This window comes from Leptidea sinapis, chromosome 31, assembly GCF_905404315.1.
Source record: "Leptidea sinapis chromosome 31, ilLepSina1.1, whole genome shotgun sequence".
Lineage (NCBI taxonomy): Eukaryota > Metazoa > Arthropoda > Insecta > Lepidoptera > Pieridae > Leptidea > Leptidea sinapis.
In genome coordinates this window covers 629946-752756 of record NC_066295.1, presented here as the reverse complement: position 1 = coordinate 752756, position 122811 = coordinate 629946, and the positions used below count along the sequence as shown (strand labels likewise).

The window sequence follows — 122811 nt, the reverse complement described above, 5'->3', positions numbered from 1 at the left end:
GAAGTGTAAGGAATCATTTACCCAGGCGTGCCATTTAAGGTCAGGTCCAATGAAATGAAATTATTTATTTTGCTTTGGAATAGGGTATGTCCGAATCTTAAATATTACAATTACTATCCAGCTTAAATTAAAAAAGCATGCAAAAACTTAATACTTATTTAAATATTCATTAATACTATAAAAATATTTTCATGCAGCCATTTAAAGAGTCTTGGTATAAACATTTTATTTGACAGTATTTTCAAGTCTTCAGGCAATTTGTTAAATAATTATATACATATGCTATGGCTATATTTAAGAAAAATTGTTGTATATTTTGGAATAGGATATGTCCAGATCTTAATAGGATCTTAATAGAATCTTAAATAGAATAAGAAACTGAAATAAATTCTAACCGGTTAACGTTTAAGTACCTACATCGAGAGCTATTAATTCCGTTTTGTTCCAACTTAAACCAAAATATAACGATTTAAGTTATAAACAAAAGATAGTCCGATTAACGGCCTACGACGAATATTTCCAACAACACGAAACAGAGCGTAGAGTCAACATTTTGGTCGGTACCACAGGTCGGTTTGCTTCTGTTGTTTCGACTCTTACGAAATTAACCGGTTAGGGAGTTTTATAAAGCTAATACTTTATAAAACTCCCTAACCGTTTACAAATTACTGAACGAAATAATTGATACTAGCCGATTTTCATCAACTAACACCATTTGACAGCGTGCGACGCAGATCTTTTCAAATTCTCGTGGATCCCACACTCTGTTGTGAAGTTGCACTGAGACGTCGCCGCTTCTATCGAGAACATCTTCGACGAAACTTTTATCCGAGGGTTCCGGTTCCATAGAATTATAAATTAATCATCATCCTCACGACCTCGAAGTTTGTGTTCTACTAATGTTTATATTTAAAGGCCGAGTTTCATAGTTTAACCAGCGGGAAGCTCCTTTGCACAGGATTCCGGCCAGATTATGGATACCACAACGGCGCCTATTTCTGCCGTGAAGCAGTAATATATAAGCATTACTGTGTTTCGGTCTCTTTTTTATGGAATAGGACAAACGAGCGTACGGGTCACCTGGTGTTAAGTGATCACCGCCGCCCACACACTCTTGCAACACCAGAGGAATCACAAGAGCGTATCGTCCCGGAAACACCGCACAAGGAAGCTCATTCCACAGCTTCGTAGTACGAGGAAGAAAGCTCCTTGAAAACCGCACTGTGGAGGACCGCCACACATCCAGATGGTGGGGATGATATCGTAACTTGTGGCGTGTCGTGCGAAGGTGAAAAGGTCTGAAGGGCGCCGTAGCTAGTGAAACTACTGGGCAAATGAGACTCAACATCTTATGTCTGAAGGTGACGAGCGCAGTTGTAGTGAATCCTGATCGGCATTACATTGTAATGGGCAAGGCGTACCAATTAACATCAGCTGAACGTCCGGCTCGTCTCGTTTCGTCTGTGAAAAAAAAACACACACTATCACATTGGTACAAATCAGTCAGGCTGGCTGTTAACATGTGGCAGAAAGTTCCCATCACATCTTGCGACTCCTCGCAGTCATCAAATGTGTTATATGAGTCTAATACCCACATAACTTGATCATTTGTCGCTAAGTGGATACTGAGTCATTTGAAATTGATTACTTTAAAGAAATTCACAGAACTGCTTTTTGCAATTTTTGCTGTAACAAGTTTTGTGTTTGAAGTACAGTATCGATATTAAAAGGCATGAAAGGCATTTATTTTCTCAAAATTGATTCCTTTAGAATTCTTTTTGATGTCATTTCTTATACTACTACCGCTTCGGAAACAAATGGCGGTCTGAGAGAGAAGAAGCGGCGCAATAAACTCTCCCATTATTCTTTTTTTGCGCTCTTTTCAATAAAATTATACAATATTGTACAGTCATTGCTATCGCTATAAAGAAATCATAATCTAGTCCCAGGCTGTCCGATCATTAAGATATTCAGGAGTGGAGTAATAGGATTTACGACAGAGCCATTTTTTATAAAACATTTAAATTTATTTATAGATAATGCCTGAACAGTGGCTGAGAGTTTATTATAGAAGTGTATACATTTACCCTTAAAACTATTATGTATCTTATGAAGCCTACTAGAATTAGTTACAAGCAATCCCTTATTTCTAGTGTTATAATAAAGAAAATCACTATAAAGACCAAAAAGGTGACGATTTTTGTGAACGTATATTAAATTTTCATAAATGTACTGACAATGAACAGTCATAATATTTTTAGAAATGACATCTAAAAGAATTCTAAAGGAATCAATTTTGAGAAAATAAATGCCTTTTATGCCTTTTTACAAAAATCCTTCCGAAATCGGGAAGTGCAATATGTCACTAGATTTTTCATATACACCGTGCTGTTCGGCACACTACGCCCTGACCAAGTTCTGGCCCTTATTTGGTTTAGTAGCTGGTTTATTTTACATGGTCTTATAGCTTGTTTCAATAGCTTTCTTATACATTTACTCAAATCATCATAATTATAAGCAATTCACGTAAAATAATACGTATTGACTGGCCGCTGCTCGCGCGACAAAATCGCGCCGATCTAAGGCATACCGCGTATAGTGCCCTCGCCGCTTTCGGAAGGAGTTTTCTCGAAAATGTTGGATTTTATTTCTTTTATCATAAGCGACTAGTTCTAAAAGCTTTCATTAGACCGCACACACATTACACGACAACAAAACTAGACAACTTGTTATCGTCGATACAAAGATCAACAAAATAAAAGGTACTCTTACTCGTACTATATTTCTTATAGCTTATGCCTTATTTGCGGGTGATTCTTAAATTGTGTCTTAATTGTTCTCCAGCAGTTCTTTCACCACCCGTTTTAAAATTAAATCTGTCACATGACTTCATGGAGGGGCTGGTATTACTGAAATTTAGAGGGTAATATTATTTGGAATTTTATTGTAGAACTGGACACTGAAACTAATGAATTTTGTATTTTACCGAGTCTCATTTTTGGAATAGCGATTTTTCAATTTTTTTTTTATGTTAAGCTTATCTCCGAGTCTATCTGTAATGGCCATAAAAAGTAGATTTCTGTGAATGTTGCCCCTGCTTCGATCAATCCTCGAAGTGATTGGCTCTTCAAGCTGTGAATGCCATAATTATGTTAGCATTCCTGAAATGTAGGAACGATAAATCTATCCTCGAGTTCGTCACCCCCTAGGTTTGTTTGATGCTATGGAATTATGATATGTATGCCTTTTAGGTGTAGAAAAATAAATCTCAAAAATAAGTGAATTTTGATACAATTCGTATGCGAATAGGGTTGCCATTAATTTTAATGTAAATATGATTTATTTGCCAATGAAAAATAATCCTAGTTGATTTAAAATAGTAATAATCTACTCGTCAAAATCTATTATACTCATTTTATAATATTAAATTTACATACCATTTATCTATGCAAATGTCAAACACTCGCTACCCACAGTGCTACTAATCATCAATGCTCTAGAAATGTGATCATTTTTGTTTTTTGTTTTCGAAACAAAAAACAAAAACTGCAACATATCTTAATATATATATAAATTACGTGTCACGTTGTTTGTCCGCGATGGACTCTTGAAGTGACTAACTGAACGGATTTTAATAGGGATTACTTCATGGAGTGCAGTTTAGTCTTGAGAAATAGAATAGTTTTTATTTCGATATGGGACCCATAATTATTTTTATTTTCAATATATGTTTTGTATGGACATATTTTCTTTGAGAGAATTTAGTGACGCACGGTTTGACAGTTCCACTGTGAAACAATTTCATTATAACAACAACGATCATTTTTTACGAAATAATTCTCGATGTTTTGAAATCTTATTGGTAAATTCCTATAAAGCAGTATTTTTTTTATTATATACATAACAGCGTGTGTCGGGTCAGATAGTATACGTTACAATAATGGTCCCAATGGCTGGTTTTAAAAACTACCCTGGTCTTCGGTTGGTCCATTTAGTAACGTCACGATAAATATATTTTTATATATAGCAAAACTTATTTTAGTAAACTAAAAATTAACGTCTAATAAATAACTAAATACTTATAAACTTATATGTTAACTGATTTAATTTAATGTTTTCAGTGTTTCGCTATGTAACAATAGAGTTATAATTTTAAGTTTGTACTTATATTCTCAGTGGTCGTATGTAATTAAATTACTGTTTGTTTGCATCTTATGTCAACTGTCATTTATAAGTTAAGCCAAAGTACTAACTGAAAACTGTGTGAATTAATTTTGTTTAACGTCTAATAACAATTGAGTATTTGTAGGTTTCAGTCCCACTAAGCGATTTGAGAAATAAATGACTCATTGAGATAGTTTTAGGTATATGTTCGAGGCATCCGTGGTGCACTGCTTCATACATGAGCTAAGAAAGGCACATAAAACATTATCAACTTTGTACAGTCCCAGTACTCATCTCTACCATGTATGAATCACCGAATGGGTTCTTATTACCTGGTTTTTCTTTTCGGAGTTTACTCCTTAAGAATCGATTTTCATATAAGGCGCCCGGTTTGAGAAAAATATGGAGAGTAAAACCTACATCAAATAGGATAGTAACGTTTTTGGTGCGCATCATTTCTCGCCCACCTTTCACTTTTCAGCTGTGTGTGTGTGTGTGTGTGTGCTTAGCTTTCGCATGTAGTATAATATACCTATTAGGGTGTGCCAAAATGTAACTTCCTTGATGGACCTTTTAAAATTGGAATTTTGAGTTCCGCTTTTGACAGGAGTTGTGTTTGGGCATTTCCTAACATATTTGGAGCGTTTAAGGATTTATTTTGTTTTTATAGAATTTTTAGGTTCTGCTGTATGTCTGTTTGTAGCCGACTCTATTGGACTTGATTTTGTTTAGTACCTGTTCAAAGACAATCGTTCTTGAGGAATAAACTCCAATCGTGCGTCGGAGGTGACACACAAACTTTTTTTTTTCTCTTTCTCTTTTTCTAATTTCCCTTCCCTTAGTTTTTCCTATTTCATTTCTATTCCTATTTAATTTATTACTATTATACTCTTTATTGTATTTTCATCTTATAATCTACATTTATATATATGACATATTTTTTGGAGGACAATGTTACTCGCGTCCGTAGGAGATACCATCTTCTCCTAGACCTACCCTACACGTGTCCTCCGGGTGGTGCTAAATGAGTAACAATGCCGAGTGTCAGGCGGCAATAAATAACCAGACCGATTTAATAAGTCCTAACAAGACTTATCTGTGTGGGTAGTAAATGACCTGCACCACCCGCTACCTCGTGGTCATGTTTCGCGAAATCGGTAGTCTTGGCTTAATCGCCCGGGCTAAGAGGATGATAACCTCAATAAAAAATCCCCAAATCCTAAGGTGGGACACGTGCCGAGAGGATGCATGACTGATGGGAAGATCAGCCTCAAACGCCATCTTCATTGGACCTGGCTCACTTTGAAGTATTGTGCCTTCACACGGGAATAGGCGTAACCCCGTGTGTGACCTGTTTATCGACCTCACTCGTGGGAACAAAAATGAACAAAGACTCAATTAACACAATTTCAACTACACAAGATAAAACAAAAAATAAGGTAACTCAGCAAATAATTCATCCTGGTATATTTAACAGACCCAGGTCGCACTCCATCTCTGAAATTAACCAAACCAATAATAATGCTAATAAGAAAGCTGGAATAACAGAATTATTGTCACCCCAAAATGACTTAGATGGATCCTGGAATGGCGTCCCTAATAAAAACAAAAAAGGCAACGTGATAGTCCTATCAATGACAGAGCTCTAAAGCAGTCAAAACTGAATAGATACTGGCTTAGCGATTCTGTGCCTACATCTAACTCTTTTTCTGTATTGGAACATGTACAGGATGATCCAAGCCAAACTCCAGAAACCGAACCCAAACCACCACCATTGTTTGTTGATAACGTTGCAAACATACGACCGCTAACTCAATTACTGAATGCAAAAGTAGAAGGACTGTACACATTGAAAGTCTTACAGAACAAAAAAGTAAAAATACAGCCCCAATCAAGCGAAGCATTCAAAATTATAACAAAGGAATTGGACGATAAAAATACAGAGTACTATACTTATAAACCGAAACAAGAACGGAATTTCAAAGTTATACTCAAACATATGCACTCGTCAACAGACACTGAAGACATCAGAGAAGCACTCGCAGCCCTTGATCATACAGTTACTAATATATGGAATATAAAGCAAATGTATACCAAGAAGCCACTAGATATGTTTGTTATCGAACTACAGCCAAAAACGAATAACAAAGATATATATAATATCAAGGGAATCGTTAATTTCCGTGTTAAGTTCGAACCACCAAGGCCAAAACGCAGCTTACCACAGTGCTCCAATTGTCAGGACTATGGCCACACCAAAAAGTACTGTCGTCGTAAGGCAAGATGTATTAAATGTGCTGGTTACCATGCTTCCGTTGAATGCCCGCGGAAAGTAAGATCTGATGATGTAAAATGTGTACTGTGTGAAGGAAACCATCCTGCAAATTATAAGGGCTGTACAGTCTTTAAAGAACTCCAAAGACAGAAATACCCACCACTTCGTAGCACTTAATGATGCACGTAATGACAAAAGTACCAACTTAGTTAATAATTATAGTAAAATTCTGCCAACACAACTGATTGACAAAACCAAAACATATGCTGAAACAGTTAGACATGAACGGGAAAAACCGAAAATGAATCCATTTAAATATAGCCAAAATAGACAGACTTCAGACGAAGAGACAAACGAACCAAAAGATAACTCTATCGACTCCAAACAGATAATGACAATGTTCAAAGAAATGATGCAGCAAATGACAACTATGACAAACCTACTTATGAACATCATGTCCCTACTGCATTCACATTCAGACCATTAAAAATTGCTATGTGGAATGCCAATGGGCTGTCAAATCATACTCTCGAAGTTATAATGTTCTTAAATACCAACAATATAGACATAATGCTAGTATCCGAGACCCATTTTACGAATAAAAGTTTCTTTAAAGTGCCTAGATACAAAATGTACAATACAAACCATCCTGACGGCTCCGCTCATGCAGGCTCAGCCATACTAATTAAAGAAAATATAAAACACTATGTGACAAATTCGTGCTGTAGTAACGAAATTCAAGCTACTAATATTGTAATTGATTCCTCTAGAGGTCCGCTAACAATTTCAGCCCTTTACATGCCCCCTAGGCACAACCTTAAAAATGACAGCTACACTTCGTTCTTTCAAACGCTGGGCAACAAATTCATTGCAGGAGGTGATTATAATGCGAAACATATTGACTGGGGATCACGGGTTATAACTCCCAAGGGACGTGAACTCAGTAAAACAATACACCAGCTCAATCTCCAAGTATCATCTACCGGCGAACCAACGTACTGGCCCAGTCATATCAATAAGAAACCTGATCTGGTTGACTTCTTTGTCACTAAAGGCATTCCGGCTTCATCCTTGTGCTGTACATCCAGCTTAGATTTATCTTCTGATCATACTGCAATCATAGCCGAACTACGCAATAAACCAGTGCTAATAAAGAGACCCTGTAAACTCCACAGTAAAAACACGGATTGGATTAGATTCAGACAACGATTAAACGATACTATGACTTCTCAAATCCCATTAAAATCTGACTGTGACATAACTAATGCTGTAGAGATATTTAATAAGTGTGTCCAATCAGCGGCGTGGGAAGCTACTCCTACAGTTCATAGCGATAATGACTACATACCGACTTATCCTCAAATTGTAGTGGACCTGGTACAAAAAAAGAGACAAGCTAGGAAAACGTATCGAGAATCAAGATCTCCAGAACATAAACGAATATATAACAGACTGGTCAGAAAACTTAAAAATACGCTAAGTAAAGTAAGAAAGAAAATTTTGAAAACTTTTTGCATAACCTTGACGCCACATCTGCAACTGATTATTCACTATGGAAAGTCATGAAAAGTGTTAAAAGACCTATCACTTTCCAATCACCCTTACGTAAGGAAGATGGAAGCTGGGCAAGAACTGATGCAGATAGAGCGAAATTATTCGGTGAACATTTGTCTTGCGTTTTTACTTCTAATCCCGACTTAGGATCAAGTAAAATAGACGAGGTTAGGGAAAGCATGTCCTTGACCCATCAGCTGTCACTTCCGATCAAATGTTTTTCCAAAACTGAAGTATACCATGCCATTCGTAAACTAGACTCAAAAAAGGCACCCGGCTATGATCTCATAACAGCAAAAACATTAAAAGAATTACCTGACATAGGCATTATATTATTGACACAAATATACAATGCTATTTTAAAACGCGCATTCATTCCTGAACAATGGAAAACAGCTGAAATAATCCTTATCCTTAAGCCTGGAAAGGAACCAGATAAAGTTACATCATATCGCCCCATAAGCCTACTGCCAGTAGCTTCTAAACTGCTGGAAACCCTCGTCATGAAAAGACTTCTACCAGAAATCAATAAATCAAATATAATCCCTTCGCACCAATTTGGATTTCGCGAGGCTCATGGAACCGTTAATCAGATTCATCGACAAGTCAATGAGATCAATTCCGCTTTTGAAAAAAGAAAGTACTGCTCGGCAGCCTTCCTCGATATCTCGCAAGCTTTTGACCGAGTTTGGCACCAAGGCCTGCTATTCAAGATATTGAAAATCCTTCCTCCAAACTTCTATCTATTTTTAAAATCTTATCTTACTCGACGTCACTTTTATGTAAAGCTTGGTGAAGAAAAATCTGACTTATATGACATTAAGGAGTCAGGAGGACACAAGGAAGTGTTATGGGTCCAGTCCTATACCTATTATATACTTTTGACCTACCATTAACAAAAAATGTACTTGTGGGCACCTTCGCTGATGATACAGCAGTGTTATCTACCCATGAAGATCCGGAAATTGCATCCAATATGCTACAACGAAGTCTTGATGAGATATCCGTGTGGCTGCGCGACTGGCGCATCAAAGCGAATGAGTCCAAATCTGCTCATATGACCTTCACACTTAGACATGGCTCATGCCCTCCAGTAAAATTGAATAACATTGAAATACCCCAATGCGAGGAAGTGCGATATTTGGGTATACTCATGGACAGAAGACTGACATGGAAAAAACATATTTTCAATAAAAGAAAAGCACTTGGCATACAACTCAGAAAGATGTACTGGCTAATGTCACGGCACTCAAAATTGTCTCTCTGTAATAAATTACTCCTATATAAAAGTATATTAAAGCCTATGTGGTCCTACGGAATTGAGTTGTGGGGAACTGCATCAAATTCAAACCTGGAAATACTCCAACGCTTTCAGTCTAAAATGCTGCGGATCATAACAAATTCACCTTGGTATATCACCAACATCCAACTTCACCGCGACCTGAAAGTACCAATGGTCAAACAGGAGATTCTTAATAAACTCAAGTCTTATGCAAAACGTATTCAAGCCCACCCAAACGCACTCGCCTGCAATTTGATGAGTAAAAGTTGTTTCAACAGACTAAAGAGAAAAGCCCCTCAAGACCTCAATATTGTATAAGATATTGGCATTAAAAAAAAATGGATTGGTCACTGGACTAATACCATTCCAAGACTAATTTGAACTATGTAACCTCTAGCCAAATGCCAAGTGATTAGGCAGATTGCAAGATAGTCAATATTAAAAAAAAAAATATATATGACATATTTATAAAAAAAACAATATTACAAATATAAATATAAAAAATTGAGTCCCGCCGGCGTTGGTTCACGACAATTCCGCCGGTGGTTAGGGCGACAGACTGAGGAACTTCCGCGTACAGCTCCCGAAACAGCTGCTTTCTGTAACTAACCCTTTATCCAGGTATTAAGCGAGAGCCTCTTGAGCTGATGATCGAGGCTCGTTGCTATAAGACCGATAACGGAAACGACTATTGGGACAATTATTGTTGAATCAACATCCCACATGTCAGTAACCTCGTGTGCTAGGTCTAGGTACTTCGACAATTTGTCTATTTCAGCTTTCACAAGGTAAATAAAAAATGATTTTAATTTATTAATTATTATTAAATAATTATTAAAATATTAAAATTATTATTCTTTATTTCAATTATTATTATTATACTCTTTATTATTAATTTATAATAATTATTATAAGTGGTATTAACATAATTAAATAGCAAGCATCTAATCATCTTATCCTCTATGTTCGTTTATAATTCTTAAATATAAGTACAAATATAGGAACACGTAGATGCTTGTAATTATTACTAAAAAATAACCAATTACACAAATAAAATTTGAAAACATAATTTTATGAACGATACGGGACTCGAACCCGCGAGCGCTATTCCAACCGAGCCAACCCTTCCAGTGACGTATCGTTCATAAAATCTTGTATGTCTTGTTCAAGTTGTGGCTTCATCTACACGATCTACTTTACAGTTGATAACCTGCTCAACCCCAATTTTTGCATATTAGGAATTGACTTGAGATGTCGCTCTTGCAAATCTAAAAAATTTGCTATGTTTTTAAAGAATTAGAATTGATTTTAATCCCAGAAGTAAAGGTTATCACTTTAAAAACAGTACACATTGTTTAAATAATCAATTTGAACAAAAGCTACATAGTTTTCAATAAAGAATATTTTTTAACGTTGACAACCCTACGAATCGACCCAATCGCCGTCACACCCTTGTCGCGTGTGACAAATAGTTCCTTTGTGATTGCAGCCTACTATAAATCAACACAACTATCTTTACACCGCTATTTTATGCCGAATTATCATTATAATTCCATACACTAGTTTTGTCCTCCGACTTTTAACATGGGTCAACACTTAACATATGTCTCTGGTCCCATTTTAAGGAGGTGGAGGTCAAACTATACCCTAGTTTTCGTGTCATAATATTCTTCTACAAGGTAAGAGATACGTTTGCGTTTTAGCAAGGTGTACTCCCATTTTTTGAAGGTACCCACGTCGTATCGTCCTAGAAACACCGCGCACGGAAGTTCATTTCATAGAATGTACGTGGAAGAAAGTTTCTTGAAAGCCACTGTGGAGGACTCATGTGGTGAGAGTACGGTGGCAGGAATTAGGTCGAAGAGCTCTTCGAAACACTCCCCGTGATAAATGCGGTAGGAGTCACATTATGAAACGTCTCTACTTAATGCCAGGAGATCGAGCCGTTAACAAGGCGGTGGGCACTCGACAATTCAAGCAGATCCTATAAATGTCTGCAAAATTTATGACTTTTAGACCGAACACAAAGGTGCAGAATTAAATCATTAACACACCTTTTATCTTTCTTAAATTTAAAACCAGTATAAACAAACTCTGAAAGTGCGGTGTAATAACTAAAAATTCAAATGTTATAAAATAACTAGCTGAACCAGCAAACGTTGTATTGTCATAAGTAATTTAATAATTAAATAAAATTCAATAAATACAATTTTGGGGCACATTTGTAGCACATAAAAATTATAAGCCTGATAAGGATCGCTCCATTCCCAATTTGGTATCATTTAGGGAGTTATTTGTGTCGTAAGAAACTTCTCACCACCCTAACGTACCTCGACTTACCTACGGTCCATAATATCATATCTCTAGTTTCTATTTATTATTATTACTTAGATAGCACGGCACATTTTTTCTTTGTTTCAGTATTTATGGCAAGACTAGATATATATTGTTTTACATAGTCCAGTGTTTGTGATCCGGCCGTTATTGGTAGTGATTGTCTATCTGTCATAATTTTTGTTTTATCAAAATTCATTTCCAAACCTACTGTGGCACTTGCTTCATGTAACTGATTCAGCATAGTTTCCAGTTGCTTTGGCTTCTCATTGAAGATCACTATATTTTTTTTTCACACCGTCAAAAAGTAGAGATATTAACGAACAGTACGAACACCAATTCTTTGAGAAAAACTGATATTTTGATAGGTGAATTTTCGATTGAAAATTAGGGTGCTTTTTCGATATTTGAGTCAAAATAAGGTGCAAAAATAAATATTTCAATTCAAATCAATGACAGTGTATTTGGAACATAAAAAGGTATATTTTCACCAAAATCGTAAAAAAAACCTTGAATTCAAAAGGAATGATTCAAGGATCACTTTTAATACTGATTCTAAATAATCTTAAAACTATCAACTCTCGGTTGATTGGTAATTCCTAACCACATGTTCTACATAACTGTGTCAAGGACAATCCTAGAACATGGCCGTCATTGATCAAATCATTTTACTTCTGTTAGAACAATTTCCTTAGTCAATAATAACGTATTAAGGAGAAAATATAAAGATATTAAACTAAGTATAATCTTAGCTTAAGATTAAATTCCACAGAAATAATCCCTTCCGGAGGAAATTAGAACTCCGAAGATAACGAGGAGTGACTATTAGCGAAATCAAAGCCTTAAATACCGATAACGTTTATTTCTCCGACATTTTATAATATTAAAATGTTATATTAAAATTTAGCTTTGATTATTCGTAAAGAAATAAATAAATTTTAGACAGAATAAAATATTTGTAGCGTTGCCTACCTACCTGCCCTAAAAGGTATTTTATAAATTAATAAAACGTCTGATGCATTCATCTAAAAATAATAGGAAAAAATAATGATGATTTGCATAATAAGGCTTTGACGCCGGGCCGAAGGACCAATGAATCTTTGTTAACCCTTCCTTCGGACGGTACCTAATTTTATTTTTCACTAAAGTACAAAATACGTTATCTAGATAGTTAATACTGCATGAATTTATTTACTCTTATAACTATCTTATGATGTAGCACCAGGTGATTACGAAGTACCATTCAGTTTAGAATCTGTCGGGATCTGTTTGAATGAGATCAGGGTATATGAGTTGATAGTTCATTTATTAAATATATGATGACAATAAAGGACAAGACGAGCAGGACGTTCAGCTGATAGTAATTGATACACTCTGCCAATTACATTGCAGTACCGCTCGAGATTCTTGAAAAATCCAAAAACTCTGAGTGGCAATACAATTGCGCTTGTCTCCTTGATACATAAGATGTTAAGTCTCGTTTGCCCAGTAATTTCGCTAGCTACGGCGCCCTTCAGACCGAAATACAATAATGATTACACATTCAAGCTTCACGGCAGAAATAGGTGCCGTTGAAGTACCCATAATTTAGCTGGCATCCTGTGCAAAGGAGCCTCCCCTTCTACAGAACCTGTACCTACATTAATAAATAAACTTAAAGTGACGAATTTCAATATTTTTAAAGTTTGTTTAGCTACAGATTATATTCATTTAGATTAAGTGCCTATTTCTTCTTCACCAACATGTACAGTTCCAAATTTAGTCTGTTATAGAGCTTCAAAATTTAGATGCAAGATTTTGATGCGGTTCATCGTTTATATACGAGAGTGTTTATTCAAAATTACACTTTAGCAGAACTGTATTATTAATGTAAAATTGTAATTAAAAGAGGAATGTATGGCGAAGTGTAATTTGTTTATGAAATGACCGAAAGCGCTGGGATTTTAATATAAATTGAAAGTAAATCCACTGCCAACAGCCACAGAATAACATGAAATTTTATACCCTCAGACTTGTTTCAACGGAAATGAGAGAAAATAATTAATACAAAATTCACATGTAATCTATACGTTGGTAGGTACTATTCTATACCAGTGACTATGTTTATATTGCTACTAATTTTATAAAAGTGAATGTAAGTTTGTTTGTCACGCTTTTACGCCGGAGCTACTGAACCGATTTTTATGAAATTTGGTACAACGATAGACTGGAGCTCGGGGAAAGTACATAGGTTACATTTTATCCCGGAAAATGACCGAAAACTATACCAATAGTAGGTTTTATTTTGCCATAGCAATCTTCCTCAAAACAAGATTCACGTTAGGAAAGGGAGCAAAAACGGGAACCGGACATGGAATAGGACATGACCTTTATTCCTAACTTGCTTATTAAAAGTTGCGGGCATCAGCTATTAGCTAATATATAAAATTCTCATGTCGCGGTGTTTGTAGTTAAACTCCTTCGAAACGGCTTGACCGATTCTCATGAAATTTTGAGTGCATATTGGGTAGGTCTGAGAATCGGACAACATCTATTTTTCATCATGCCATTTATTTTTTTGATATTTTTTTTTAAATTTGTTTGATTATGAGTCAGCATTAAAAAATACATACAACTTCAAATTTTCACCCATCTACGATCAACAGTTACTTTTGTATCGCGATCTTAATATCGGCAATACAACGTAGCTAGTAACTATATATAATATATATTTTGGCCAAAAATATTGTTACAACATAAAAACTTCTTTATTCATCTGTATTCAAATTTGCGACTCATTTTATTATAATTTCCCACCATTACACATTTTTTTTTGATTAACATTGTATTTATAACATGTCATAGGATGGTACACTGATTGCCTTGCACAGCATGGGTACGGCCTTTCCAAAACTTTGATATCAGCCGCATGCTAGTTTATTGTAAAATGTAACAATCATAAGAATTTGAATTTGAATAACTACTAGATACTACTACCGCTTCGGAAACAAATGGCGCTCTGAGAGAGAAGAGGCGGCGCAAGAAACTCTCCCAGTATTATTTTTTGCGCTCTTTTCAATGAAAATATACAATATTGTACAGTCATTTCTATCGCTATAAAATAATCACAATCTAGTCCCAGGCTGTCCGATCATTTAGATATTCAGGAGTGGAGTAGTTGATTAGAGGTTAAAGTATGTAATTTCCATTTTCCAAAAAAAAAGATATACTTACTTACTTTATCCAAATATTAATATTATGGCTTCATCTACAGGATCTACTTTACAGTAATTGATAACCTGCTCAACCCCAATAATTGCATATCAGGAAATTGACTTGAGATGTCACTCTTTAAAATCTAAACAATTTGTTATTTTTAAAGGTGCAACTCTCAGGTTGTGGCTTGAACAAAGAAAACAGAATTTTATAACGAGGCGGTACTCGAACGGTTAGCTCAGTTGGTTAGAGCACCGGCACGGAACGCCGGAGGTCGTGTGTTCGAATCCCACATCGTTCATAAAGTTTTGTTTTTCAAATTTTATTTGTGTATTAATTCTAGAAGAAAGGGTTATCACTTTAAAAACATAACATATTGTTTAATTTGTGTAATTAATCCCATATTAAAAATAACAAATTGTGTATCAGCTAAATCTAGTTAGATAGGAAATATATATAAAGAAACGATCCAGTGCCATAGCTAAGCTATAGCTAGCTATATTACGGTTATGTGTGGTAGATCGGACCGGACACATGTTGAGCAACGAATTCTTTAGCTCAATTGTATGCTATGAGTAAGTAAGTATACTCGTATGTACCACTATCGTTGACAGTATTAACTTAAGTGTTCGTAACTATTTTGCTATCCGTGAGGACCTATAATTGTTTTTTTTTTGTCATTATTAGATTTTATTTAAAACTATTGTACGCTGTTGGTCTTCCTATATGAATTGAATAGAAAAAAACTAAGTCGTGGTTTCTCAGAACCTTCTTAATAATCTGAATTCGGGAATCGAATCTGGGTTCTCTTCAATTACTTATTATCCCATACAGTTACAGTCTCGACGTCCACCACAGCAGAACTACTTATCAAAAAAGATGTAGGCGACATCAGATTGGTTTGTGAGCTCGCTTGATCGATACGTGGCTGTGATTGTCAGTAGCCCTATAGTACGCTCATGACATTTTCGTGGACAAAGTTCCATCAGGCACCAGGGCGTGTGGATATTTATTGTTTATCAGGCTACACCTCCGAAACTCCGGAACGGATCTTACGTAAGATGATTGCCTGTTATATAGATTTTTTTTTAAATTTTGTTAACATAAAATCAGACACAGTTCTCATTTATCTTAAACTAAAGCTATCTCGTTGTTTTCTTAGTGTACATCCCGCTTGGCCTAGATTTAGGGTTAAACGCGTCCTCCATCGATGAACTGGCTCTCATTGAACTCTCGACTGAACGACCGGGGTAGTCAGTAATATGAAATCCTGTTAAAGCCGATCTTAGGAAGCCGCCGTAGTTATTTGTACAATTAATATTTCATACCAATATTCGATTAATATTTGTAGACAGACTTACTACAGAACTTCTGAATTAATATTCATACATCCCAGCGGACACTGCCTCTCTCTCCCCAAGAGAAGGTTGCCTTCATTGAAGGCTTAGAGGGCACTTGCAAAAAGCCAACCTCAGGTGGTATTTAGTTGGTGGCACTTAGGTTTAACGTAAGTCCCACATAACTAAAGCAAACATAGGCTGCGTTGGTATGCATGAGCATTCCCCACCTCCAGTCGTTATCCCGGAGGGTTGACCTTTCCCTTAGTCTGGGCCCAAAAAAAATCTTCACAATTGTGTTAAAATTTTTATTATAACGCCTTACCTACGAACATATTCAAATTAGGTTTAGTTTTATCATTACATCCTGAAGCTAATCGATATTATTATCCGTTTTTATATAATCTAGAAGGCTTTATGCATTATGAACATCATTGCCAACCAGTTTGCTTGCGTGTGCGCAAACAGAACCTCGCATTGGAATTGCGACTGTATAACTATCTCTTTCCGTCTCTTAATTATCTGCGATTCCTTATTACCTACGGATCGTAAACTTGACCTTTGGTTTTATTATGTTATATTTGTGTCGAGATACAACCGCGTTGGACGCGCATCGCGTGTCAAATCGTGAATCAGTTTTTATTTTACTGTAATTGTTATTGCTAAAAGACGTTGATATGGTAAGAAATATGATTATTAAAAGTGTTCTGTGATATAAGTGTTACGTGGAGTTTTTAATAGCACGCCAACTTATTTCTTGTTGACATTTAAGATCAAGAAAAAACCACGAAACAGGATTCAAGAAATTTGTTACATAAGTATTTTTTATGCTCGGAATTTTTAAAAAACGGAAATTCCTTTTATTATTTAAATACATATATTACGTTCTTGGATATTTATATGTACCTTATTGCATTTACTAGATACTTTTCTGTGGTGTACCGCAGAACAGTAAAGAGTTCCTCTTTGTTCTACGATAGCTTGATTTCTGTTTAAATAATAGTTTTAATTAACAAACAATGGAAGTATTATTTATATATAAGTATACGATTATTAGGACTAGCTTGAGGAAAAACCCAGAGTAGGTACTTATTTACATCTTTGCCCAACTGTAACAAGAATACGATTTTATAAAGCACTTTACTATTTATAATTACAACACATTACTACTAACAACAGATACTCCTATCTAATAAAATCATAACAGTAGTTGATCGTATTCCATATAATATACCTAAGATTAGTTACCAAAACACGTGGGGATATGTTTATTGCACAATAAAAAAAATATCATCTAGTTATAATAAATAGCTTTTGTTTAAGAATCAGCTCTTCAATTGAACAAAATCAGGTTTAACATCTCGTATTCTATTTCTAGATGCAACCGATTCTTATGTGTGTGCTATCCCCGTTTATCTGCTGTAGTGTAATAGTGTCAAGTTATGTACCTATATCTTGTGGTAATATCGCACATAGTATAATATATGACTACGTCCACGTTAAACCTGACTGGCTCCTGCCGACACTCGAGGCACGAGATCCACAAATGTGAGGGAAGTTTCTGGAAAATACCTGACTTAAGATAAAACATTAGCAGCAATATTTCCATACAAAAGTTCTCGAATGTTTACGGTTTACCCCTTGGTTCAGATCTTGGTTTGGATCAATATTTTTTCAAAAAAGATCAACATCATTATTATCTGTATCTCTCAGTACTTAAAACGGCCTACTCATATATTATGTCACAAACAGCATAATAAGACTAGTATAAAGATCTTACAAAATAAACCGAAAAAAAGAAAAAACGTCTGATAGAGAATATTTCCTTGCAATTCAGTTTCCAAAAGTTCGTTGCGAATGTTTATCTTTCAGAGGAGGAAATAGTCGAGAGGGAAACCCTCATTTTTTGAGTATTTTAATCAGGATTTTTTTTGTAAGTGGTTTATTAGGTAAACTCGCATTTTCGCATCTATATCACCTCTGAGAACTTTGCACAAAACTGTGAGCTGCTGTCGCTTTCGCCTGTTAGGCGAGTCGTAGCCTAATGTTAAGAAGAAAACTTGTGGGATACATATAAAGGTAGTATCCGTGCATACGTTTGTTAAGATACCTTATAATAGCTGTTTCTAGCTAGCTGCGTACTAAACCACCAAATAAAAGCCGTATGACTGGTTCAGATATTTGACCGCAATCTTCGAAATCTAAAAACAAAATGCCACACATGTTGTATGTGTCAATATCATCCCAGAGAATTACATTTTTGTTCAGAGATGCCATCTCCTAAATATTTCACTAGATATTTTATTATGCCCAAGTAATATTATATTATATACAATTGTAGTTGTAACTGTTATTATATTATTATTTATGTCAATTTTCGTATACTTCATGATTAATATCCTCAGGATATGAGTGTTAGTACTTATGGTAATGTTTGATTAGTATTGAGGTCAATTCCTGTCTATCTTTAGCCTTTCGGGGTCAATATTCCCACGTTCTTATACTTTTCTTGGTTGCCCTTACTTGCGTGTCATAATACGACATTAATAAAGTATTTTTTATTAGCAGTATCTACAGTTCATTCAACTGTTCAGCCTTCAACGTATCGAGGGTTAAAGCTGGTTTATATATTAAATATCTTTACCAACATTATTTATTACTCAAATCAATGTAATTGAGCTATTCTTTCAAAATTAACCAATTTATTTTCAGACTGATAAAAATCCCTTTGAAATATCGTTGACTGGTGATAGGGTCATTATTTTACTAAATGCATTTTTAATTAAACGTAAAAAGCCTACTATAATAATATGCTATTTACTTACCAGTCCGAGGCAACTTTGCACAGGATGCCGGCTAGATTATGGGCACCACAACGGCGCCTATTTCTGCCGTAAAGCAGTAATGTGTAAACATTACTTTGTTTCGATCTGAAGGGCGCCGTAGCTAGTGAAATTACTGGGCGAATGAGACTTAACATCTTATGTCTCAAGGTGACGAGCGCAATTATGGTGCCGCTCAGAATATTTGGGATTTTCTAAGAATCCTGAGCGGCACTACATTATAATGGGTAGGGCGTATCAATTACCATCAGCTGAACGTCCTGCTCGTCTCCTCCCTTATTTTCGAAAAAAAAACCCTCATTGTAAAACCGTTACAAAACAATCAACTACGTTATAAATGGCGCCCTTGCTATCGTATTTTATTCTAAGAATTAAGGCAATTCATAAAAGCAATTAAATAACTCAGAAATTCTCGGAAAAAATACTTAAAGCTTTGATTTTACATCAATTTTGTATACATTCCTACATTATTTATTTTCCTCGTTGTTTTTTTTACAATAAAATATTGTATTTGTATATATATATATTGTATTAATAATTGTTGAATGTAATTACTAATTGTGACAGTAATCACGACTATCATGTTCACGAAGCATCCTTACACAAACAATGAGTTCAAGTTCTAAAGGTTGATGCATCCAATATACGATAATTTATATTTATACTAATATGTATAATCTATACTAATAATATTATAAAGCTGCAGTGTTTGTTTGTTTGAACGCGCCAATCTCTGGTACTACTGGTCCGATTTGAATGATTCTTTCAGTGTTGGGTAGTCCATTTATCGAGGAAGGCTATGTTTTTTTTTTCAAAATTAGGGATCCGTAATAAAATTGCTATTTTGTAACACAAGGTGTAAAATCGAAAACCTATTTTTGCGTGCGCTGCAAAAACTATTGACAATAGAACAAAATGATGTACAGGCTTTAATATAGGCAATATTTTATAACTTATAAAACTATCGCGTGAATTATACTTTATATGGCAAAACAACGTTTGCCGGGTCAGCTAGTATAATATAATTTATATTATTTAAACACGACTCATATATTGGATGCAGCACCTTACAAACTAATTGAAAAGTAAGAAAACTAAGAAAACTAGTTGAGTTTTTTGTATATTCTTCTCACCAGCTCAACTTTTTACGAATATATCTTGAATTTATAAATTTAAAAGAAATATATGTAGTAACAATTCAAAAGCGCTTAGGCTAAGCCTAATTGAATAAAGTTTATTTGACTTCGACTTTGAATAAAAAAAATTACGTAAATCGGATCATAAAACTCAGAGTAATCCATGTACATTCATAAAAAAAATACCGATCGAATTGATAACCTCCTCCTTTTTGAAGTCGGTTAAAACACGGTGTCAAGAGCCTAGAATGTTATTAAGTCTGTGACATTATTAGTCGCTTCTAAATCTTTCCAACAACTAATGAATAAGCTAATAAATAAGTGATACATTATATCTGCAATTCGTTGAATGAAAGCTGACCTATTTAGCGTTAATTAGGCAGAAACCCGCAGATTGCCGGGTAAATCGAATCCCAGCAAATTAATGGACTTGCGAGTGATTCATGTTACACATTTCATTCTGTACGTGGCTTTAATTATAGAACTTTGAAAGACTAAATACATTCGATCCTCGCCCGCCATTTACCTATGTGTTTTCGGCACTGACCTGTATAAATACTACTGGACAGGCTGTTCTATATGTTTGACAGCATTTTTTTGGTCCTATTTGAAGCGCCACTCGCGAGCGTTCAGAGAACTAATTTTGACGTATAATACAAATGGCTGCGAAGGAACGTACAATACTCTGAAGTATTTTTAGCAGTTTGATTTAATTTCGTTCGTTTTCCGTGTTACTTATACTTCAAGAATCAACGTAATAAAGTACACATTTTTTTTGTAAATAATTTCCCACCATCTATCGATGTTTGCTGAGGTTGTCATCACTAGGTTTAGTACCGCAGACTCGCTACATGGCCAACAGCGCCAAAATGGCGAATATCAAACAGGCACAAAAGCACTTTGACAGTCGCCAGTCCAGTGGTATATAGTAGAAGTCAGTGGCTTTAGGTTTTCGAATACTTATGTGTCAGCTTGATGTGTTAACAATCGCTTCCAACGTCATGAACTGCCATATGATATGCCAATTAATAATTACATTTATATAACTACTGTTAATATTTAAAACTCAAGAGAAAACTATTCTGATGATACAAACGTATTCCGTATGGTTATCCTTTGGCACTTGTTCATCCTTCTTAAACTTAAAATAATAATGTTTTTGAGTTTTGATCCATTTAAGCCAAAGGTAACTTTTGGCTTTGATACAGGCCTTTGGGCAGGTCTAGCCATGAAGCTACGGTTGAAAGAACAGTCTAGAACGTTTTCTTCCAGCCAAACCTGGGTTGTTCGTGCCTTGTTACTGGGTGCAGTCCAACTGGAAAGACCAAGGTACATTTTTAAAAAGCGTATCGCTAAGAGGCTTCACAACACGATCTAAGGACAGCTTTTGATACACTTTGGCTGACGTTTTCATTACTTTTACACACAAATGTGGCTCTTTGACTCCACGATAACACACTCCCCACTAAACCATGAGTGACGCAATATGATGAACACGTTGTACTTTTCCGTCCACTTGTGAAGCGTCTCTGGAGCTATGAACGTACTTTGCCATTTTGCTTGTTGCAGTGTTCTTCAATCGTGTTTTTATTTAGTGAATAGAATATTTCTGTACCTTTAACTCGCGTATCGGACAGCAACCATTTTGAGACACTCTGTTTATCTTTAGGAAATGATTCAGGGCATGTCCTGTGTATCCACAATAAGCACCAAGTTCTGTTTGATGATACGTAAGAGTCCTAGCGGTAATTTTCATCTCTCGCGAAATTTTTTTTGTTTCCTCGTAGGATTTCGGCGAATTCTGGCGTGAACAGGATGAACAGGCATTTTAGTTCATGCACATCATACGATTTAATATTAGCCTTGAAAAAATACGAGTAATGGTGTGAAATGGTCGAAGTTTCTTACATAATAAACCCGTTACAAATTTAGCTTGAAAAAAAAATTCGCATTTTTTTATCAATATTTATGATCACAGCGAAGTGTGTTCAAGATTAGCAAGTCGTAGAAATAATTGACGATCACATAATATGGTTCTCTCTAGAAATGCCAATAAAAAAGATCCAGCGAGTATAGCATTTGTATTTATATAATACAATTTACTACATATTGTACATCGAAGCGGAGTTGTCAAAGTTTATGTCGTGCAGTAACGTAGATGACGAGATATGTCAAAATTCAAGGCATTTATAATTTCGACAGCTCCGTCAATATTGTAAAGCCAGATAAAGTCTACAGTATTCTGCAATTACAATAACAATCTAGAAATAATATTAAATGTATCTAGAAATATCGCATCTTGTTTCCCTTCTAAAACTTTCCAACATCTAGTTAATTAATTACCCAATAATTGTCACATTATATTTGCAATTCGTTAAGCGATCAAACGAAAGCTGACCTATTAGCTCTAATTAGATAGAAACCCACAGATTGCCGGGTAAACCGGATCCGACCATTAATGTGGTAGCGAGTGATTCATGTTACACATTTCATTCTGTATCCACGGACGAGTAAAAAAATAAGGACTCCGCGCCGTGATATTAGCAAGTGAAGCACCTTTTTGCTAGTGTGTGTGCGGTTACGGGGTTACTAGTTACACAATTTTTTCTCCCTTAAATTATCATATATATTACAAATACCTTTATAGTAACGTTTTTACACTTTTTCGCAACGCACGACGGCATTTTTAAAATAGTTTATTGCGACGCAAACTGGCGGCTGATTGGCTTGTATTAGTGTGTGCGTGGGGCTATGTATTTACTCGTTTACCGGCTTGTTTTGGTGCTTCATTGTTATGTAAGGTGACACGGAGTCCTTCTTTTTTTACTCGTCCGTGTGTGTATCTAGCTTTTAGTATTCAGTGCCTTTGATGGACAAGAGTTATCCCATCTTAAACTTACTACTTACTGCCGCCGCGATAGCGGTTCTCCTGATGGAATGACGCTGGTAGCTTGGGCACGGGGTAAGGCGGTTGTGTGGGATGCGACTTACGTCGACACTCTGGCTCCCTCTCATGTCCAAGTTACGTCAGTTGGTACTGGGGCTGCTGCTTCGACTGCCGAAGACAGCAAGTGTCGCAAATAAGTTGGTCTCAGTGAGTCATACATCTTGGTGTCTTTTGGTGTCGAGACACTTGGTCCGTGGGGCCCAGAGGCGCGGAGAATATTCAAAATACTATATTCGCGCCTCAATAAGACTACTTGAAACCCAAGCGCTGGCAGCTATTGCGGTCAACGGATCAGCCTAGCTATCCAACGCGGAAATGTTGCCAGTATTATTGGTGCGCTTCCACGTAATGATAGTTTCAATTTTATGTAGTCATTATCATAAAATAAAACATATTCTACTAATTAAAAATATCGGAAAATCACAATAGCGCAAATAAAGTTTGCTAAGCGTACTCTAAGGTTACTTCGATCCCATCGACTTACAATTACACATTTTGTTTCAGATTGGAGTATCATTCTTCATTCTAGTCACAGCACTAGTAGCTTCTACATTAGAAGAAGACCTCCCACTGTCGCCTTGCCCAAATGTATTTCAGTATGAACAAACTGGCTTCGAAGCTGGACAGTGGTATGGTGTTGTCAATCTGTCCACAGATAGCACTCTCCACTCCTTGTGGTTAAATATTGTCTTAGACACTAAGGCAAATATATTAGGAGTAAGTAACTTTTTGATATTTAAAGCGATTTTTTTTTGTCAAGTGATGTATTAATCAGCACCAATTTCCTGTTCACAGAACTGGATCGGAGATGTATCTACTACAGACAATATTGACTTCAAAGTGGAGAACACAAATATGAAGATCCACCCAGGACCGGCCGTGGCCGTTAGGTTTTTCGTGCGCTATGACAAATTGGGCAAAACACCCAAATTGCAAGCGATTCGGCTTAACGGCAGGGAAATTTGTAACGCTAATAATCCCCAACCAGCTGTTGACAGGCCTGATATAGTTGTATCGAGACCCGAGAACTCCAGACCTGTTGATCGACCGGTCACAAGACCCACAGAATCGCGGCAGGACACGATCAGAGTTGATCGACCGAGCGACCGCCCGGTGACAAGGCCCGATAATCGACAGACAGAGTCGAGCAGACCTAGGCAAGAAGATAAAGTTATTACTAAACCCGTGTTTGGAAGGCCGTCTGGAGACGGGCCCGTATACGTACAACCACAGAATCCCTCATTAGATGGTAGCAATGCGAATCCCTACAGCATACTGTGAGTAAAAATAACAATCGACTGGAACAATTGGCTTGTAGATGTCTTAATATGAGTGGTGTTATGTAATCTATCTTTACTTCCTGCATTTGGTATATCATGGCTGGAAGACTGAGGTGCTTTCACTGTTTTGATTTTTCCGTTTTTTGCCATGATGTTAATACCAGATATTAATGTAATACCTTTTTATTCACGCCTTCCACTTTGATACTGGAACCCGATATGAATTAACAGTAAAATAGAAGTACATGCCGTTTTTTTATGTAATAGGAGGACAAAACGAACATACATAGGGATCACTTGATGGTACGTGAAGACCATGGTCCATGATATACTCTCTTGTATCACCAGAATCATAAATTCGTTGTCGACCTTATAAAGCGTCCATTAAACGTACCTACTGTAAAAGTGTGAAATGTACTTAGGAATTAGAAAAGTGACATCACATTGGTACGTGGCGGCGAGGATCGAACCGGGGGCTACGTGGTGAGAGTCAACAGTTCTATCTATTGCGCCATCGATGCTCATAGAATATAGAAGTTAAAATTTATGATATTTTTTATAAGAGGACTTTTTATACCTTTGCACAGGATACGGGCTAGATTATGGGTACCACGGGCGCCGTAGCTAGTGAAATTACTGGGCAAATGAGACTTATCATCTATCTAATGTCTCAAGGTGACGAGCGCAATTGTAGTGCCGCTCAGAATTTTAGGGTTTGGCAAGATCCTGAGCGGCACTGCATTGTAATGGGCAGGGCATATCAATTACCATCAGCTCAACGTCCTGCTCGTGTCATCCCTAATTTTCATAAAAAAACATTTATTTTTCTGTAAGGATGAGGTCAGATAGATACAACTTTTCCTGTCTTTGTACCTATAATAATAGAGCAAATATTATAGAAAGTAATAGAGTTTTGTAATTTAATTAATTTAAATCATTAATAGTATGAGTAGCCTGCAACTTGCATTTACAACTATGTTACAACATTGCTCGATCAAAAGTCTTATCCAATATCACAGGTATTTTTTGTTTTACCGACTAAACTGCGAAAAATAAAGAATATTTATTAAAAATTCGGCACGGCGACCATGAATAATTAATGTAACGACGTAATGACAGTTTCACCCCGCAACCTTTTAAATGATATAGGTTCACACTTCACACACGTGGTTGAGACCATAATGTACCATTTAAAAAGATATGTGGGTAGAAACGAAACTATCATCTACTACTTCCTCCGCGGGCAATACTCTGAGTTAAATCAAACTGCTGTCAACATGACGGAAGAAGAAGAAGATATTGTTGATTGATGTCTTTCTTGTTCTTTTGAGTAGTGTATGTATGTATGTATGTTTAAACGTATTGTGTTCCAAGACACACCATGTGTGGACGCTAGGAAGTTCAGCTGTTGAAAGTCAGCAATTGATACGCCCTGCCCATTACAATGCAGTGCCGCTCTTCTTGAAAAACCCAAAGTTCTGATCGGCACTACAATGGCGCTCACCTTGAGACATAAGATGTTAAGTCTCATATTTGCCCAGTAATTTCCCTAGCTAAGGCGCCCTTCAGACCGAAACACAATAATGTTTACACATTACTGCTTCACGGCTGAAATAGGCGCCGTTGTGGTACGTATAATCCAGCCAGCATCCTGTGCAAAGGAGCTTCCCGTGTGGTATAACCGCAGTTTATTAATTTTCCATATTTTCTCATGTTTTTCTTGTCGAGTCATGAAATTGTTTTAAGTTAATACGTACCTTTCGCAACAGAAGTGGAGGGGTTCCCTCCCAGACCGTGACCCGGCGACCCACCTACCAGCTGACCACCTCGACCCACCGGACCACAACGAATCGAGATGAAGACGACAGCGGTAGTGACTCGTGAGTTAATTTCACTATTAGTAGGTGGTAGGTTCACTTAATAGTAGCTGATCAACTCCATCTGGTGAATTACGGTGAGTCTAATAAAAGGCATTTATTTTCTCAAAATTGATTCCTTTAGAATTCTTTTGATGTCATTACTAAAACTACCGCTTCGGAAACAAATGGCGAAATCAGAGAGAAGTGGCGCAAGAAACTCTCTCTGCATTCTTTTTTACGCTCTTGTTAATCTTATCTCTAATAATAATCTTTTCCTTCTCTCACGTTCCCCAATCATTGAAGAAAGCAGGTAATCTTGTGTCTTGGGGCAGACAGTTCACCGTACGAACGATAGAACATTTTTCAAATTATTTTTTTAAATGTATTTGGTATAAAAGAATAATTAACGCATATTTTTTAAGTATAATCATGTTAGGTATAATAATTTCACAAATATTCATAAACAGTTAAGACTAAGTTATATTAAGTTTATATAGGTAAGTATTATTAAGTTTTTATAGGTTTTTTTTATGGAAAAGAAGGACAAACGAGCTTACATACGGGTCACCTAATGGTAAGTGATCACTACGACCCATCAGGAGCAATCACAATAGCGTTGCCAACCCTAAAGGACTCTACCCAATACAACGTATCGTACCATGACCGTGCTATGAACGTGTCAGGCAAAAAAATATTATCTCCACCTTACAGTCGGTAAGTTTATTGGGACCGAAAAGTCAACGATAGTTACGATTTTTTTATCTCAAGTAGGCCACAACTGGAAATAGACTGAATATTGGGAATGGCCGTTTGACGAGTATGTCAAAAAGGTAAATGAAAATTAATATTAAACAAAAGTTATTGAGTACAGTAGCTGCATGACCCAATTAAATAAATACCGACGTACATATCCTGGGGGCCAACTCTCCTAAAATCGATATTCGATATATCGTGGCATTAGTAGTCTCGAATCCTATTCTTAGTCACATCGTATTCAATGTCGAAACGATGATTGAACGACGAGAAGGGTTGAGTTACCTTTTTTTTTCATTTTATTATCCGCAAGTTTTGTAATATTTTTTCAATTTTAAATGGTCATATTATATTCATTACATAATTTTTGAATTTTTACATTTTGTGTAAATGATGCAAATTGGTGGTGCAGTCTGTCATGGTTTTAAGCGCCTAAGCTATGTTTTGACTTTTGACACTTAGCAGTGAGATAGCACAGATAATATGTACATAGTTTGCGCATAATTCATTCACTCTAACATCGTAAAAAATCAAAATATTAGTCTATGGTTACGATGTTGTTACGATAAACGATATGGAATACGAACATTTGATAGAGTAGGGTAGGTGCGATATATTCGTGTTATTATCGTATCGTTCCGAATATATCGTTGTCGATTTTGCGAGTAGACCTCCTGAGATTGACGCGTTCAAAGAATCATAAGAAATCTCTTGAACTTTATAATATTAGTACGACAACCATTTAAAATGTCCAGCTTAAAATAACCCTGATTTGCAAATGTATCAGAACTCTTGATTCATAATTCTTTATTAATTGCATCAATCATAAAAATTTTCGCTTTATTTTATTGGCAAATTAACATTTAGATAACATGATATCAAAATATTATTAATAGCTCAATCTTGTAATACTCGTATACTAACTTTTACTCGTGAGTTCGTCCGCGTGGAATAGCTGTTACTTTGGGCAGCATATTCATCTTTTAGGATACTTTGTAAATAATGCACATACAAACTGCTCTTTCCGCTGCTGGTGGCGCTCTTTGGTGATACAGCGGATATCCCATGTCATTGTGGACTGTCTCCTTAATAGTATTTCCCTGTGAACTTTAATATCCTGTTTCATCCCCATGTAGGTCAAAGTTTAAAGAATTAATAATTACTACTTATCCAGTGCCTAAACAAAGAAATTATGGTTTTATCTCCGAAAATGACACATTCCCATACAAACTTCCATCCCCTATTTCAACCCCTCCATTTATTCTTTCGCAATTAAAGGTAGCCTATGTTCTTTACCAAGCTCGCGTCTATCTTTATATATATAATTCTTGTGTGCGTGTGTATGTCACTGAACTCCTCCTAGACGGCTGGACCGATTTTGATGAAATTTTTTATGTGAGTTCAAGGGGAATCGAGGATGGTTTAGATTCACAATTGAACTACCTCCTAAACGGCTGGACCGATTTTGATGATATTTTTGTGTGTTCCAGTGAATTTGAGATTGGTGTGTGTCTTCAGGTGGATTCGAAAATGGTTTAGATTCACAATTAAACTACCTCCTAAACGGCTGGACTGATTTTGATGACTTTTTTGTTTGTTTCAGTGAATTTGAGATTGGTTTAGATTCTCAATTCCGTCCATATAATATAATTCTCCTGCTCATGTGTATGTTAGTGAACTCCTCCTAACGGCTGGACCGATTTTTCAAATTTAAGACGTGTGTACAGGACAACGTCTGTTGGGTCCACTAGTCTCTGTATAAAATCATTTTCAAATTTTCATTCATTCAAATTTCATCAAAATCGGTTCAGTGTTTTAGGCGTGAAAGCGTAACAAACAAACTAACATTCACATTTATAATATTAGTAGGGATGTACTTATAAGGAAAAAATGTTCATAAAATGAAACTAAATAAAAACAGTCACTGGAATCCAAATAATAAGTAGTACTTACCTAAGTACCTATTGGTAAAGAATTTATATTGTACTAGCTGACCCAGCCGATATTTAAATCGCGATACAAAAGTAACTGTTGATCGTAGATGGGTGAAAATTTGAAGTTGTATGTATTTTTAATGCTGACTCATAATCAAACAAATAAAAAAAATGTCAAAAAATTTCAAAAAAAAATTGACGTGGACCACCCTTAACATTTAGGGGGATGAAAAATAGATGTTGTCCGATTCTCAGACCTACCCAATATGCACTCAAAATTTCATGAGAATCGGTCAAGCCGTTTCGAAGGAGTTTAACTACAAACACCGCGACATGAGAATTTTATATACTTATTAGACTAGCTGACCAAGCAAACGTTGTATTACCGATATTAAAATCGCGATACAAAAGTAACTGTTGATCGTAGATGGGTGAAAATTTGAAGTTGTATGTATTTTTAATGCTGACTCATAATCAAACAAATAAAAAAAATGTCAAAAAATTTCAAAAAAAAATTGGCGTGGACCACCCTTAACATTTAGGGGGATGAAAAATAGATGTTGTCCGATTCTCAGACCTACCCAATATGCACTCAAAATTTCATGAGAATCGGTCAAGCCGTTTCGAAGGAGTTTAACTACAAACACCGCGACATGAGAATTTTATATACTTATTAGACTAGCTGACCAAGCAAACGTTGTATTACCGATATTAAAATCGCGATACAAAAGTAACTGTTGATCGTAGATGGGTGAAAATTTGAAGTTGTATGTATTTTTTAATGCTGACTCATAATCAAACAAATTTAAAAAAAAAATAAAAAAAATAAAATTGGCGTGGACCACCCCTAACATTTAGGGGGATGAAAAATAGATGTTATCCGACTCTCAGACCTACCCAATATGCACTAAAATTTCATGAGAATCGGTCAAGCCGTTTCGAAGAAGTTTAACTACAAACACCGCGACATGAGAATTTTATGTATTAGATATATAGGTATGTATATATAGGGTACGTTATTATTCTTACCACGGATATAATACAATATAAATGTTATTAATAGATTAAAACATTTGTTTGAATTTAAATCTTGTTTCGTGTTTATTATTCAATAATTAATATTCCGTGGAATCTAAAAACTGGTACCGAAAGGTCGCGATTGTGTCTGTAGTTTGATAATGTACTCATAACTCTGAGTTTTATTGTGAAATATTTGCTTGTTTTTTAAGATACTCAAGTACCTATGCTACGCTTGTAGGTAAGCCCCCTTATTCATAAGTAACTTAAAACAGTCGCTAAGGAGTGTTTTTTCTCATTCTGACTTAGGTCAATAGAAGAAGATAGAACGAGAATTAGCAATGCTTTAAGTTAGCAGATTATAAAGAGTAACGGGGAAGATGTACAGTTTTAAGTTGACTGAACCATGAGCCACCCTCTGCTATGTTTGATCGTTTTTATTGGTACCAGGCGAACATAACTGGTGAATATATAGTAATCTCTTTGACGAGTTAAGGAGAGTTGGAGTTTATTAACGTATATATTATATATGTTCATAAGCTCATTAAGGAATTTTCTAGAAACTGTGACAATCATAATGTTACCACGAGGAACAAACATTACCTTGTTACGCCTACTACCTACACGGTTAAGTCGAGTTAGTAAGTCTTTTATAGGGCGATGTATATGCTTTTACAATATGATCCAAAACAAATGCGTTACGAAACGTCACCTTGAGATATAGTGTAAGATGTTAAGTCTCGTTTGCCCAGTAATTTCACTAGCTTCGGCGCTCTTCAGACCGAAACACAGTAATATTTACACATTAATACTTCACGGCAGAAATAGGCGCCGTTGGGTAGGTACCACACCCATAATCTAGCCTTCAACATGACTCATCCAAAAAGTATAAAAATTTTAATGACAGAAATATGTTGTGCTTTTAGGGACTACTTCTCAGGTGGACGACCTACCGTCGTGCTCCAGGAGACGAACAACAACAACAATGACAACAACGGGAACAGACGCGTCACTCGGGTTAGTTTGAAATTCATAACACATAGGTACTAGATATAACTAAGATATGATAAATTACAGACGGACAAACTGTTATCAGTATTTGATATTTGATGAGCTGTGTTAAATGTAAATGTTAACAGCAACGTAAATTCAGTCAAATTTGAGAAAAATTTCGAGGTGTCTACTAAACCGGTCATCATGGTATTTGTACCCACTAAAGATCAGGGGTATTAGAGGTCTGTACACTTTATCCCAAAATGTTTAAGGGTTCCCAAGGGAGTGCGATGCTTATTGTATATATAACGAACGACGCGTCAAAAGAAAACAAGGAAGAGGCAAGAAAACAGGCAAGAGAGAGTGTGTGTATTGTGTACCGCGGCCCACGAGTCAAACACACACCTCTATTTAACTTACGATCTCTGTGAGTGGACAAGTCCTAATGAGAAGCTAAATAATTTGCTAAAAAATCATTTTGTTAATATCATATTAATAGATTTCTCTTTACTATATTAATCAAAATTTTACTGTCAATTGTATGTAACATTGTTAATTTTGAATAAATTAATTGCAAAAAAGTGTTAAAAACAATTTACTAGAATAGTCCACCGGAGACATGAACCCACAATCCGTGTAATATGTCGTAATTGACACACAATGATGTCGACATTACAAAAGCTGTATCAGTGAAACCAGTTCCGCGTAATTCCCCGCCGGCCGCTACCCAAACGATGTCGTCCACATTGTACAAGGACAGCGCAGGTGTGTACTGTGTGTCCTTCGTACAACAAACAGAGGGCATGCGCCCCTCTCGCTGGTACATCACAAACACACATACAGATTGCGTATTTATCTATCCTTCGCGAACAGAATAACGGCCGTAGTTAATAACCTATCGACATAAAGCATTGGACTATAACTATACTGGATATTACTATGGATAGATAAGATCATGTCATTAAACGGTGACAGCAATGTATCTATAACTAGAGATACGTTATTGAAAACGGTCGTAAATATATACTTATTTATCAAACGTTTGTCAACTAGATATTTAGTAATTATAATTTATCTACACCCATGCTTTAAGTCCTCTATTATAGATTCTGAAACAGTTAGCTTATTGCCAATATTAAAACACCCAATGTTCTAATAATCATTACATCATCCAAACGAGTGTTGTAATGTTGTATTGAATTTCATAACAACACTCCTATGTTTTTTTCGATCCCTTCATGCGCAAAGAGTTTCAACAGACAGCCACATTCTTATTGCTCGATGCGTGGTATTTGTATGAATTTAAAAAAATATAACATTTTCGTTTACGCGCGTTCCACACTGCCAGAACGTCGCGCACCGTAAAAAAAAGTAGGGTTATTCGAATCCCCGCCATTTTTCTTCGATATTTTTATTGTTTTGCTTACAAAAAATGAGCGATTCATTTTAAACGCTGCAAAAGAACATTACATTCGAGTGAATTTTAATTATTGCACTATACAAAATGTAAATTACTACTAAAATAAATAATTGTTTCATTAATACTTAGTTTATTTGTATATAATCAGTAATGAATAATTTTAATGTTAGCAGTAAGCTAACTGTTCTAGAATCTTTTAGAGGATTCATATTCTGGGTGTAGATAAAGTCTTGTATGCAACTGTTGATAATTAGGTATTAAAACACTCATGTGATACTATTATAATATATATGATATAGATAAATCCACATTCGTGTTTTAATACCCCTTATTACACAACAATTGCATAAATAACTATTTCTGACGTCTGTTTTGCAAGAAAAATAGTATCCCATTGAACGCAGCCTAGCGAAAATATCTAACAGAAAAACGATTGTATGAAACATGCAGTCATTGATAGATTGACAGATGACGGCTATAATCTTGTAAAAAACGGAGGTAGCCGAAATCCACTACGTTTTATGCAACTGCTCGCTTTCAAACTTAGCCGGATTATACTTCGTCGCCAATCGTCATAGTGTAATGGCTACTATTTCAAATTTATGTTAAATTACTGCACGTTTCATACAAAACTAAATTTCAATTTTTAGTTAGGCAGTCCCACCTCTTTTTACGTAGTATTTACATCGTCTTTGAGTGAACGTACAAATATTACAGACTGCGCGAGTCACATTTTCGTCCTGATTATAATGAGACTTTAAAAAGTGGGCACAAACCGGCATTAACTATTAAGATTATGTTCACAATTTCAGGATCAATGTGGCACGGTTGTACGCAATAATCCGAACCCTTTAGTGGTGAATGGAAAACCAACCCTGGAGGGACAGTGGCCTTGGCAGATTGCATTATATCAAACACAGGTAGGATATCATTCTGTGCATCCTATTGAGTTATTTATTTAGAAATACCAACATTTAATTTTTAATTTGCGATACAGACTAAATACATTGTATTTAATGTAACAAACAATTAAAGGTATATACCAAATGCTTCGATAATTTTCACAAAATATATATTAGTTTACGGCCGTACGGGGCAGTAAAGTCCTCCGTAAATGGCGTACTGGAAGGCGCAATATTGGTAGGCCCCCCACAAGATGGACCGACGATATTGGCAAGATCGCCGGAATACGTTCGCAGGACCGATTTTCATGGCGATCTTTAGAGGAGGCCTTTGTCCAGCAGTGGGCGTCCTCTAATTAATTAAACTATTATTATATAAGTCAAAGACATATAACTATACATTTTATTCGCTTATGTTATATACAAATAATTTACAAACTAAAACATCAGATTAGTACGTGTTTACCATCTTGCACGGCCTAGGAATAGGAGAGTTCAGAACAAACACTTTTATATTTAAATGACGTCTTGGAAACCGAAATATAATAACGACTAAGTACAACGAGCACTTTATATGGTTCTGTTCTGTCTTTAACCATTATTTCTGGTTTTTGGTTCATTATAACGGTTTCGTTCAACTAACCGGCCTAGAACCGTCGGTACGCTGGTCTTGATTCTAATTCTCCTCAATTAGCCGGCTAGTAAGGGTTATAAAACAATATCTCATAATAATCAATATCAATAGTTGCCACTCCGAACGAATTAATTGATACAAACCAATTTTAACCGGTAATTAGTTTTAAACTTAAGACCTGTTTCAGACCTTGTTTATTATATGTTCAAGTACGATAGTTGATCAAAAGAATTTTCATGAAAATAAGGGATGAGACTAGCACGACGTTCAGCTAATGGTAATTGATACGCCCTGCCCTTTACAATGCAGTGCCGGTCAGGATTCTTATAAAACCCAAGAAACCTTGAGACATAAGATCTTAAGTCTCACTTGCCCAGTAATTTCACTAGCTGCGGCACCCTTCAAACCGAAACACAGTAAGGCTTACACAATACTGGCTCACGGCCGAAATAGGCGCCGTTGTGGTACCCATAATCTAGCCGGCATCCTGTGCAAAGGAGCCTCGCACTGGTTAAGTTAGGAAATATGTTCTATCAACGAATATACATATTCTTTCAATTGGTTTAAGGACGGCGTCTTGCAAACCACTAGAAATAGTCTTACAGAACTTTGTACGTTGCCCTAATATTTCAGACAGTTGACAACAAGTACATATGCGGCGGAACCCTGGTCTCCAACCTGCACGTGATCACGGCAGCGCACTGCGTCACTCGCAAGGGCTCATCCAGGATAGTCAACAAGAATACACTCACCGTGTACTTAGGGAAGCACAACCTCAGAACATCTGTAGAAGGCGTGCAGATTAGATTGGTAAGTAAAGCATGCTCTCTCTGAAGGGTTAGGTTCTAGGAGGAGGAGCTTTTCGTGTTATATATCAGCTTGATTATAGTCAGTCACTCAGAAAGATGAAAAAAATTATAACATAGCTATGCATTGTCAATATACCTGGTTTATGGAAAAAAAAAGGTGTGTCAGTTCCGACGCACGACTGGAGTTTACTCCTTCAGATCGACTGTCTAACTTAGCACAAAAAAGGCTTACCAGTCTAAGAAAAAGATTAATTCCATATCAAATGGGAAATAAAGGAATCAATGAAATTATGTGAATAATGTACATATATTTATTCTATTTACTTTTATTATGACTATTTGGTAAAATACATTAAACAATCTTCAATCTTTTCATTGTTATATACACCACTTTCTGCCATAGTTTATATACCAAAGTATCACTTCACCTAACGCGTTTACATCATCATTAATTCATTAAAATTTCAAAAAACTCTTTTTTATTTATAACACAATAATATCTAAGCACAAACTGCGAGCAAACGTTCGAATCAGTTAGAATATTTTTAAATATCTTTAAAAAATTTCAAATGCGGAACATTTTATTTTACTTGCTTATAATAATTAATTTAATGCATATAAAACCTCTTTTGCTAAGCATTTCAGTAGTTGTACTGAAAACTTTAGGTTCCCCCTATTTTTCTTGCAAATGAGTTTAGTTTGATGCATTGTTTTATTTGAAGAAATTTATGAATAAGTAATTTTTTGTAACTTAGAAAATATTAAACCTAGGAAAGACTTTTAAGAGGTGTGGATTATGGTACCAACCTCTGTAGGACGGGAGTATGTCGAGGGATATGTGTAAGTTGTTTACACGTTCGTACTGGCATATTCTTTGTGCAGTTTCATTTTGTGGAATATAAGGTAATACCAATGACGTTCTATACATATAGACAATGCACCTCATACAAAATCAAAGCCGAAATATGGCACTTGCCACAAATGAGATCGTAATAACCTTCGACCCTTGTTTATACATTTCTGCATTTACTCCAGTTTTTAAAATTTTTATTGGTCAATAGGCAGCAATTTAAACACGATTTCAGTTTCAGCTGCGTATTTTGAATTTAGAAACGGATTTGGTCAGTGACATCAGTGGAGTAGCAGTTAGTTATTTTTTAAATCCAGACGAAAAAGAGGGTTTCTATAAGTTTTACGTTCGTCAGTCTGTCCCTATTTTAGCTACTATAAAGATCTGTCCAGTCCGAGGTTTTTTACGTTTTTAATCAAAAATAACACTCATAATATAAAGGGGAATGTTTGTATGTTTATTTATTGGGTTGTGTTTATATTTGTTACTTCTTAACGCTCTAAAGGAATTTGGATTTAATAAGTTACGGTAACCTTTAACGAGAGAAACTTATACTCAAATATAATATTTTATTTACATAAAATAATTAGTTAAACTGGTTACTTAAATGTTAACTTCCTTAAATTAATTGTCTTTTAGACTAAGATATCTTTTTGGTTTATGTAGTGTAAGCGGACATCAACATGTATTTGTATGACAGCTTTTGTCAAATTTTAAATGTGGTTAAATCCATAAAACTTAAATCTTTTAGTGGTGCAATATAAATAAGCCTATTTGGTTTGTAAATTTCTTCACATATCTCTGTTGCTACCTACTGTTGAAAAATATTAAGTTTTACATATTTGCGATGTAAATAAGTATCAATTATCACTAGGTTACGATACTTCCGTGATAACGTGTTAATAGCACTAGTATGTAATCGTTAATCGTAATTGCCAATCATTGTTCACTAGGCCTTTAAAAAAAATTATAACAAAGAAACAACCGACTTCAAAAACACTATTCCAAAACAATAGATATAATATGCACTAAAAAACAAAAATAATAATAATAATAAATAAATCTAATTCTAGTTACCATTATTGTTATTTTTGAATCGGTGTCCTCCCGCCGCGGCCCCGCTCTCGCCTCTCGCCTTCTCACGTCGTGTGTGCGACTCAAGCACATCTCATCTTTAACTATGTATGTAGTTACAAACCTGCCTTGGCTAACACCAACTCCAATAATAACGATGTTACGGTAGGTGACTCAAATATCCGGATAGCATAAAAAAGATTCGGCCTAGTATAATTGCTCCTAAGAATTGAAGACTTCCGTTACTTTGTTTTGGATCCTATATGCAGAACTTAAATAAACTATCACCAAACTACCTTTGAAGTATACTTATATCCTTTCCAATGAAAAAAGAATTATCGAAATCGGCTTCAGCGATATTGAGTTATTCGTAAATTTGTTGCGCACATACTTGTAGAAAATTTAAGACTTTCGTGGTTTCACGTTTCGTGGACTGTCAGGTCTGGACCAAATTGCAATGAGACCACAAGGAAAGTACCAGCTTTCATATAAAAAAAATAATTATCAAAATCGGTTCACCCAGTCGAAAGTTCTGAGGTAACAAATATAAAAAAAAAACATATCGACGAATTGAGAACCTCCTACTTTTATGAAGTCGGTTAAAAAATAATTATCAAAATCGATAGACCCAGTCGAAAGTTCTGAGGTAAGAGACTTAAAAAACATACAGACGAATTGAGAACCTCCTCCTTTTTTGAAGTCGGTTAAAAAGAGCGACTCTATTGTTTTCATTTCTGACTGTGTCCTTTCATCTGTCCCATTCTGACAACCGGGCTTTACCTGAGGACTTGTCAATAATATTGTACCATATTTAATGAACAAAAATTCGTTTTATTAAATTACTTCCGCTTTTTGCATATCAATAAAATATATAATAAAATAATCTTACCGATGATACATACACACCATATTTTTTTTGAGTCGTAAATGTATTATTTAAGCACTTTGTATAGTACACTTAAGCTTGTTGATTGACACACGACTAAGGAGAAAAGTGTGCTTACATTGTCATTAAGCACACTTTTGCCGTTACGTTATCAGACTGCGAATGATATGTCCATATGTATAGAACGTCATTGGGTACTACAAAAGAATTACAAAATAGGTCCTTTTTTTCATTATCACGTCCACTGAATATACTAATATTATTTTGGTGCCTGTCTCAATATATTGTTACTCGTATCCTACAAGAGTTAAAAATAAGTGACGACGAACTATTAATTGATGATATAACGATACGTTACTACGCTCAAACTAACCAAAAATTTGGTCCCTTCACCATTGCTACGTATCTTTTCCCTGGGGTAATACGTCACAACAGCCGACCAATAATAGCGCGTCATTTCCTGCGACGAGGGTATAAAAGAGCGGTTTCCGGCTCATTTAATTCAGCCTCGTATAGTTTGAGTCAACATCTCGTATACAGGCGAAACGCGTTTCAATTTGTTTGAAGAATGGCGGAATTAACACTCAGAAAACTCAAAACATTTGGATAACCTAAAATTATTTTTAAATTTTCTGGAACATTACAGGTCGCAGAAATCTCAGTGTATCCCGAATACAATGCAACTTCATTTAATAAAGACTTCAGTGTACTAAAGCTTCGAGAGTCGGTCCAGTTTACGGAGTTCGTGAGGCCGGCTTGCTTGTGGCCAGAGAATCAGATTGCCCTGAGCAATGTGATTGGGAAAAAAGGCGCTGTAAGTACCTATAAGAACTATTACAAGCTTCTTTTATATAATTATGTTATTTTTATTTTTAATGTTAATGTGTGTATTTAAATCCTCTATAATATGCTAAAGTTCAAGTTCTTGTGAGCCTTAATTTTGTAATTTTAGTTATCATCCGTAGGTATCCTATAACATGGTTTGTCAAATTCAAATTCAAATATTTTTATTCAAAATAGGATGTGACATCACTTATTGAAAGTCAAAAACTACCACCCATTCCAAAATGAATGCCTCAGACCTGAGAAGAATGGGCGCAACAAACTCAGCGGGCTTTTTTTTTCATTGAATAAATATGTTTACAAAGTAATATTGTACAATTAAACTTATTATTTAATAGCCTGAGGGCGGTCACTCCATTCCCAATCTGTGGTATCATTAAGAAAGTCATTTATGTTATAGTAACCTTTACCACACAAACGTTTTTTAACAATTCTTTTGAATAACGTTATACTTTGGTTTTGAACATTTTCTGGGATCTTGTTGTAAAAGCATATACATCGCCCCACAAAAGACTTACTAACTCGACTTAGCCGAGTAGTAGGCATCATAAGTTTATGTCTGTTCCTGGTGTTAACATTATGGTTATGACAGTTTCTGGCAAAATCACTTATGTGCCTATGAACATACATTACATTATCAAGAATATATTGAGAAGCAACAGTCAAGATGTTAATTTCTTTGAATTTTGCTCTCAATGATTCTTTAGGACCTAGGTTATAAATAGCGCGAAAGCCCTCTTCTGCAGCACAAATATTGTATTAATATCGGCAGCGTTGCCCCATAGCAATATACCATGGGACATAATACTATGGAAATAACTAAAGTATACTAGTCGCGCCGTATCTATGTCAGTTAATTGTCTAATCTTTTTAACCGCGTATGCTGCAGAACTAAGTCTGTTCGCCAATCCTTCAATATGGGGGCCCCATTGAAGTTGTCATGCGTCAACTTGTGAATGGGTGCTGCTTGGTACCAGGTCGACCTGTTATAGTTAATAAATCATTGTATTTATTGCTAATTCTGACAGTAATCACGACCATCATGTTCACGAAGCATCCTTACACAAACAATGATTTCAAGCTCTAAAGATTGATGCATCCAATTAAACACATGCACTAAATTACTTACTGCCATTGTAAAATACTCTATTTGTTTTAAAAGAGCGGCTGTTGAGTTTCATGTATGTTCTTCTCCCGAGCTCAACGTTTTATGAACATATGGTAAATTCAGTAATATTTGTAGTGACTGTTCAAAAGCGCTTAGTTTAAGCGTAATTGATTAAAGTTAATTCTACTTTGTGGTAGGTAGATAGTAGACCTACGTTGTACGCCGCGATGATAATAAGTATTTGGTCAAAGACATAACTACATAAAGTATATTATTATGCTTAACTCAATATTATTCTTAAATCATGTATTTTTCGCTAAAGCGGTGAAAAGTTAAAGTAACAAAGAATTTTTTTCTTGTGCCTTTGAATCCCTCACCAGGCTCAGGATTCCAACTTAGAATCACTCGCTACATTTCTGAATTCAATCATAGAATCCTTCACTTGCTCGGAATTCAAACTCGGAACTCGTAAATAAAGGAACTTTGCTCTCATTTTGAATATGTAAGTATTACCTCACAAAAAAATCATTAAAAATCGTTAACACCTTACATAAAATATATTGTATTTTAAGAGACGTACCTATATATATATATATATATATATATATATATGTCGCCGTAATCCAGAAGATTGCGTAATCTATAATTAATTGTATCGTTCTCTAAAACAAGAGTCATATAAGTGTGTATAGTTTACCAGTGGGAGGCTCCTTTGCACAGGATGTTGGCTAGATTATGAGTACCATAACGGCGCCTTTTTCTGCCGTGAAGCAGTAATGTGAAAGCATTACTGTGTTTCAGTCTGAAGGACGACGTAGCTAGTGAAATTACTGGCCAAATGAGACTTAACATGTTATGTTATGTCTCAAGGTGACGAGCGCAATTGTAGTGCCGCTCAGAATTTTTGGGCTTATCAAGAATTCTGGACTGGAATTCGTAATGGAATACGAACCTTCTGGAGTACGAGCGTTATTACAGGCAATTACAATCTTAGTTCCGTTTAGAAATCATTCTGACATCCTTCAATCCAACCAAGTGTTCGTTTATATTTTAGGTTGTCGGATGGGGATTCGACGACACAGGCGTAGCCTCCGAAGAGCTGACTCTAGTTGAAATGCCAATTGTTGACCAAGAAACATGTATTAGATCGTTCAGTGAATTCTTTGCTAAATTTACATCCGACTATACATATTGTGCAGGCTACAGGGACGGTACGTTATTTAAATTATTATTAAAATAATATATTAAAATTATTAGCTGCAGCATTATATGAATATGGATGTTTGTTTCCGAGTCATGGATGTTTATATGTGTTTATGTATGTTCATATGTATTTATATATGTTTAGGTAAGTATATTGTATTAAATATATCGTTGTCTTGCAACCCATAACACAGGCCATATGCCTAATTTGGGGGCGAGATAATTTGTGTAAAAGTGTGTCAATATTATTATTATTAAAGATATAATATTTTTATTTTAATATTGACTTATATAGGTACTTGATTAGATTGGTCTTCGCTGAGCTACAACTAGATACTGCGGGCGTAGTCGCAAAGTGCGACAACTAATGCCTACTACGCCCAAGTGGCCGTACTCGAGCCAGTCTCGAACAATGTGTGATGTTGACGTACCACATGTTCTGTTAAACTTTGCTAATAATTCAATCGAGAATGCCGGGTTGCGTAGTAAAACTTTGCATATTTTACAAAATTTGAAAGATGCCATTGAGTTGAAAGATGCCACGCACACAAGCATCTAATAGTCGCTGTAATAAAAAAGGTATCGTTCTCAGGTAGGTAGTGCGGTATCTAGTTGGAGCGCAAAGGAGAACAATCCTTAATTTATAGGAAATTAGTAGTGGATTATAGCAATTTTATATTTTGATGTCTGAGGAAGAAATTCAGGATATTTTATTCTAATTGAACAAGTTTTTAAAATCAAAATAATAACGTACATAGAGATGAGAATTTTAATTTATTTTTATATTTTTGTAATATTGCTATATATTTAATATTTTTAGTAACATTCCTGATAAAACCGCCCGTCTTAAATGTAATGTTAGGTGAATATATAGCCGTTTCTACCAATAACAGGCTGTAAATAAAATGACATAAACTGGCCTAATTATTGATAACGTTTTCATTATTATTGCCAAATAGCTCAAAAATTCAACTAAAATTAATGACTTTCTGGAGAACTACAATGAATTTAAGGTATAAAAGGCATTTATTTTCTCAAAATTGATTCTTTTATAATTCTTTTTGATGTCATTTCTAATATACAAGATACTATCACCGCTTCGGAAATAAATGGCACTCTGAGAAAGAAGAAGCGGCGCAAGAATCTCTCCCAGCATTCTTTTTTTGCGCTCTTTTCAATGAAATACTTAGACAATATTGTACTGTCATTTCTATTGCTATAAAATAATCACAATCTAGTCCCAGGCTGTCGGATCACTTAGATATTCAGCTGTGGTGTAGTAGGATTTACGACAGAGCCATTTTTTAATGAAACATTTAAACTTATTTATAGATAATGCCTGAAGTGGCTGGGATTTTATTATAAAAGTGTATACATTTACCCTTAAAGCTATTATGTATCTTATAAAACCTACTAGAATTAGTTAAAAGCAATTTTCCGCATTTTTGCGATAGCAGCTCTCTCTAGGTCACTAATTATTGACAAGTTTACAGCCTCGATAAGGCTCTATCATCACTAGTAGGTACCCACTGAACTCTGAAATTACTAATAAACCAATGGTTCACTCTTCAAAGATAACTTTGTTTTTACTTTTCAACCAATTGCAGGATCTCCAGATAATTATGACGAGACTAGTTACGGGAGAAAGCGTACGTCATAATTATGTTTTTTTTTTGCATTCTAACATCAATTAACCTTGCATGAGATCAGAGTCATTCTAAATAAATGTTTGTCATTATCGCTTGTTTCGGTTTATTCACTAAAATTAATGATTAATTAAAAATCACCCGCCTAATCTTCTCTCCTCATAAATTATATTGCAGCAAAAACTGTGTACTTTTTAATTAAATTTGGTGCGTAAATTGAAGAATTTAAGTTTCTCGGAAATGATTCATTTGATATTGTCATCAATATAGTATCATTATTCGTAAAGTTTGTCAAATAATTGTATCTACATTCAATAAGGGAGGTGCCTGTATCAACTTCGGTATTTGAATTATGATCTGATTAGTTTAAAAAAGTAAATAATAATGTGAAAAGACCACAAGATACAAGTGAAATCTTCATAAAAGAACGGTTATCTTCTGGTTGTTTTTTAAATTTGTAACTAGGTATATATATTATATTGTTGACTGATCGCACTCCCTTAGTCGACTCGAAGTGACTTTACCCGAACCAGCGTTACGTATGCGAATGTGTCAGCTCAATCTCATTCAGTAGTCCCACAAAGTTAAGTACTCAACACCTCTAAGAACCTTAACAAGTATAAGGCAAATTAAAATGACAATGTATGTACCTGATATAATAAAGAGTGTACAATTTGTAGATAATATAAGTATTACCTTGGATAATTTATACGTCTGGATAGTCTCTTGCTCTTAGACAACCGATAAAAACAGGCCAGGAATATTAGTTTAGTGTGCGTGACAAGCTACGTCTTACACTCGCGATATGTATGATACTTTGTGTTTCTGCGTGAACTGCTCAAAATATAGGTTAGTTCTAAAGTCATTTTTTTCACAGCTGTCATAGTCTATCTAGACGTATAAATTATATTACTAACAATTGGCAATTGTCATTCTCAAGACCATAATTTTACCAACGGAATTAAAATGTTTTCTGTCACCTCCAGGAACATCGGTCTGCAACGGCGACAGCGGTGGTGGCATGGTGTTCAAGATCCAAGGTATCTGGTATCTCCGCGGACTGGTGTCATTATCTGTGGCGCGCCACAACGAGTACCGGTGCGACCCGTCGCATTACGTTATATTCACCGACTTAGCTAAATTCTTGCCTTGGATCAAACAGCACACAAACGATGATTAAGTTAAGCGCCATCTTGTGGATTGTAATGTAAAAAAGTGACTGGTTAGAATTAAAATGGCGCTAAGAATACATTATTATTGAATTTTAATTCATATTCTATTTTCATTACGAAATTTTATAATTTATAAGGTAGGCGTAGCTTTGTGATTTTGGATATAATATTGTTAGTATATGCCTTAATAATATATAATAAGATATAGGCTTACCATGAACTACCTATTGACATGACAAATGAAAATTATGTTAGGAAAACATAGTCAGTACTTTGTATCAAAATATACATAATGTATATAATGTCAATATTACATTTATTGGGGACTTGAAAATAATCAAATTTAATTACATCTGGTATTGCAGTTGTGAAGTAATAATCGGAAAACACACACAGTAACACTATGTCTGAATATGCAGTTATGCTTAAAAGGGCCCAGGGCTGTAAAAAAAGTTAATAAGAACATATAGTAGTAAACGTAAACTTACATATTTGCGTATATAAGCAGCTGTAGTCCGATTTATATCAAACATGTGAATGCAAAAAAAAATATTTAATTCGTGCCATGCATGCATACCCTTTTACTGCAGCCTCAGGCAATATTAAAATTTGGGACGACACATTTAAGGCCGGAATAGATACACATGTCTTCAGCTTTCTTGCTCACTTGCATACCAGCTTTGCCCGTGCCAGCTATTGTGATGTATATACACATAGTGGCATGCATGGATATGGCAAGCAAATAGATCGCAAACAATTTGATTTTCTTGCATGCAATATGAGGGAAGGGGACGCGGGGGGCTGCGGAACCGGCACCTGTGAACAGCTACGGGCATGCCAGTTATTGTCGAGTTGTCGTCTTAAGTCTTAATGTTATTTTCAATATAGTTTTCGCCGGGATTGCACATCGCAATTTTTCTGGAAACATTCTAAAATGGTTCCTGTAATCATCTCTGTATTCTTGTCGCATTTCGATAATCAGTTAAGGACCTCTAAATTCTCCCATTTCTGGTAATAATTTATAACTCAAATCTGCCTTCTTTTTTTTTTCTGCAAGTATGCCAGCTACATTCATGTGAATACGTCATGGAAATAAAAGCATGCAAGTACGCAAATTGCATGCAAGTACGCAAATTGCATGCAAGTACGCAAATTGCATGAAAGTTTAACTTGCAAATGTATTCACTGTTTGCACTTGTTTGTACCATTAACTTGTATGCAAGCTATTTATCTGTTTTACAGGCCAAATATGTATTCCGGCCTTTTAAACAGCATGTCACATGTTCAAACGATCTCATGTTTAAACCTCTCGTATTATACATTTTTTTCATAATCAAAGACTACCCTTATTTTACAACTAATTTTATTTGAACGGCGAAATTTACTTTAAATAATATCATTGTTAATATCACCTCAAGGATTATTGTTATGTATTAAAGTATTTATAAATATATGACACCGATACTTTGACAATCTGAGTTATGTTTATGATGTATAGAGTCGACTTAAAGTTTCATATAACATATTTATCTATCATATTCTTGTATTAAATTATTCTTTTTATTTATATAAAAATGTCATCCAAATATATCTATAGATACTAGGTACAAATATAAGTAATAGTATTTTTAATTTACAATTAATAAGAATGTTATTTGTAATTAATATCAGATAGCACTGCAATCATTATAGAATAAATTAGGTATGTTGATGTTTCTAATTTAAATCGTAAGTCGACTCTTAAGCAGATGTACTCCTCGGATGTTTTTTTTATTATTTTTAATTGTTTTGTACAATTCAACTATGTATTATAATAAATGGAATTAAAGAAATTCAATCATGATAGTTTTATTCATTTGACACCTCATGGAATACCTGATACCAGTTCCTGAGATTGCGCCTCCATATATTGTGTATATACCACTATATAAACCACAGAACAGGTAAAAGACATTAGAATAGCCATTACGAGTAATTTGTATGGGAGCAACTGGCGCCATTCGATGTTATACTACAAGCATAGTCAAATAAATACAAGCATTCGCACATATATGTAACCAGTAACGCAGCCCTATTATTGGTCCACACATGGATAATTGGCCTACGCACGCCTACTTTTGACAGTTCTGTATACTTTGACGCCTCTGGAGTTTCGTATTTTTTTAGTAATACTGTATACCGATTATATTATACTTCATGGATACGCATAACGAACAACCCGACTATCAAAAATCGACCTTTAAGGAAGGTGCCCATGTCGAATCGTCACGGAGACGCCGGGGAGGGGAGGGGAGCATATTCTAGAGTTAGGGAGAGAGGCTTGAAGTATTGCCGTGTTCTATTTATAACGCCCGGGGTTTCGAAGAAGCTGACTGGCTTTGCCTTCGAGATGACTGCGGAATTGACTCGTGATTTCGAGACCCCGATTCTATATTCCGATACTCGGCGAAGCTTTAAGGTCGATGTTACGGTGCGGTGTTACGATAAATGCGAATGAGTGGTAAACGCGGAAACTCGAGCCTTCTGGGGGAAATTTTTACAAGGTTTATTGTACCCCATTCCACGACCTTCTTAAAAGAGCACTAGATAGAATATACAAGTTTCTTCCGACACCGGTCAACGATTTCCCGAAAGAGAATATTATGACCCATGTATACGGCATCGTCAGTACTGTCGTCTGCATAGCAATATATGTTGAAGGTATCCAACATGTCATTGATATGCAGAAGAAACAGTGTGGGAGATAGCACAAAGCCTTGGGGCACTCCAGCGTTCACGGGCTTCGGGTATGAGCAATGTAAGCAAACCTCTCTGTATACCAAGAACTGGCTGTTAACAATGCGAGCCCTGATTTTGGAGAGCAGGGTAACAGCAATAGGCCTGTTGTTAGCCGGATCCGAACGGTCTCCTTATTTTTTGATCGGATAGACAAGGGCTGACTTTCATGAGTCCGGGACCGGAGTCCAAGTAGTGCAGCCAAACAGAATACATCTCTACTGTGACTGGAGTAGGTAAAGTCGAGGAACAAAATAAATATAAATAAGAAGACTAGGAACGAGAATCCACATGAACGATGATGATGATAATAATATTGAATTAGGTTTAGTTTGTGCTCGAATATATGAAAATTCCTTACGACCCGCATTAACGGTTCTTGTAGATAATTTGATTTTTATGGACTATAATGCTCCCGCTCACCGATCTGGCGATGTGGAAGCGTATATTCAAGAGGTAGAGATTCGTCGATTGGATTAGCCAGCTCGAAGTCCCGACCTCAATCCCATAGAGCAAATTTGGGATATTATAAAACGAAGAGTGAGATTGGTGCAGCCCGCTCCGCAAAACATCAGGGAGCTAAGAAATGTAATTGCTTCGCAGTGGGAGCGTATTATATGAGAAACAATTAACAATAGCATCGATAGCATGCCCGGACAAATACAAGCTGTCATTTTAGCCAGAATCTTTTTTTTAAAGAATAGTTTAGCCTTTTAAGGTTACTGAAAACGTAAGTTTTTAGCCTGCTTTTTTATTTAATGAACAGATACGCAACTAGCTGTTTAGACTCGGTGTTCATTTTTTATTAATTCCATCGAAATATAATGACGAAGTTGACCGAAACGACTTTTTGTTTATTTTAGATAAAGTATTATGAACTACTTAGAATTATGAAATAATTTTAAGATGCCAGTGAAACAGGTTATTTACCTGAGCGCCCGTTTTTTTTTTGTTTTTTTTGAAGAGTATCAACGCCTGTTTTTCGCTATTTGAGTCCATTTAGGCGAGCTATTTTTTAACTTCATGGTTTCTATTTTTACCCTTTTCTTTTGCTACCATTCATTGAATACATCTATTATTATCTTATAACTAAGTTTCACTTGATGTTTGGATTCTTTTAAAGATTTCTTTATTTGACCTGTTCCTTCGATATGTTCTTTCAAAATAGTTGTCATGCTTTCTTATCCTTTCTTATATTTAGATTTATCTTTTAACTAATTCCTCGTGTATTAATACGGCTTTTTTGTCTTGTAATAATTGTTTCTAAGTCTGTATTAGCTGTCTTCTTTCAATGCATACTGCATTTGTTGTCACTGTTGACTTGTTTTTGTTTTTAATCATTTTGAAAAGTGATCATCTTTCTTCCATAGGTGTGTTTCTGCACTCACATTTTCTTTTCAGGGCTAGCACCCTGTTTAGGGCAGAATAGTAATTTTGCAATCTTCTGTTATTTGTATAGGCATTCCTGAGATGTCGCTCGGACCATTCTATGATCTGTGATGAAGTTTGTTTCGTTCTTAATAATTAATACATCCCTGAAGGCTTTACTATTATTAGACATGATTAAATCAATTTCGTTTCTATGACGACCATTGGGAGAAAACCATGTCCCCCGTCATCTTTTTTTGTAGAATCTGTTGAGTATACTGAGTTTGTTTTGCACTATGCCGCTATTTAAAATCAATATTAATTAAACATCTAGGATTGGTTGACGGTTCACATATTATAATCTGATTCTAAACCATGTTACACTATTAACTATTGGTAGATGCTGCCGGTTAACATAGTAGCTTCTGACATTATTGCTATACTTCACAGCTGTAAAAGCATGGACTTTAGAACTAAACTGAAAAAAATCTATAAGTACAGAAACAAAAATTATGACAATCAGACAATTATACAAACACACTACACATGCTTACTCATTTAAAAGGTTTTTTTAATAAAAAAATTCGCACTAACACATCCTTCTGTTACACGAAGAGCTAGTCATATTGAGCTGCCAATGGTGAGAAGTAATTATGGAAAACAGACAATACCCTTTGAGGGAGTTCTGATATATAACAACCTGCCCTCAGAAGTAAGAAATGCCAAAACATTGACTTCTTTTAAAGCGAGCCTTCAAAGGCACATACCCAATAATTATGAAATGTTTCAATAACATATGTAGGTTGTTTTATGTCTTATCTGTTTGCCTAACATTGAATTGCATTCTGTACCTACCAAAATCATTGTTGTTAAGTACCTACTTTAAATTGTAAAATATTAATTTCTCATGTAAATAGGTCTTAATGAGAATAAAGTTACTTAAGAGAAACTAAACGTATAAATTGTCTAAGGCCAACTGTACCTACAGATATACAAAATACCTGTTTGCAAAATTTGTCCTTGAATATTAATCATCTCATTTAATTCCAACAGAAATAAAAACACTGCTATGTAAGCAAAAAAATAAAACAACCAAATTCTTATATCTTATATTACATCCTTCAAGCGAAGAACAAAAATAAATGGTACAGTGCTGTTCTACAAACATTAAAAAAAATTAAAATCATAGAGAACAGAACAATAATACTATAAATAAAATAATGCCAGGGCAACAACATAAAACACAATATCGGGAACAACATATATCTGTTAGTGTACTATGATATCGTTGGGTACTTGGGTGTTAAGTTCATAAACTTGATGCAATTTAAATAAAAACAAATAAACTTTGTAAATAGGCGTTTACCAGCAAAAATTTCACGAAATGTTAAATAAAATAATAGTCTTTCCAATAAGTAGGTAGGTCGATATCGATACAACATCGATATCGATACAACAAGGGGTGTCCTACTAGATCCAGTTACCATTATCCAAATGTTATAAATGCAGGGTTGACTCTTCACAAAACTAACAATAACTAGCTGTCTATCTCCAACACTATGAGCTTATTATACCGCAGTTTTAGACTAAGGATTGGGACTCCGCTGCGCTCCAACTAGAGACCGCAGAGGCGTAGTCGCAAAGTGCGGCAACTAATACTACGCCCAATGGGAGCCTCCTTTGCACAGGAAGCCGGCTAGATTATGGGTACCACAACGGCGCCTATTTATAAACATTGTTGTGTTTCGGTCTGAAGGGCGCCGTAGCTAGTGAAATTACTGGGCAAATGAGACATAACATTTTATGTCTCAAGGTGACGAGCGCAATTGTAGTGCCACTCAAAAATTTTGGGTTTTTCAAGAATCCTGAGCGGCACTGCATTGCGTAGGACGTATCAATTACCATCAGCTGACGTTCAGCTCGTCTCGTCCCTTATGTCCATAACAAAAAATGTGGGCGTATTCGAGCCAGTCTCGAACAATGACGTTGACGTGCTACATGTTATGCTAAACTTTGCTAATAATTGTATTGTATAAGTATTTTGTAACTAATTATTAATTTCAATGTAATATAACACGAAGCGTATGTTACAAAATTTGAAAGATGCCATCGAGTGTCAAGATGCCACGCACACAAGCATGTAATAGTTGCCGTAATAAAAAAGCTATTGTTCTTACATAGTGCGGTACCTTGTTGGAGCTCAGCGGAGACCGATCCCTACCCCCTTATTCATAATGGTCCGCTAACTTAAAACAGCCGCTAAGTAGTGTTTTTTCTCATTCTGACTCAGGTCAATAGAAGAACACAGAGTGCGAATTAGCAATTCTTTAAGTGAGCAGACTATTATGAATAAGGGGGTTAATCTAAGACCGCAGCAATAAAACGTAGAACATAACTTGTTCTCTATTATGTCAACTAAACTACCGTTTTCGGACGTTTCCATGCAAATTAAATTTTCTTACAGTTTTTAGAATTAAAAACCATTTTAACGCAATGGGCTAACAATTATCAGAATTCAATTCGTGATCAATCTTCACAGTAGAGCATAAAAGATACTTAATGAATCGATCACTTCTGATCTTCCTTACCTCAAAATTCATTTACTATAAATAAATTTCCGACTTTACCTGGTAATAATCTGTCACAGAGTCCAATTAGTAATGTTTTAAAATAATCAATAAGTCTTAGTCTTTGGGCGCTAGAAGGAAGTGATTAAATTATTTGACAGAATTTGCCAAACGTCCGTGAAAACTGGATGCATTATTAGTTTTATGACCAACTCCTATTTCTACCGTGAAGCAGTAATGTTTAAACATTACTGTGTTTCGGTCTGAAGGGTGAGGGTAGCTAGTGAAATTAATGGGCAAATGAGACTTAACATCTTACGTCTTAAGATGACGAGCGCAATTGTTTTGGGTTTTTCAAGAATCCTGAACGGCACTGCATTGTAATGGGCAGGGCGTATCAATTATCAACAGCTGAACGTCCTGCTCGTCTCGTCCCTTATTATCATAAAAAAATAGCAACTCGTATTGCGCTATAGTATTTTGTCTCATTATATCGCTGAGATTGTTTTATGAATAACAAACTCATCAGTACTGGGTCACTATCCGAACAATCAGCGGACTCCTTCAGAATAGTTAAAAAATATTTCTTCCCAATGAGAACGTTTAAAAAGCCTGTAACTCTGCTCCAGCGGTGGAAACAACATTTTGACTTCATAAAATGGTATTCAAACTACAATTGGACGTAATACCAGAAAAACGTTCCAAACCACAATCATGTCGAAATTGAGTTAAGAACACAAAACTGTTCACGTGATTCATATTAACGGACTGACAAAAAAAGGCAGTCCTACTGTAACTCTTTAAATGACATCATGACTTAGTAGCTCAACACACATGTATGTAATTCACTAATATTTATTAAACTTTAAACACGAATTCCTTAAAATGTGATGTTTGTGGCTTGGAACGTTTCTAAGGAACTACGTCTAATTAAGCCTACGTTGGGTATGACGGAAATCTGTGAGAAGATAGTTAGATTAGCCATCATTAGATAGTAAGTCCGATACATTCAGATAAACATGAGCTACATTAAATATAAAATAAATAGCACTAGTTGGCGGCTCAATTCATTCACAGCGTCACAGAACACGCTCCTCGTATATACAAGTTCAATGAAACACACAGAACAGAACCACAGTTTCACCCACAACGTCTCTCTACCAGTAAGGCGATGAAGTAATTCTACATCTTCCGCCTTTATGGCCGTCCCCCATTCCTGGATTCGCATATGGGAAGTTTCTGCCTCTCGGGGCGCGTTGGGGTGACTTGGCGTAATAGTTGGGGAAGTTAGGCCTGATGTTGGCACAAGCGCCGGGTCTGCAGATGTTGCGGGGGCCGTTAGGGTTGCCCGGAATTGGTGGAGAGGGGAACTGAGGATCCCACTGTTCACCGGGCATCATACACGTGTTACAACTCCATTGGTAGTCTCCTGCGAAAAGTACATTACGGATTAAAATTCCGCTCTAATCTAATTAGGAGTAGTCAAACTCAAATGTATAATGTATTTGAGTTTGAGTGTCGATATATACATAAAAACGATTCGATTTAGATCTAAACTGTGGAGAAAATTACGGTTGAAAAACAGAGAATACGAAAATCCTTGTATTTGAAAACTAAAGTTAGATATAACCACAAATGTTACTAACTATTTACTAACTTTAAAACTATTAAAAAGTTATTCTCAGCTGTAATACAAGTATTGTATGGACTTGGTTCTATGTAAATTCATAGACAATAGTTATTTCGTCTTTGGATGTAGCCATATTATAGGATTTTTACTTCATCATCAAAAACAATTAGAAATGTATTCCTAAACGTGATATCGTGTTACACTACATTTTCATTAGATCACTTTGTATTAAATCTTTATTTTGTATTATACAAATTACATATAAAATATTTTCAAAGGATAGCATTTTATTTGACTAAATGAACACTCACATACACTACATTGAAATGAATAAACACTCGCGTTTATCAAAGAAAATACTAATATATTAGTTGTTTGATATTCCCAAAAAAGAAAATAAAATAAAATTGTCTAATAATACAATAAAAACTCCTTTTTTTTAGAATCGATTTAATAATATTAGTACACAATCTACTATTTTGGCCAATGCGGGGAGTCAAATGTTTTATACCGATGATATTGACCCACTACAACGATAATCTTAGAAAATAATATTTAATATATAAAATAATGGAGTAACATTTTTTATTTAATTCAAAAACTATTGCGTATCACTGGATTAACTACAAAAACACGGTACTGCTCTAAGAATCTTATTTAAATAATATTATAAATTCTACTTAGCGAAAAATAGATAGTAATGTTTTGAAAATATTTCTAATAGTCCAGTACAAATTAGATAATTAGGTAAATATCAAACTACCCCCACAATATTAAACATTATAATCGCAGTGTTACTCCAATAACGTCGTAAATAATTAATTATCTTACGAGATTCTAAACTTAATTACTTAGGCACATGCTCTAATAATATAGAATATTCAAATGAAGTTATAAATCTAAAACTAGCATTCTATACTTTAATTAATATTATTCAAACTGTTTGAGAAAATTAGCCAAACAGAGAAGTGAACATAATATTGCCATTACAAATTTAATAATATATTTCTGCATCATGATCACAGTGAGAAACGAGCAGACGTCCCACCAGATGTTACGTCACCTGTGCATAACGGTGACATCATCTATATCGTAGCACTGTGCCTGCCATTCGTATTATATACCAACTACTATTGTCACCCCAAGCAAGATTCATGACAGAAGTCATTCTATACAATATTCCTGCTTGCTACCAGCGCATACTGTAAGTTTCTGAATTCTCATTCATGTCCCTTGTTTTGTCACCGGTGACAATATTATATTATTTACAACGACTGTCCTCCGTTATATTTTTGATCATAATACATTATTACATTACATTAGACGGCACCACTCTACACGCATTCGTTTCTGGCTCGAGTGGATAACTAACTTCCGAATCTTCAGGAGAGCAGCAAAATATTTTGCACTTGGATCATACCTAATACCGAACGAATTAGCCAATATGTTATGTTTGATCAGTTTCAATTAGTTGGTTTATGATATCAATATAGTGTCGGTAAAATCAGCCGTCAGGCCACCTTCACGACAATCTTCACAGAGATGATGACGTCCACGTATCATTCAATGAACCAGCAATACACAGAGCTACTAGGTAGAGCTCCACGTCAGATGCTTTTGAAGTCTCCGCCAACTTTCTTGTTGACTATAACCACAGAGAAGAGCATCCATCGTGTGGGGTGAAATTCATGGCACAATCGTCCACACAATTTTCAAAACGATGTCAATTGATAATCCCACAAACTGAAATGTAAACTACTCTCGGAGTGTTCCATTTTCAAATATCTATATAGTGATAGTTTTTTAAATCAGAAACTTTCAGTATGGCCTACGTCTTATCGTATGGCTTTCGTCTCCTAACATTACCTAAAATTGAGCTAACCAGAGATGCCAATGGGCGAACTGGCCACTACACTACGAGGTGATATGAGCGTGCTGCAGCGACAAGAGCCCGACGCTGCGCCAATCAGAACGTGTCACCGAGTCATTACCACCAATCACGCGGCAATGTTTGACGCGTCGTGCAATATACGGTATTGGCCAGTGGGCGCACTCTCATATGGATCACGGTATGGATACCTCGTAGCGGGCAGACATTTCAAATATTTATCAAACAAAAAAATTAAGAAAAGGTTAGCGACACAAAATATGCTGTTTTTATTATATGATACAACTTAATATACGTTCATAATACACTCTCTTAGAAAAATAGAGATTGTGGTGATGAGTGACGCAGCTGGGTACCGACTCCGCAAAAAAATCTCGTGACATTATGAAGCATGCTCCACGCGAATGCTGTTTTTTAACAAACACACATTCAGTCCGCCAGAGATCGGCGACCGCGAGAAATGTCATCATTGCACTGACTTATATAAATACCACTGGACAGGTTGCTCCATATGTTTGACAGCAAATCTTTTGTGTCTTTTTGAAGCGCCACTCGCTAGCGTCCAGAGTACTAATTTTGATGTATAATATTATTTATTTAACCAATAAAGCCCCTATCCTTACAGGGTGACCTATTGCGATCGAGGCTTGACTTAAATTTAAGTCTTAATATAAATGGCTACGCGAGAAGCGTACCATACGCTAAAGTATTTATACTATATTTATACTTCAGGAATCAACGTAATAAAGTACACAAAAATTTTTTTTTTTTGTAAATAGTTCCATCATCCAACCATCAATCGATGTTTGTTAAGTTAAGGTCGTCATCACTAGTTTTAGTACCGCAGACCGCTACATGGCCAACAGCGCGAAAATGGCGAATTTCAAACAAGCACAAAAGCACTTTGACAGCCGCCAATCTTATGTAAATAGTAGAGGTCAGTGCATCAATGACATGGTGTCCCACTCGTCACCACTCACATATAGCAGCAGCCCGGGATAACATTATTAACTTTGAAACATCTACAGAACATCTGGATCACCACTGGGTATTGTCAATGTATCGCCTCGGAACACAGTCTAATGGTCATTTATTATTTCAGCTATTTCTACAAAATTTAAAATTTCTCAAATCTATTATAATTAAACAATGACGTTCTATACACATAATATAAGGACATATCAATCGCAGTATGATATCGGATCGGCAAAACTGTGCTTAAAGACAATGTAAGCACACATTTCTCTTTAGTCGTGTGTCAACTGTCACTGTCCGAAACAAACCTGAACTAAATAAATATTTTGCATTATTATAGCCAACTCGAAAAAGTAATATCTCTGTATACCGACGAGAAACGCAGTACCGACGCACGTGAGCATCTCTTGTGCAATACAATAATAGAATTACAAAATCTAAGTTTAGTTAAAGTTAATTAAAATTAATTTTGTTTGCTTCAAAAAAAAAGCGTGATGTGAAAGGAGTAGTATTCATTCTAAGAAATTACAGCGTTTCCATTCACATTTCACAAACACAAATTCGCCACGAAAGAAATAATTTTCAAAAGTAACACTTGGTGGCCGACAGGAGAATACAATGCTAATGCTCATTTGTAAGCAGTCAAAGTCTGTTTTTACTTAAATGAGAGAATCGTTACTATGTCATTTGATGAGTAGATTTTACTCTCCATATTTGTCTCATACCGGGCGCCTTATATGAAAATCGATTCTTAAGGAGTAAACTCCAACAATTACTTTATGTGTATTTTGTTGACTGGTTATTGTTTAACATTAATGTTCGATTGATCAACAACACTCCAATCATGTGCGACATTTGATTTCTATTATTTTTCATCTCCGGTATTCAATGCAGCTATTATATTTTGTAAAATACACAAATAGTATTCGATACATTTAGATAAAATTAAACTGTATTCCGAGTCTTTTTATATAAACGTCAAACAACCTAAGCTCAACACTTATTACGAAAAACAATGTTCTATTAAAATAAATTATTTTTAACATTTTATTTTATAACCTATATAACGCATGTGTTCATATATCAGAATAAAAGCTACGATATAATAAGTATATATATGAAGACTAAACATCGAAAAAATATAGACAATTAAATTTATTTTACATCAACATTAAAACATGAGAATATACTATACCTTATTAAAATATCTATTGCACTAACGTATTTCGAATTACATTAATCTTCGTTTCACAATTGAAAGGAGACAGGTATAGAGAGAATACTTTTATCACACATAAGTCTTACAGATTTCACGGTTGGTAATGAACTGTGGGATGTATATAAAATTATGTTCGGTCCAATTGTCGACTGTTAGTGTCGGCCTTATCGAGGTAAACTTTTAAATCATTCGGTACTGATATTTGCACACAGACAGGCTAATTGTCAACTAATACTTCAGAAACTTTTCCAGTGACAGTGCTATGCGGTATCTATGACTACGCATTGGTTATCGAAGCGGTTGTACGTTTCGATAACCAATCTCTCGGCCTACAAAAGCAGTGCACTGGTCTTCTCGCTTGCTCGCAGTGGCCCAGGGGTGGGACAGACGGCTTAAAGTGACGTTTTCAGAAGACTGTAGTGCCATCTGTTAGTTGGCCCGAAAATGAAAGCTTTGACAGCTGTCACTCGCTTTGTAACCTTTCAACTTTTCTTTGTTTGTGTTACTGGTCATAAAATGGCGGCTACGCCTAGCGTTTGCACGTGTATATGTAGCTCTCGTGTTCCATTTTGCATATTTACACTACTAAAACTATCCTTTATGTTCTATGTTGTGACAAAATTAGATAACTAACTCTACGCGCAATTTCAACATGGTAAAAAATTGTAATACCTACATTAAAAAGTAGAGTTACTTATTTAATTGCGTCAGAACATTAAAAATGAATTTTATAATTTCGAGCTTATATATAGTTGTTTTCGGGGCCAATCTCCAGATGGCGCCAGCTTTCAAATAGACAGCTCATAATGCGTAGAGAGGGCTCTCTTTTCCCTATATATTATTATACTCTTTGCAGTGAACTAAACGGGTTGCGGCGTGAGAACCGAAGCTCAGTGAGCAATTGTTTAATGCCACAGAGCTTATCTATACACATAAAATTCTTTGATGGCGACATGGATTTGTTAGCAGCCAGATATTTTATATTAGTGGTATGGAAGATGTTATATACTCCTATGTGCACGGAGTATTTTAGCCGAAAAAGACGCAGTTAAGGCAATTTTTGTATGCTGATTAATTACATCCATTTAATTTAGTATACCATCGTGTCCGCGCTAACTATATATAACTATTAGAGATACAAATATACTATTGTATTACTTATGCGGGAAAAGTAGTCTCTTGGCGCTCGCTGTTGCGGTTGAAAAAGAGCCGTTTGCCCATTGTAAAATTACTTGCGTGCATTGAGTTCGAAAAGTTTACTTGTCGCACGCAAATTATACTTGGCACACGCAAATTATACTTGGCACACGCAAATTATACTTGTCGCACGCAAATTATAGTTGGCACACGCAAATTATACTTGGCACACGCAAATTTCGAAATATGAAAACTGAATTGAGTTTGACGCGTCTGACAGTTTAATTTAATAAATAAAATTAAAGTTTAAGTTTAAAACGAATATGGAGTCTGAAATAATACATAAATCGTCGCATTAGTAATACTAAATGGTATGTGAAACTCTTGCGACGTTATCGACGATGATGACAGCGAGTGCCAAGATACTACTTGTCCCGCATGACTAATAACAGACAAGTGTGTCAGAAGCTAGCAGACTACATTAACAACTCTAGTATCAATTGAATTATAACTATTGAGCACACGTTTCGTAACCGCGGCGTACGGTACGCCGGCGCGGCGTACTACTTCACATTCTAACATTAACTGCGTGTCAATAAGACCCTTAGTGTCCTACTTAAAGCACCAGCACAGCTATTGTGATCAAGTGCTACTTTAAAATAACTAACACTTTTATGTGTGTTACAAGGAATGCTTAGATAGTTTCTTGCACCGCTTCTTCTCTCTCAGAGCGCCATTTATTTCCGAAGCGGTAGTAGTATATTAGAAATACATCAAAAAAAATCTGAAGGTATCGATTTTGAGAAAATAAATGCCTTTTATGCCTTAACAATATCAAGTTCAATCAAATCAAAATCACTTTATTAGTGTAGGTCAGGGAAATGACACTTATGAATGTCAAACGATTTCTTTTTACATTTACCACCATTCGATGTAGTAGATGTCTCATTACACACACACAATGAAAATAAATAAATGCGAGTATTTTACCAGTGATTATAAATAATAAAATAAATTTAATTAAAACAAAACCTGAAGCAGAGTTTTGGGTAACACGATCATCCAACCACCACAAAAGGCACCCGTTCACGAGCCTAATTAGACCGTTCACTACCAGCCTACGTCTACCTCGACCATATTTTAGGGAAGGGAAAATTACAATATAACAAATAGTATATAATTTGAAAAAACATTCTTGTATAGAAAAAGCCGAACAGAATGAAGAAGAAGTATGGCTTACAAATTTGAAATATTAAAGGTAAGAAATCGGCCGAAGATTAATACACTTCAATGGGAGCAGATATGTTATGATGGATAAATATTATATTATGAAGCAAAGATAACCTTAAATAACGACAAACCGGGTTAAATATTAATAAGTTGACATTCCATTGAAACCAAATAATATATTGAGACTATGATATTACTCGGTCTATTATTAGTGGGTCCACAAACCGCGGAAAAACAAGGAAACAAACATAAATACAGCTGAAATGAGAACATCCTAAAGTAAATGTATACACTTCTATAATAAAGTCCCAGCCACTGTTCAGGCATTATCTATAAATAAATTTAAATGTTTTATAAAAAAATGGCTCTGTCATAAATTCCATTACTCCACTGCTGAATATCTAAATGATCGGATAGCCTGGGACTAGATTGTGATTATTTTATAGCGATAGAAATTGACTGTACAATATTGTATGTTTTTATTGAAAAGAGCGCTAAAAAATAATGCTGGGAGAGTTTCTTGCGCCGCTTCTTCTCTCTCAGAGCGCCATTTGTTTCCGAAGCGGTAGTAGTATCTAGTAGTTATTAGAAATGACATCAAAAAGAATTCAAAAGGAATGAATTTTGAGAAAATAAATGCCTTTTTATGCCTTTTAAATACAATAGAAATCATGAATATATCGAACAGAAAACTGACCGACCGACAGATCATTTGACATTCCACATAGTACAGATTTTCATTCCTAAGTAAAAAATATTTTCCAATATTCTTTAAGCAGAAAAATTGAATATTAACGTTTAATTATTATCAGTGTTGCTCAAAATATATACGCCATCCTCCTTTATACAAACCCAACATATAGTTTATAATATAATAATATAACTAACTACTATGCTTTGCTTAATGCTATATTTATAATCATATTTACATAACAACTGCGCAAGTTCTATATTTTGAATTGAATAATATATAAAGACTAATATTTAAACATTAACTTATTAAACTTTGAATAGCATGGAAAACGTTTAATATAAATATTATGGTGAAAATATGTACGGGTCCTAAGTCCTATGATATCATTGTAAAGCAGGCCAATACGAGGTGTATATCTCCAGCTCATGGTGCATTCAACCAATCATTCTAATCGACGGTTAGGTAATCGAGAGTGATAAGAAATTAATTTATTAATAATAAGTTTTCACTATTGTCCTATAATACTTTATAAACATCTATTTATTCTTTTTAAAGTTTGGTTAAACAATAAAGTAATGAATACGGAAAAATATTGACTATTTGGTTACATATATTATATTTAAACCTTAGATTATACCTAGATTATTTAACAAGTTGCCAAGTCTTAATTACGTTTTAGAACATCAAAATATGAACGTCATATTTTCTAGAATTGACAACATACTTATAAGTATATATTGGTTATATTATTATCACTATTTTATATACCTTATTTAAGGGGAAATTATGAAATAATGCAGATCAGTGTTGTGGGAGACATTTAAACTAAGGTCTCATTTTGCATTATTATAAGAACCCTAAGACTTTGAGTAACACAGGTTTTGATCACAGATATATTTATTGATTCAATATTTTAATTTCATTTAAATCCTCAAATCATCATATTGAGCAGATTCACACCATACATACAGCTTAACTATAATAATATTAAAACGCGAAAACGAAGCTGTTAGGCGAAAACGGATCAACTACATTACTAACTATTTAAAAAAAATTACACGGGCTTTTTTATATTATTATTATAAGACACAAAACTATTTAATATAATAGATTAATACAGCTGGTTAAGCTCAAATTAATTTGTTGTTATTGACTTAAATTATTGTAATAATTTCTTTATGAAATAGTACGCTACATGTTAATAATTTTTATATCTGGCACTACCGACAGAGCATGGCGCTAACTTGAGATAAGTAAAGAAATCCTTACCGGCAGTTTATGTTAACCAGGGCCGATTTCACCAACGTCGTATAAATCTTGTACCAGGAATAAGTTGTTAATTAATCGCGAGTAAGCCTATTTTGCGCACATCCAACATTTAGCCTAGGGATAAGATCTCTATTCTCAAATAAAACGGTTATTTCGGCCGAGTAAGCTGCTATTTGCAGAGTAGTAGTGTCACTGTCTCTGTCACTGTGAAGTACAGTTATACCTAAATACTATACTACTACTATACGAGAGTAAGATATCTATAGACTAACGTCGTGAAACGAAATTTAAGATGAACATCGAATAAATCGAGAGAGCAATGTTAAACTGGGATAGCTAATCTAGTGTAAATTCAGTGTTGGTGAAATCGGGCCTCAATTATTTTTGTTTACCGGTCAAGATGATATTCAAGATTTGTAGACTCAAACAAGAGCGGTTGTAAACTATTAAATTTGTACTGCAACGTTTTAGAACTTAATTTCACGCGAAAATACGTATAAATAATGTTGAATTAACATATTACTTACAGTCTAAGGAAAACGACAAGAAGTGACAACGGTCCCGGTTATATAACAAACTGGTTCTAAAACTTTAAATTCAACCTACAACTATTGCAGCGAGATAATTTATATGAAAGTCGTCATCTTAAAGCTTTTCTATTAAACTTTAATATTTTAAAAGATCGCAGTATTTTATTTTAAGGAAAGAAATCCAATACAAGATTAATTAATTTTAAAATTCCGATAACAAGTTCCATAATTAACTTTAAGGTTACCGCCTAGACAACAGATCCTTACAGAACGATAAAGTTGCTATTTTAAGATATCGAGCACGTAGCCTATAGAGGATTTATATAATATAAAACAAGCTCTAAAAAATCGTTTTCGGCCGAAAGTGAGACTCGAAAAACTTTACGTCGAAAGTTTCCGGAACGACATACTTCCTTGAATCGCTGGAATTTGATATCTATAACAGAATAATTGGATGGCTAACTATTTATATCAAAACATCAAATGGAACAGTAAGATATTGTTATACGATCAATTTAAATTAAGTCATCTGAATATATATCGGCTGATAATTGCCAATATAGCCGCTCTAATGGCTACGTACTCTATGACGCCGACCATATTATCATAAATCAAGTTGAGCTTTGTTAAGTTACTGTGTCTGGACATATTACCATTACTCAAATAGAGGTTAAACAAGACTAAATAAGGCCATGAGTAGTATCCGAACTAATAAGTTATGTCCATTGGTGGCGGTAGTCGTTAGTAACACTCCCAGAGTACGAGGACGATCGGGCGGTTCAACTGTACGTTGTTCATGTCATAAGAGTGCTACAAACGAATATGTCCAGCTAGAGTAAAAAACAAAGCAAAGGGTCCAATCATTTTGAAGTTATACTTCTTGAGGCGCGTTAGGAAAAAATTATGAGAGTGAAATTTTAAGATGCGCGCGCATTACACAAAAGTTACAGGGTGAAGTTGGTTCCTACAATTTTCTGACATTTGCGACATTCGTTATTTTTTTTTTTGGTTTCTTCGTCCATTATTAGGATAGGCAAAGGGTTGAAGCCCGTACAGCCGTATTCGTTATTTAATAATTAATTGTCAAAGCCATCGTTGCAAGATTTTTACAATATTGTTCTTTCTACAAACGTAGGATAGCACGAGGAATGAATAATTTTAAGGATTTAGACACACACTTTCTTATTGTCATCTGTGGCCTAAACATTCGCTCAATTAACAACAATGGATTCACATAACGACATAACAATTCACAACAATGTCGCAACTCCCACAACACCATCACGAGTGAGATCAAAGTCCATGCCTAAATCGTCGAATCGTTCAGGCGAAACTTCTTACAGTACAGCCCTTTTCAAAAGGGACGATGGTGCGACACGTGGCCCGGCTGGTTGTAACAATCCCGGCGGTATATCCTACTGGGCGCTGGGTACATTCCGTAACTGGCGGCGTGCTCTTGCCGGTGCAACATGTCCAGCTGGTCGAGGCTGTGGTGACGCTGGGGTACGACGGGTGCTATCCATGCAGCGTGCGAAATATTTACCATTCAGGACACACAATACACAGAGTTACACAGTGGAGACCCGGGCGTGGAGGGACACAGTCGGTGTGCGAGTAGCGACCAATCACGACCCTTGTTGAAATGAATGTCAAAGTTACACATCATACCATTTACTACGACTTCGATGAAGTTGAGCTTAAACCAGTATGTGGCAAGTAACTCATTATTGCAATTTTAATGATTTCACAAACTATTAGTGGAAAAAAAATGAGTAAATCATTAAGAAAATAGTTTATTAAGTACAGTACAAATTGAAGGAAGGTGTGTTGCCAGTGATAACCTACGGAACGCAGACGTGGTCGCTAACTATGGGCCTTATGAGGAAGCTCGGAGTTTCCCCTAGAGATCGAATCAGAAATGAGGAGATCTGTAGGAGAATCAAAGTCACCGACTTAGCCCAAATGAAGTGGCAGTGGGCAGAGCACATAGCTCGACGGACAGATGGCCGTTGAGTCAGTAAGGTCCTCGAATGGCGTAGCCGGAAGGCGTGGTGTTGGTAAGCCCCACACAAGATGGACCGACGATCTGGTCAAGATCGCCGGAATAGTTTGGATGAGGGCAGCGCAGGACCGATAGTCATGGCGATCTTTGGGAGGGCCTTTGTCCAGCAGTGGACGTCTTCCGGCTGAAATGATGATGATGATGAAATTAAAGGAATAGGTGACGGACAGATGGCCTTGATTGTCTGAGTCGCAACGATATACAATACAAGCTTGACTTATCGTGGGATTTAAGTGGTCTTGTGTGCCTAACTTTAATGCAAAATAAACAACAGTCGAGAGAGGAAGTAGAGGTCACGCGATGGTGAGACACACAGAACGTTCCAAGGGAATACGCACTTTGTTTGAATTATCAAAGCAGTAATACCATATTCGAATGACTTTTAGCTGAACTCGCAAGGGACACGAGTAAAAGTGCGGCGCGAGTAGTTCTTGCAAACCACGCGCATTCCATAAGAATACCCGACATTCAGGTGGAAACTGTTTAGGTGGCGTCCGACAGCATCATCTTGGCCGTCGGTTTAAACTTGGTGATGTATTAATTAGTTTTATACAAGTATTAGTGACGGAAGCACTGGCTGCATTAAAAACCTAGCAATGACCACGTCGACAACTTGTTCATGGTTATTAGCATTCTTTATTGTTCATGTTTCTAATAGTATCTACTTCTATCTCATTGTGAATAAGGAACAGATCACGACAGTACACGAGGGTCAAGTTAAGTTAAAACAGGTGCTACGATGACGCCGCTGTCAATATATTCATAATCTAGTACCACTTTTCCCCACTGTGTCCCTCGATTGAATAGTGTCCATTAATAAGCAGGATTTACGCATTCTAAACGAAAGCGATTGCTTTTCAGATTAAATTGATTATAAAAAGTGCATGAAAGTGGGAATTGAAGCCGGGAAAACAATAAATCTCTCAGACAATTTCAATTCTTTCATCTAAGAGTTAAGGTCTTTTGAAATATTACATTTTATATCAGCCACCAACACATAGATTTTATCGGTATAATAAAGGCTGCGACGAAAACCCGTTCAAAGCGAGGGCGCAATATCTGCACTACCACTCTAACGCCATCATAAGTTTGATATTGCGAATACTAGCCAAAAATGCTATGAATTATTATAATTTAATATCTGCAGTAAAATTACGTTTTCATTTAAAGATTTTGTCTTCTGGCTCACATAGTTCATTTCATCGCATAGGTATCGCATATAATGGGAACAAATTATACCAAAAATATTTTGATTTATTTATATTTTAATATCATTTTTTTACCTATTAGCTTGCAATAACTAATAAGTCATGGACCAGACTGAACAAAATTGCTTACAAGATCCATGATAGACATTTTTGTGCAAATATTTTATACTTCTGAAAATGGATGATTTTTAGTGCCAGCCAAAAACCGGATAACGTCAATAATTTATCTTCTATTCTAAACATGAGTTATATTTAACTGCGTTCGGTTTTACGAATGCATGATGAGTTAAAATTAAATGATCACAGCCTTCAAGATTCAAGTTTAACGTTCTGTATGCAATGCTGGAAATTAAACTTTATAGATACAACTACAGTTTCGCAAAACTTTAAAAAATTGCTGATATTATTACAGAAGATATTTCAGGATATGTACAGTTATTATAATGATAGTTAATTTAATCCTGAACTGTTTCCAACAGTAGATTTTAATAAATATTTAGCTACTGGTGTTCTCAGTACAACAAAAACGTCAAGTAAACCTGAGAACTATTATCTCCTTGACATGTTCGTAGTGTGTACACAACACAACACGTCAATATCTTCTTTTTATTTCAATGGAACTAGCGATCTCAAAACGGTAATTACCTCGACTTTGCTGGAAACCAGCCGACCAGCCCGCGTAGTACGCTGCCTTCTGCTTCCCGTGCTCCTCGGCAACCTGTTTCAATATTACTTATAATTAACTTGGGATTCGTTTTAAAATAAAATCATCTAAGATTTATAAACAAAGTTATATTCTGTATAATTTTTAAAGACCACCCATGACTATCTAAAATGATTCTATAAAGAATATCTATTGCTCCATGTAGATTAGTCATTAAACAAAAATTATATTTGACTTTTGAGTAAAATGAAATGATCTAATATGTTCTCCCGATGTTGATGCAACTTATAATAGCAGTAGCGATATGGCTAGCTCGGTACACTTCGATGCCACTGTTAATAGAAGTAGCGATATGGCCAGCTCGGTACACTTGGATACCACTTTTAATAGTAGTAGCGATATGGCTAGCTCGGTACACTTGGATACCACTGTTAATAGTAGTAGCGATATGGCCAGCTCGGTACACTTGGATGCCACTGTTAATAGTAGTAGCGATATGGCCAGCTCGGTACACTTGGATGCCACTGTTAATAGTAGTAGCGATATGGCCAGCTCGGTACACTTGGATGCCACTGTTAATAGGAGTAGCGATATGGCTAGCTCTGTACACTTGGATACCACTTTTAATAGTAGTAGCGATATGGCTAGCTCGGTACACTTGGATACCACTGTTAATAGTAGTAGCGATATGGCCAGCTCGGTACACTTGGATGCCACTGTTAATAGTAGTAGCGATATGGCCAGCTCGGTACACTTGGATGCCACTGTTAATAGAAATAGCGATATGGCTAGCTCTGTACACTTGGATACCACTTTTAATAGTAGTAGCGATATGGCTAGCTCGGTACACTTGGATACCACTGTTAATAGTAGTAGCGATATGGCCAGCTCGGTACACTTGGATGCCACTGTTAATAGTAGTAGCGATATGGCCAGCTCGGTACACTTGGATGCCACTGTTAATAGAAGTAGCGATATGGCTAGCTCTGTACACTTGGATACCACTTTTAATAGTAGTAGCGATATGGCCAGCTCGGTACACTTGGATGCCACTGTTAATAGAAGTAGCGATATGGCTAGCTCGGTACACTTGGATACCACTTTTAATAGCAGTAGCGATATGGCCAGCTCGGTACACTTGGATCCCACTGTTAATCCTTAAACATGAGCAACATCTGCCAGTGAAAGTTCCAAAATCAATCCAGCAGTTCTAAACATTGACAAACTCAAATTCGAATTAATTTAATTCAATGCAGGATTTTAAATTGCTACTTTAACGTCAAAGTCTACCATTTATTCGAAAATATATGCCTCAGACCTGAGAAGTTTTACATTACAAATTTAATTAATATGTTCAGGTATGTCATAACAGATGTGTTGAGGTGAATACATGAAAGTGTTATGAGTGTGTGGGTGGGAGGCAGGACATAGTGAGTGTGTGTGAGCACCGTGGTACCGCCCGCGCTGTGCAGGCGTGGCCGACCGGAGCGCCAGTTAAAGGATGCCACCCCCCATTGCTGTAGCCCAAGCCAATTGGATGCATGCACAAGTTAGCATTTATTATTACACATACATTCAATTCATATATAAGGTTTTTCTTTACTAGTGTCAACAATTAGGTGTCCGCGGCGCCGTATATCATCGGCTGTTAAATGTAACAGAGAGCGCCCAACTTATCGAAGGTATGAGTGACGGATCAAGGAGATGGCTCACCTAAGTGGCGTCATCTGTGAATAATGGGGAAAAGGCATATTTTACATGAGGAAATAAACTACATAAAAAATAACTTGTTTTAAATGGAAAAGGACGACAAACGAGCGTACGGGTCTCCTGGTAGTAAGTGATCACCGTGTTGCCAGCCTTTAAAGAAGGTGTACGCGCTTTTTTTGGAAGTACCCGTATGTCGTATCGTCCCGGAAACATCGCGTAGGGAAGTGTATAAAATTAATTTCTTGCTCATAAAATACTTTTTTAATTAATTTCATACTCAATAAGAGTTGATTAAATACGGTCCAGTAGAATTCGATAAAAACTACCCTATAGTTTTTATTTCGATTCGAGTAAGCCCTAAATTTTTTTTATTTCAAATTTTACTTTTGTATGAGGATTTCTATGACATAATTTTTTTGACGCACAGTTTGACAGTTCTGCTGTGACATTCTTTCCTAACAAGAACAGGGAAAATTATTGTAATAGTTGAACTTCGATAAATTTCCAACACCGCGGGCAGCTAATCTTTAACATTAGTATATCTAATATAATTCTTTATATATACTATTACGTACATAAATAAATAGTATGACAGATATATACATAAGGCCTTGTTGAATTAGTGAAAGTACTCACAGTAGTTGTTCAAATTTAAATGTTTACAGGAAGTTTAAATATTTAAGGATTTACAGAACGGAACTGTCCCGCTTGCAACGAACGGATCTGAACGACCTTGGCACAGTGCCGAATACAAATGTAATTCACTCAGCAGCGAACTGAGAACAAACTACTGTCAGGACTAACACTGATCAAAGGTGAAAAATTATATCAAGTATATTAATTATATTATGGGACAAGTCGGGGGAACAAAAGACAATAAAGACAATTAGTCATGCGTAAGTCATATACAAAAGTTCTGTCGCGGAGCAGAAGTAATATCGGTCATTGACCTTAGAGCCTATTTCGTTGCTTCAGTTCAGTTCAGCTACATTTAGATGCTACTTGTTCCATTTATTTGGCGGCTCAAAAAAAAACGGCTGCTTTTGCCAAACCAAGGGCCTAAGTTGTTAGGTAGATTATGCTCCTTAAGATCACAAGAAAGTGTCAGCTATTTGTCAGACATTTTCTAGAGAAAATTGCGAAAGAGACACGCGCAATATGTAGATACATGTCCAGAACCACCGAACACAAAGTTTGATTTTTTTTTATTTATTTTTATGGAATAGGAGGACAAAAGAGCGTACGGGTCACCTGGTGTTAAATAATCACCGCCGCCCACAATCTCTTGCAACACCAGAGGAATCACAGGAGCGTTGCCGGCCTTTAAGGAAGGAGTATGCGCTTTTTTTGAAGGTACCCATGTCGTATCGTCGCGGAAACACCGCATAAGGAAGCTCATTCCACACACTCTTTGTAGTACGTGGAAGAAAGCTCCTTGAAAACCGCACTGTGGAGGACCGCCACACATCCAGATGGTGGGGATGATATCCTAACTTGTGGCGTGTCGTGCGAAGGTGGAATTCGGCGGCAGGAATCAGGTTAAACAGCTCTTCGGAACACTCCCCGTGATAAATGCGGTAGAAGACACACAATGAAGCGAAGTCTCTACGCAACGCCAAGTTTGATTTTCAATACAATTACTGGAGAGACTTATTATAACAGGTCAATGTCCTCAATTATTTGTACTCCGCGACCGCAGTGTAGCACGCAGTTACAAGCGAGTGCAGTTAAGCCGAACATACAAATTGTATTCCTTACGTGAGATGTCAACAGTTATATCCAGATGAATATGTAATTTATTATTGTTATATCGTTATTTTATTTGTACCTTTAATAATTAATAAAAAACATCAGCTTAACAGTACCATGATACTCCATTGCCTAGTCTATGCTTCAATCACAGCACTTGGGTGAGTTTATATTTCTGTAACCCAGTTGGCAAGACAATAAGTATCTAATTAAATTTAGGTTCATAGTGGAAGCTACTGCAAACGTTGAAGTTTCTACTTATAAGTTTTGTCTACAATGTGTAATTACCTTAACACATAGTGGTTCGCTGCCTCCCTCCGGTATCACATTATTCAAGGCGGATATTGCCTCTTGGGCTTCTTCCCGTTTATCAAATCTGAAAACAAATCGTTTTTTTTTTATGAAAATATGGAATGACACGAGCAGGACGTTCAGCTGATGATAATTGATACGCCCTATCCATTACAATGCAGTGCCGCTCAATATTATTGAAAAACTCAAAAATTCTGAGCGGCACTACAACGGCGCTCGTCACCTTGAGACATAATTTGTCAAGTCTCATTTGCCCAGTAATTTCACTAGCTACTGTGCCCTTCAGGCCGAAACACAGTAATGCTTACAAATAACTGCTTCACGGCAGAAATAGGTGCCGTTGTGGCACCCAAAATCTAACCGGCATCCGGTGCAAAGCCGCCTCCCACGGGTATGTATGTATGTATACATTGTGCATCGTCTAGGACTTAAGTAAAATGTACACAACTTTTATAGTAGAAATATTTATATAGTTTCTGGCATAAGTCATCAAAAAACTAGAAAATAAATATTAATTAATTAAGGTGAACACATCGCCCAATAAATCAATCATAATTCGCCGACTAAGATAATTATTTACTAATAAGTTCATAAACTAAAGCTATTATATATAGCTTAACATAAATTATATCTGAAATGTGCCATCCATTAGGTTTGACAACACGTATTCCATCGAAATAAGTTTAAAAAATTTATTTTTTCAACATGTAACGAAATTATTTAAAAAAAAGGGATATTCTTAAAAAGTTTCATTGAATATTTCATCACTTCCAAAGAAATGAGAATACCAGTGGGAGGTTCCTTTGCACAGGATGCCGGCTAGATTATGGGTACCACAACGGCGCCTATTTCTGCCGTGAAGCAGTAATGTGTAAGGATTACTGTGTTTCGGTCTGAAGGGCGCCGTAGCTAATGAAATTACTGGGCAAATGAGACTGAACATCTTATGTCTCAAGGTGACGAGCGCAATTGTAGAGCCGTTTAGAATTTTTGAGTTTTTCAAGAATCCTGAGCGGCACTGCATTGTAATGGGCAGGGCGTATCAATTAGCATCAGCTGGACGTCCTGCTCGTCTCGTCCCTTATTATCATAAAAAAAAATGCTTCAGTGAGTTTTACACACAAAAAGGAACCATAATAGAAGCAGGAACCCCCATCTAATAACGTTACTGTACGAGTTCTCGGCCGACTGTGTGACTCGCATTAAAAAAATACTATGTATAATTCAGAATCTTACCTGACAAAAGCAACTCCCCTTGGCGCCCCGTTGTTCTTATCCCGAAGGATATGCTTCTGCACTATCCTGCCGTATTTGCCGAATATTGTCTCCAATTGTTCCTCGGTGATGGCGCGAGGCAGATTGGTTACATACAGGTTCGTCTCCTTTATATCGTCCCCGGACGGTCGCGCGTAGGACACCTTTAATAAAACAACGGTATTTATATAGATGATTGTATATTATATCTGTCGAGTGTCGCCACCTGACGGAAAACATATCAGCGATCGGATCAGAACATTATGTAACAACTAACCTGTGTGGTGTATTGGTCATTACGTCGCACGCGGAGTCAGTGTGTGCGTGTGGCTTTTTTTATGAAAATAAGGGACGAAACGAGCAGGACGTTCAGCTGATGGTAATTGATACGCCCTGCCTATTACAATGAAGTGCCACTGAGGATTCTTGAAAAACCCAAAATTACTGAGTGGCACTACATTTATTGCGCTCGTCACCTTGAGACATAAGATGTTAAGTATCATTTGCCCAGTAATTTCACTAGCTAAGGCGCCCTTCAGACCGAAAAATAATAATGCTTACACATTACTGATTCACGGCAGAAATAGGCGCCGTTGTGGGACCCATAATCTAGCCGGCTTCCTGTGCAAAGGAGCCTCCCACTGGTAAACTGTGGCTATATTTCATTAATTATTAGTTACGAAGACACATCCATTAGGGATCATTTTATTTTTTTATTCTTCGTAATTTTGAATGGCACTGGTCTCACTCGCTGGCTGTGCAAATCTTGACAGTTTTTCAATATCTGATCATAACATAATATACTTGAATGTATTACTTTAGATAAAACCTAAATTTTAATAATGTTGATATAAACCCATAACATAAAAACCTGTTTTACACCGATTTTTGAAAGACTGCTTTGGTAAATTTGCCTTTATTATCCAAAAGGCTTTCCTTTTTGGCTACTTTGATGTTTTGACACATCATAATAGCGTTTACAATAAATTTCTGAGAATCAGAGAAGCTTGTTGATTTTCTACGATCATGTGACCAAATGTTCTAGAGCATTAAGTACCCAAGTGCCAAAAGTGTGTCTTCCGACCTCTCGACAACTCGGTGTATCACATATTTGGATACTCGTGTGACCCAAAAATGTTTGGGTCACATGTTTGCACGTGTGCCCAGTTTCAATCAAAGTATCAGCCCTAGTAACTTGAGCGCAACTTAGATATGGCATTGTCAGTTCATATGCATATCATTCGCACTTAATTACGATAAACAAGGCAATCAAGGACAAACTCAAATTCAAAAATTGAGAAAATTTTCGCAGTACGGAAAAACAGTGCGCAATAATTACAAAATTAACAAAACAAAAGCCATCAACGATCCTGTGATTCCTCTGGTGTTGCAAGAGAATGGGGTCCGCGGTGACTACTTAAAACCAAGTGTCCCGTACGCTCGTTGGTCCTCCTTTTCCAAAAATAATAATCTTTCTTAAACTTATTTTTTTAACTTTATAGTATTTACTAGCTGACCTAGCAAACGTTGTATTGCCGATATTAAAATCGCAATACAAAAGTAACTGTAGTATTTACTAGCTGACCCAGCAAACGTTGTATTGCCGATATTAAAATCACAATACAAAAGTAACTGTTGATTGTAGATGGGTGAAAATTTTAATTTGTATGCAATTTTAATGGTGACTCATAATCAAGCAAATTTAAAAAAAGTTAAAAAAAATAAATAAAAATTCGTGTGGACCACCCTTAACATTTAGGGGGATGAAAAATAGATGTAGTCCGATTCTCAGACCTACCCAATATGCACTCAAAATTTCATGAGAATCGGTCATGCCGTTTCGGAGGAGTTCAAAGTTTAACAACATGACACGAGAATTTTATATATTAGACTAGCTGAGCCGGCAAACGTTGTTTTGCCATATAAAGTATAATTCACGCGATAGTTTTATAAGTGATAAAATATTGCCTATATTATAAGCCTGTACATCATTTTGTTCTATTGTCAATAGTTTTTGCAGCGCACGCAAAAATAGGTTTTCGATTTTACACCTTATGTTACAAAATAGCAATATTATTACGGATCCCTAATTTTGAAAAAAAAAACATAGCCTATAGCCTTCCTCGATAAATGGACTACCCAACACTGAAAGAATCATTCAAATCGGACCAGTAGTACCAGAGATTAGCGCGTTCAAACAAACAAACAAACACTGCAGCTTTATAATATTAGTATAGATTTATATTTGTGGCCAGTACGCACAATAATTACGAGAAAAATCAAACCTTTTTCTTTCGCTCCGCTAAATTTGTCCATAAGTATATGTAAAATAAGAACTATCTTAAAGCACAACACTGCACAGACAAATTATCCGAAGTCGTGAGAATTATAAGTATTAGGTTCACGTAAGTTTGAAGAAATGTAAAAAATACCTTTAACCGTTTATTTCTCAGTTGGAACCCGTTGAATGTGTCGATGGCTCTAGCCGCGTCCTCTTCACGAGCAAAGTTTACAAAGCCAAACCCGTAGCTGTATCCAGTCTGAAAAATATATGAGGTTTTATAATGTCGAGTTTGAGTAAACGATCTCTTATTAGGCCCAGCAGCAATGAAGACCTCTTAGAGACAGAAAGAAAGTTATATGAGAAATAAATGCAAAGTAGTCTGGTTCAGTTTCTTACAAAATTTAATGTTTTATGTGAGGTGTGTCTCAATACGCATTCCGAAAAGGAAAATGTACTACAAGTGCTACATTTTATTTAGTGAATCATGTTTTAAAATATATTGACAATAAAAAAGAGGCATATTTTTTGACATGACCAAAGCATTTGACTATGTCGACTATGATATATTGTTAAATAAATGTTATCAATATGGTTTAAGGGGAATTACTTTGAACTGATTACAAACTTATATTAAAAATAGAAAACAATGTGTTCATATTACAAACTGTGGACAAAATTGTAATATAATGGTTTATGAATCCAAGTGGACTTATTCAAATTCAGGTGTACCACAAGGCAGCATTCTAGAGCCCTTGCTGTTTCTTCTATATGTAAATGATTTACTAGGTTCTACATTACGAAAATGCATACTTTTTGCGGACGACGCGGACGTTTCTCTTCTAATACTTAACCTTAACCTGGGTTCAATAATGACAAAATTGTAAAAGATGAAATCTTAACAAATATAAATTGGATGAAAAGAAACAAACTAAGTGTAAATATTGAAAAAGAAACGAAATAATTCAATTTAGTAACAAAAACACAAATCGTAATATGTTTAAGAGTATAAGTCATCAAGGTAAATCAAGGCCCCTACTCTAAAATTCCTTGGTATCAGTATAGATAAAAATTTAGACTAGAAGGCTCATATAGAATCACTGGTTAAAAGGATACATAAATTTGTCGTTGCTCTTAGGCGAACCAGAACGACTATAAAAGAGGCTGCAATCATTGCCCATCACGGCTATATAGCATTTATAATTAGGTATGGTATCTTGCTATGGGGAAATCCACAAACAAACAACATATTACTGGCTCAAAAAGAGAACTGTGGCTGGTATAGGGCCCTTCGACAGCTGCAGACCACTATTTTTAAACTTAAACATACTGACTATTACCGATATGTATGTACTAGAGGCTGTGACTGTGTTTACATTATATCTTAGCATTTCATTAATTATTTTAATTGTGTATTGTAGGGTCTTTAAGGTATGGCTTTACGTTGGTCAAATTAAATGTAGCAGCAATTATTGATTGTGTTAGGTTTATAATATTGTGTAGCGAAACCACAAGAATATTTGCATGTCTGTCAGATGAAACATGTTGCCTGCTCTTAAATTGGTAACGACGTTACTTGTCAATGTTTCATCTCTCTGTGGGGACTATGTTTCCAACAGCAGCTAAAATTTAAAAATTATATAAATTTGTTACCTTAAAATCTTTCATAACCCGGCAGCTCTCGATGGGCCCGACAGTCACAAACATGGCGTACAGGTCTTTCTCCGTGACAGTCTGCGGTAGATAGTTCACGATCAGGTTAGTTCGGGCGGAGTCGCCGGCTGCAGAAATGCTGCCTCCATCAGACATGCTGCCCCAGTACCTGTGCCCCGGGTTGTTTCTACCACGGTATTGTTGCTGGATTTGCTGAAAGAAAACACTGAGAATCAGTAGGTTTATGTTCTTTTTAATCAACGATAACGAGGGGCACCTCCACGAAACAGTAGTGCCTCGTATTTTCTATACATTAATTTGTCTCCGCACGGAAAAATTATTGTACGGCTTGACTGATGCAGTCCTCCATGTTTGCCGCGCGTAACGTTTCGCTCTCGCAGCGAGCGCCATAATCCCATAATCTCTGTTCGACTTTCGAGAAAACGGCTGATCGCGGTAAAGCTTAGATTTCGTAACGAGTGACGTCGTCGTCTGGTCAGTCGTCACTCTTGTATTGTGGCGAAAGAAGGGCAGATTATTGCGTCACACTCGCTAGGATAGAACTATATTCACACTCAGTGCCTAGCGAGGACACTACAGCCGAGGGTCCGAATACAGAGCGACATTCGCCCATCCGTTTCTTTGGTGAAGAGTATTTATAACAAATTTAATATGTTATAAATACATTTTACACGCGACTGGGTTTTCCGAAAAGATTTTGCCAAAACTACACTCATGGACATATTTAGCGGAACGCACGGAAAAGGTATGATTTTTCTTGTTATAATTATTATGCATACTGGCCAGAAATATAAATAAACCTTATAAAAAATGTGTTATGTTTCATTAATGTTTGTTATTTATGAAATTATTTCGTTAGTAGTGTTTTTCTGTGCCTACTGCGAAAATATTCTTAACTTTAGAAATTTGAGTTTAGTTTTTATTTACTTTTTTAAGATTTGCTTTGTCTTGTTTGTATGTAAGTTACACTCAAGTTACTAGGGCTGATATTTTTATTGAAACTGAGCACCCCTTCCAATATGTGATACACCAAATTGTCGGGAGGTATCGGCAGACCGTACAGTTTACGAGACTAGAAGGACAGGGACGACACGACTAACTGCGACAAGAAATACCGTTTTACCGTTAACAGCGTGCTTAGAAACAGGACCTGGACTTCTTCTGAAGTGAGAACAAAACTTCAAGAAGTTCGGCCGTTACGGGAAGCACTCAAACTGTGAAAAAGACTTAAATCAGCCGGAATAAACTTGCACTTGTATGCCAGAAGCCCCCTTCTTGTCACATACCATCGAGTAGCTCAAGTTGATTTTGCTCGCAATCATGAAAATTGGAACGACGAATCTAGCGGTCAAGTTCTACTCTGAGGTGGGTCCAGATTTTGCTTAAAGCCTGATAAAAGGACTAAAGTATGGGGACTACCGGGAGAGAGGTATGCTCAGTGCAACATAATTGGAAAAGAGGCATATTATAGTGGAGGGTCAGATATGGTATGGGGAGGTATCTGTATGGGGGACTTACGGGACTCTAGGTCATTGAGAATGGTACACTAACGGCAGCACTTTAGAAGAAATTGCAGTAGCTTTGCCCTTTTAATAGGAAAAGAATAAAATAAATTCTGATCCCGCTAGTATGAGACAACTTAAAAACGCATTACAGGAAGAATAGAACGCAATCCCTCAAGATTTAATTGATAATTTGATTAGGAGTTTGACAAGGAGATTGGACGGATTGAAGAGCTAGAGGGAGCAATACTAAGTTTTGATTACTTATAGCCCACGTTAGGATCTTTACAAATCTTTATAGATAAAGCAATAAAATGTTTGCATACAGAAATGTTTGTTTCCTCTCAATTATTTTTTACCTTAGTTTGGTTGATTTTGTTATTTGATCAATAATTTTCAAAGAATTTTTCGACCTTAGTAAAATATAAGTAAAAACCAAATTGTTAAACTAAAGTGTCGCAAATTTATATAATATTTTTTTTTATTCACACTTTCTTTTGCGTTCCTCTAAATTTGTCCCTGTTAGTAAAACTGAAAAAGTAGTTAATAATTAGTACCTAAAAAAAACGCGAGGATTATGACAATTTAATTACCGCACGTGTTGTATGCATATTTAAAGTAAAAAAAAAGAACTAATTTTATTAAAAGTTCAGGAAGTAAATAACAAAATGGTGTAGTGACATAAGAATGTTAAACACGAGCAACTAATTTCGAGTACCGATACGCAACAAGCTGAACCGGTAGAAGCGGAGACGGCGCGGGCAGGAGGACGCCGTTGACCGTGTAGTTAAATTTACTACACATATGGTGGGTTATCATCATTACTCAAAAATATCGACACGAAATCAATAACCGTTATAAGGAAATCGGCACAAACCGTAACCTGATAATATCAACTATGAAAGTAGAATAATGATGTAGGTCAAAACCTTGACCTATTATGAAGCCAGCATTTCTCCGTAATCACTTGAATCTGTTCAAAGTTTGCCAAGATAGCGAATCTATCGTCTCGTAAAATTTATACATATGCTCTAAATACAGCATGTGAACTAAGCGCGTATTCACTTTCGACTTCTGTTCATCAAAACGAACACTCAATTTGCAAAACATAAACGATGTCTCGGTTGCAAGAAAGGAAAATTCTGAGACAGGTTTCGTAAAGAGGAAATTAAGAAGAATATTTGTTTATTTATTTAAACGCTAATCGCTTGATATATTCGTCGGATCAGAAAATATGTTGTTGTTTACGACAACTAGATGTAGAGAAATAGCATTACAATCTCAATTAATAATTAGATAGCGTGTGGTATCATTTTTAAGGTTATTCATATGACTGGATCGTGGCCTTTTTAGTGGGAAACCATACTAGAGCCTTTTAAATTACAGTAGAGTTTTGGTTATAAATTTAATTGGTATAATTAATCCCAGAAGAGAGGGATATAACTTAAAAAAAAAAAACAATTTGTTTAACTATAGAGATGTATGAGATACAGCCCGTTGACTGACACACGGCCGGACCGACAGCGGAGTGTTACTAATAAAGTTACACGTCGGATACGGAACCCTAAATAATAAACGCAGTAATCATTTCTACATACAATAACATTTGCGACTAAAAATAATCCAACAACACCATTGCATAGAACACAATATATTTTAGATTGAAACAAAAACCACAACAAAAGAATGTGTAGAAATGATGAATGGAGAGAACAGGAAGACTGACACTAAATATAATTAATAAAATATTGCGCATTGTAAGTCTACACGAGATACTGTGCTAAGGCCGTGTTCTGTACAACAGTGAAGGCTCTCGACAGCCTCTTAAAGCCTGGCACATTTCCAATTCAAATGTTGCCTCTTAATATTATTCTACAACTAGCTGCGACTCCCGGTCTCACCGACGTCAATATATGATTTGATTTCTTATTCTGGGGTAATGCTCCAGGGATTTATGAAGTATCCAAAGCTCAAAAGAAATGTGTCAGATCTGTCTGCTCACTAAAAGCAACCGAATCATGTAAACCTCACTTTATTAAATTAAATATTCTTAGCATGCCATCAATATTTATAAAGTAGCAGTTATGGTAAAGAATAATATCAATAAATATGAAACCCTAATTTCGAAATGAAACGACAACAAATTACGACCTTTAAAGACCAGAACAGAGTTGTATCGAAACAGCATCTTTTGCATGGGACCAACAATTTACAATAAGTTACCTAACAATATTAAGCGCGAAAATATATTCTACTTTAAAAAGTCACTCAAATCTTGCTTAATAAAAAAAACATACTACTCATTAAAAGATTTCTCAATAAAATATTAAATAATAAAAATTAACTTTAACTGAACTCAATATCATTGTGTAGCTAATGACATTATATTATAAACTAGCTGCCCCGACAGACGTTGTTCTGTAGATAGTAAAAAAACAACTGTTTTATATTTTAAAACATCAAAAATTATTTCGTAAATATGCTCCCTGTTGTTAGAATGAAATTGTTTCACAGCGGAACTGTCAAACCGTGCGTCACTAAATTCTTTCATAGAAAATATGTCCATACAAAACAAATATTGAAAATAAAAATATTTATGGGTCCCAAATCGAAATAAAAACTACCCTATCTCACAAGTTGGACCAAACTGCACTCCATGAAGTAATCACCATTAAAATCCGTTTATTAGTTTAGGAGTCCATTGAGGACAAACATTGTGACACGAGATTTATATATATTAAGATTAAAATGAATAAGCCTATGAAATAAAAACTATTGTATGATTGATGTTAATTTAAGTTTGCTTGGGATGTAGGTACATCTTTTTTTAGTATAGTACAGTATATTATAATTGTTACAGAAATTAAAACGTGAACTGACTATGTATTCCACTATAAGTTTGCATGCCTTATGGGTTAGGATAAGAGCACCACCGGATTAACCATTCGGGAGCTGTCTCTGCTTCACCTTCTCAAAAATGAATATGTATTGAGGGCTCTTTGATATTTTTAGGGCTGGACTTTGTCTTGGTATTTTAAGGTTAATTATTGGATTCGATAATGACCCGCGTGCGTGAAGTCGCATCTATCGCTGTTGCACCTCTATTGTATCCAATAACACTTCTGTATTGGTATTGTAATACCAATACAGAATAGTAGAAGTTTAATTATCACGAATGTGTAAAACATAATATTGCACACCTACAATTCTTGATTATGTATAATATATAATGTATATATATAACCATAAGCATAACAGGCATTTATTTTCTCAAAATTGATTCCTTTAGAGTTCTTTTTGATGTCATTTCTAATAACTACTAGATACTACTACCGCTTCAGAAACAAATGGCGCTCTGAGAGAGAAGAAGCGGCGCAAGAAACTCTCCCAGCATTCTTTTTTTGCGCTCTTTTCAATAAAAATATACAATATTGTACAGTCATTTCTATCGCTATAAAATAATCACAATCTAGTCCCAGGCTGTCCGATCATATAGATATTCAGCAGTGGAGTAATAGGATTTACGACAGAACAAAGGTTTGAAGGGGTTGAAAATAGGGGATGGAAGTTTGTATGGAAATTTGTCATTATAGAAGTTGACACCATAAAACTTTGTTTTTAGGCAATTGATAAGAAATAGATAAATATTTGTTCTAGCGTTTTTGAAACTTCAACCTGTGCGGGGATAAAGTAGTTCTACAAAAAAGTCCGAGATAGCATATGTCTTTCTCATAAGATAACATACTTTATCTACACCCATGCTTTAAATCCTCTATTAAAGATTCTGAAACAGTTAGCTTATTGCCAACATTAAAACACCCAATGTTCTAATAACCATTACATCATCCAAACGAGTGTTGTAATGTTTTACTGAATTTCATAACAACACTCCTATTTTTTTTTTCATTCCCTTCATGCTCAAAGAGTTTGAACAGACAGCCACATTCTTATTGCTCGATGCATGGCATCTCTATGAATTTCAAAAAAAGAACATTTTGGTTTACGCGCGTTCCACACCACCAGAACGTCGCGCGCAAAAAAATGTAGGTTATTCGAATCACCGCCATTTTTCTTCGATATTTTTATTGTTTTGTTTACAAAAAATCAGCAATTAATTTCCAAAAGAACATAATATTCAAGTGAATTTTAATTATTGCACTATACAAAATATAAATTGCTACTAAAATAAATAATTCTTTCATTAATACTTAGTTTATTTGTATATATAATCAGTAATGGTTGATATTAGGTTACTACTAGGACTGGATGTTTTAATATTAGCAGTAAGCTAACTGTTTCAGAATCTTTTAGAGGATTCATATTCTGGGTGTAGATAAAGTCTTGTATGCAACTGTTGATAATTAGGTATTAAAACACTCATGTGATACTATTATCACAATCCACATTCGTGTTTTAATACCTCTTATTACACAACAGTTGCATAAATAACTATTACCCATTTTAATACATTTAAAATTATAAAGCAGTAAGATAAAAGCTGCTTACATAAATACAATATTAATCCGGTATCATTTTAATACTATAAAATCATTAAATTCGGATGGTTTTAGACTACATTAATCCGGAATACCTAGGAACATAATTTTTTTTTCTATTGACAGAACAGCTTCTGTCGGGTCCCTGCAAGTAATTTATATGATCAACCTAAATGAAAACTCCTAAAAAAGCCGTACACAAATTTAAATAACATCATCCCTGTACACAAAAATGTTCATAAAAAATGTCCATAAAATTAAAGGTAAAGGCTTAACACCAGGAAACCCATACACTCTTTTATCCTTCTATTCCATAAAAAGAAAAAGAATATAGTCATCATATTATATCATGTCTTATCCATTATATAGCCTATAATATTATCCAAACAATACACCAATTTTCATCAAGATTATGCAAGCCATTCTTAAGATATAAAAGGCAATACAGACAAAAATCATAATAATAGTGTTAGTTAGTCAAAAAATATTTATTAATCACAAAGTTTAACAAAATAGTTATTTAATATATTCTTATTGAAGTTGTAAAATTTTAACTTGTACTTGCCAGTGTGCAATAAGCACTGAATATAATATTAACCATAAATTATTGTTCTACAACTTTTATTTCTTTTACTATTATTACTCTAGTATTGTAGTTGTGCTAGTCACATTATTGGATTAGATTATCTATACATATAAAAATCAATTGCTGTTCGTTAGTCACGCTAAAACTCGGGAACTGCTGGACCGATTTGGCTAATTTTAGTCTTGAATTATTTGTGGAAGTCCAGAGAAGGTTTAAAAGGTGAAAAAATAGGAAAATGCTGCTAAATTAAATAAAAACAACAGATTTGTTTTTCCTTTGATGTGTCCATACATCATTTCTATGAGAGAATTTATTGACGCACAGTTTGACAGTTGTTTGACACGGTTTGCTGTGAAACAATTTCATTACGACAGCAGGGTGCATATTTTACGAAGTCATTTTTGATGTTATGATATATTATTGACAAATTCATATAAAAAACATCATTTTATTTATTATATACAGAACAATGTCTGTCGGGTCAGCTAGTGTGATATAATTATCTACAGTTAAAATAAATGGCCTTTCAAACACTTAACCTTTCGAAATTGGCAGTGGCCAGGGTACTTGATTTTACAGAGACAAAACTGAGAATGCCGTGGCACACTATTCCCTCATATATGAAATGTTTTATTTTGCACGGTCCAATAGCTTGTTTCAATAGCTTTCAGATACATTCACTCAAATCGTCTTAATCATAAGCAAACTAATAATACCTGTGTGAGCCACAAAATCATGCCGATCTCAAGGCATACCACACAATCAAAATTTACCGGAATGGAAACGTTAATAAAAATAATTAGGTTGAAATATGGAATAATATCATCAAACAAATGGTGCATGAGTATCTTGTATGCATATCATTTCATAAAATTAAATAAAATACATTAGTTTTAATATGTATTAGTAATGCAAATTTTATATAAAAGGAAGTCTTAGGAGAATGGATGGCAGATTTTGACATTGACTATAAGAATCCTATTTTGAATAAAAGAGAGAGAGTTGAGTATATTTAGTTTGGGCTATTTGAATAATGACTGTTGCTGTTGGATATAAGGTGCTAAATCTTACAGCAATCAGGATAACATACTTTTATACATAGTATAGACAACCAGGAAAGATGTAGTTTAGTACATTTGCTGCTGATCCATTTGAATTCGTGGAAGCCAGTAAGTTTAAAATTAAAATGGCCTAGTTGTAAGTATTGGTAAAAGTCTTTATATTTACATATATATACTTTTTAATTAAATACAACACTACATATTGGTGTAATAATACAAGTAATTTCTTTTAAACCAACAGGTTTGATTTCTGGCTAGGAAAATTGATTTTCCAAAAATGCAATTAATAAACAATATGCTACTGTAATAATAACAAACAACAAAAAAGACAACTTACTCAGCACAAAATAGCAGTGAATAATAAAACAAAATTTATGTAATTCAATTATGAACAATTTATGAAATAATACTATGTTGTACACACAGAAAGAAAAAACAAAAACTAATCTTATGTTAGCTAGACCAACTCGATTTTACTATTAAATTTAAAAAAATCAGTTAAGAATAATTTGGCAAAAACTATTGTAAGGAAAGATACTTAAAAAAATTGATAAACTTACATTTTCCAGGGAATTGTGGCTTCTATCCCAACCACTGTAGGGTGAACCGCCATACATAAAACCCTGGTTTTGGTATCTGTTGCACATTTGAATTTCTTTTTACTGCCAAGTTCTGAAGTAATCTCTAACAAGCATTTAAACAAATTGAAGGTTCAGATTGAGTATTCTAGTATACATTGCAGTGTAACAATATTTTATTCTATTTCAAGTGTATTTCTTCTAAAAAGCTGAAAAATTAAAAAAACAATCTTTAAAATTCAAGTATATTTTTGCTTAACCCTAAAAATCCAGTTACCTATGCCAAAGCCGTAAACGAAGTTAAAAGTTATGCATTAAAAATAAGGCCAATGAACTCATAACGAAATAATAAAAATTAACGAAATAATATTAATTATTAATAAATAACAGTATACCAAAATATTATTTTTAACGAAACTATATAGGGATTCAGGTAATTGAGAATCCATACAAGAAATCTCACAGGTTAGTACAAAACATTTCCACAACACGACGTAAGAAACTAAAAATCAAGCTCACAGGCCCTCACAATTTAACAACAATATTAACAATATAAAATGATATTTTATTTTATTTTACAGGTTGTTTATTAGTTATCAAAATCAAGTTAGTACAAACCAAACTTATATTTTTGTTAGTCTAAACACCACAGGAGGTCATTCGATTGAAAAACTACAACTGTTTAGTGTTTACTGTACAATGCAATCAACTGACAACTTCAAGAATTAACTTACGAAATAAGATCGTCGACAGACAAATTTAGAAAATTAAGAACAAAATGGGTATAAATGCAAAAATGTATTTTGTTTCAGATTTACTTTGGTTAAAAAGTAGGCACTGAAACTAAAAATAATAGGTAGTACTCTGTGATAGGTAGCCTCTAGGACTAGACACTAGCTAGTCTACAATTATGAGAAGTGCAAGTTTTGAGTTAAATACATAATATTCTGAATCATCGGAACAATAATATAAAACCTGTATAGCGCACATTTAATTGAACATTTTCTAAGCGGTGGCACTCTTAAATCATTCTCTACTTATCTACTTCAATTCAAATAGATATGTAGCCGATTTTGAAGTGAAAACTTCCTTAGAATCGTGATTTGAAAGTAAATGAAACGAAAAAGCGAGACGATAAAAATAAATAACCATAGATTCAATTTCAATTTATATTTACCAAAATAAATAATTTTATAATTTAGTTATCTTCCAGCAGTCGTGTTTGTCATTTCGTCGCGTGGACTTTTGATTGCAGTGATTTCGTGTGATAATTATGGCAGTTTGTGGGAACAATGAATATTACGACATATTGTGTATGGGTGCGGTGTGGTTGGTGCACAGGCTCCACTCAACTGGGTCGTTTTGTAGTTCTGACCGTGGTGGAAGACAGAGGAGTAATGCTTTGCTTGATCCTGTGTATGCATGATGCACCTGGGCTGTTTTGAAGATACTAGTGATGAAATAAGCGGGTACCTAAAACTTAATTAACATGACGTGATGTGGTATTTTCTGTGTATTTATTGCGTAGCTCCAGGTGTATTTAAAAGCTGCTCAAGATACGAACAAAAAGAATGGTGCGTACCTACGCTTTGTTTATGTTTAAGTCCGTAGGTAGGTAACCTCATTCTGTTTACAAATAAAGGCCCCGCCTAAAAATGGCCTCTTCAAAAGTTAGGGTTGTCTAAGAAAAGAAATTGAAAAATTATATTTTTATTTCGTAGAGTTTTTTATTTATTAAAAATTAAATATCACCATACTATTGCATATGACCCAAATAACTTACCATTGAAGGGATGTTATACCCTTTCTGGTTCACGCAGTATATAGGTTTATAGGCTATAAAGATGGAGTACATTAAGCTATCGAAGTTGCCGAAAGATGGAGGAAATACTGCGAGGAACTCTACCAGGTTCAATTATCATGCGCCCCATTTTGAAAATGAATCTGTCATTGATATGAAACCTAGTATACTAGTTGAAGACGCGATTCAGAAACTGATACGAAACAAATCTTCTGGTACTGATCAGATTAAAAAAAAAAAAATTGAAAGGCCTAACGAAAAAACCTATGTACATAACATCTGTAATGCAATACGGCAAACCAGACATTGGCCGTCCGACTGGTAGAGAGTACAATTCTCTATCCTTTCTATAAAAAGAGCTCGATGCGCAATTGTAACAACCATCGAACTTTGGCTCTGATTTCAGATGTTAGTAGAATTCTATTATACATCACCAATGCGAGACTAATATCCTCTCTGGATATCCTACCTTTAGAAGCAGGGAACAGGTACTAGATAGCCAATACTTAATAAAGTGGGATGTTCTTGGCGAAACAGGTGTCCCCGCTCACCCAGTCATGCTGATTCACAACAGGATATGGCACCGTTACAGTAGGAGATGCAACATCAAGCTTTTTCTAATTCCATAAAGGCGTTCGCCAGGGGCTTATCTTTCTCGTATTATTTAACATATATGGCGAAGTTAACATATCTAATCTTCGCTATGCAGATGACATCACCCTCTTTTCATCATCTGACGTGGAAATGGCAGAGTTGCTAAAACATCTGGAGACCATTTGTCGAGAGATGGGATACTCCATTTAATAAAGCGAAGACCAAACTCATGGTGATTGATCGTTTCGCAATGATTCAGCGTACGGGCCTGTTACAAGAGTTTGAAACCGTGGACTAGTTCCAATACTTAGGCTAATTAATAAAAAACACTATCAAATGCAAGCCAGAAATACTTAGACGAATAGCCATGGCAAAAATGGCAATGACTCAATCGAGCAAGGTATGGCGAGACAGAAATATTAGGAATCGAACTAAAATACTCCTGGTTAGCACACTTGTCGTCCCCATCGCTTTAGATACGGCGCAGTCACATGGACTTTCACATGGAGAATCAACGCGACTCGCGAGCGCCCAGAGAACTAATTATGACGTATAATAAATCAAAAATGTACAAATGGCTGCGAAGAAAAGTATAATAAAATACTCCGAAGTATTTTTGCATTTTGAAATAATTTCGTTCGTTTTCCGTGTTAACGTAATAGAGTACACCATTTTTTTGTAAATATTTTCCCACCATCTGTCGATGTTTGCTGAGGTTGTGATCACTAGTTTTAATACCGCAGACTCTCGCTACATCGCAAACCACGCCAATATGGCGAATACCAAACAGGCACAAAAGCACTTTGACAGCCGCTAGTCTAGTGGTTCAAAGTAGAGGTCGTGGTATTTATAATCTGTATACGTAATACATTCTCTATGATCTAGAAAAAGCGCGGGAACTCTTGGTTGCTTAGGGCGGTCTTTTTAACTATAAAATTAAATATTTCTATTATATTGTATATCATCCTCATATTTTTGAAAAGTATCTAAGTATTTGTATATATTTATCATTTAATTTGTTTAGTATAAGTAAAAGTCTATATATTTAGTGATTTAGGTTTGTGCTAAGAGATGTCGAAAAGGCGGAAAAAAAACCAAGCCGGAACGAGATAAAGGTGAGTATTTTAGATTCCACCTCTGAAAGTAGCGAATACTCAGATTCGCGTACAGTTTTGGAAGACCACGAGAACTTTTATTTGCCATATAGGGTGGCCGACTATTGTCGCCGATATCCGACGCAGGTGCCGGTCATGAATTTATAGTCTTCATAGAGAGTGTCACTGAACAGCCACTTGGTAGTCGTGACATGCTTACTCTTAGTAGCTACTTATCGCGTTTCATTAAAGGCATTAAATATCTTAAGAAACTCAACAAATATAAGATAGGAGTAGTGTTTGAACGACCCAATGTGGCTACATTCCTAGACAACACGACATTTTTAAGGGAACAAAATATTAAGGCGTCCATCCCAGCTAGTGGCACTGAATTGTCTGGAGTGATTTCCTCCGTACCCATTGATATGTCCAACAAAAAAATTTTCAAATCTTTGTCAAGTACAAAAAAAAATATTTCTGTTCGGCGTATAATGAAAAAAAAACAAATCCGATAGTGGTTTTATATTACAACCTACACAGGCAGTAATTATTACCTTTGCGTCATCTACTTAACTCCCAGATTACGTTCACTTAAAGATGTGGCGTCTACCTGTACGACCTTATGTGCCGCCAGTTAAGCGATGCCTTAGGTTTGACCACTTGGCTAAATTCTGTAAGAATGCTCAGCGTTGCTCAATCTGCACTGAAAATAGTAAGTAAAGGTAACCATCTTGCAGTATCAGGTCAATGCCCTATAAAACAAAAAAAGATATTGGATAGTAAAAATAAAAGTAAAACACCATTATCAGATTTATTTAAACATCCAACAAACTTTCCATCACTCAATAAGACAGAGAACACACAAGACATCATTAATTTAATTTTATCCAATCCAGCAGCAATGAACCTAATCACAGAATCAATAATCAAAGTCATTACACTAAATAAAACACAGAATCAAAGCATTAGCTCACACGCAATAAGTTCAGCTATTAAAGATACCATAGAAATTAAAAATAAAGCGTCACATTCAACTGTCACAAACTTAACATAGTACAGTGGAATGCTCAAAGTCTGTTGAGTAAAAGACTTGAGCTTCAAAACCTTCTTTATGAGCAGGACATACACATAGCACTTATATCAGAAACTTGGCTTAAACCAAATAAACAGTTTTCTATCAGAGGTATACAGCAATACTAAGAAATTATTGTGGTAATGATCACAATGGTGTAGCAATTTTTGTTAGAAATGGCATTTATTTTCAAAAGTTAGAAACATTTTCTGATAACTCCTTGCAAAATGTAGCAATCAAAATTAAATACAAACAAAAAGACATCTCAATTGTTAGCTTTTATAGTCCTGGCAACAGTGTACCTAACTTTGACAAATCTAAATTTAATAGACTGTTGCATAGTATTCCAAAACCACTAATAATTGCTGGTGATTTTAATGCTCACCATACCATTTGGGGTTGTAATAGAACCAATTCTAGAGGTAGAGACATCATGGATGTAATGGACGATAATGACTTAATGCTCTTAAATAATGATCAACCAACTACAGTGGGTACTAATTCTTGGAGAGCAAATGGACTAGATCTAACAATAGTATCATCTTCATTATTCCTGTGCTGTGAATGGCAAGTTCATCAGGACTCTTTGGGCAGCTATCACTTGCCTACAATTACAAAATTTTCCATGGTAGTGTCGGAAACTGAATCTTCTTCAATTCCATCCAACATTCCTCCACACAGTAATCTGAAAATAGTAAATTGGGACCAATATGAGAACTTAGTAAATGACTTGTTAAAACAATTTGATATAAATAATTGTAATCTACAGAAGTCTTACAATAACTTCTGTTCCATAATTCTTAGAGCGGTAGAAAATTCAGTACCTAAAACCAACTACCACTGTAACAATGTTACTAATCTACCTAAAAGAAAGCGACAACTTCCCTGGTGGAATGGGCAATGTACTAAAGTGGTAGAAGATTGCAAACAGGCTTATCTGTTATTCAAATCAAATTGCAATATCCAAAACTACATTCATTTTAAGCAAGCTCAAGCAAAGAAAAAATGTATATTAAGACTTGAACGTCGTAAATCCTGGACAGATTTTTGCTCCACCATAAATAGGTTAACACCAATGAAACAGATTTGGACAAAAATGAGGAAATTTAAGAACTTATATTCTAATAATAATTGTTTCTCTAGCAATAATTGGATATCCAACTTTTTACACAAATATACTCCAGATACAGTACCAAATTTGACAATTATTCACAATAATCATCCTTTAAATAGCACCAACTCTTTTATGATTGCCCCTTTTACTATTGAAGAATTAAAAGCTGGTCTATCATCAAGAAAGGACTCTGCATGCGGTTTGGATTGGCTCTCCTATAAAATGTTTAAACTCTTCTAACTTATTTAAGTTTCTAAAAATATTAAATTTCCTATGGAAGAACTCCACTATTCCAGAAGAATGGAAAAGACAGTCTGTCTTATTCCAATTTTAAAGCATGGGAAAGATTCTAGTTCAGCTGATTCATATCGTCCTATCACACTAAGCTCGTGTGTTGGTAAAATTTTTGAACAATTAATAAAATAGAGATTAATATTTTATATTGAAAGTAACAACCTCTTACCTAATAATCAATTTGGATTTCGATGTGGTTGTTCTGCTTGTGAGAGTATACGGCATTTATGTCTTGACATCCATAGTGCCCAGATTGACAATAAGATATTGGCTGGTGTTTTTTTGGATGTTGTAGGAGCATTTAATAATGTTGATTTAGAACAATTATCATCCATTCTTCTATCCTTAAATGTCCCTGAAAAAATAGTTAGTTGGATATTCAATTTCTTGCATGGTCGTAAACTTTATGTTAGAGTCAATAACCAATTAATAGGTCCTCAATATTCATATAGAGGTGTATCGCAGGGCAGAATTTTGAGTCCATTGCTCTTTATAATCTACATAAATCAAATAAATATTGTTTTGGGTAATAGAGTTTCTAACCTCCAATTTGCTGATGATCTAGTAGTGTATAGTTCAGGACTTAATTTATCAAATGTTGTGTTAGATCTTAATGTAGCACTCCAAAAATTGGAGCTTTATTAGTTGGTCATTAATTGGTCAGTATTGACAAAAGCAAAGTAGTAATATTTTCAAAGCATTCTATAAGAATAAGAGATGCAAAAATATATTATGGTACTCAGGAAATTTCAATAGATAATTCAATAAAGTTTTTAGGGGTTACATTTTTAAGTAATTTTAGATGGCACAAATATGTTGAAATATTAGAAAATCGAGCATTAAAAGCCTGCAATATTTTGAAATCATTAGCTGGTACATATTGGGGTGCAGACCCACGCATCTTGCTAACACTATATAAGTTATTAGTCCGTAGCCATTTTGAGTATGCCTTCTTTTGTTATGGTGGAGTAATTACATTAGTGAATAAATTAGAAAAAATACAAAATAAATGCTTAAGGATCATAACAGGCGCTTTTAGGTCTACTCCTATTATATCATTACAAGTAGAATGTAATATTCCCCTACTAGCTCTTAGATTCAAATATCTACAAACGAAATTCTTTCTCAAATTAACTTCTATTAATAATCATCCACTCCTATTAAAGATACAGGACTATATTAACCGAACTGACAATAATTCCTACTATCAAGGAGAAGGCATCTCTGATTTGTTACATTTTTCTTGTGATCATAATCTATTTTCTAGTATTGTTTGGCCATGTTATTTAAATTCTTATAATTCATAATATACACCTATTAAAATAATTATAAATGAATCATTAAAATATAAGGAAGATGTATATAGTATGCTGTCAGAGTGGCAAAATTATAACCAACTTCATACTGATGGATCTAAAAGTAATACTGCTGTATCTATGGCAGTTTATGACATAAAACTGCGGAGTGGGTTTGGTCATAGGTTAAATACCTTGGCTAGTATATACACAGCAGAATGTGCTGCCATATATGCTGCTCTAGAATATATTGGAGAACAGTCATATAATAACTGGATTGTTATAACGGATAGCATGAGTGTTTTAAAAGCTTTACAATATCCTAAATGTAATGTTACAACTAATTTCATCATTTACAATATTAGAGACAAATATCAATGCTTATCCCTAACAAAAGATATTGTTTTATTCTGGACTCCTTCACACATAGGCGTGGAAGGAAATGAACAAGCTGATTATCTTGCTAAATCTATTGTGAACACACACAGATGCACTGTCTCATTTTAAAGGTACATTCTTGCAAGACTTTCAGAATTATTGGCAACAAGTTGTTCAAACAAAGGGCAAATGGTTAGCCGACAATAAAAACGAAATCTCTCCTCCCTGGTTTGTTAAAAAGAAAAAATACTTACACAGAAAATTTTACACCACAATTTGTCGGTTACGTCTGGGACATTCTCGTAGTGGTGCTCATTTATTTAGGATCGGTGTTTTAGATTCTCCAACTTGTCAATTCTGTAATTTATCCATCCAAACTCTTGACCACATTTTCTTTGACTGTCCCCAATATAATCTTCAAAGATTTACATTGATAGACTGCCTCTTGGATATTTATAAGAATGCTGAAGACATCCCGCGCTCACTTCAGCAGTTATTGAAAACTTATGACTGCTTCGTGCCGCTTTACAAATTTATAGTTTCAACGGTAGGCGATATTTGAAAATACGGCTTGGCTTTTGACACAATCCCTTACACAGACTTAAAACATATTCGTCCATAAATTATTATTGGACTTGTGTTTATAATGTAAATTTTAATGTATAAATGTAAATAGTATATTTGTAGTTATACCTTAAATTAGTTTCATATTATCTTATAATTATTATATTCAACTAATATTCATCATTATTACTCATAATTCATGTATAATATATTTCTTATAACGTATATAAGATTTATATTTTAGTATTATATCATAAAAGTTTATTATTATTAAACCCGCCCGGGGTTTAAGCTTGATCTTCATTGGAACAAGAATATTATCAATAAAAGACTTGGCTTCGGCCTTTCATGCGAACCTATATGTATATGAAGAAAATGAAACATGAAGAACACGAAATACTACTTTTATGTGAAATTGTACTATTTATGTTTGAAGATGAAGATGATATAAAGACTTAGCTAGACTTTGAACAAGCTGTGTAAAGTGAAGACTGAAGAATAGAAAAATAAAAATAAGACTTGGCTGTATGGGCTTTTGACCCCTTTGCCTGTCCAGATGGACGAACAGAACCAAAAAAAAAAAATATCTATGATCTATAATCTTTTTCTGTATGAAAATTGAAACGGAATCACAAGCAATATCTATATTTATTATTTTTTACCTCTTTTCGAAACTTTTAATTGTGATTAATTAGAGTGACTATAAGTTTATTCTCGATGTAGAAGAGTTTATATGAACAGCGGGGTTTAAAAATTGGGTTTGGTAAGTATCTTGAGCTCTTTTGAAACTTCAATTGAAAATGGCGTCGGTTTCAACTTTATGACCATTACTTTTTGATTACACGCAATTCATTAAAATTACAGTGTGAATAGGAAACTAATATGTAACATATGATATTCAAAAGTCTGCTTAGCAAACCCTATATAATTGAAAAATCTAAGGTTATATAGATTATAATTCTAAATTCACATTATTCACCACCACAAACAACGTGGCAGATAACAGGGCTCTTCTATAAAAGAAGCCGTCGAAACAAGCTTATTAAAAAACCGCAAGTATTTCTCTTTTTATAGGTGCCGTTGGAAAAACAATCATGAGTGTGATTATAAGACTTCAGAATCTTCCTTGGTCGGCAAACGCCCTTGACATTAGGAACTTTTTCCGAGGTCTTTCGATTCCCGAAGGTGGCGTCCACATCGTAGGCGGAGAACTTGGCGATGCGTTCATAGCCTTCAGGTAGCTATATCACAAAAGTTTACTGAATATTTTCTACCAGCTCTGTATCTATGAACATAATCAGCAATACAGAAAGTATTTTTGTAAAGTATTTAAGTATTTTTTAAAGGAATTTGTTGCACACAACAAGATATTATTTTTATTACTATAAATGGCACCCAAACTGTTTTATTGGGGAGAAAACAAAATAAGATTAATAAAAATATGTATTAAATTATATATTTTTTGTCCTCAAAAGTTGCCCTCTATTGTTAATAGGTAGGTGTATTTTATTTGTTCAGACTACAAACAGACCAGGTTATGATTATTTAATAGCAATAACAATGATGGTACGATATTGTATATTCTATTAAAAAGAGCGCAAAAAGAATGCTGGGAAAGTTTCTTGCATCACTTTTTCGATCTTACATTGCCATTTGTTTACGAGGTGGTAGTGTTAGAAATGCCATCAAACAGATTTCTATAGGAACTAATTTTGAGAAAATAAATGCCTTTTACCAAAAAGTTTCAACAAGGTTCAACACTTCAAAAAGTTATTCATCATTAGATCAAACTATTAGGTTGCTCATTTTATCTGATAGTATTCCCCATTAACAATTTTGTTATGGAAAAAACAGGTGTAGGATATGTCAGTACCCTATCAAGAATCATTAAATAGTTAAACAATACTATTGAAAGTATTAGCCAATATTTTTTATGAACTTGTATAGAGTATTAGACATACTCAACTACAGACAAATTTTGACAAATATGCACTTTAAATATCTATATATATTTATTTAAGACAATAACTGCATTAAATAGTCCCTTTAGCCATGTACTGTGTGAAAACTGGAGAACTACATAAAATTATTTAGAAAGGTTTAAACAAACAAATATTTTATTATTATTTAACTCTAGAGGAACCCACTCTGTAGTTCCCACATTGTTATGACATGGGTGTCTTTATAAATACCACTACACACTCCTTGTATACTTAATAGTGAGGTATTCGGGCTGTCAAAGAACTTTGTATGTCACTCCAAAAGTATTTATTTATGCTAAAGTGAGTTATATATTGCTTATTTCTTTTATTTTATTAGGGAAGCTTACAGCCACAAACACAATACAGTGAAAACATGTGAATAAACATAAAAGCTACCACATATGGAAAAAGCTAACTATATAAAATTATATTTATCAAAATTTTTAAAAGTTTTACATTTAAGTTTATGAATAAGTTTAATCTAGTGCTAACATATAATATTTACTCAGTGCACACCTAGTACCTCTTGTCTTACTAGCAAATAAATCAATTTCAATATTGTCACTATTATCCTACTAATATTATAAATGTGAAAGTTTGTATGTCTGGATGTATGTTTGAACTTCTTTAACGCAAAATCTACTGAATAGATTTTGATGAAACTTTACAATAATATAGCTTACACACCAGAATAACCAATAGGCTATAATTTATAAAACTATAGTGTGAATTATACAAAATATAAAAGAAGTGTGATTGTTACTAATGAATACAACAAGCGCCATCTCTTATCAACTAGCAAGCACAAGATCAATACAATTTATACAGCAAACCAACATTTGCCGGGTCAGCTAGTACAAAATATTGCATAAATTGGAGCTTCTAAATAAATAGCTATTTGATCGATTCTGTGTCTATACCACCAAGGTAAGGGATATGAAGTAGAGGCAGTTTCCTAGGTCTATTAAATTTAACTATTGAGGGGTATCAACAAATCCTTGAGCAATTTTCATTTAGAAGCTGATGTCAGCGAGATTACGGCGTAGGCGAAAAGGAATCAGATGAAATTCGGATAGTCAATTTTAGGCAAATGAAATTTGTGAAAAAAAAAATGGGTGAAATTTTCTGTATATGTTCAATTGCATATAAAAAATAGATTATCTGTTTTAATCTTGTGTAATAGCATAATTTGATAACTATCATATTTTTATTCTTTTGTTATTCTGCTGATCTGGACAAGTCACAATCTAGCTGATGTCAAATTCAATTACTCTAAAAGTTTGTTTTTTATAAGTATTTAAAAATTTTATCAATCTCAAAATACTAGGTATGGGAAATGACAGAATCATTTTGAATTTACATATTAACACATTCATAATGTCAATATGAGTAATCTATAATGGCCTTAAGAATTATGTTATATATTATTGTTTACTGTAATGCTGTTGATTACCATTAAATAAAAAATTATCCAAATGTTGTGAGCCTTCTTGAGTGTAAATTCCACTAAGATTTGTCTTGAATCAATTCGACATGTGTTTCGTGAGGCATCCTCAGATGTTGAGACAAAGACATGAATTGGTTGAAGATGACACCTAGCGGAATTTAAACTAAAGAAGGCTCACAACAGTTGGATATTAACACATTCTGAGTCTGGCCACTTTTTTCATTATCTCTGTTTATATGGTGATGATAGCACTGCTAAGTGTGGTGAAGTCTATATCATCATATTTGGCAAATCATTGATAGGCATTGCTTGTCCGTCACATCACTAAGAAGTGCACAAGGAAGTGTCATTATGTCACATGATTTTGTTAGTTTATAGGTTTTATGGCAAACTCTATTTAAGTCAATTTACAGGACACACACACAAATAGCAGCATGGGCTTAGCAGCCACTTAGTACATGTGCACACCATCACTGGCTGTAGACTGAGCCATAGATACAAGTTCAATGTTCTCATTGACATGACATATCTTGAATCTCAATGACCATAATCTTTGTATTAAAAAAATATAAAGTGGCAGTATGTATCAAACACAACAATGAAATATGTATTTTTTTTATGACAATAAAGGACAAGATGAGCAGGAGCAGTTCAGCTGATCATAATAGATATGCCTTGCCCATTATAATGCAGTGCCACGCACGATTCTTGAAATATCTAAAAATTCTGAGTGGCTCTACAATTGTGCTCCTCTCCTTGAGACAAGAAGTTAAGCCTCATTTGCCCAGTAATTTGGACAACAGGATGCCATCTAGATTCTTGGGCGTAACACCACGTTTTCTGCCAAGGCGGCAGAGTACAGTGAGCAAGCACTATTTGTGTTTCGATTTGAAGGGTCTGTTACTTGAGATATTAATGTGCTATTGGCACTTACTAGCCTAAAATAGGCCAAATTGCCACTCATTATGGTCCTTTCTAGAATGCACTACATTATAATGGGCCTACCATGTACCATCAAGTCAACATGTTGTTCATCTATATGCACTAATGTAAGTGATTGGAGTTGTTGATAAGCTGTTTAGTTATATTATGTTACCACTGAGCTCATACTGCACACCTCATAAGGGAAGCGTTTGAGATAGCGCTCTACCCTCAATATGTCAAAAAGAGCAGTTTTCTTGAAACTGGAATTATAACTTTTTATTTATATCTCACTTACAGGTTAATAATAGCATGAGTGCACATATATCAAGTCAAATAATCTGAGAGGCAAAATAGTAAATAAATTTCAATAACAATAAACATAGTAAATAATAACATTATATATAAATCTCTTCTGTCTTCAGTCTGTGTGTATGGCAGGAAAATTGATTGAGTAACACCCTGTGGACTTTCTCAATTAATATGAGTGTTCTTTTCACTGTAGTTAAATAATTATTTATAAAAGACTAACCCCCTTATTCATAATGGTCGGCTAACTTTAAACAGCCGCTTAGGAGTGTTTATTCTCATTCTGACTTAGGTCAATAGAAGACAGAGTGAGAATTAGCAATGCTTTAAGTTAGCAGACTATTATGAATAAGGGGGTAAGATTCAACTGGACATCAATTACACTTGTTACAATATTGTTGACAAAATTTACAATAATACTGACCATTATAGAATGATGATGGATTGTGCACTTTTAGAGATGTTGTTTTGTCATAACACTTGTCACTTGGACCTCCTTAACACTGTTCAAATTGTCAATTTAAAGTACCCACTTCGATGGTAGTGACACCTTCTAAGGCCTTCAAGGAATACAAGAGCTGTGGCACTTGAGAATGAGTGCAAACTTGTGTACACTTTTACAAATCATCAATTTTGTCGTGGATAAAAGATTATGAGGTGTGCACTTTTGGATTTTCCAAACTTTTGTCACTTATTAGTAGTGGATTGTGCTTAACATTAAATAGGACTTCGAATTTCTGGCCACTGCTCACAAATAGGCTTCAATAAGTGAATTTTCTAATGCTCTTAGCAAAGATCATCTCATGGTATAAAGGATGATTCAAGTTACGCTATCACGTCAAAATGTCGGTGGGTATTGCTTCCCGGCTCCGTCCCGAACAACTCTGTGAAACATGCACGTGATGCCCGGTCGCCCGGAGGCCACGTGACGATATATCTAGTGAGGTGAGCAGCGCGACCGCGTAATGGACGATGAAAGATTGCTGCACATTGCAGATGCGCAAGTACAAAGTAGACTACGACATGAGTCTTCCATGTATCTGGATAATTAACACAAAAACTTTGATTTTAGAGCGTGACACTTGTGATTCTCGTTTTCTCCAGGCTGTACACACCATCTCCTTTTACTAGTTTCGGTTTGTGTTCCCAATACTTCGTCATCAATCGCAATGGGAATAGCTGCCAACTCAATTTTTGAAAATTGCGTTAATATGTTATAAGCCACTCAAGCGATAATATCAAAATAAAATATGTAAAATGTTATAATATCGACTGATGAAATCACTATTTGTGAAGACAGACACGCCCCTGCAATGAATACTTGCAAACAGCCGAGTGTAGCATGAATGGCTGGCCAATGCCGACTGAGATTGAACTATATGTGAATGGAGACATCAAACCACCTCCAATAACGCTCCTGTAGCAAAGAAATGATATCAGTCTTATATATATTGTCAGTTATTGAATCTCTCCCATGTTAAAAGTAGATAATAATATAATTAGTGTTCTTGTCGTTTAGTGTTTTAAGCCGATTGCACTGGGCATGTTACTCAACGAATCTTCTAATTTCTTCGGAGGTGACTGTTATAGGTTTCCACACTATGTTTTATTTACCGTAAAGTGCATAGGTACGCATGAATATGAAAAATCGAAAATATATTGGTACGTGGTGGAGATCGAAACGGCGTATCCCGAGAGAGGCACCGGACCTAGTAAATGTAGATATTGCCGGCGTGTAGTAAGAACATATCGCAATTGTTTTGTTCCAGTGTATTTTATTTTCCTTGTGAATAGAACTAGGTGCATACCGTTTAAAATAAGTTAAAATCTCCAATACGGTTCATATACGACGAAGTTTTGAGGTGACAAAAACACACACGAATTGAGAACCTCCTTTTTTACTACATCAAAACATATACTCACTTTTTTCTGGATATTTGTAATTGATAACGTGGGAACCATTACTGATCCATGTCATTATTTACAAGATCAAGATAATCGTAGATATAGGTTCAAACAGTATACTATAGAACAACGCTCTTCGACAACAATTTTTTTTTATGGAATAGGAGGACAAACGAGCGTACGGGTCACCTGGGGTTAAGTGATCACAGAGTACTGGGTACCCGACAATTCGAGCTGCTCTGCGTTGCACGCGGTCAAATGGAGATCGATCTAGCTGATACTGGGGTGCGCCAGACCAGAGATGACAGCAATACTCCATGTGTGGCCGGACCTGCGCTTTGTAGAGCGCTAGAATATGGGCCGGCTTGAAGTATTGCCGTGCTCTATTGATGACGCCCAGCTTCTTCGAAGCCAATTTGGCTTTGCCCTCCAGATGGCCACGGAATTGGCAATCGCTCGAGATTTCGAGACCCAGTATTCCGATACTAGGCGAGGCTTTAAGGGAAGTGTTATCGAAGAGCGGTGATATGACAAATGGGGTTTTTTTTTTGTGGTAAACGCGCAAACTTGAGTCTTCTGGGGGTTAAATTGGACAAGGTTCATTTTACCCCATTCCGCGATCTTCTCGAGGGAGGACTCGATAGAAGACACAAGTTGCTCCCGGCACTGGTCGACGTTTTCCCGAGAGAGACCTGCATGGCCCGTGTATACGGCATCACCAGTGCTGTCGTCTGCATAGCAGTGTATGTTTGAGGTGTCCAATATATCATTGATATGCAGAAGAAACAGAATGGGAGATAGCACACAGCCTTGGGGCACTCCAGCGTTCACGGGCTTGGGACTCGAGCAAAAACCGTCGACAACGACTTGTATGCTGCGCCCAGTGAGGAAGCTGGAGGTCCACTTGCATAAGCTCTCGGGAAGCCCAAATGATGGAAGTTTTGAGAGGAGCGCCTTGTGCCATACACGATCAAAGTCCTTCTTAAAGCCTTATATCAAGGCTAACTGCCAGGCCTTCCCCCTTGCTTTCAATAGCCGCCGCCCATCTATGTGTTAGGTATACCAGAAGATCTCCAGCCGACCGACCATGGCGAAAGCCGTTTTGTCAGTCGTTGATCAACTGGTGAACAGGTATACCAGAAGTTGGCGGCTAATTATGCTCTCCATCATTTTAGAGAGCAGGGAGGTTATAGCAATAGGCCTGTAGTTTGCCGGATCCGAACTGTCTCCTTTTTTTTGGATCGGATGGACAAGGGTCAGGGACTACGCCTTTAGAATAAGAGTGCCGGAATAAACGCGTTAGCACCGGCGTCAACTCAGGGGCACACGTTCTAAGCACGATTGGAGAAATGCCATCCGGCCCGCACGACTTCCTGACGTCTAACGAAAACAGAGCTCGCCTAACAGTTTTCTGTCTGAACTGTACTTCAGGCATAGAGCTCTGATGCGCGGGATGGTCGGCGGTGTTTTTCCGTTGTCGTCAAGAGTTGAGTTGGAGGCGAAAAGAGCGCACAGGAGATCGGCTTTCTCTTTTGCCGTATGGGTCAGGGTATCATTCCTCATGTGCAACGGCGGCATGGACGGCTGGTTGAAGTTACCGAGAGCAGCTTTCGACAACGACCAGAACTTGCGTGTTCCGGTCGGGTAACTGGAAAGCTGCTCGCCGATTTTGACGACGTGCTTTGACTTCGCACGGGCGTTTTGCCGCTTAAAATTCCCTTAATGCCTCGCTTAGTATCGGAATACTAGGTCTTGAAATCGCGATAGCAATTGTTAACTTCGCGGTCATGTTGCAGACAAAACCAAATTGGTTTTGACGAAACTTGGGGTCATAAATAGAGCACGACAATACTTCAAGCCGGCCCACATTCTAGCGCTCTACAAAGCGCAGGTCATACTGAATATTGCTGTCATCTCTGGTCTGGCGCACCCTTGTATCAGCTCTAACCATTTGACCGCGTGCTAGGTAGAGCTGCTCAAACAGCCGGGGATCCAGTGCTCTGTGAACGGCTAGATCACTTCGCGTTGCGTAGAGACGCTTCGCTTCATTGCGTGTCTTCTACCGTATTTATCACGGGGAGTGTCCCGTAGAGCTGTTTGACCTGATTCCTGCCGCCAAATTCCAACTTCGCACGACACGCCACAAATTAGGATATCATACCATTTGGATTGGATATATCATTTGGATGTGTGGCGTTCCTCCACAGTAGGTTTTTATGAAACTTTCTTCTACGTACAACCAAGCTGTGGAATGAGCTTCCTTTGCGGTGTTTTCAGGAAGATACGAATTAGGTACCTTCAAAAAAGCGCGTACTCTAGTGTTGCAAGAGAATATGGGCAGCGGTGGTCACTTAACATCCGGTGACCCGTACGCTCGTTTGACCTCCACTTCCATATGAATATGCCATACTGATCCAATAAAAATGAAGCCATATGGAAATTCATAACTTTCCAATTTTATATGAATTTCCATATTATTTACCACTAAGACATTACTTTTTTAATATGACTGAAAAGTTTCCTTCGTTAACATAAAATGTGATGAATATTTGAGGCTATATCGTCCCCTCAACGGATATATTCAATTCAAATAAAAATCTCGCTAAGTAATATTGAAGCCAAAACTTCTGATGACGTGAGCGATTAATTATAATCACTAAAGGAGAATGAATAAGTAAAACATTGCAATATAACATTATCTTCCACACATTACATATAATGATATCATTATTTTTATACACAATTGACTTACAACGGGCTAATAGGGTGGCATTCGGACCTGGCAGCGATTGCAGCTCGTAACGCTTACCTTATTTAGATTTGGTGGGTTTACTAAAATTACTATTATACCGCCGGAGGGCCTGGTCTTCGTGCGACTCGGGCAGAGCTGCCGGGCTGCTTTGAAAGCAGTATAGCGGCGAGACTGACATGGAAAACAAACTATGAAACAATTTTACTATTTTAATTCTAGCCAGATAGGTATCTAGATCCAGATATAGATTGTTTAGTAGTGATGAGTCAAACATGAAAGCAGTATTTCTATTACCTGACCGTGCTGTCCGTGTACTAAAACGGAACACAACATAGAAATACAATGGAAATCTAATTTGTTAATTTCCAATTTCATGCTTCCTTTTTGTGTTAATAAATCAACCTTATCAGTACAAATAAGTTTTAAACTTGTTTGTTTGAACACGTTAACAACTGTATGACTTGATTTGATAAAGGTACGTTCACAAAAATTGTCACCTTTTTGCACGAAATAGTGATTTTCATTATTATAACACAAGAAGATTGAAATCTAGTAGGTCTCAAAAGATACATAATAGCTATAGGGCTTAATGTATACTTTCACTTTTATAATGAAGTCCAAATCACTGTTCTGGCATTATGTAAAAATAAATTTAAATCTTTTATTAAAAATGGCTCTGTCGTAAATCTTACTACTACACAGCAAGAATAGATTATGATTATTTTTTAGCAATAACATTGACAGTATAATATTGTATATTATATTAAAAAGAGCGCAAAAAACATTGTTGGGAGAGTTTCTTACGCAACTTCCTCTCTATCAGAGCGCCATTTGTTTTCGAAGTGGTAGTAGTGTCTATAGTATGTTAGAAATCAAAAATAATTCTAAAGGAATCAGATTGAGAAAATAAATACCTTTTATGAATAGTCTGTTTCGAATAATTATTTTTGTATATTAGCCAGATTAATAATAAAAAAATTAAGGATTATTTGATTTGTTATGTAATGACTTACAGCCTCAGTGACCTGAGGCTTGCCTCATTAGTAAAAAAATACTAGCTACGACGCCTTAAAAACCCGAGCGCTAATGCTTCGCGGCAGAGAACGGCGCGAAAAGGTAAATAAAATGGAATTCATAGATATTAAGGTCTTGGGACAAAAAAAATTGTTAAACCACAATATGCATGTTTCTTATACATATCTAATAAGTGGGTCCTTTAATACTTTATATGAAAGTATTATTTACTGCTGAGACTACGAGCACATGGGTAACTAAAGGTTTAGATATTCATGTGCTATGATGAGCTCAGCTTTATTGCTAAGAATAAATTTGTTGCACAGTTTTTTTATCAACGTTTATTAAGCTCAATTGTATGTCTGCTTCGTGAGATACATTATACAAGCAAACATTTAGCTAATCTGAGCTATTATTTCTGGACTCGAAACCCAAGAAGAATAATAATAATAGAATCACGATCGATCAATTTTCAATATAAATACATAAGCCTTCTGGCTGGAGGGGTAAAAGCTAAAGAGGCCCTTTTTACTCTTCTAGTGGTTAATTCATTCAAGTTTTTGAAAACTAGAGAGGACCTAAGAAAACTTAATCATTTGAACGATTGCAGTCCATTCTTCTAGACGCATTTGTAATGTAGTTGTTAAAGTATTTTGCAAATCTTTAGCTTTGGAGACTATAAGTTAGTATTTTTATCACGCTATGTGGCCTTTTAAGGCTACATACGTTTCCCGTTTTCCTCGTTGCCTTAATGTCACGCTGTCAAGTTCCATGACAATCAGCGCGCGAAATTTAATTGAAAAATGACTTACTCTGCAGTGAAAGGGTGTCAAAACGCATCTCATAATAAAAATAACGATAAGAAAATCACATTTCACACCTTAGTACTACTTACTATTTCACAACTTATAATTATAAGCTAATATATTCGTCAAAACAGCAAAATATATTGTAAACAAAACACGCCCTTAAAAATATATGTTGCCAGCTATGAAAGTATTATTTACCCCGAGAGTTCCTCCGTTGGGATATATATTTTTTGTGTTTATTGGTAGATTTTGATAGGAGGCTATAATGTACGACGCCACATAATGTTGTAAGTATTCAAAGTCAAACTTTATTCAATTACGCTTAAACTAAGCGATATGAATAGTAACTATGAATATTTCTTTTAAATTACTGAATTTAAAACAAACTCAACGGCCACTCTTTTCAATCAAATAAAGAGTCTTTTAAAATGACAGGAATATACATAACAAATTAGTTTATAAGGTATCCTACGATATCCATATTGTTGAACTCATAATTTTTCGCGACAACCATCTTGGATTTAAAAAATGATCCCAAATTAGTACTGTGCACCCTCGAGAACCTCGGATAGGATATCTATATTGTTGAAATAGTTAAAATAATAGTTTTATAAATAATAGCTGGCAACGGCGTCTCTATCGTCTCACTTATTCGTTTAATCGAGTTTCAAAATACAACGATAGTGTTGTTGTTATTAAATCCTCAATTTATATTTTATTTCTTCTTTCTTATTACATATAATCTACTATTTGTCACAATTTACTGATTTAGGGAAATGTCTATTCACTTGGAACATTATTTGGCTGTCTGTGTGCGTGTTGGCGAATGTAAGTACGTGACGCTTATGCACACATTAATTCTAAACTTCTATATTGACAGGAACTATGAATGAAAATATCGTTCTAAGCGTTAGTACTCTAAATTTGGAGATTTATTGCACAATCAAGTTCAATCATCCTCCGCCTCTGCATTAACTGGATAATTTTTGAAAAAGCCGTTGTCCAAAGTGTACAAGATTATTATTTTTGTATAGGGCTGTTACGACTGTGATCTGTTAACTGCAAGCGACACAACTACTTCAAGCTTCGACTGGACAACAGTACAGTGCAGTGGCTACACACAAGAATGTTCGAATTGACGCGAATTATTTTGATAATCAACACAATGGCGAAACGTTATTGGCAGAAAAATGATTTTCAAACTGACCGGTCAAGAACCTGTTTTTTTTATATTTATCTAGACTTTGATAACTGACCCGATACACTGGACTGTCTTAAGGTTTTTTCCCTACGGAGTAAGAGCTACTTAAATGTTACTACATGCTACATGCTCGCAGCGTCAAAAAATGAACTGAAACAATTTATAGGCGGCGATAGCCATTTGAACGTATAAATTATGGTGGTCGTTGTTCTGGTTTTTTTTATGGAAAAGGCGAACATACGTGCGTAAGGCACACCTGTACATGTTAAGTGATCACATCCCACATAATCTTGTAACTCCAGAAGAATTACAAGAGCATTGCTGGCTTTTTAAAAGGCTTGTTGCGAAAGAACGAAACAGCTTTGCTACCCTTTGCACAGCAAACAATCAAAACTGCTATTTCGTCCTGGAAATACCGCACTGTGGAAGAACGCCACACATCCGCATGATCATAGTATCCTAATTTGTGACGTGTCGTGCGAAGGTGGAATTCGGCGGTAATAATCAGGGCAAACAGCTATTCGGAACACTCTCCCTGTTATAAATGTGATAGAAGATACACAATGAAGCTACGTCTCTACGCGACGCCAAGTGATCTACCGTTCACAGAGCACTGACTCCCTGATAATTCGAGCTCTGCCATACCAGAGATGACAGCTAATACTCCTTATGAGGCCGGACCTGCGCTTTGTAGAGCGCAAGAATATGGGCCAGCTTGAAGTATTGCCGTGCTCTATTTATGGCCCCTTGCTTCTTCCATGCCAATTTAGTTTTGCCTTCAATTTAACCGCTGAATTTACTATGTCCGAGATTTCCAAACCCAATATTCCGATACTAGGCTAGGCATTGATTGGAGGTATTGTCGAAGAGCGGTGTTACGACAAATTGAGGTTTTTTAGGGTGGATGCGCAAACTGGGAGTCTACTAGGGGTTAAATTGGACAAGGTTCATTTAACCCCTTTCCGCCACCTTCACAAGAGAGGAATCGATAGAAGGCATAAGTTTCTTCGGACGCTGGTTGACGATTTCCGAGAGTGTGTATACGCAATCTCCAGTACTGTCTTCTGTATAATAAAATAATTATACTTGATGATGTACTGAATGGAATTTGCCTTTCAAATATTGGTACAACTATTGACGAACTGACATCACTTCCATTACTTTCAATGTAAGCTTTCGACCATAACAACATAGCAGAAAAGCGGAAAATATTTAAGATTGACTTTTAATAGTGATCAGCATTTTTTGAAAAAGAAAAGCTCCTCGACTTATCTAATCAGCTACTGGAATTACTCTAAGCCTATTTCACAAACATGCGTATGTGCGGTTCTACGTTTCAACAATATATTCGTTTGGGACTTTTTGTTGCATACTTCTTAGCTTTGTATAAACAAACTGAAAATATTATTTACACTATTCACACTTAAGAGCCTTTTGTATTCAAACTGAAAAGAGAGTGACACTCTCTTGGAAACATACCATCCACAGAGACACGCACACACAAACATTTAGTCTCAATAATATGTACTACAATAAAATACAATTACGTAATAACTCAAGAGTTAGTTAGGAGACACAATAGCACAGGTTATACATAGTTTGAGCTCCTACCTCCCAGCTGTAGTTTGACATTTTAAGAAATTATTATTGCTTCACTTTTTTAGCCATTGTTAGTTATGGTTATGTGAGATTCTACCATTAAGTTATGAGCAAGAAATGCATCACTTATCGGTATGATGTGGAAGTTTTCTGGTCCATTCGTCATTGTAACTAGGTATAAGTCGCTTTTCGCTATTTAATTGAAATGTGCCCAATAGGTATGCCTACTCATTCACAACTTGTTGATTGTTACGTGATATTTCATTTGTAAACATATACATATAGCATTATGTTCTTCACTTAATACAGCTGCACTGCTGGGGGAGCTGATAAGTATTAGATATGAGCGCCGATGGTCAATTCCACGGCGGCGGCGTCATCTGAAAATTTTGACGGCGGCTGCGCCCGCGCCGCCTAAGGCGCCTACACAGCGCTTACAGTTTTATAAGGGACCGATTTTTGAATAAAAAATAAACCATTGTCAGCACTTAATAAAGTAGGTAATATTAATCAAAAGTAAAACAGACAGTAATATTAATCAGAAGTAAAACAGTAAAAGGTAAACAGAATATTAAGGACTTTCCTTAATAAAATATATAAAAAAACATATTTACTCATAAAACTTGTTTCTTAAATGCAATTTAAGTCTTATAAACATTTAGAGATCAGGTTTACTTAAAAACAATCAGTATTAGGTAGAGGTCTTTTATCTAGAGAAGACGTAGCAACAGCTAACAAAAAACATAAGTACCTGTCTATTCATTATAACTTAAATAGAAGGAATTTAAACACTAATGTCAAAAAAAAACTAAACATAATCATTGTTATACGGATTCTTTACAAAATCTATAATTGTCGTGGACAAAAATCTTATTTAATCTCAAAGGATTTAGTCGTTATCTTTTCGACGTTATTACAAGTCCAGCTGCAGAAAAAACTCTCCCTCGGTGTGCTGGTGGCTGGTATATTAAATAGATAGAGCGTGCAAGAGTGCTTAATAATGGAAAATAACTTCTCCTGTCTTTCCAATAACGTAGTATGTCGCCATCGTAGGCCTTTAAGTCCTCTTGGAGTTGCTGTACTGAAATATTTCGAGCATTCCGTTTCTACAGCGGTCACGGAAACGGAATCACGTTGAGTCGTACTGTGCTTTCGCGCTAAATCCAGCAGGAAGTTTGAAGAATTATCAGAAGAACTCGGTCCAGCTATAGCGGAATCAGTCACTTGATTTTGAGAAATGCCATCTGTTTTTAAAAGACTTCTGATTGTTGATGATAAAAATAAAACCTGGGAAAGCGGGATTCCAGACCGTCCAACATTTACTCTACATCAACTCCAACGTTATTTTTAAGCCTAGCTATTGCGAGAGGCTCATCTTCAATTGCTTCATCAAGAAATCTCTTTATTTCCGAGCGAAACACTAAAGCCAGATTCATAGTAGGTTGAGTTTCGGTACTTAAAACTTCGACGATTTTTTTTCAACTTTCAAGAAACATTATCAAAGCTTTTATGATTTCATATTCAACCTCTGTAATATAAGACTATCTCACCTTATTTCGTTGAGAATGGTGTTAATAGGCTGGCGATTTGCCTAATTAAAAATGTTTTTAGCATCATTAAAATACTATGCCATCTTGTGCTTGTGCTCGTTTTAATGTTGGGAGAGGTCCACGTTGCCTGAAACTCGAAGTTTCTTTAGGAGTCCAAGTTGTTTCTGATACCGATTCGGTTGTGTCTTCATGTTCCCCAAATTCTTCAATAGAGGAAAGTAATTCTTGTTGGACTGAAGATGCAGCGGCTTCAACACGAGGTGCCCTGTATCCAACATGCTTAACAATCTTTTACATTTTTTTTTTATTTTTGATATATCTGTGGTGTTTTCAATACCATTTATGTTGATAGATTATGTAGAACATGATCAAGGCAAAGACTTCGAGACTGTTACTTTGTAAACATATTTTTTCGATGAAAAAAAAGCCCGATGAGTTTGTTGCGCCCGTTCTTTTCAGGTCTGAGGCATTCATTTTGGAATGGGTGGTAGTTTTTGACTTTCAATAAGTGATGTCACATCCTATTTTGAATAAAATATTTGAATTTGAAAAATTTGAATTATTAGAGTTATGTAAATGTCTTTTATTTTCATTTTGTAAATGTCTTTACTAGTCGAAGTTACCGCCATTGCTGACGACACGAAATAAATAAAAGTCCAGGTAAACATAACTCACATTCACTCTGTGAAATACACGACTCGACTGAGCTCGCCAGTGACCACGCAGTGAGTAAGAAAACGCAACCTCGGCGGCGCGCGTGTTCCATTCGGCGGCGCCGCATTGACTCAAAATCGCAGCGGCAACGGCGCGCCGACGCGGCGCTCATATCTAATAAGTATAGAGAACTATTGCCCATAGATGTGAGGGCATTTGTGCATATTTCCTTTCCACATAAGGGAATCATCATGGACAGGTTGTCTCTGCTCTTTCTAATACACCCGAAGGTGTGACCGTATGTCTAAAAAAAAGTAAATTGTCACCATCCAAATCTAAATTGCTCCAAGTGGACCTAGTTTTTGGCTTCATAATAATTGCACTAAACACAAATTTATTAAGTTCCTTACAAAACAAACAACATAGGAAGATCAAAAAAATGTAGTAAACATACACTTGCAGTGATACGTTTGTCGTTAGTTTCTTCCTCACTCCCGAAATGCGGGGAATACGTACATCATTGTCACGCATGCCTGCCTGGTCCATCGCATTCAGTCCAGCGGCCGGGCGAACTTGATCTCTCCTCAAACGAGTATGCCTGGTGTTCAAAAGTTTCGCTCCGTGATCATTTTAAGTAGCTTAATCTATTAACTAACCAACTAATAGGAAACTGACATTTTCTACTTCCCGTACCAAAAAAAAACAACAAATTGTTATATTCTTACATCTCTCGTGTCGCCAATTCGTTCATCTAATTTATAAAATCACAATTATTATTATTATTATGTTCCCACAATTTCTTTTAAGCTTAAATGGTCCGTTTTTGTGTTCATGTAAGAAACAGGAGCTCTGCTGGTGTCATTTTCTTAGACTATTATTATAAATGTTGGAGACATACACTCACACAATATATTACTTCCGTAAATAATACAATAATTTTATAGATATCATTTGATAAAACAAATATTCTACTTAATAAACACGATGATAATTTGAAGGTCTGTAGAGAATGAATGATGAAAAAAATTGCATGAATGTAAGGGCAGAAGCGTTCCAGACTCTGTCGATGATAACTCATAAATATCTGTGTTCTTAAGGCGAAGAGAAAGCAGAAAACACGCAAACATGGTGTTTTTAGACAAGTTTTGTGGTGAAAGTATAGCATTTCGAGCTATGAACACTACTTAATCCTGTCACACATATCCTTAAGTCTTATTTGTAGGTTGCTAATGCTTGCTGTTGGTTATAGTTAACACTGCCGAGCCTTTTTGACTACCACTTTTCTTTGAAGTTAAACAAGTTTTTTGGCATGGCGTGACGCATTTTTTTGGTACTTTCCTCAGAAAAGTTATCCTTATAGCTTGTACTTTTTTGTGTAGGTTCATTTATTCAGATTAGTAGTGAATAACGAGGATTGTAAGCATATAAACTGTTTTCCACGCAAGAATTTTGAAAATATTGGCTTTGTTACATAGATGGCAGGCCGGCAGCCGTGAACTCATATCGCTCAAGATCGCTGGCATTTAGTGTCGCCTTAATGTGGCGTCTGACAGCGACCGCCCTTTATTAGGCGTATATGGTTTACAAGGTCGATAGTGTTAATTGAAGACATGATGCAGTACAATACAGTGATTTTCAGCAGGATTTTGAAAACTATAATGTGGGAACGTATACTACCTGTGTCTCTGTTCTACTTATTGGTTTTAGGGGAGGCGCAGTTTCACTGATGTGATGATGACGTTATTATTATGATCAGGTGTACTAAGTGTAACGATGTCCGAACAGTGTGCAGCGAGTGTTTGATGCTTCTACTGTCCACTACTAAGTAGTTATATTTTTACTCTTAAAAGCAATGACCATCATGTATATATTATTAAAAAGCCTGGATTGGATTTTTTTCATCTTGAAATAGATTCTTCATATTGATTTCGCTGTAAAAAGTTATGAAATCTGAAGAAGAAACCAATATATATTAATTTATACTCTGCAACCGAGTAAAAAGTATGGCTTGACCGTTTCTGGGCTGTCGCAAAAATTATTATGTTACGTAATAGTTCCAAGATCCACCAGTCTAAAGTAGCAGGCCACTTAACAATAAGCATTTATCGTATTCAGCCATTTTAATCACTTTAAAATAATATACACTAACAGTGTTGTATGTATATACAGTCTGTTTTCTTATCTAATTTTCAAATCCAAGAAAATCCATAACTGAATTATTAAATATTAAACTTCAAAAATCCTGCCTAATATTACGACTTATCTTAATTATGAATCAAAAGTGTATCAGGCACTTGTCTACCGCAACGCCGCCTACTGCCGAAGATGAGCGAGTTGGCGAGCAGGTAGAAACGAATAGTAGATTCTATGGTTTTGTCGCTGGGCTGTACGATAGGAGCATGATGGACGATTACTGAAGTTTACTACAGGACCTTAGTTATTGAACAGGAGTGGCTCGGAGAACGGAGAATGATCGCTCTGCGAGTGTTCTGCTGTGTTAATATTATTACCATGGGATCTATATTTGATGTACATTTCTAGGGCAAGGAAATAATTTATATTTAGTCGCTTTCTCGCTGGACATGTGCTTTAATGAAGGAATCCTACCGCTGGCGAGGAGTAAGTACCGCGGGGCAAAGAAATAGAGATTTATGTATGAAATAGTAAATTTAACAAAATTTATCATGATTTATGTACTATTTTCGAAAATGTTCATAATTTATTGACAGTGGTTTATTTTACCTTATAATTGTGTCCAGAAATGGTAGAATAGAAATATATTTATTTACCGTAGGCAGGGACAATAACATAATATATTACAACGACACTGTTAAAGCCATGAAGTGCACAAATACTAATAATAAGATAAAGGGATTTGACATGGGGAGAAGAACTGATAAGAAACTTACAGCCAACTTTTCTTCAAGCCTGAATATGAGACAAAAATAAAATTCAAACCTCACTGGAGGCTAATAAAAGCTTGTAAAAGTTCAGGAGATATATCTGAGGTACCTTTATAAACGGATATACGGGTAGGTATTATCCTTACCTATATCCAACCAAATTTCTTTTGGGGTCTCTGAGATATTATTCCTTGTAGGTTCGGCGGGAGTGCCATCAACTCACTACTGCCTGAAAAGATTTTCATGACACATTGATGCTCTCGAGTTCAGTTGTAAGCTGTGTCGGTCCTTTGTTCCGAAAAAAATACCTACGTTACCATAGGCGTGAACTATATGCGGTTCCTATACTCCGCTTCCTCAGCGCGCTCAACGCTCTTCTGAACGCAAACGAATGTGAATTGTTCGCAGATGAATAGACGGGGATTATGTCAGACTGCCTGAAGTACTGTGAGCGAGGTGAATGTCGGAATTAATAATGAATTATCTTTAATTAATGTAATTGGTGTTAACCGTTTTAATTAAAATAAAATAATTAATATCAATATCAAAGGATATAGGAAAAAAAAACTGTTTGTTCTTATGGCTGATCCGACTATTTGACAGCGAGCTACTCAAGCTGCTCGAATTGTTGAGGATATATTTGTCTGTAATCAAATCAAAAATATTTATTTCCCCACCTCGATGAAAAGCTCACTTTGAGTCCCTGATACGAGGGCGAAAAGTGGCCGACTCTCGGCAAGACGACTTTTGTCAGCTTTTCTTCCAGGTGAGGATAAAAATCGTATACGCACCACATGAGATAAGTAGGACATTGCCACCCGTGATTGTCTTAATATTGCGCGGGTGAGAATGACCTACTTTTCTCCCTAGGTGCGTAATATAACTATTTCAATTATCAGACGTTATATTTATTTTTTAATCATACACCACTAGACAAACCCGGTATCCGGCCAACACATACTCGCTTTTAACCACTCTTTATATAAACTTCGTAACTGTCAAACGAATGCCCCGGTTGCAAGCTGTACTGACTACACGTACTTGCTTTGACTGAGCATTACCAACGCATGTTTGGTCCCCAGTGAACCGCGCGACTTTTTCTGATACCCATGGACCGCCTGTCGACGACAAGTGGAGCCGAACAGCGAGCCAGTACTGGTCTTCCAGGTCACGGTAGTAGTTCAAGAAACTTCTTTAGAATACTTCTGTGGACCAGTATGACTTGTGTTCTCATTTATTGCATATAATATATGCAATTCAATATATAGGTATCTCTACTAAGAGTTGTTTGATCGAGGTGTTGTGGATCCGTACCTGTTGATATAAACCATATGAATGTGACTTAATGACCCGTTTAGGATCAACAAATGCTCGTCATTAACTTTTTTTTATGAAAATAAGGGACGAGACGAGCAGGACGTTCAGCTGATGGTAATTGATACGCCCTGCCCATTAAAATGCAGCGCCGCTCAAGATGATTGAAAATCCCAAAAAAGCATGAGTGGCTGTGCAACTGCGCTCGTCACCTTGAGACATAAGATGTCAATACTCATTTGAGCAGTATTTTCACTAGCTACGGCGCCCGTCAGACCGAAACACAGTAATGCTCACACGTTACCTTCTATTTCACGGCAGAAATAGGCACCGTTGTGGTACTTATAATCTAGCTGGCATCCAGTGCAAAGGAGCCTCCCACTGGTAAACTTTATGAATATAGCTAAAATTTATACAAATCCACTCCGTGCTTTTTGGGTCCAATTTGAATGAATAAATCGCAGATCGCAGTCGCGTTCATTGGTTAGAATCATCAATTTATAAATTATATCTAGGTAAGTACAAGCTATCGCAAAGAAATATTTACTATTTGTCTGTCAAAATTATCATTTTGTTATCAAACTGGGTGCTGATAGTGAATATGTTCACCATGCATAAATTCTCTCTCCAATGACACACCTACTTAATAATTAGTTCGCTTGCAATTAAGTCTTTTATTTGTTCAGTTTGTCGGCAAACTTTATTATACTAATATTGTAGTAATAATATTTGTTTTCACATAAAAAGTAGTGGATATGTATAGGCAGATAATTAGTATAGTAGATGCCTACCTATTAGGCTATTCAAAAAAAAACTATCTATAAATCTGGTAAAATTAATCAAATAGTTTTATCAATTAATCATTAATATAATTTTCATCAGCCAGAGAAATACCACACTCCCACTTAAAAATGCATGAATATTATACATGACTCGTAAAGAAATATTTGGTATTGATATCAAGATTGAAAGAATTAATACAACTGCACACTATTATAGGTATTCTCTCTTATATTTTAAATATTCAATATCTATTTGAAACACTAAAAACACAACAACTCTTTTTCACTGAAGCCTAACACGGAAGAAAGTTACTTATTTAATTGAGACATGATAACTAAAACAAGTCATAAAGTCACGTGTTGGTCACCGTCTTTTTCACAAAAACATCGGTAGTAAGTTTTCTTACATAGCGCTGTTAAATTGCGATGGTCATGTTATAGAACGTTACACGAGCAAATAACTCACTTTTTTCTTGGTTCGTTGAACTATTTCGCACGACACGCCGCAATTTAGGATATCATCCCCGCCATCCGGATGTGTGGTGGTTCTCCACAGAGCGGTTCTCCACGGAGCTTTGTTCTACTACCAAGCTATGGAATGAACTTCCTTGTGTGGTGTTTGCGAGACGTTACGACATGAGTACCTTCAAAAAAAGCGCGTACACCTTCCTTAAAGGCCGGCAACGCTCCTGTGATTCCTCTGGTGTTGCAAAAGAATGTGGGCGGCGGTGTTCACTCAAACACTGGGTTACCCGTACGCTTGTTTGTCCTCCTTTTTTCCATAAAAAAAACGAATACTCTTTCTAAATAGGTTGTATGAAATGCTGCTTGCTTAGAATATGCAACCTGGAGACTCTACCGTAGGTATTTAATATCTTGCATAAGGAAAAACTAGTGACTGGGTGTTCAATAGAAGTTTCGTTATAGAGTAACGGAACTAAATTAACTTTAACACTAGTGGTATATTTATTGAGAGCCAGACTGACATTAGACACGGTGTGCTCGTATTTGGTTACACAAATCGCACATCAGTCTATGGCTCAATTGCATTCGTCGACGTGAACGAAGCAAGATGGACGCGATATATTTAAGTTCAGAATCGACAATGATAACGAGTTTTATATCGATTATTTACTGTTAAAGAAAGCATCCGGGGATAAAAATTGGAATCTCCATCTTGCAAACACTCGCGCCACTGCCACTCGAAATTAGAGTTTCAATCACGTAGCTGACACGCACGTGCATAATTATGTACGTGCCCGCACTGACACGTGCAAGCAAATGCGAAGTTCAGTTAAAAAATCTTATTTCTGTATTTGCTACTAAAATATGTACAAAACTACTTATAATCTACTTATTATAGCAATTTACAATTAAGCTTTATGTATGTAGGTATCAGAAACTGATTTCTACAACCCTATCGACGTGTTGAGGGATGAAACCTTATTATACTTAAAACTAATACATCTGGTTTGTGGGGGGAAATCCAGAAAACGTTGAAAACCTGGCTACTAGAACTTAGACTAGATTTAGAAACTAAAGTAAATAAATACATAGATATTTATATACATGTATAATATATAAATATAAGAAGGGTATGGGATCGCGGATAAGGAATAGGTTATAAATACAACCATTCGCACACGGCTCGTGAAGACCAATGTTAATGGGTGACTGGGTGCATGTGCGGCGGGGCTTAAATACCTATTTATTCAGTCAACCCGTCATGCCAAGCCACAAAGCAGTTTACTGTGCACTATCTAGAAAAATATCTAAACAAATACTTAACCATAGTTATTAACGTTGGTGGTCTTGTAAACGATATCTTTTCATGGTAGAAAAATCATTTTTAGGGTTGGATCCCTTATGGATTCGAAATGTTTGTCAGTCTGTCCTTCCATATGTCACAGCCAATTTTTTGGGTAACTATAAGAACTATACAGTATATATATAGTTCTTCTGTTCTAAGTATTCTGTGTACCGCATTAAGATTTTCACACAAAAATAGAAAAAAAAAACAATAAATTTTGGGGGTTCCCCCCATACTTAGAACTGAATCTCAAAAAGTTTTTTTTAATCACGAACGCATATACGTGTGGGGACCTATCCATGGATAGGTCTTCAAAAATGATATCGAGGTTTTTATTTTTTTTTCTAAACTGAATGGTTTGCGCGAGAGACACTTCTAAAATGGAAAAATGTAAGCCCCCTTGTAACTTCTAAAATAATAGAATGAAAAAACTAAAAAAAATATATTATGATGTGCAAACTTCCACCGAAAATGGTTTGAAGGAGGTCTAGTAAGTACCTAGTTTGTTTTTAGTACGTCATAAATAACTAAATAAAAAAAATACAATATTATTAAAACATCGATCAAAGTTACAACGAACTACAAGAACTTTTATATTATGTTACTTGCTGCTACGGAACCCTTCATGGGCGAGTCCGACTCGCACTTGGCCGCTTTTTTCTTATTCCTATAGAATAGTTATCTTCAACCCTTTGGCCGCTGGTGTGTTTGTCCACGGGCGGCCGGTCGTCACATTCCGTCACTTGTTTTTATCTTTGGAATGCAACTTCAACCAGTGGGAGGCTCCTTTGCACCGAATACCGGCTAGATTATGGGTACCACAACGGCGCCTGTTTCTGCCGTGAACTAGTAATGTGTAAGCATTACTGTGTTTCGGTGTGAAGGGCGCCGTAGCTAGTGGAATTACTGGGCAAATGAGACTTGACATCTTATGTGTCAAGGTGACGAGCGCAGTTGTAGTACCGAATTTTTGTTTGTGTGTTTCAATAATCTTGAGCGGCACTGCATTGTAATGGGCAGGGCGTACCATCAGCTGAACGTCCTGCTCGTCTCGTCCCTTATTTTCATTAAAAAATATTAATTTATTTCAAAAAGTAAGATTTTATAATTAATAATTATAACAATGAATGATAATTATATTTTTATTCATAAAAGAGTAAAATGTGAACTGATTATTTTTTCATTTTCTATTCTATATAATAATCATTATTACCACTTTCACATTTAAAATTTTCATTCGTAAAATAAAAAAATTGAGAACAAGAAATTGAAGGTTGTTTTAACGTTTCCACACGCAAACGTCAGAAACGTTTTAAATAATTTATTTATTACAATAGTAGTAATAAATAAACAAATACACTTGGTGATTTTATATATATATATACTGAGATATTTGAAATATTTTTTTAAACCGATTAATTATTTTTTCTTAAGAATTCTTAGTTACCTTCAAGTCGCGCCAGATAAAGTTTTACTTCAATTATCCTATTAATTAAACTCAGGTTATTCTCTTCGTTATACCCATTCTCTACCCATATGGCTATACCTAATCTCGTTAGTAACTTACCACATACAACTGAAACGTACTTCAAAGCCATGCGTATGCTGTGATGCCCGGAGACGCAGTGGAGGGCAGAACATTATGAAGGTGGTAAAGACCAGCACCGATTTGTGCAGTCGATGTTGTAGCGAGGTGAGGCGGAATGACAGAACATTTATATAATTTATTTCGTTGTGAACCCTGTTTGTACGATAGAAAGTCAAGGAATGATATGATTGCGAGTTTACAAGGATAAAATTACAAGGGTGAGAAGTAATAACATAATATTACATAATTGACTGTTTGTTGACATTTGACTCGGGCTTTGAACTCATTTTGCTCGTCAACTCGGAAACATCCAATCTTTGTACTGACAAATAATATGTAATAGTACAAGAACAGAAGGCTCACTCCGCAAAATCAATTTAAAAAAATAGGGACTCTTGCAACCATAGAATAAGGTGCAATTCAGATCGCACAAAGCTATATATTTAAATTACCTAGAAGTTGCCTCTCTTTCTATCACGTAACTCTCTTCTGACGACGTTAGGGTTGTCTTTACCTAAAACTGTACCTACACAAGGTATTTCATGCTTAGACCAAGAGCCGACCGCAATAAAGTTATTTGTTATTGTTAATATAATTAATTCCTTAGAGGACGTGTGCAAGTCTAGCTCGGATCCTGGTACTGTCCAAGCTCGTATGTACCTACCTACGTACCTATTTAGATAGTTCCTACTTTTTGAAGAAAAAATCATCTATGCTGACTCTGTCGGGCTTCGTTTCGGATATCAAGATTAGTTGCTGATAGATTACTATCATTCTAGGTTAGACAACGAAAGTAGTCAAATATTGGCGGCATCGGTCAAAGCACAGAGGCCCCGCCGTTTTCATCTTTTTACTTTATGTACCATTTTAACTAAGGGGTTATGATTTTTTATTATATTTTTAGTGGTGTCTCCGCATTCTACTTCATATCCAATTATCGTACAGAGTTTTTAACACAGTGTATAACATTGTTAGTTATATATATAAACATTTAAAAAAAACTAGGCAATTTTTATAAGATGACCTTGTACCACTTACAGTTTTTTTTTTATAACATAGGAGGACAAACGAGCGTACGGGTCACCTGGTGTTAAGTGATCACCGCCGCCCACAATCTCTTGCAACACCAGAGGAATCACAAGAGCGTTGCCGGCCTTTAAGGAAGGTGTACGGTGTAAGGTTTATGTAAAGAAGACAACCCTTACGTCGTCAGAAGAGATAAGAGACACGCGATAGAAAGAGAGAACTTCTAGGTGACTAAAAATGTAGGTTATAGGCGCTGTGTGCTCTGAATTGCACCTTATTGTATCGCCGTAAGAGTCCTTATTTCTTTGATTTTGCGGAGTGCGCCTTCTGTACTTGTACTATTATATATTCTTTGCTCATACTCAAATCTACTTTTGCAATGGAAGTAGTTTTCCATATCCTTTTTAAGGGTACATACTGCGTAACATAGCTCACAAAACTATACACGTTTAACCTTCCTATACTCGCGCCAATTTTTTGTGACACCTATACCCGCGTAAGGTCTCACAGACCGAACTTTTGGAAACCCGTTTCACGTTTCATGGAAACCCATATAAATAAAGTTTGAGCTTAAAGTGAAGAATATTATAAAAAATATCATACAATTAATTTGTTACTAATTATTTTACAGACAATCAGTCTGTTACAAAACAGCCTTCAAAGTACAGAGTTTTTTCTTATGTACTAAAATAAACTTAAACATTTTTTTTTTCGTCTACTAAACAAAAATAAACTTGTATATGTTAAAAACACTTCATATACTAATAAAAAATCACAGGTTAACTTAGTTTTCAGCCTCACCATAACAATCACGACATACCATTACAGCATGTTCCAAACAAAATATTTTTTTTACAATTGGTGCAGTTGTATCTTGTTTTGGATGAACACTACAGCGACCAATTTTATTATTATTAGATGTCGCTGAAGACTCGGGACCATCTAATTGACAAATTTCAGCGAGCCTTAATCTTATGATTTCAGGCAAGTATGTATTGAGAGTTCGTCGACGGAGTTGCGAATTTATGAGATGGTATGATAAGGCTTCATGAAATATTCTGCTGATGTTTGACACATAATTTATATATGTATTTATACCTGGTTCAGACACTAAAAAATTAACATTTGACACCTGTTTGTGCCTCGAGCTATGTTATAAGTCCTAGGCAGGAGTTTTGTTCCATCTAGTCTGTCTATCTTTTCCAATGTAAAAATTTATATAAGTTAAATGGTCTTCCTCTACAGCCTAAAGTTCAATCTCGTCTTTTTCATCGTCTTCTCGCTCTGTGTGATAAATTTCTTCTTGTGTCTCAACTGCGTCATTTCCGTCTTCGAAATCACTGTCAGAAATGTCTTCTTCCAGCAGTGATTGGAATCGCTCTTCATATTGATTCTGGCGCAGAATATAATCTGTAAAATAATAAAATTTGACAAAATATACATACACAGTAAATAAGTCAAAAAAACTAAGTAAACAATATAAATAATAATTTTATACTTACATAAAAAGGTACACCTATACCCGCGTCGGTCCCACAGACCAACGCGCGGGTATAGGAAGGTTAAAATAGTGGTATTATTAGGAATTAGATAAATGTGTCTTAAACCTGCCCTAAGATTTAACTTTGTCGCTGTAAAGTGTGCTGAAACAACACTCGCTATATATACACGAAATCATGAAGTTTTAATCGATAAGATACGTACCTACGTAGAAATTTGGTATAAAATACACTAATTTTGACAAATCATATTATGATGACAAAATTTTTTTTGTTGTTGTATTTTAGTTGTTGGTAGAGAAACGCGTATTTGCAAAAAATCAATCATATATGTACATAAACAGGAAATGATGAAATAAATGATTATTATTAGCTACCCACGCCAATACAAAAGAAACGATTCGAAATGTACAAAATAGCTATAATTACCATAACGTGTGGTGACTTTTGAGGCCTTTGTCCAGCAATGGACGTCTTCCGGCTGATGATGATGATGTGTTGGCTTCATTTAGTAATGTCCATCATTTACGCAATCATAAATATGACCTATGTTGGGTACGCATTAATTTTTAACCCTCTGATTTTTTCAAGATGTCGGATTTTAGTTCTTAAGATTTCGATAAGTAAGCGGGCACTGTTTTTTTTTTTGTTAAGCCTGATAGGTTGTTACATGCGTAGAAACATTATAGTGCAAAATAAAAATCAAAATATTGAATCTTAAAAGGGTTTGTTTATTTTTGTTTGGTTTTCATGCCGTTAATACACTGCAAATCATGAAATTTTGCAAACAGCCGAGGTGTGAAACTGTAGGAAAGGACATTGGTTACAATATCTCCACAGACTATTTTTTTAAATTTCCAGCAGATACGCGATTACAAATTTATTGTAGATGAAGTCACAATCTAACAACACGTCAATTTTTATTCAAATCGTGGAAACCAGTAGAACACATAGCCAGACAGTAGAATGATGCCAGTAAGTTGTGAAACGTATATTTATCACAAAATTAAAAAAAAACAGAGGTACAGATGTATATAAAATAGATATTAAAATATTTAAAAAAATCAAAAATCCCCAATCTGGCATATTCTGCTATACATCCTTTTTTCCACACGTTGTGGCATCACCAGAGTAAGGACAATTTATTTATAAGTAATAGCCGATTCCTAAATCCGATCATAATTTGGAATTGGCGATGTATTTGTATTTTTTTAATCGGATTTGTATGAATGTGACAGATAAACGTTTTTTTTTCCTTTCCACTTCTATCTAGGAGATTTTATCGCGCCCGTTCTGTGCATCCGCTTGTTTTGAGTTTTTTGTCAATTCACTATTTTTTGAGAATAGAATCTTATTCTAATGTTCTAGGAAAACGAATCCCGTTAATAGTTTATGTTAAGAACAAGGGAAATCGGACCAGATAGACAAGCATTTTCTACTACATAGAGTTTGATGTTAAGTTAATGACAAAAAAAATCTTTATTTGGAGATTGAATATTGAAAGGGGCTGTCAGTGATAAAATTATTAGCTATGATTGATCTTTGTTACAATAATGAAATATTTGTTACAGTACTGATGAAGATGCTCGGCAAGCAATGATGCTCGATGGAGGGAAAATTAAGGAGATACAAGTTAAATTACTGTTGAGCTCCCGTTCAGAAATGCATAAAGTCATCGAAGCGGCAAGACAGAGTGTTCCCCTGATGTCATTGTCTACACCTGCACCTGCTCCCGTGCAAGTACCTGCTCCACCAATGCCTCCGGTGATACAAAACATACCACCAGCTATTCCCACGCCCCCCATAATCACACCATTCGCTGCAGCCCTAGGAACTTCATCAATATCAGGATTTGGCATTCCCGGAATCGGTAACCCCCAAGAAATTCCGCAACCAGCTGTAATCGAACCACCCTCTCCTCTTAATATAAGTCCCATTGGTATTATTCAAACAGTTGATGAAGAGAAAGATATAATAGAAGATGGTAAATTTGAAAACAGTCGAAGCAAAGAAAAGGAAAGGCGACGTTCTCGATCGAGATCACGAGACAGAGATAGGAAAGACCGTAAACGTGATCGTAGAGACAGATCGCGCTCGAGAGAAAGAAGGAGACGCAGCAGAAGCAGGGATCGACGAGATCGCAAACGAGACAGAAAAGATCGTAGTAGGTCCCGTGATCGATCGCCCTTTAGGAGGTTCCGAGAAAAACGAAACGATAGAAAATCTCCGCCAGGATCGCAGGAGCGGACTATGGAAAGCATGAGCGATAATAATGCGAGCAGATCACCGACGCATTACATGGCTCATATGCAGTCGCAGATTCCACTAGGTATGCAAAAAGGTCCAACGCCAACTTTACCTCAAAACAGATTTAGTGATCCCTCAATTATGGATGCGTTCAATAAACTTCAGGAGTTGGGAAAGAAAAGGAATCCCAACGCATTTCAAGGTGAACAAAATGGTACCAAATTTCAAGGTGGTCGTGGCGGAAGCAGTATGGGGCGTGGTGGTGGAAATTTCCGACGTGAGGGAAGTCGATTTGATACTGTGTCCACATACAAAGATTGTTGTGTTGTCATCAAAAATGCATCCAATCTTACAAGCTATGGAGACGTGAGGCGGTTCTTTCCGTATTTAATTGACAAACATGGAATTAAAATGATTAACGACAACATGGGACGACGAACAGGTACTATTTATGTTCGATTTTGTGATTCACGTTCTAAAAATCTCGCGTTACAGCTTAAAAACAATGAACTGAAAGGAGCAAAAGTTAATATAGAAAATTTGGATGACGATATATATGATTCTGCTGTAGATTCTTTCTTGCCCTACCGTGAAGAGAATGACACAGAAGAAGAAATTAATCATATTAAAAACGATCTAGCAGCTCCACAGGAACCTTCTTATAGTGTTTTAAAATTAACGGACTTACCAAACTTTGTTAAAGAAATTGACATTATCAAGGCTTTTAACGATTTCTCTCTATTGTCTATCACTTTGAATGACTGCCGTATTACGCGAACTAAAATTGCCTTTGTACAATTTGTTAAACCTGAAGATGCTAGATTAGCTTTTGAAGGTAGGAAGTACATGTTTGGAAGGAAAATACCAACTGTAACAACAGTGTCGAATGAAGAGTATGAAAATTTAAAAGCATCGAATGACAAGCAAGAGTTGGATACAGAGGATATGATACCTATCAACAATTTTTCGGATAACGACATGCCTCGAGATCCCAGGCAAAGACGTTTACAAAATGACAATGGACCTGTACCTCAAAGCGGGCCAAACATGATGCCACCGATGACGCAACAAGCTGCACCTGGGTTTTTCCCAAATTTGCAATTCCCTCCAAGCATGGCCGGGCCTATTCCGAATCTTGGGCCGACCCCGCCATTTAACGCATTTCCTCATCCTGTTGTAGATGATCCCAGAGCTGGCCCCACAAAGTGGCCTCGTGGACTTGGAAAGTATAATGCCCAAAAAGTTCAGTCTAAACTTTCGCCACCATTAACTGGTTCTAAAAATCCACAGCATGCTATGTCTGTGAACATAGAAGATGAACCCCCGGACTGTGTATTAATGAAAGGGCTCCCACGCGAAGCTACGGACCGGACGATAGTGAATTTCCTGTCTGGTACTGGGGCTGTTCCGTCAAGGATTCATTTAATGTTGGACGGAAGTGGTTTACCTTCTGGGGACTGTTTCTGCGAATTTAGGACAACACAAGAAGCGAGAATGGCTGTGACCAAACATGGTAATATGTTGGACGGTTGTCGCATCACCGTCGATCTAGTGATGCGCAGCGTTGTGGAAGAGGCTTTAGAAGGTCCAAAGGAACCTAAGCCTGCAATCGGGCAAGGTTTAATTGGCTCTATCCCACATTTCTTTGAATCCGGTCGCGGGGGTTTCGCGAACCGAGCGCACCCGCCGTTCAGAGGTCGCGGAGGTTACGACCGGGGAGGATTTGATCAGGGTGGCTACCGAGGTGGTTATGATCAAGGCCGCGGTTCGTTTAGAAGTCGCGGTGGGTGGAACGAAAGAGGGCGGGGCATGATGCGCGGAAGAGGTCGCGGTTTTGGCCGAGGTCGGGGTGGGTTTGACAACGGCCTTAATCAACCGCTGCAAAACAACGAGGAGGAGCAAGATCCAGCGCTAGAAGACTTTGGAGCACCGGGCTGCGTGGTGTCTATGGAGAATGTGCCGTACAGAGCTTCCGTTGACGATATAATGAATTTCTTTGGCGATTTTGAACTGACCCAAGATGATGTGATACGTAGATATAATGAACAAGGTAAACCGACGGGAGACGCGCGGGTCGCGTTCAGGACGCCTTTTGACGCCCAGCGAGCTGTCAAAACGCGAAACATGAACATTCTTTTCGATAGGAGAGTTGCTCTGAATGTCATGTAGCCTACTCTACGATTAATTAGGGAACTGTCCGTGTCCGTGTGGACGCGATTATGTCACTATTGGACTTTAGTTTTATTTAGTCTTAATAATCCCACCGTTATCAGCGGGATGATAACGATTAAAAGCTGCGTATATGATTTCCGCTACAATTTGTAGCAATTAGTGTATAACTTGTGAATATAATTATTATAAATGAATTAAAAGATATTTCAGAAAGCATACGTTTTTTATTATACTTTCAACCTTAGACGCTTAAATATAATGCTGAACGGACGCCATAATGACACTTATGAGCGTTATTTGAATTAAATTCCATTCATTCCTTTATTAATTAATAGGTACTACTACTAGTCCTTGAGAAATGTAAATCAATATTTACTTATTCGATTTATAGTTGTCAAATCTGTACCATAAGCCGTCATAACTCTCAAGTGCAACCGGCTATATAATATACAGCTTATGAAATATATGCGTCATAGCCACTAAGAGAGTATGCTCTAAACTTGGAAGTGTCCTTAAGTTGTATCGGTTCGGGAGTATTGCAGCAGGCTATTCCACAGAGTTACTGAAGAGCAAGTTTTTCCCAAAACGGCAGCTGTGAAATGATACCAACGCTATGTATATCCTATTAATAATTTTATAAATGTGAAAGTTTGTATGTCTGGATGTATGTTTGAGCTTCTTTAACGCAAAAACTACTGAATGGATTTTGATGAAACTTTACAATAATATAGCTTACACACCAGAATAACACATAGGCTATTATTTATAATACTATCGCGTGAATTATACTTTATATGGCAAAACAACGTTTGCCGGGTCAGCTAGTCAACACATATTGCCCAACTAGCAGATAGACTCAGCTCTGCGGCATATGCTGTTAGAAAGATTAGAGAGTACACTAATGTTGCGACCGCTAGATTAGTGTACTTCAGTTATTTTCACAGCATCATGACGTACGGTATTATACTGTGGGGTCATGCTGCTGACAGTGTTTGCTCTGCAAAAGAGAGCTGTTCGTGCTATATATCAGCTTGGTTATAGACAGTCTCTGAAAAAGAAAAATTTAAGGAAATAAATATTATGACTGTTGATTGTCAGTACATTTATGAAAACTTAATATACGTTCACAAAAATCGGCACATTTTTGCTCTTAATAGTGATTTTCATTATTATAACACTAGAAATAAGGGATTGCTTGTAACTAATTCTAGTAGGGTTCATCAGATACATAATAGCCTTAAGGGTAAATGTA

At 35.8% G+C, this 122811-nt stretch overlaps 3 protein-coding genes across 5 annotated transcripts; 2 read left to right on the top strand and 1 right to left on the bottom strand.

The window, feature by feature from the left end:
* The first annotated feature begins 16656 nt into the window (after positions 1-16656).
* Positions 16657-45287, top strand: LOC126974190 (serine protease gd-like). 2 transcript variants are annotated; one of them, XM_050821630.1, is made up of 11 exons: positions 16657-16821; positions 23572-23784; positions 23863-24344; positions 26117-26227; positions 30837-30927; positions 33136-33243; positions 34493-34669; positions 38125-38292; positions 40484-40640; positions 42240-42281; positions 43265-45287. In XM_050821630.1, exons 1-11 carry the CDS (start codon positions 16819-16821, stop codon positions 43456-43458), a joined length of 1746 nt encoding a protein of 581 aa, XP_050677587.1. In that variant the 5' UTR covers positions 16657-16818; the 3' UTR covers positions 43459-45287. The 2 variants fall into 2 exon arrangements, with proteins under 2 accessions (XP_050677587.1, XP_050677588.1); XM_050821631.1 differs by lacking the exon at positions 42240-42281.
* Positions 45288-48690: 3403 nt separating this feature from the next.
* On the bottom strand, positions 48691-82715 carry LOC126974208 (sex-lethal homolog). Of its 2 annotated transcripts, none has more exons than XM_050821661.1 (8): positions 82604-82715; positions 81852-82078; positions 73626-73838; positions 72124-72231; positions 69674-69855; positions 68414-68501; positions 64648-64720; positions 48691-51589 (listed from the first exon to the last, which is right to left on the bottom strand). In XM_050821661.1, the coding sequence occupies exons 2-8, from the start codon at positions 81936-81938 to the stop codon at positions 51318-51320; spliced, it is 1023 nt and encodes a 340-aa protein (XP_050677618.1). In that variant the 5' UTR covers positions 81939-82078; positions 82604-82715; the 3' UTR covers positions 48691-51317. The 2 variants fall into 2 exon arrangements, with proteins under 2 accessions (XP_050677618.1, XP_050677617.1); XM_050821660.1 differs by having other exon boundaries at positions 82488-82620.
* Positions 82716-90660: 7945 nt separating this feature from the next.
* On the top strand, positions 90661-121773 carry LOC126974170 (uncharacterized). Its single transcript, XM_050821608.1, has 3 exons — positions 90661-90838; positions 91150-91312; positions 118712-121773. Exons 2-3 carry the CDS (start codon positions 91170-91172, stop codon positions 121554-121556), a joined length of 2988 nt encoding a protein of 995 aa, XP_050677565.1. The 5' UTR covers positions 90661-90838; positions 91150-91169; the 3' UTR covers positions 121557-121773.
* The last annotated feature ends 1038 nt before the right edge of the window (positions 121774-122811 follow it).

What these genes read in the sequence shown, in the direction of transcription:
- LOC126974190 (XM_050821630.1), top strand. An exon ending in GGAACAGACGCGTCACTCGG is followed by an intron (nt 30,928 to 33,135) that starts GTTAGTTTGAAA and finishes TCACAATTTCAG; the next exon opens with GATCAATGTGGCACGGTTGT. An exon ending in AAGGCGTGCAGATTAGATTG is followed by an intron (nt 34,670 to 38,124) that starts GTAAGTAAAGCA and finishes GGAACATTACAG; the next exon opens with GTCGCAGAAATCTCAGTGTA.
- LOC126974208 (XM_050821661.1), bottom strand. Translation starts at nt 81,938, where the DNA reads ATGTGCAACAGATACCAAAACCAGGGTTTTATGTATGGCGGTTCACCC. An exon ending in AGGGGAGTTGCTTTTGTCAG is followed by an intron (nt 68,502 to 69,673) that starts GTAAGATTCTGA and finishes ATTTGTTTTCAG; the next exon opens with ATTTGATAAACGGGAAGAAG. An exon ending in TGGTTTCCAGCAAAGTCGAG is followed by an intron (nt 51,590 to 64,647) that starts GTAATTACCGTT and finishes TACTTTTCGCAG; the next exon opens with GAGACTACCAATGGAGTTGT.
- LOC126974170 (XM_050821608.1), top strand. Translation starts at nt 91,170, where the DNA reads ATGAGTGTGATTATAAGACTTCAGAATCTTCCTTGGTCGGCAAACGCC. An exon ending in GATGCGTTCATAGCCTTCAG is followed by an intron (nt 91,313 to 118,711) that starts GTAGCTATATCA and finishes TATTTGTTACAG; the next exon opens with TACTGATGAAGATGCTCGGC.